Source organism: Piliocolobus tephrosceles, chromosome 4 (assembly GCF_002776525.5).
Source record: "Piliocolobus tephrosceles isolate RC106 chromosome 4, ASM277652v3, whole genome shotgun sequence".
NCBI classification, from domain to species: Eukaryota; Metazoa; Chordata; class Mammalia; order Primates; family Cercopithecidae; genus Piliocolobus; species Piliocolobus tephrosceles.
In genome coordinates this window covers 157318646-157453144 of record NC_045437.1, presented here as the reverse complement: position 1 = coordinate 157453144, position 134499 = coordinate 157318646, and the positions used below count along the sequence as shown (strand labels likewise).

General features: G+C 40.2%; 3 protein-coding genes across 5 annotated transcripts; 2 read left to right on the top strand and 1 right to left on the bottom strand.

Moving 5' to 3' along the window:
• Nucleotides 1-13675: 13675 nt before the first annotated feature.
• On the bottom strand, nt 13676-15751 carry IL5 (interleukin 5). Its single transcript, XM_023196424.2, has 4 exons — nt 15571-15751; nt 15330-15362; nt 14247-14375; nt 13676-14141 (listed from the first exon to the last, which is right to left on the bottom strand). Exons 1-4 carry the CDS (start codon nt 15706-15708, stop codon nt 14043-14045), a joined length of 399 nt encoding a protein of 132 aa, XP_023052192.1. The 5' UTR covers nt 15709-15751; the 3' UTR covers nt 13676-14042.
• A 12748-nt stretch (nt 15752-28499) lies between these two features.
• RAD50 (RAD50 double strand break repair protein) lies at nt 28500-113831 on the top strand. 3 transcript variants are annotated; one of them, XM_023196343.1, is made up of 25 exons: nt 28500-29031; nt 30843-30926; nt 49203-49354; nt 52521-52706; nt 53063-53267; nt 59561-59689; nt 59919-60084; nt 60688-60881; nt 61639-61845; nt 63233-63415; nt 63870-64027; nt 66847-67022; nt 67589-67826; nt 75665-75854; nt 76261-76387; nt 77146-77339; nt 80933-81043; nt 81437-81529; nt 81604-81717; nt 88828-88955; nt 90904-91128; nt 108443-108528; nt 109388-109530; nt 112001-112134; nt 113471-113831. In XM_023196343.1, the coding sequence occupies exons 1-25, from the start codon at nt 28903-28905 to the stop codon at nt 113655-113657; spliced, it is 3939 nt and encodes a 1312-aa protein (XP_023052111.1). In that variant the 5' UTR covers nt 28500-28902; the 3' UTR covers nt 113658-113831. The 3 variants fall into 3 exon arrangements, 2 of the variants coding, with proteins under 2 accessions (XP_023052111.1, XP_023052119.1); XR_002727441.1 differs by lacking the exons at nt 112001-112134; nt 113471-113831 and adding an exon at nt 106716-106853 and having other exon boundaries at nt 109388-109429; XM_023196351.2 differs by lacking the exons at nt 28500-29031; nt 30843-30926; nt 49203-49354 and having other exon boundaries at nt 52587-52706; nt 53094-53267; nt 113471-113768.
• A 16990-nt stretch (nt 113832-130821) lies between these two features.
• IL13 (interleukin 13) lies at nt 130822-133787 on the top strand. Its single transcript, XM_023196404.3, has 4 exons — nt 130822-131034; nt 132096-132149; nt 132398-132502; nt 132849-133787. The coding sequence occupies exons 1-4, from the start codon at nt 130903-130905 to the stop codon at nt 132954-132956; spliced, it is 399 nt and encodes a 132-aa protein (XP_023052172.2). The 5' UTR covers nt 130822-130902; the 3' UTR covers nt 132957-133787.
• The last annotated feature ends 712 nt before the right edge of the window (nt 133788-134499 follow it).

Below are 134499 nucleotides of genomic sequence, written 5' to 3'. Positions count from 1 at the left end.
TAGGTAGACTGATAAACAAATATGAAGAGAATTATGTTTTTTTTTTTGTTTGTTTGTTTGTTTTGAGACGGAGTCTCGCTCTGTCGCCCAGGCTGGAGTGTAGTGGCCCGATCTCAGCTCACTGCAAGCTTCACCTCCCGGGTTCACGCCATTCTCCTGCCTCAGCCTCCCGAGTAAGCTGGGACTACAGGCACCTGCCACCTCATCCGGCTAGTTTTTTTTGCATTTTTTAGTAGAGAAGGGGTTTCACCGTGTTAGCCAGGATGGTCTCGATCTCCTGACCTCGTGATCCGCCCGTCTCGGCCTCCCAAAGTGCTGGGATTACAGGCTTGAGCCACCGCGCCCGGCCCTAGAGATCTTTTAAGAATGTAAGTTGCCGGGTGCAGTGGCACACACCTGTAATCCCAGCACTTTGGGAGGCCAAGGTAGGCATATAGCTTGAGCCAGAAGTTTGAGGCCAGCCTAGGAAACGTGGAGAAATCCAATCTCAACAAAAAAATACAAAAATTAGCCTGGCATGGTGGCACGTGCCTATAGTGCCAGCTACCCAGGAGACTGAGATGGAAGGATCGCCTGAGCCCAGGAGGTTGATGCCCCAGTGAGCTGTGATGGTGCCACTGCACTCCAGCCTGGATGACAGAGTGAGATTCTGTCTCAAAAAAAAAAAAAATACATAAGTCAGATAATAACCCTCCTCTGCTTTAAACCTTCAGGGACTTCCCATTACTAGAATAAAATGCAAAGTCCTTTCTCTGGCCTGCATGAGTCTGCATGCGCCGTCTCTTCCCTCCGTGGCCTCATCTCCTGCCTCCCTGCTAATGTGCTCCTGCCATCTGTCGTCCTGCTGTTCTTCAACCACACCAACTTCATTCCTGCTACTATGCTTTCACACTTGCTGTCCCTCTGTTTAGCTGTCCCCAGCCCCCAGGCTTTCACATCGTTGGCTACTTTTCATCATTTAGCTCTCAAATGTCACCTTGTCAGGCATATAAAGTGGCCCTCTCTCCCTAGCACTTCCTGAATCTCCCTGGATCATGTTAGTCCCTAGCCCTTATCACATCGGAAATGGCCTTTGCTTGTCCAGTGACTCTTCCTCCACGATCATGTATGTTCCTGGAGGGCAGGACCTTGTCTGTCAACTTCACTATTAATCCTTAGTGCCTGGCACATAGTGGTGCTCCATAAATTTTTTTGGAAAGAATAAATCTTCAATCAATTCTATTCAGTAGGTTTGATGATCACTTTCAATCTATAGAAAGGAAAACTGACTCCTAGAAAGGTTAATTAACTTGCCCAATGGCAGGTAGCAGTAGAGGCAGACCTTAAGCCCAGGTAGCCTGACTTTAGCATCTTAACACTGGGTTATTTTACCTCTACTTTCACTGAAAGCACTTACCACAATTTATAGTTATTTTATTTGTTTGTTGTCTGACCCTCCTACTGGGTCCGATGCTGCTAGAGCAGGGCTATGTTCTGCTCCCTGCTGCGTCGTCAATACTTAGAACAGTGCCTGGCACATTGCTGCTGTGTGAGTATTTGCTGAGTGAATGAATAAACAACCAAATGAACAGACAAGTGAGGGATGACTGTGGAGGAATTGGGGGTGCCAGTATGGCAGTTTCCCAGGCCCCAGCTGGAGCCCAGTGCCCAGTCCAGCTGTACCTGCATAAAGGGATCTGCCAAGAGGTGGCCTTTCGCTGTTGCAGAAGGCATCTCTTGGGGCTTATGATGGTGGGCCTCTCACTCTTAACAGCAAGAGTCACCCTGCTCCATGAATCTTCAAACTTGGAGTCATTTCCCACCTAGAGGCAGAGATTTGACCTATGTTCCCAACCACAGCTGAGAGTCCAGCCTGCCCCTCGAGTGACACCCATGGCTCTGGGCGGATCCGTGTATACGGCCTCGATTCTACTCATTACATTATGTCAGCACCTTTTTCAGCTTCTGAGAAACAGGAAGCATCATGATGTGTGGTGGGGGTTGAAGAAGATGATAAGAGACATAATCACATTTCTTTGGTTGGGGCATAGAGGGCTGGGGTTCCTGTTTGCTCTGACTCTAAAGTGTCACCTTTTCCCTTAAGCCAGAATGTTGGAGGATGAGGACTAATTAGGCAATATGCTTTCAAGGGGAAGGAAAAGAGCAGGGATCAGAGCCTTTAAAATTAATATTATGAAACATCATACATACAAAAAAATTATAATCTCACATATAATCTTGTACGTGTAATACATACAAAAAATTATTATAATGTATAGTTTAAGACATAACAAAAACCCATGTGCCCACCACCCAACTGAAGAGAACATTCCCTCCCCCCATGAAGGTGCCCTCCCAGAGCATCCATGTCCCTCCCCACCGCAGGGAACCATTATCCTTATTTTTTTGTTGTTGTTAATCATTTATTTGCTATTCTTGTTTTATTATGTATGTAAATATCCTCTAATTATATATGATTTCATTTTTCCTATTTTTATCCTTTTTATAAATGGAATCATGCTGGATGTATTTATTTAAGATTTGCTTTTACTGCTCAACAAAATGTTTTCAGACTCATCCATGTTGATATACATAACTGTAGTTTATTTATTTACTGTATTTACTGTACTGTAATTCTTTAAATGAATAAGCCATAATTTATCTATTTTATTACTGATGGACATTTGGGGGATTTTTTTTTTTTAATGAGACAGAGTTTCGTTCTTGTTGCCCAGGCTGGAGTGCAGTGGCGCCATCTCGGCTCACTGCAACCTCTGCCTCCTGTATTCAAATGATTCTCCTGCCTCAGCCTCCCGAGTAACTGGGATTACAGGCATGTGCCACCATGCCTGGCTAATTTTTTTTTTTTTTTTTTAGTAGAGATGGGGTTTCACCATGTTGTCCAGGTTGGCCGAACTCCTGACCTCAGGTGATCTGCCCACCTCGGCCTCCTAGAGTTCTGGAATTACAGGCGTGAGCCAACGCTCCTGACCCATTTTGTGGATTTTAAAAGTTTTAGTTGTTAAGAACATGCTGCAAAAAGACAGTTAGTAAAACTAAAGAAATCTGAATAAGATATGGACTTTAGTTAATAATAATGTATCCATATTGATTCATTAATGTGACATGTATAGCAAACTAATGTAAGATGTTAAGGGCCGGGTGCTGTGGCTCACGCCTGTAATCCTAGCACTTTGGGAGGCCGAGGCGGGTGGATCACGAGGTCAGGAGTTCGAGACCAGCCTGGCCAAGATGGTGAAACCCCATCTCTACTAAACAATGAAAATACAAAAATTAGCAGGGCGCAGTGGCGGGTGCCTGTAATCCCAGCTAGGCTGAGGCAAGAGAATCGCCTGAACCCAGGAGGCAGAGGTTGCAGTGAGCTGAGATCGTGCCACTGCACTCTAGCCTGGGTGACAGAGGGAGACTCCATCGAAAAAAAAAAAAAGTTAAGAATAGGGAAAATTGGATATGGAGTACTTGGGAACTTTCTGTACTATCTTCACCATTTTTCTGTAAACCTAAAAATCTTTCTAAAATAAGTTTATTTAAGAAAACAGTTCTGCTATGATTGTGGTTGTTTATCTCTCCTGATATTCATGGGCAAGAATTTCTCTAGAATATGCACTAGGTTGAAATTCGGGGTCATAGGGTACGTACACGTTCAATTTTTTACTAGGAACTGCATTTCAAAAGTACCATTTTACTCTTGTGGACAATGTGTAAGAATTCCTTTTACTTTACATCCTGGGCAAGAATTGTAATGTCTGACTTTTTAATTTCTGCCAGTCTGGTGGGTGTGAAATGTTATCTCATTGTGGTTTAATTTTGCATTTTCCTGACTACTAACGAGGTTGAACATCTCTTTATATGTTTATTGGCCATTTGTGTTTCCTGTTCTAAGAAATGCTTATTCATGTCATTTACCTTTTTTTTTCTTTTCTACTGGTTTATCTTTTTCTTACTGATTGAGAGGATTTTGTTAGATATTCTTGAAACTAATCCTTAGTCATTTATATGTGAAACAAATATTTGTCCCCACTTGTGGTTCATCTTTTCACTCTCCTTATGGTAAATTTGATGAATATTGAATGTATCAATCTTTTCCTTGGTGATCTGCTCTTTAGGGGTTTTGTTTATGAAATCCTTCCATTCCGACTGGAAAGCTCCCATTTGCCTCTCCAGATCTGCTCTCCACCCCTCTTTAGCCTCTGTGTCCTGGGAGGCTAACCAGTATGAACTACATTAATAGCTTATTTGCCCACAGGTTCCCATTGGGTTTGACCATGGGAGCATTGACGGTGATCAAAAGGTAGAAGATGAGTGAAGCAAAGTATGTATGCCCTTAGCTCTCTTCTTGCAAGGTTGCTGCAAGCTGGTTGTATCCTTTGACTTAAGGGCCCAGCTCTTGCCAACTGGCCATCTGCATGTAGTGCCCTGTATCTCTGAGTTTCAGTAAATAGTCCCTCTCCTGTTGCGGTTCCTGTTACCAGCCCCCAAGGGCTTTGTTTTCCCTACACTCTGTTCTCACTTTTATAATGGTCCCTTTATTAAATAAACTGTCCTTAAAGTTACTCAATATGAGTGTCCCATCTGTTTCCTGCTGGATAAGCCCACTCCCAGGTCATATTTTCTGTTTTTAAATTAGTTATTTACTGGTCTATCGCTCTACCCCTAGGATTTCTCAACCTTGCCACTACTGACATTTTGGATGGGAGAATTCTGTTGTGGAGGGCTGTCGTGTGTACTGTAGGATGTTTAGCAGCATCCCTGACCTCTACCCAGTAGATGCCAGTAGCATCCCTTCCTTCCCCTCCAGTTCTGACAACCCCAAATTGCCAAATGTTCCCTTGGGGTGGGGGAATCACCCTCTCTTGAGAACTACTGTTATAACCCCTTGTCAAAACCACACTTAATTATTAAAGCTTAATATCCGGCAAGGCAAGTTCTCCCATTTGGGTTTTTTGGTTTTTGGTTTTTTGTTTGTTTGTTTTTGAGACAGGGTCTCACTCTATTGCCCAGGCTGGAGTGCAGTGGTGCAACCTCAGCTCACTGCAACCTCTGCCTCCCAGGCTCAAGCAATTCTGGTGCCTCAGCCTCCCAAGTAGCTGGGACTAAAGGTGTATGCCACTATGCCCAGCTAATTTTTTTGGATTTTTACTAGAGATGGGGTTTTGCAGTGTTGCCCATTGTGGTCTCGAACTCCTGAGCTCAGACAATCACCTACCTTGGCCTCCCAAAGTGCTAGGATTACAGGTGTGAGCCACCACACCCAGCCAGGTTCTCCCATTTTAAGCTCCTTCTTTAGAATTGTATTGGCTATTCTTGGACTCTCATTTTTCCATGTACATTTTAGAATCAGCATAGTGTGTATCATGAAAAAAATTGTTGGGATTTTGATAGGAGTCACATTAAATGTATAAATCAGTTTCCAAATTATAATGTCAAGTCTTGATCCACGGACATAAAGGTATCTGCATTTGCTGTTGTTACTATCTTTCAGTAAAGTTTTTAAATGTTTTCCATATTTTGTTAGATTTATTCTTTGGCACTTTATATTCCTTTTTTTTGTTTTGTTTTGTTTTCATTTAGAAAGAGAGAGAGATGGGGTCGTACTCTGTTGCCTAGACTGGAGTGCAGCTTCAAACTTCTGGCCTCAAATGATCCTCCTGCCTTAGCCTTTCCCAAGTAGTGGTGACTACAAGCACATGCCCCCATACCCTGCTCTTTGGCACTTTATAGTCTTATAAGTATTATAATAATGCTTATACTTACTTGTAATGATGTCTTCCTTAAAATTACATTATCTATTTTTTGTCACATATAACTTGTAATTGATTCTGCATATTTATCCAGCAACTTGCTGAGCTCTCTTATTCCTTATAATCATTTGACTGACTCTATGTGTTTTTGAGTTTCATTTTCATCATCATGTATCACCTGAAAAAAATATATATGATTTTTGTTTCTTCCTTTACAATCCTCATATTTATTAGTTCTATTAATATTAATGATCTTTTTGCAAAGGCTGGGACCTTTGGTCAGTTTTTAATTGAAACAAAGTTAGTCTCCAGGGCCACTACTACATCATATAAAGCCTCTGTGCAAATTGGAAAAAGATACTTCTATCTGGTATGAAATTGTCATACATATTTCAAATATATAATGTCTCTGATGTAAATGGTGCTTCCTGGGATTGTGTAGTGCACACAGAGTGGTCCTGCAGGTATTCTTGCATTATTCTTTTTTTAAAGAGATGATTTGAACATATTACCATTGAGCACAGTATTTTCTGTAAGTTTATCAGGTTAAAAATTTCCTTTCTATTTTGACTTTGTTAAAAAGTAATTATCATAAATGAATGTAAAATTTCAGTAGTGCTTTTTGTGCATTGATATCATCATGTGATTCTTCTCTCTCTCTCTTTTGTTTTGTTTTTTGAGACTGAGTTTTGCTCTTGTCACCCAGGTTGGAGTGCAATGGTGTGATCTCGGCTCACTGCAACCTACGCCTTCCAGGTTCAAGCGATTCTCCTGCCTCAGCCTCCTGAGTAGCTGGGATTATAGGTGCACGCCACCATGCCCAGCTAATTATGGAATTTTAGTAGAGACAGGGTTTCACCGTGTTGGCCAGGCTGGTCTCAAACTCCTGACCTCAGGTGATCCACCTACCTCGGCCTCCTAAAGTGCTGGGATTACAGGTGTGAGCCACTGTGCCCAGCATGATTCTTCTCTTTAAAAATGGTTAATGTGGTAAATTACATTAATAGATTTTCTGACATTTAATTTTATATTCCTGAAAGGAATATTTCATATTCCTGACATTTAATTCTATATTCCTGAAAGACATTACATTAGTTGTTATGCAATGTCTTTTTATACATGCTAGATTTGTATTTATAAAACTTTGATAACAATGTTTATGACCACGTTCATGAGTGAGTATGGGATCATAATTTTTCTTTCACATATTTTCCTCCGCTGACTTTGGTATGCTGTATATTAGCTTCCCAAAATGAGCTGGGAAATGTCTCATTTTGTTTATGTTCTGTAAGAGTTTATATATGTTTGGAATTATATGTGACCTGAAAGTTTAGAAGGACTCACCTAGAAAACTATCTGGACTTGGTTTATTCCTTCAGGAAAGATTTTAAATGACTGGTTTAATTTCTTTAGTGGTTCTAGATCTGTTTAGATTTTTCTATGTCTTCTTGCATCAGTTGTGGAAATTTATATTTGTATTGGATACATATTTGTGTGCCTTCTCAGATTGCCCTCACTGCCTCCTATCTGTCTCTTTGTCTGCACCAACAGCAACACACCACCCTTAACTTACAGGCACAGAAGGCAAGCAGGGCCTGACCTCAGGTCTGCTTTCTGAAGAGACCTGGCTATGACAATTAGTATCAGATGTAGTTTTAGGTAACAAACACTTGGAAATGGAACACTGACATTGGATTTTTCACTCTTTTAAAATAATATGAACCTATTGTTGAAAATAAGTAGGTTGATAATAACTTCTGGCAGGCAGTGGCTTTGCAATTTCTTAAGCTTTTAGCTCTGGTTAATTTAGATGAGGGGCAGGTGGACAGCAAGACAATGAAAGATAAAGTGGCAGGGTTATATGAGAACAATGTTAATTATAAAGATTGCAGAGTACAATGACTCTTCTGACAGCACTGAAGACCTTACTAAAAGAAAATGATAGGTTCGTGGCAATCTAATTCTAACTTAACAAATTCTCCGAATGCTTGACAACTCCCATGGCAACTTTAAAGGTGTCTCTTATTTCCAGCAACTGTGGGGCAGACCGATCTGAAAATTAGGCTCAGGATCTGATTATTTACAGGACTTTGAGAGCTTCATAGGAGAAGAGTGGATTTTGGACATCCTGCCTCAAAGTCAGGGCTCTTATGAGAAAAGAGTGGAACCGTGAGACCTGGGATAGAAACATTTGGGTGGATAAACCTAAAACTTGTGAACCTCCAAATACTCTGAGCCCTCCTTAATTGGTAGAAGCAGACCTTTCCCCCTTGCCAGAGTAGACTAACTTTTCCCTGCCTGGAAACAGAGTAACTATTTCACTTGAAACATACACTTCACAAGATGACATTTGTTCTGTCCACAACCCTCCCTCAACACCCCTTATTGCCTCAAGGCCAATAATTAAAGTCAGATGTAAGAACATCTTGTGTTAACTAGGCACCAACCAGGAGACAAAAACTATACTAGTTATTTTAATAAACAGAATTGAATATAAAGAACTGTTAGCCAGGTACTGGAAAACGAGGCAGGCAAAAAGGGAAAACAAGGCAAGTAAAAAGGGAATCAAGGAGGTGGCAATTGTGGGAGGCAGCTAGCACTTCTATGTCAGGGAAGCAAAGGGAACAGGTGAAAATTATTAAAACTTGTAAATTTGGAGGAGGGGCTTTGTGAACCTGAAACTCAGATGTCTGTGGAGGGGATGCTGCTCTGCATGCAGTGCAGTTCCTGAGCTCAGAAAAGGGGTCCTATGGGAATGGGATCCAGACCTCCGAGTGAACACTGGTTGGCTGGTGCTGGGGTCTCAGCAGGGAATGAAGTGTGCTAAGGTTCATTCTATGAATGGTGGAAAAACTACAAACTATAATCAAATGTTGCTACTACAGTCAACTACTGCTGCCAGGGTTAATGTTAGGATTAGGTTTAGGAATAGGAATATAAGAGGACAGGAACAGGAAACAAAAACAAAGCATAGGAAGCAATATAAAGAAACAAGTCCCCTTTTCTTTCTCCAGCCTCCTAGTCTACACCATCCATTGACAGATACTGGCAGGGTTTCAGCTGGCAAAGGAGAAATTGGTTTGCAGAATCCCAACTGCAGCAGAGTGTAGTATAGTGGGCTTGAAGCTGAGAGGCAATAGCTTCACAGCTGACATACAGTCTTGGCAGGGAAGTGTAAGGTGTGCAGGAGTTCACTAATATGTACCATCAGAATCCAGAATCTAGTGCATCCTGCAACTGTTTGTACAGAAGAATATAGAGTTGAATGGGATTTGATTCATTGGCATGGGTATACTTATGACTCAAAATTTAAGTTTTCACAAAAACAACTGGAGCTAGTCCTAATAGTTTGCTGGAGTGGCTCCTTGAAGCCTGATCCTGATGATGGTGTACAGAATATGAAGTGGAGACACTGTAACTTCCTCCCACAGTATTGAAGAAAAGGTAGCTCAGAGAAGCAAGAATACTAAAATGGATTTATCGTATCTGGCCTGAGAACCCACTATCTGAGTATGTTATGGGAGGACACAGAATATACTCCTTTTACTAACACAGCAACAGATGCACTAGTGAAGAGAAGCAGGCATCATTGCACACATTGGTGGTGGACATCCTCTGTAAGCTGGGTTGAAGATGAAAGATGCTGCCAATGACATGGGCTCCCTAATATGGATAGGCAACATGAGATCCCTAGAATGGCAGAACTCAGGTTGGAAGCACTTAAACATTAGAGGCAAGGGGGACATAATTACCACCACAAACAGCAAGGCCATGGTGCCAACCAGGGTGTCTTGACTCTTAACCTTCAGAGATCTATTGTGGTGGCTAAGAAATTAAAGTGTTCCTAGGGACTAGAGACATTAATAATCAATTAGCATGTATATGTAATCAGGTGGTAAAGGCTGACATCAGCAACCACAATGGAAAAGCAGGCTCTTCATCCAGTTCCCAGATCTAAAGCATTCATAAACCCAGTGTCCATTGATTGAACAGGAGGACTCTACAATACCACTACATAAACACGCAGTAAACTTTCTTTAATCCTTTACCAGAGAGACCTAGAGCCATTCATCAGATAAGTACACACTAGTATAGGACATATCCAAACTTTTCAAACATTGTTAGATATGAGGTCTGAGCTAATACACCAGGAAAACCTAAATCTGCCATGATTCTTTGATTAGAATGGGACTTCCATCGGACAAATGATAAATGGAGACTCTTAGGCTTGAGTCTTTTATACTCTGGGACTGTTTTTCTAATTCTTTATTGTATAAATGGAATAAACATTCTAAGCACCTGGCAGAACCTTCCTGTGGCTTTGAAACTTTTGTAACAGCTCATTACATTTATAGGCCTGTGCATTTTACTCTCTCTGTCATGATCGTGATGGTAAATGTATACAGTGATGTGAGACCATGAAAGCAGTAAGTCAGCTGGCCACAGGCAGGTACATTGAGATTAAAAAAAACTGCTGGGCATGGTGGCTTATAGTTCCAGTTAGGAGGCTGAGATGGGAGGATCACTTGAACCCAAGAGTTTGAGTCCAGCTTGGGCAACATAGCAAGACTATATCACTCAAAAAAATAAAAATAGGCCAGGCATGGTTGCTCACGCCGGTAATCCCAGCACTTTGGGAGGCTGAGATGGGTGGATCACGAGGTCAGGAGATCGAGATCATCCTGGCTAACATGGTGAAACCCCGTCTCTACTAAAAATACAAAAAAATTAGCTGGGTGTGGTGGTGGGCGCCTGTAGTCCCAGTTACTCGGGAGGCTGAGGCAGGAGAATCGCTGGAACCCAGGAGGTGCAGGTTACAGTGAGCTGAGATCACGCCACTGCACTCCAGGCTGGGTGACAAAGTGAGACTCCATCTCAAGTAAATAAATAAATAAATAAATAAAAATAAAAGGAGGCCAGTATGGTGGCTCATACTTGTAATCCCAGCACTTTGAGAGGCCAAAGGGAGAGGAACACTTGAGGCCAGAAGTTTGAGACCAACCCAGGTCACACAGTGAAACCCCATCCCTACAAAATAATTTTAAAAGATATTAACTAGGCATGGTGGTAAGTGCCTGTAGTCCCAGCTACTGGGGAGGCTGAGACAGGAGCATCACTTGAGCCCAGGAGTTCAGGGCTGCAGTGAGCAATGATCACACCACTGCACTCCAGCCTGGGTGACAGAGCAAGACCCTGTCTCTAAAAAAAAAAAAAAAAAAAAAAGAAGGAGATGGTGAATGAAAACATCTAAAGGGGCAATTACACATTTGTTGGGTGGGAAAGAACAAAGATACTGAGACAGAGGGTATAGTGTGGACCAAGGCACAGAGGTATGAAAACTCATGGGTATTCTGTGAAGAATAAGAGCTAGCATTCTTTACAGTTCATCTCTCTTTTTTTTTTTTTTTTTTTTTTTTATTGAAACAGCCTCACACTGTTGCCCAGAGTGGCACAATCAGGGTTCATTGCAGCCTCACCTCCTGGGTTCAGGTGATCCTCCCACCTCAGCCACTTGAGTAGTTGGGACTACAGATGTGCACCACCACGCCTGGCTACTTTTCTTTCTTTTTGTAGAGACATGGTCTCGCTATGTTGCCCAGGTTAGTCTTGAACTCCTGGACTCAAGTGATCCTCCTGCCTCAGCTTCCTAAGATGCTGGGATTACAGGCATAAGCCACCACGCCTGGCCTGAACATCTCCACAAGTAATGTTTTCCACGTAGAGCACTTCGTCATAGACTATGTCTCTCAATACAATGCTTTCCCACCAATATTTATTTTGGAAAAATATTTATGTCCCCTAAACATAACAAATTCTTTAACAAAGTGATGAGGAGAGTCAATGGACAAAGTCTTTAGGTTTATTCCACATACAATTGGTAGCAAATCAGAGTTCACAGAAGACAGTTGGAAAGCCTCTGAATGCTAACTAAGGGGACGTGCAGCATGTTATACAGACAAAACAACATTATATTAACTGCTGAATGATCAGGAAGTTCTGTTTTAAATATCTTATATCCTTATTTTATTACAATTAAATAAATAAATACAAAATATTTTGTTTAAATTTTTACACTCTAACGTGATTTTTTTCTTATATATAGGCATTTTACTATGTTTTATGTTTCAAGAAGTTGGTTGAAAATTTTGGGTTGAGACATAATGCATTAACATTTTTCCCACTTAAAATAATGGGAATGAGGCACCTGGTTAATGTTTTCTTGCCAAGGATGTTACATGGACAATGCCTGTATTTCTGTATGTCAGGGGTTAGAGGGGGCAGAGGTCGAGCTCGAATGACCTGTGAAGGAGCCTGGACTTCAGATGGTAGTGAGTCAGAGGTTTTTATGCACAGCAGTGACACGTGGACATGTGTGTGTGTTGTCAACAGGCTTGACACGACAAGTTCGAATCAAGTTTTATTTGTTAGTTGTAAACAGCCCTGATTGCTTTTAACTTCTCTGGGACCTGGCAGATTGGTGAGGGCTCATATTGGGGCTTTAGATGTGATATTCCAGTCTTAAGTCCTTATTAACTATATTGGACCCTGATAAGGGTCCTTACAGTAGTTAAGCCTTACAACTCATTCCTGATAAGGAAGAAGGGAAAGGAGCTTTTTTGAGAGAATATAAGTGTACAAGGGAAAGGATTTAGTCTGTTTTATTCACTATTGAATCCTAGCCCCTAGAATAGTCCTGGAGCATTCTGGAACTCAGTATCCGCCTAATTGAATCAAGTTGAGATTCAGTCTTTTTGCAAGTTGAGTTTCCTGTTTCCTGTCTCTTGTCTTTTTCTAGAGCTGTCAGCACCGTGCTGTGCTCATCCATCTTCCTCCCTCACTGGCTCTACTCCTGATCCTGGGGCTTGGTGCACACTCAGGTTGGGGACCTCGTCCACGGTCTTGACCGCCATGCCTGGGCGTGTGCTGGAAGGAAAACCGCCTTCTTCCCCGGAAGGAGTTCCATTCTCCTGTGTGGGAATCTGTGTCTGACTGCTCTGGCCCTTCTCTCATGCCCAGAAAGAGCAGGAGCAATTGCTTCACACAGCAGTGGAGCCCAACACTGCTGCATTCCATACAGATAAAGCCCAGGCTAGGAGTACTGGCCTCTAAGGACCGCCAGCACAGGCCCACAGCTGCATCCCACACCCAGCAGAGAGCCCATGATCAACACAGATTTGTTGAATGAAAGAAAGAGAGAATGGATGATACAGCTGAATATTGTTACTGGGTCTCTCCTTTGGGTCTATATCAGTTTTAAAATATTTTAAAGAGCATAATTTCTGGATCCTTGAGAAGTTTTCTCGAACAGAAGAATCTCTAGTGATGCTGATAGTTGTAAGCAGGCAGATTGGAGTGTTGTGAGGCCTGGTGCTGACCTGCCCCCGGGAATAAGGAACTCAGTCTTTCTAATGGGACTGCCCTACCAGCGTCTCTCTGTTCCTTTTGTTATGGTGCAGGGTCAGGTGGGGTAAGAACCCCTGCAGGTCTTGGCAGAGAGGGTTTCTGGCTTCCTCTTTATACTGGCAATGAGGTTGATCTGCCAAATTCTTCTCACAGGCTGGGCAGGAACCTAGTTACAGGTTCCCACGCTGCCCTTCTTCCAGGGGAAGCCTTACAACTCATTTTAATGCTACAATCAGTCTTGGAAAGCACATTCATTCATTTATTCCCCACCATTTACCCTGCATCATCCCAGGTTCTGGGTATACTGTAGAGAGAAAACCAGGTTCATCTCCTGCCTGTGTCCCTGCTCTCCACATCTCCACTAAGTCCTGCTAGATCACTTCCACCTCTGGTGTGCCTTGCAACCCTGAGACTTCTCCAGGGAAATGGGGATGCCCAGCCACACGTGCTCAGACCCTCCCTCCAAACTGGGCATGTACTCAACGAACTGGGCTAACTTCCACTGCTAAGACAGAGGCCAGCAGCAAATGGAACAGTTGTCTATTTTTGTTTTATTGGAACACAACATAACATGAAATAAATATTAATTTACCAAATTCATAACCATTTCATAAATACTATTAAGTTAACAGACATTTTACAGAATGTTAAGTTAAATAAGAAAAAAGTATATCAATTTTGCCTGGAGGAAAATACTTCAATGATTCTGATATCTGAAATATATTTTAAATATTTTATGCTTTCTGGCAAAGTGTCAGTATGCCTGAAATATTTGCTTTCCCTCTGAAGTTTAATTACATTGAAAATTAAGGCCTGACCCTTTGTTGGCCCTCATTCTCATTGCAGTAAAATGTCCTTCTCCTCCAAAATCTTTAGCTGCAACAAACCAGTTTAGTCTCAACTTTCTATTATCCATTCGGTGTTCATTACACCAAGAAACTCTTGCAGGTAGTCTAGGAATTGGTTTACTCTCCGTCTTTCTTCTCCACACTTTTTCTGCGAAAAAAGAAAAATGACAATAGATATTATAGGAAACTGCCAATTCCATAGAAATAGGCACAGCCAGACAAACACCGTTTCCATTGAATGTGTGTAACTTACTTTTTGGCCATCGATGTATTTCTTTATTAAAGACAAGTTTTTGAATAGTCTTTCCACAGTACCCCCTTGCACAGTTTGACTCTCCAGTGTGCCTATTCCCTGAAAGATTTCTTCAGTGCACAGTTGGTGCTAAATCAGGAAAATTTTAAAAATACAAATAATTAAAATAATGTATAAAAATTTGGTCCATTGTCCATTCTGCAATGTATACATATTTCAAAACATCATATTGTACACAATAAATACATATACATTTTAATTCATCAATTAAAAATAATTATTAAAACAATTTTGGTCCACAAAGTTAGGCTTTGTTTTGTGATATTTACATGAGTTCCCTTCTCCAAAGAGTTTTTTGTTTGTTTTCTAGGCAACAAACCACCACATATTGAGATAAAATTTTCAAAAAGTAGATGAGGCTTATAAGATTACTGAGGAGTTTTATAAAGGATATAACTTAATTATGTAACTTGAAAAAAATGTTTTGGAAGTGTAATACATTATACATTAAACTCACATCAATGTGTTTCTACAGTTCTAGTTGGTAGTTTCATTCTATTTAGACTAATAAAATTATATATTTTACATTTTAATATGACCGGGACATTTTCAAATACATACAATACCATCATATAGTCATAATTATTTAAGTATGCAGAAATTATTAACATAGGGCATTTGTTATATATTTTAATGTCTACTGATCATGGTTCTAAAAATATAATTCTGAGTTGCTAATACTTTCAGAAAGACATTAGAGTGAGAAAGACCCTAGTCAGAACCGCATGGAGACTAGCAGGCACCTCTCACTCAGTGCGGAATCCTTCTGGAAAGAATCCCTGACATGATGCTCTTTGGGAGGCAAACTAATAACATCACCAAAGAGCCTAATCCACTTGTTTAAAGGATTCTACTTGATAGAAAGTCATTCCTCATATTTATAAGTACAGACATTCACAACCACCCATATGAAAACACAGTATAGAAAATTAACTAGTTCCAATGATAACTAATGATTTACAGCTTAAAATAGGAAATTTCCTTATTCATGCCATCATTTTATTGAATCATAATTTAACTTACATGTTTATGTACAGGAACAGGAATCCTCAGAGTCTGGAAAGGAAAGGAAATACAATCATTTTTACAGCACACCAGCATTCACAACTTTTAATGGAATGTTTGCTGGTGATGTAGTTATCACTCATGTACTAACATGCTCAGAATCTTATTATTTATAACAGATCTCTATATATAGTAAAGCAACCATCACAAATGATTACCTATGCACTTTAAAGACTGTAGGAATCATAAAGAAAATTACCTCATTGCCTATCAGCAGAGTTCGATGAGTAGAAAGCAGTGCCAAGGTCTCTTTCACCAATGCACTTGTGGGAATTTCTGTGGGGATGGCATACATGTAAGCAGCTCCAAGAGCTATCAAACTCAAATGTAGAAGCATCCTCACAGTTCTGAAATGTTCTCCTTTTGCCTTTGGCAAAGAAAGTACACAGTACAAGACTGCATCCTCAATCAATTTATTCTCTGTCTTTGAGGAAATGAATAATTTCTAACAATCAGATAGAGAATGCCTAATAATGGCATATTGTGAAACCAAGTGTTTCCAATGCCTTATATCTTAAAAAGTAAATTTAGTTTTATCTTTTAATAATAAAAATCCCTATTTCCCCCCTTTAAAAACATTTTCTATTACAAAGAAAATCTTTGGGTTGATACGTCATTGCCCCACATTTGCATTTCTTAAAAATCAGAAGATTTAGTTCCTCTTAAAAGATATGTGCAAAAAGGAGAAGTATAAGATAGGCCACTAAACATAATTTTATGCCAAAATACATAAATATTGGGAATGTTTTTCAGATCGGCTATGTTCTACCATGACTGTGGCGAGATTAATCTGTCTTAATTGAAATTGAAAATACTGGTGGGAGGACAGTGATTAAAACGGAGACTGCCAAGCGTTGGCAGGGTTAAGTTCTGTTCACTGGGGTCTTGATTAGTATCCTTTCTGTTGCCAGTGACTAAAAACCTAACCCAAAGTGGTTGAAGATAAAGAGGGAAGGTATTGGCTCATAGAACCAAAAAGTCCAGGAATGGAGGCTCTTTTACATTTTGATGGTTTCAGTGACTCTTCCTTGACTCCATCCCTGGGCAGCTTTCCTGTTGAGGTCTCAAGATGATGTCCAGACTCCTGGATCTATATGTATTCTGTTCATGAGCAGCAGGAAAAAGCAAGCGGTGCTTTTCTGATTGTTTAATCAGAAGCTTTCAAATTCAGTCTCTTTCTGACAAGGGTCCCATGTTCATCCTTGAACTGTGACCAGGGTGTGAAATAGACTGATTGGCTCTCCCTGGAGCTACCAGTAACCCTAACCTCACCTCAATTGCATAGCTGAGAAATATGGGGTCTCAGTAGTAAGAGGGACACAGATTCTGGGACAGCAACCAATAAATATCTGTCCCAGACACATAATACATGGATGTGTCCTCTCCTTTATGTCCCATAAGGTGGAGGTGTCCTTTCACACCTTGGGTGAGCCATGAGATTAGGGGAATCAGCCTTTGTTCCTTAGGCTCAGATCTGTAATCCCAGAAAGGCGCAAATGAGGCCCCCTTCTAGACCACACACTTCCTTTTTCCCTGGCCTGAGCACATATGATGGAGGTGTATGTGGCCCATTGTTTTTAATAGAGTGCTTCAGTGAGCATCCCAGAGTGGCTCTATGTTGGCAGCCCAGAAGCCTGACTTCAGGCCTGTCTTGAGCATCAAGAACAGATGGTACCAAACACAAACTGTTGCCCAGAACACTTTTCTAAAGCTAGGTGTAGTTGTGTATGAGAAGTTGAGGCAGCTGGGAGGTAGACACACCTTTCATACATATGCAATCCCAGCTCTGCACTGGAAAGATAAAGATAGTCTTGGATTTCAGTGGCAGCCTTCTTGTACCATGTTTGGTTTTGTTTGTGCTGAAGTTTTGGACTCTTGGTTAGACGTGTCTGATTTGCACACTTGAGAAATGTTTTCCTTGAGAAATGTTTCCTTGAGACTGCAGAAGTTTGGCTTACTTCAGAAAATCTATCCAGAGTGAGGTAGGAATCACAATAGGCTTGGTCAAAGTGCTCTTAAAATGGTGTTCTCAGAAAAGAAGCTGAGTTCTGGCAGGAACTTTCTCTTCCCAGAGAATACGAGAGAGTTCTCTCTGATTCCCCCTGACACTTTTGTGTTACACTGAGGAAGTTAGGGCTTAGGTGAAAGTTTCAGAGGAATTGCCAAATAACTTGTTATTTTAGTACCTTAAACACACAAAGTTCTGAGTACTTAAATTCTATCATAGGAGGCTGGGCAAGGTGGCTCATGTCTGTAATCCCCGCACTTTGGGAGGCTGAAGCAGAAGGATTGCTTGAGCCCAGGAGTTTGAGACCATCCCGGGCAACATAGTGAGACTCCATCTCTACAAAAAATAAAAAATTAGGCTGAGCACAGTGGCTCATGCCTGTAATCCCAGCACTTTGGTAAGCCCAGGCCGTGGATCTCTTGAGCCCAGGAGTTCAAGACCAGTGAGTGAAATGGGCAGGCTGTAACACATCAAAGCTGGTGGGGGTCACATCAAACTATAGCGCGCATGATCTGTCTAAAGGTGGCAGGTGCTGCTCAGCTCCAGCTGATGGTTGCCAGGTGACACACTTGGGCTCACATTACCAGATCATTCTGTTTTTCAAAGAAGCCTTTACAAAAATTAGCCAGGCATAGTGGTGTGTGCCTGTAATCCCAGCTACTCGGGAGGCTGAGGCAGGAGAATTGCTTGAACTCAGGAGGCAGAGGTTGCAGTGAGCTGAGATTGCACCACTGCACTCCAGCGTGCACAGCAGAGTGAGACTCTGTCTCAAACAAAACAAAAACAAAAACAACAAAAATCAAAAACAAAAAACAAAAAAACACAACAACAATGACAAAAAGAAGCCTGAAATCCTGCTTATTATATATAATCTCTGGATTTTTCAAATGTTGGCAACTACATAATGCACCATTTTGCATCCTCTGTTTTACAGCAAAACTGAGGGTTCTTATTGGAAGGCTAGTTATAAAAAATATTTCTATTCAAAATTGTATTTCTTTTAGAAATGTTTAAGTGTGGCAAAATACACATAAATTTACTATCTTAACCATTTTTTAAGTGTACAGCTCAGTAACCTTAAGTACATTCATAATGTTGTGTGACAAATCTCCAGGACTCTTTTCATCTTGCAAAACTGAAACTCTGTGCCCATTAAACAACAGCTCCCAACCCCTGTCCCCCTTCTCCCAGCACCTTGCAACCACTCTTCTACTTTCTGTCTTTATGAATTTGATGACTTTAGGTACCTCATATACAGTACTTGGCTTTTTGTGACTGGTTTATATCATTTAGTATAATGTCTGTTCTCAAGATTCATCCATGTTGTAGCATGTGTCAATTTCCTTCCTTTTTAAGGCTGAATAATATTTCATTGGATGTCTATACCATGTTTTATTTATCCATGGTCTGTCGATGGACACTAATGTTGCTTCCATCCTTTGGCTATTGTGAATAATGCTGCTATGAACATGGGTGTACAAAATTAAATTTCTTATAAAGTTTTGATGTCATTAACTTTTCCTCTGTAAGTCTGATCTCCCCTACCTGACTGTAAACTGTCTCGGAGTCGGACCTGTAAAATAATGTATTTGAAAGAGCTTTATTAATGCAAAACTCCAAATAAGAGTTAATGATTTTAATTTCCTGTGCCCAAGAATTCAAAATAATGTATGTAGCTACTCCACCCTCAAGGAGATGGAACACAACCCCCCTTCCTTAAGAGTGGGATACATAGAGTGACTTTTTTAAAAACAGAACTATATGGAAAGGGGAGGAGTAACTTCACAGTGGAGAAACCTGATCAACACTACCTCAGCTAGGTGATGCCAGTCAACGGTGCCAGTGAAACATCACATTAACAGCATGTATCTTTGATTTGATGTGATAAGAATGGAACTTTATCTCTGTCATCTTCCTCCCCAAAACTAGTAACCTCTGCATAACCATGAGACAAACACTACACATACCCAAATGGAGACAAAATGCCTGACCAGTACTCCTTAAAACTGTTAAGGTCATCAAAAACAAGCACGGTCTGAGAAACTGACACAGCCAGAGGCCTCTAAGAGACATGATGACTACATACAATGTGGTATCATGGATGACACTCAGGAACAGAAAAAGGACAATGGGCACAACTAAGGGAATTGGAAAAAGCCTGGAGTTTAGTAATGTACCAGTATTAGTTCCTTAGTTGTGACAATTGTACCACAGTAATGTTAACAACAGGGGAAGCTGGGTGCGGGGCACACTGGAACTCTAACAGTCTTGAAACTTCTCTACAAATCGAAAACTACTTAAAATAAAAAGTGTATTAAAAAGAATACTGCGGCCGGGCACGATGGCTCAGGTCTGTAACCCTGGCACTTTGGGAGGTTGAGGAGGGTGGATTGGTTGAGCTCAGGGGTTCAAGACCAGCCTGGCCAACATGGTGAAACCCTGTTTCTACTAAAATACAAAAATTAGCTGGGCTTGGTGGCGGGCACCTGTAATCCCAGCTACTCGGGAGGCTGAGGCAGGAGAATTGCTTGAACCCAGGAGGCAGAAGTTGCAGTGAGCCAAGATCGTGCCACTGCACTCTAGTCTGGGTGACAGACCGAGATTCCACTTCAAAAAATAATAATAATAAATGATACTACTGCACATCAAAAAACTTAATGATTGTTTTTACCATTATTATTTAAAAGGCTTTGCTCAGGAGGCTAAGGCCCGAGGATCGATCAGGTCCAAGAGTTAAAGACTAGCCTGGGAAACATAGCGAGACCCTGTCTCAAAAAAAAAAAAAAAAAAAAAAAGACTTTGAATTCCATGAGTGTAATGCAGTTGGCACCTTTTTATTTCACCAGTAGACTATGAGCTCCTTGAAAATAAGGTTTTTATTGATCTCTTTATCCTTGAGGACTAGCCTATTGTAGACAGTGAAATAAAAATATGTTGAATAAATAACCAAATGAACAAGCAGGCACTTACAACAACTTTATCTTTGGTTGTACTCGTTGAATTAATGTGAATACAGCAGGTCCTTGAATAACTTTTCTTAGTTCCACGTTATTTCATTATATTGTTGATAAGAAAAACAATCACCTCCCAGCCAAAGCCATTGTCTATGTGGAGTTTGCACAACCTCCCACATCCCAAAGATGCGCGCACGAAGTGAATTGGCATGTCTACACAGTCCCAGTCTGTGAGTGTGTGTTTATGTGTGTGCGTCTGTATGCTCTGCAATGGAATGACATCCTCTCCAGGACTGGTGCTCACCTTGTACCTTGAGCTACCGGGGTAGACTCCGGCCACCTTCAATCTTCAACTGGAATAGTTGGGTAAATAATTATCTTACTTGTTTTTATGAATCTTTCCTAAATGTATGTATAGCTCATAAATGTTTCAATGTTTAATATTAGAAGTGTTTGGTCTTCATTTAGAAGTTTGATGACGTTTTTGTGACCAGAAATATGCCATAGGAACGTAACTTTTGTTCATATCAAATCACCCATGGTAAAATTGGTTTCGTTATACATCCTTTCCCTTAAAGTCTGTTTCCAAGAACCTATTGATGACATTAAGTGAAGATTACTATACTGTGGAAACTCAAGAAGTCTTTCTTTTTTTCTTTTTTTTTTTTGAGATGGAATCTTGCTCTGTCACCCAGGCTACTAGAGTACAGTGGTGCGATCTCGGCTCACTGCAAACTCCGCCTCCCAGGTTCAAGCGATTCTCCTGCCTCAGCTTCCTGAGTAGCTGGGATTACAGGCACCTGCCACCGCGCCTGGCTAACTTTTGTATTTTTAGTAGAGATGGGGTTTCACCATCTTGGCCAGCCAGTCTCAAACTCCTGACCTCATGATCTACCCACCTCGGCCTCCCAAAGTGCTGGGATTACAAGCATGAGCCACCGTGCCCGGCCTCAAGGAGTCTTTTACCTGCAGCTGGGAGTCTGAAGTAACAAAAACATCTTTGGCAGAACTCCTGGGCAAAAGAGAGCAAAGCTTTAAAGTTCAGCTACAGAGACTGAGGCAATGTGAACTACCATTTAGATTTTTAAAAATCCACATTATTTTAGGGAAATAGAAAGAAATAAGGAATTAGTACTTTGATTTTTAAATAATTACTGGTTGGTAATTTTATAATTTAGAAAAAGGACTTTGAATAATATTGAAAAGTTACACTGGTGGGTAACATCCATCCTTTTGCCCTAAAACTTTTATCTCTATTAGTGGGTAACACACTGGCAACATGTCTTTAAAACTGATAACTGTGGTTTTTACTATGTAGTCCTTAGGTCAAATGACTTTTCCATGAACTGATTCTAATCAATCGAGAATGATACCCCAAAATTTTCGTGGTGACTAAATGTAAATTGATAACATCTTTTTCTTCTTGACTCTATTCGAACTTCTATCCTTTCAATCTCCCTTTGATTTTTTAATTGAATAAATAACATTATAAGAAAATAAATACAGAATTTTTTGGTATAGCATTTATCAGTTTTTTAAAAACATCTTCTAATCCTTACTAACACATAGACAGTTTTACAGAGTTTTAATCAGTGAATATATGCAGTTTGTATTTATCTTTTTTATTAGTATTTCTTTTTCACATATCTACACAGTTTTCCTACTTATTATTTTAGTGATTACCTGCTATTAGATGAAACTGATGTACTAGTTTCCATCACCATTTCCCAACTTGTAGGCACTAGGGTTGTTTCTAGCCTTCCACAATTTTAAACAATGCTACTATAAACACCTGTGTAAAATTTTAAACATTTTCCTTATGCTAAGGAACCTGTATGATCATTTTTATAGCTTTTGTTACATTTTACCAGATCACTCTCTGAAAATATTCAATGCAGAAAAAAGAAATCTTTTTTTTTTCTTTTTTGAGACCAAGTCTCGCTCTGTCGCCAGGCTGTAGTGCAGTGGCGCGATCTTGGCTCAGATCTCAGGCAAGCTCTGCCTCTCAGGTTCAAGCAATTCTCCGGCCTCAGCCTCCTGAGTAGCTGGGACTGCAGGCATGCGCCACCATGCTGAGCTAATTTTTGTTGGCCAGGATGGTCTCGATCTATTGACCTTGTGATCCGCCCGCATCAGCCTCCCAGAGCGCTGGGATTACAGGCGTGAGCCACTGCACCTGGCCAGAAAAAAGAAATCTCTTATATTTTCAGAGGGTTTTACAATGTATAAGCAATTTCATAAAAATAGTTCGTTTAATCTTGATATCAGCACTGGGAGACAGATATCTTTCCCTGAAGGTCCGTTAGCACCAGGCTTTAAAGGTTTTGCTAATGGAGAGCGAATGAACCCAGAAGGAAGAAGTGATGCAGAAGCAGTGGGAATCAAAGAGTTTGATAAATATGCTGGTAAACCTAAATGAATAATGCTCGTTTAAAAATAACTGATTTCACTTACTTTGTTTCTTATTTGAAGACAATGAGGAACAAAAATACTAAACAGTGATAATGTGGAAGGTGGGGGGTGATCAGCTGACACGTTTTACAGTCTTTGTATTGTTCAGAAGGATCCTAATGATATTAACTCTGGACTTCAAAATAGGAATGTGAAAAATTTAAGAGTGCCCACTAAAAGAATAGAAATAGAATGTGTATCTTCCAAATCAGTAGAGTAAAACAAGGAATAAAGAAAGCTCAGATATTCTACAAAGCAGGAAAGGAGACGAAGAAGCAAAGAAAAAACACAGCAATAAGACATAAGCCTACATTTACCATCAATCACAGTAACTGAAAACAGATGAAAGTCATTTATTAAAAGGCAAATACTATAAAATTGCACTAGAAATCATCTATCAGCTATTTTCAAGAGATACACAATGCAAAATGACATAGGAAGGTTGAATGCAAAGATATATAGCAAGTCCTAGAATAAATCTGTTATAACATTCATGAGAAAATAATATTTGATTCTTGGCCAGGCCACTGTCTGTGTGGAGTGTGTACATAATGTCGGTGTGGGGTTTCTCTGAGTACTCCAGTTTCCTCCGACATCCTGAAGATGTGCATGTGAGGTGAACTGGCATGTCCATGTGGTCCCAGGCTGCGTGCGTGTGTGTGCATGTGTGTGTGTTCTGTGATGGAATGGCATCCTGTTCAGGGTTGGTGCCCACCTTGCACCCTGAGCTGATGGGATAAGCTCTAGCCACCTGCAAACTTGAACTGGAATAGTTGGGTAAATACTTATTTTACTTGCTTTTATGAATCTTTCTTAAATGTATCTATTGCTCACATTTGTTTCAATGTTTAATACTGAATAGAAGTGTTTTCATCTTTATTTAGAAGTTTGATGATGTTTTTATGACCAAAAATATGTCCTACGAACTTGTCTCGTGTTTATATCAACTAGCCTATGATAAAATTGGTTTCACTTCCCTTAAGTTGCAATTTCTAAGAACAAATCTATACTATTAAGCAAGGACTTACTACTGTACTAGACAAATACTGGTCTAAAGAAAGTTCATGTACCAGTATTAATATCAGAAAAAAGGCAGAAATACGTTAGAAAGTATTGTAAGAATAAAAAGGTTCTCAGGCCGGGTGCAGTGGCTCAAGCCTGTAATCTCAGCACTTTGGGAGGCTGAGGCGGGTGGATCACGAGGTCAAGAGATTGAAATTATCCTGGCCAACATAGTGAAACCCCGTCTCTACTAAAAATACAAAAATTAGCTGGGCGTGGTGCTGCATGCCTGTAGTCCCAGCTACTCGGGAGGCACTGCTTGAACACGGGAGGCAGAGGTTGCAGTGAGCCAAGATCACGCCACTGTGCTCCAGCCTGGCAACACAGCGAGACTCCATCTCAAAAACAAAACAAAACTAACAAACAAACAAAAAACAAAGAATAAAGAGGTTTGCTATTAGGTATAAAACAGTATCTCATGGTAGTTTTATTTTTCATTTCATTAATTTTAGTACCAGTGAAACCAAATATTTTTTGGTAGTAGTTTACTAAGAAGTAGAGACTTGACTGATTTGTCTTTTAATTTTAAGGATTAATCATTTTTATTACAAATCTTTTCCACCCCAATCCTAGAGCTTTTATCTTAGTTTTATAGTTTCCATTGTTACAAATTCGAAATTTTTTTGTAATGGAACCTGGTTACCTTGTCATATCCATTTTTTTCCTTCAACTCACTATTTTTTTCTAAAGTATTTTAAATTACAGACAGCATGACACACTATCACTAATATTTCCATATGCATCTCAAAAAAGACCATTTTCTTACATAGCAAAATATTATCATACCTAATACAATAAAATTAACAAGAACTATTATGATTATTATTTTTGAGACAGAGTCCTGCTGTGTCACCCAGGCTGGAGTGCAGTGGCATGATCTTGGCTCACTGCAACCTCCACCTCTCAGGTTCAAGCAATTTTCCTGCCTCAGCCTCCTGAGTAGCTGGGACAACAGGCACCCGCCACCAGGCCCGGCTAATTTTTTGTATTTCTAGTAGAGATGGGGTTTCACTGTGTTAGCCAGGATGGTGTCAATCTCCTGGCCTCGTGATCCGCCTGCCCCGGAGAATTTTTTTATTATCTGATTTCCAGTCTACATTGAAATTTCCCCACATATCTCCCAATTTCCTTCACACATCTATGGCCAAACCAGTTTCCAAACTAGGACCATGCATTCCATTGGGGTGGTATGTATCTCAAATCTTTTAATTTGCAACAATATGTTTTTTAATAAGTCTTTTAAAATCTACAACAGTCTTTGTTTTAATGATAATGATTTCCTGAGAGCCTGTGCCAGTGTCTTGTAACAGTTTCCACCTTCTGGATTTGCCTTTTCCAACCCTGTGTTGCTGTTAGCTTAATCCTTGTAATTCCTGTGAACTGAAAGTTACATCTAAAGGTATGATTAGATTCAAGTTCAACTTTTTTCCCTTTTTAAGAAAGCAAAACTGCGTAAGAGATGATGTTGGGTACTTCATGCTGAGACTAGAGACAAGCAATATCTTATCTCAGTGATTGCTAATTTCTTATGCTACTTGGGGTCATAAAATACCACTTTAAAAGTACAGGTAATTACATTTATAACTTCTTCTTTTATTGCTTCCAGAAATATCTTTCTGAAATTTTATCCACCAGAACTTACAGTGGTAAGTAAAATAAAGTGTAGATTTCCTTTTTTCTTCCTACTGATATCCAAGTATACACAGTATTCATTTAAATGGTCTTGGTGGTTTACACAAATGTTTATATTTGTCAAAACTCATGGAAATATACCCTGGAAAAGAGTGAATTTTACTGTATGTCAATTATGCTTAATAAATCTGACTTTTAAAAAATGGTCTCAGCCGGGTGCAGTGGCTCATGCCTGTAATCCCAGCACTCTGGGAGGCCAAGGTGGGTGGATCATGAGGTCAGGAGTTCAAGACCAGCTTGACCAACAGGGTGAAACCCCATCTCTACTAAAAATACAAAAAATTAGCCAGGCATGGTGGTGCACACCTGTAATTCCAGCTACTCAGGAGGCTGAGGAAGGAGAATCACTTGAACCCAGGAGGTAGAGGTTACAGTGAGCTGAGATCGCACCATTGTACTCCAGTCTGGGTGACAGAGCCAGACTCCATCTCAAAAAAAAAAAAAGTCTCCACTTGAATAGTCAATTATTCAAAGAAGATACACAAATGGCCAATAAATACATGGAAAGATGCTACTAATCATTATTGAAATGCAAATCAAAACTACAATGAGGTGTCACTTCACACTCATCAGGATGGCTACTATCAAAAAACATAAAATAACAAGTGTTGGCAAGCATATGTAGAAATTGAAACCCTTTTGCACTATTGGTGGGAATGTCAAATGGTACAACCACTGTGGAAAATAGTATGGCAGTTCCTCAAAAAATTAGAAGTTGAATTACTGTATGATCTAATAATTGAACTTCTGGGTATATACCCAAAAGAACTGAAAGTAGGGTCCAGAAGTGACATTTGTACACCATTTATATATGGCCACATTATTCACAATATCTAAAATGTGAAAGCAACCCAAATGTCCATCAATAGATGGATAAGCAAAATGTGATGTGTACTGTAATGAATCTTATTCAACCTTAAAAACTACCAGAATTCTGATATATGCTACAGTGGTCCCCAACCTTTTTGGCACCAGGGACCAGTTTCATGGAAGACAGTTTTTTCACAGACAGGAGTAGGGTGATGGTTTTGGGATGGAACTGTCTGACCTCAGATCATCAGGCATTAGATTCTCATAAGGAATGGGCAACCTAGATCCCTTGCATGGGGCAACCTAGATCCTTCTCATGGGCAGTTCAAAATAGGGTTTATGCTCCTATGAGAATTTAATGCCCCTACTGATCTGAGGCCCAGCTCGGGTGGTAATGTTCACTCATCTGTTGCTCAATTCCTACTGTGCCACCAGGTTCTTAACAGGCCAGGTATGCATACTGGTCAGTGGTCTGGGGGTTGGGGACCCCTGGGCTGCAACATGGATGAACCTTGAGGACATTATAAGTGAAATGAGCCAAGTCACAAATAGATAAAAGCTGTATGATTCCACTTATATGAGGTACTTAGTAAAAAATTACAGAGACAGAAAGTAGAATGTTGGTTGTCAGGGGTTAGAGGATGTTGGGAGGAGAGGGTTATTGTTTAATGGGTAGTTGGTTTTGCAAAATGAGAAGATTTGTACAGGTTGAAAGGTGGTGACGGTTGTACGTGAGTATACTTAACACCCCTGAAACGTATACTTAAAAATGGTTAAGATAGTAAAAAAAATTTTTTTCTTGAGATAGAGTCTTTCTCTGTTGGCCAGGCTGGAATGCAGTGGCGTGATCTTGACTCACTGCAAGCTCTGCCTCCTGGGTTCACGCTATTCTCCTGCCTCAGCCTCCCAAGTAGCTGGGACTACAGGTGCCTGCCAGCAGACCCAGCTAATATTTTGTATTTTTAGTAGAGACAGGTTTCACTGTGTTAGCCAGGATGGTCTCGATCTCCTGACCTCGTGATTCACCCATCTCGGCCTCCCAAAGTGCTGGGATTACAGGTGTGAGCCACCGTGTCCGGCTAAGACTGTAAATTTTATGTGTATTTTACAATTTTTAAAATGGAAAAAAGGGCTTTAGTCTTTTCCCATTGTTTTATTACATTTGCTTTGCCAAGTAAGACATTCCTATATAATTTTAATGTTTTCTTCCATTAGTTATTTTAAGTATGCTGTAGTAACTGACACTTTCAGGGTTTTTAAACCTGGTACAGCAAGAGACTATTTCTCACTCGTCTTCCCCACTTGCATCCTTTGGCACATAAATTTATGTACTGGGTTCTGTAAATTATTTGCTTGGGATTGTGTGACTGGAGAAACATTTCCTACATTTTTCCAAGGCAGGCAGAGGCCAATTATACCACTACAGTAATTCCAAATTTTTGTTTCATTTAAATGTCCTCCACTATTGTTTCAGTAATTTTTATATATATTCCTCTAGGCCCTTGCATGTGATATCCCTCCATTAAGTTTGTTTCCAAGAAAGCAATATTCTCAGTTACTTCTGAGACAGGTAACTTCTCTTTCCCTTATTTGTAAAGATATCTATTGCTGGGAGCACTGATCGGAATAGATTACCTCTACATTCTTCGTATTTGCAGACTGCTTTTAGTTTTAGTTGCCAGACTTTTGGTCTCAAACACGCCTTTACACTAAAAAATTACTGGGGACCTCAAAGAGCGTGTACGTGAGTTATAATTATCAACATTTACTCAATTATAAATTAAAATTGATATTTCTCAGCGCAAGGAACACACATGCGCACGTTCCATTAAACACCACTGCAATGGCGTCATCACTGGAAATTACTATACGAACATTAGAGAATGAGAATGAAAAGGAAAATAGTTTGGACATGAACGGACCACCTTACTGGGTCTCCAATCCACACCATCCCTTCCCCCATTCCAGAAGTCGCAGTGTCAAGCTTTGAGAAGCGCCATCCGTCACAGGTTTTGGTCTTCCCTTCCAAAAGTCAGTACCTCTCCAGGTTGCCCATCCCCAGCAAAGATTTGGACGTCCACTGCCCCTAGCAACAGCACCTTGCACCCGGCACCCGGAAGTCGGAGCTGCGCACGCACGGCGGGCTTCCGATTTCCCGGCGTGCCCTAGGAGTGCGGCGTGGACGCGCACGGGCCTAGAGACCCACGTGACCCACAGGGCGGCCGAGGCGGGACGCTGTGAGTGCGCGCGGTTGCGGGGTCGCGTTGCGGCTACTGCTTTGCGTCCCCGGCGGGCAGCCCGGGGCTGGTTCCCGCCTCAGCTCTCGCCGCCGGCGGGAAAAGCATCTAGTGTGGGAGGAAAGGCGCCATCTCCCGCCCCATCTTTCCCGCTCTTGGCGGGCCGGATCTTTTGGCTGTCCCGTGGCCTCGCTCCCCGCCCGGATCCTCCTGACCCTGAGATTCGTGGGTCTCACGTCCGGTGCACGCCCTGCTTCGGCCTCAGTTAAGCCTTTGTGGACTCCAGGTCCCCGGTGAGATTAGAAACGTTTGCAAACATGTCCCGGATCGAAAAGATGAGCATTCTGGGCGTGCGGAGTTTTGGAATAGAGGACAAAGATAAGCAAATTATCACTTTCTTCAGCCCCCTTACAATTTTGGTTGGACCCAATGGGGCGGGAAAGACGGTAAGTCTTCAGTAGCCGCCTTCAGTTTACAGGTCGCTACATTTTCCGGAGAATAAAATGGGGAGTTTAGAACTCTCCTTAGGAAGAGAAGCGGCCCTAGGGCTCCACAGGTGTAGGCCCTTAAAGTGCCTCGGGGCGTGGCCTGTCGGCTGCAGCGACCTTAGGAGTTAGCCTGAGGCAGTCCCTGAAGGATGTTGGTGCCTGTCCTGGGGACAAGGTTTACTTAAGGAGCCCACGAGACAGGGAGCTGTCGCAGCTCACTCAGAGTTCAGTTCCCACTGGATGCCCTTTGGTCTGTATTGATGTTTTTTAACGCTGTCTCCTTGCTTTCAAAGCATAGCATTCACTACCCAGTAGTTGTCCCATACAAGAATTCTTTTAAAAGTTATAAAGTGATATATATATGACTAAAGAGTTTCCAGGTATGCCAACTGTCCAAGCATGATACATGGAAAATAAATGACAACTTAAAAATGTAATTGATATAGTGGCGCTTAACTTGGAAAACTTTTGTTCTTAAAACCCAGTCAACAATTTAAAGTTGGTGCACGACTGACTTATTTCTTTTAAAGCCCTGGGAATATTTAGAAATTTGAATGCAAAGAATAACCAAGAGGCATTTTGGTCAGGAATAGTGGCTTAAGAAAAAGCAAGACAATGTTAGTATAGCAGGGAGAAGAGTCTAAAGGAAGGATTTGCGAAGAGTGTAGAAAGAGAGAAGTTGAGAATTGAATGTCAAACTTGTTTACTTCTGTTTTTGTGAAAATGTTATTTGTTGAATGCTTGTTATGTACTTAGCATTGTACTAAATACTAGCAGAAGGGAGATTAGTACTGTGTAGTGTATATGAGGACTGGCTGCCTCAATACAGATTTTTTGCTTCGTTTGTTAGTTGACTGTTGGCGAGTGACCTCACTGTTCTGTGCCTTAGTTTTCTCATTCATAAAATGGAGATTAAAAATAGTTTCTACAGCTGGGCGCGGTAGCTCACGCCTGTAATCCCAGTACTTTGGGAGGCCAAGGCGGGTGGATCACCTGAGGTCAAGAGTTTGAGACCAGCCTGGCCAACATGATGAAACCCCATCCCTAATAAAAATATAAAAATTAGCCAGGCATGGTGGCGCACGCCTGTAATCCCAGCTACTGGGGAGGCTGAGGCGGGAGAATCGCTTGAACCCGGGAGGCGGAGGTTGCAGTGAGCCGAGATCATGCCATTGCACTCCACCAGCCTGGGTGACAGAGCAAGACTCTGTCTCAAAAAAAAAAAACCAGAGTTTCTACAGGCTGGGCTCGGTGACTGATGACTGAAATCCCAGCCCTTTGGGAGGCTGAGGCTGGAGGATCGGTTGAGCACAGGAGGTCAAGTCTGCAGTAAGCCATGATCATGCAGCTGCACTCCCTCCTGGGCAGCAGAGTGAGACCCTGTCTCAAACAAATGAGAAGTTTTTACAGCCTAGAGTTAATGTGAGAATGAAATAAATATATGTAAGAGCACTTAGTACAATTCAGTACTTAACTGTTAGCCATTCTTATTATTAAATTAGTTTAAAGGGTTTCAGTTGAATTATTTTTTTCCCAAGTAACAATTCTTCGTATTAGGATAACTTCTTAGTTATATAGCATTTCTGTGAACTTACTGCAATGATTCTTTAAACACTTAATCAAATCTTTATTACAGGTTTTATAATGTCAGATTTTATCCATCTTTTATAGTTTCCATGAAAAATAATATTTTCATAATGAATTCATATTTTATGATAAACTTCTGTGATTCTCTTATAACAAAGTGATGTAATTTTCTATTTCTTCAGACCATCATTGAATGTCTAAAATATATTTGTACTGGAGATTTCCCTCCTGGAACCAAAGGAAATACATTTGTACATGATCCCAAGGTAATGGTGCTAGTACAATGTTGTATTTTTATAATTATAAAAATGATAGTAGCTTATTGTAGAAAACTTGGCATTGAAGAAGTATAGAGATGCATTTAGCACCCAGTAATAATCATTGTTGACATTTTCATGTATTTTCCTCCTCCTTTAAATACTGTTTTACATAGCTGATGTCGTACTCTTAACTTTGTATGCTGGGTTTTTTTCCCCCAACTTAACCTTATCATGAAGTCCCATGTCATTAAAAAACTATCATCTGGGTGTTTGGTATGTGAGTGCTTCTTTTAATCTTTATACTGTTTTGTATGTCTGAGATATTTTCTACTTAAAGTTCATGAACACTTTAATAGTTGTATAATTTTCTTACATTAAAGTGCTTTCAGTTTTTCATTAAAATGTACCATTATAAGCCAGGCATGTGGGTGTGTGCGGGTACTCCCAGCTAGCTCTAGAGACTGAGATGGGAGGATTGCTTCAGCCCAGGAGTTCAAGGCTAGTCTGGGCAATATAGTGAGACCCACTGTCTAGAAAAAAAAGTATCATGATAAAAATCTTTGTGTATGAATCATTGTTTGAATTATGGTGTTTATACTATTAGTGTATGTAAGGACATAGAATTTGGTCTATAGGTTTTTGCACATATAGAAATGAAACAACAGTACATATATGTGTATGTATATATATAGTTTATTTGTTTTTAGTGGGATCATGTGCCTCTCTCGCTGCTTCCTGACCCCAGTTCCACTATGTTTTTGTTATGTGTTCTTCCAAGCTTTTTTCTGCTTATGAAACCATGCCTACGTGAGCATATAAATGCATTCACACATACATACTTTAGCACATTAATATAATTTTATACCTCTATTTTATTGTTTTTAGTTACTAAATTGTATTCCATTGAGTTTATATCTTATAGTTGATTAACTGACTCCCTGTTATTATTTGTTTCCACTTTTGTGTGATTAAACTCTGTAATTATGAAAGTATTTATGAATTTTCCTCTTAGAAATGTAATAGTATTTAGTACATTTACTGAGTCCTCTCTATAATGACTATTTCCCACCTTCTTTCTCCTTAAATTTACAATCTACTTTCCTTAATTGATGATCTTGCTTTGTACTTATTGAGAAATAGGAAGAATCAAATGAAAATTCTCTTATTTTCCAATCATCAAATACAAAACTAATTTACATACTGTTTTTTCTTGTCTGTTAAGGATAAATTATTTGTTGTTTTATCTAAATGTCTTGGAGGCTCCTTGGAGGGTAGATCTCATTGATCCATCTTATCCACCCAAGGATTTTCCCCTTCAGTTTTTCCTTCTCTCTCCTGGATCAGCAGTTTCTCTTGTTGGATCTTTCACATCAGCATGTAAACATGCTCTGGTAGCTCTAGTCTTCAAACAAAAAACTCTCCCTTTACTCCAATTCACCCTCTAGCCATTACCTTTTCTCTGTTCCAATATATAGCAAAATTCATAAGATTTGTATGTACTCATCGCCTTTACTTCATTGACTCCCATTTTTCCCTCAGTCTACTCCATTCAGGTTTTCTTTTTTTCCTCCACTAAAAGTGCTCTTGTAAGGTTACCGATAATTTCTATGAGCCAGATAGAGTGGTCAGTTTATAATTCTCATTAACATCTCATCAGATTTGACACAGTTGGCTATTTCTTTTTTAAAAAATATTTCCTTCTTGGCTGGGCGCGGTGGCTCAGGCCAGTAATCCCAGCACTTTGGGAGGCCGAGACGGGCGGATCACGAGGTCAGGAGATCGAGACCATCCTGGCTAACCCAGTGAAACCCCATCTCTGCTAAAAAATACAAAAAACTAGCCGGGCGAGGTGGCGGGCACCTGTAGTCCCAGTTACTCGGGAGGCTGAGGCAGGAGAATGGCGTAAACCCGGGAGGCGGAGCTTGCAGTGAGCTGAAATCCAGCCACTGCACTCCAGCCTGAGCGACAGAGCGAGACTCCATCTCAAAAAAGAAAAAAAATTTCCTTCTTGGCTTTTGTGACACTATAATCTCATAGTTTTCTTCTTTCTCACTGGCTATACTTTAGTCTTTATTGGGTCTACCTTTGCTTGATTTCTTTTTTTTTTTTTTTTTTGAGATGGAGTCTTGTTCTGTCGCCCTGGCTGGAGTGCAGTGTGGCATGATCTTGGATCACCGCAACCTCTGTTGCCCAGGTTCAACCTATTCTTGTGCCTTAGCCTCTCGAGTAGCTGGGATTACAGGTGGTGCCACCACACCCGGCTAATTTTTGTATTTTTAGCAGAGACGGGGTTTCATCATGTTGGCCAGACTGGTCCTGATCTCCTCACCTCAGGTGATCCGCCTGCCTTAGTCTCCCAAAGTGCTGGGATTATAGGCTTGAGCCACCACGCCCAACCTGCTTGATTTTCTAAAAGCCAGTGTGACACAAGAGTTGGCCATCTTTGCATTAACCCTCTTCCCTATCTCTCTTGGATGAGCTTATTCAGTCTAATGGCTTTAAGTACTGGTTATGTGCTGGTAACTCCCACATTTATATATTTGACCCTGACTTCTTTCCTTAGATCTAGACATATATGTCTAGCTGTTTGTTTGGGTATTTAATGGGCATCTCAAATTTAACATGTTCAAAACAGAACTCTTGATTCCTTGTACGCACTTCCTGCCTACATTCTCAGCTCTGTTACTACCTCAGTACCCGACCCCCACCAGTTTTGTAAATGATGTCATCATCCATACATAAGCAATTCTTACTTACCTTTCCAAAATATGTCAGAATTTGTCTACTTCATTCCATCGGCCAATGTGTTCCTGTTCCAAGCCACCATCATATTCCCTTTCAACTATTAGAATCGTCTCCTAACTTGTTTTCCTGCCCTCATTCTTGAAGCTCTCTCTTTTTCACAGAGTAATCAGAGTTGTCTTTTTAAATATTCATTCAAGAAGGAATGAGTTGTTCAAAATCTGGGAGGAAGACATTCTATTCAGTCTAGGTGCAGAGTCACTGAGCATGGTTGATGTGTTCAAGGAATCACAAGGAATAACAAGGGAAAATGGTAGAAAGTGAAGTTAGAAAGATAGAAGGGACTAGATCCTGTAGATCCTTGGATTCTAGTCTTATTTAAATAGGAATCTGTCTATTAGGAGATTTTGAGCAGGGAAAGGACATGATCTGATTTATGTTTTAAAGTGCTCAGTCTGGTTGCTGAGAGAAGACTATCTGTAGGTAGCAAAGGTAGGAGGGCAGAGACAAATCTTTAAGAGGATTTTGTGATAATTCAGGTGAGAAATATAGGTGGCTTGATTAAGGTAGTGGTAGAATGGTGAGAATTGTTTGGATTTAGTATGTATTTTGAAAGTAGAACCAACAAATTAGCTAATGGTTTGGATAATGGTGTCTGAAAGAAGTAAAAGCATCAAGCATTAACTCCAAAGTTTTTGACTTGAACAACTGGATAAAATAGTTTTGTCATTTACTGTAATAGGGGCACTGTGGAAAAAAGATTTGAGTGGATCTGGTTTAAACATGTAAATTAGGGATATGTGTTAAATATCCGAAGGAGATGTCCAGTTGGCAAACAGAAGTCGTTCAGGAAAGAGATTAAGACTGGAGAAAGAAAATTAGGAATCATTAATGTATACAGGTAGTTCTACATAGTTAACTTTTAAAGCCTGATGAGATCAAATAGAGAGTGAATATGGAAAAGATATTCAAGACCTAAACCTAGAGCACTAGAGCCGACAAAGCCTTTAGAAATTGGGAAGAGGAGGAGAAGCTAGCAAAAGATAGTAAAAGAGCAATTAGTTAAGTAAGCAAAACTGAGAGGGTGGTGTCTTGGAAGACAAGACAATAAAGTGTTATAAGGAGGAAATCATCAACTGTGTAAAATATGTTGATAGCTCAAGAAAGAATAGGAGTGTTTGGATATGTGCAGTACTTTGTTGCTCTTGACAAAACCAGTTCCAGTAATCAGAGAAAAGATAAGGAAGTGAAACAATTATTTTACAAATTTTGTTGTAAGTAGACACAGAGATAGGACAGTAGCTGAAGAGGTTTACAGGATAAAGGACAGTTTTGTTGTTGTTTTGTTATGTTTTTAAAAGCGGTATATACTAGAGTATTTTTAGACTGTTGGGAGTGACTCTGGACGGAAACATTGATGCAGGACAGGGGATAATTACAGAGTACAATTCTTCAGTAGGCAAAAAGAGATAAGATCCATTGCCCAACCGGAGAGGATACCAGGAACATCACTGTTATGCATTGTAACAGGGATGTTAGGCAGAGTGTATGATTGGAAACTTTAGTGGTGAAAGAATGAATAAGTTCTCTTTTGATTGCTTCTATATTCTCAATGAAAAAAGAAATTAAGTTACTGGTTGAGATTGGCAGAAGGGGTTGATTGAGCCTAGAAAACATAGAGTAGTTTTTAACCTCAATGAGTAAATCGATTAAGGGAGGTGTTCTGGGGTTACATGACAGTGTCGGGTTTTGTGAAAATTTAAAGAGAGACTAGCCAGTCATGATTATGTATGTTTTTTCAGTCTTGTTCAGCCCAAGCACTGAATAAGTTGGAAAGTTGCGTTTATCCACGGTTGGGGTTTTGGTAAATACAATGAAGGTAATGAGAAGCAAGGAATTGAGTACTGATATGGTTTGGATTTATGTCCTTCCAAATCTCATGTTGAATTGTAACCCCCATTGTTGGAGGAGGGGCCTGGTGGGAGGTGATTGAATCACGGGGGTGGATTTCCCTCTTGCAGTTCTTGTGATAGTGAGTGAGTTCTTATGAGCTCTGGTTGTTTAAAAGTGTGTAGCACCTTCACCTGCACTCTCTTCCTCCTGCTCTGGCCATGTAAGATGTGCCATCTTCACCTTCGCCTTCTGCCATGATTGTAAGTTTCCTGAAGCCTAGAAAAGCCAGTTGTGCTCACTGTACAGCCTGCAGAACCATGAGCCAATTAAACCTCTTTTCTTTATAAATTCCCCAGCTTCAGGTATTTCTTTGTAGCAGTGAGAAAACAGACTAATACAGAAAGTTGGTACCGAGAGTAGGGTATTGCTATAAAGATAGCTGAAAATGTGGAAGTGACTTTGGAACTGGGTAATGGGCAGAGGTTGGAACAGTTTGGAGGGCTCCAAAGAAGACAGGAAGATGAGGAAAAGTCTGGAACTTCCTAGAGACTTGTTAAATTATTTTAACCAAAATGCAAATAGTGATATGAATAATGAAGTCTAGGCTGAGGAGGTCTCAGATGGAGATAAGGAGCGTACTGAGAACTGGAGTAAAGGTCACTCTTGCAATGCTTTAGCAAAGAGACTGGCAGCATTGTGCCCCTGCTCTAGGAATCTGTGGAACTTTGCACTTGAAAGAGATGATTTAGAGTATTTGGTGGAAGAAACTTCCAGGCAGCAAAACATTCAAGACGTGGCTTGGCTGCTTCTAACAGTATAGCTCATATGTGTGAGCAAAGAGATCTGAAACTGGAACTTATATTTAAAAGGGAAGCAGAGCATAAAAGTTTGGAAAATGTTCTGCCTGACCATATAGTAGAAATATAAAACCCATTTTCTGGGGAGGAATTGAAGCCGGCTGCAGAAATTTGCGTAAGTAAAAAGGAGCAGAATGTTTAATAGCCAAGACAATGGGGAAAATGGCTAGAAGGCATTTCAGAGACCTTCACAGCAGCCTCTCCCATTAAAGTACACTGCTCCCTGTATTTCAGCCACTCTAGTTCCAGCCATGGCTAAAAGGGCCCCAGATACATCTCAGGCTGCTGCTCCAGAGGCTGCAAGCTATAAGCCTTGGCAGCTTCCACATGATTTTAAGCCCGTGGTTGCACAGAGGACAAGAGATGAGGCTGGGGAGCCTCCACCTAGATTTCAGAGGATGTATGGAAATGCCTGGATGTCCAGGCAGAAGTCTGCTGCAGGGACAGAGCCCTCATGGAGAAGCTCTACTAGGGCAGTGCAGAGGGGAAATGTGGGGTTGATCCCCCACACGGTGTTCCCAATGGGGCACTGCCCAGTGGAGCTGTGAGAAGAGGGCCACTATCCTCCAGACCCCAGAGTGGTAGAACCACCAACAGCTTGCACTGTGTGCCTGGAAAAGCTACACACACTCAACACCAGCCATTGAGAGCAGCTATGGGAGCTGAGCCCTGCAGAGCCACAGGGGCGGAGCTGCCCAAGGCCTTGAGATCCCACCTCTTGTGTCACTGTGGCCTGGATATGAGACATAGAGTCAGAGGATATTATTTTGGAGCTTTAAGATTTCGGATCAAGAGGTCAGGAGATCAAGACCATCCTGGCCAACATGGTGAAGCCCCGCCTCTACTAAAATACAAAAAATTAGCTGGGCGTGCTAGCACACACCTGTAGTCCCAGCTACTCGGGAGGCTGAGACAGGGGAATCACTTGAACCCAGAGGTTACAGTGAGCTGAGACTGTGCCACTGCACTCCAGCCTGGTGACAGAGTGAGACTTCATCTCAAGAAAAAAAAAAAAAAAAAGATTTGGCTGGGCGCAGTGGTTCATGCCAGTAATTCCAGTACTTTGGGAGGCTGAGGCAGGCAGATCACGATGTCAGGAGATCGAGACTATCCTGGCTAGCACAGTGAAACCCCATCTCTACTAAAAATACAAAAAAATTAGCTCGGCGTGGTGGCAGGTGCCTGTAGTCCCAGCTACTTGCGAGGCTGAGGCAGGAGAATAGCATGAACCCGGGAGGCGGAGCTTGCAGTGAGCCAAGATCACGCTACTGCACTCCAGCCTGGGCGACAGAGTGAGACTCTGTCTCAAAAAAATAATAATAATAATAAAAATTTAATGACTGCCCAGCTGGGTTTTGGACTTGCATGGGTCCTGTAGCCCTTTGCTTTGGCTGATTTCTCCCTTTTAGAACATGTATATTTACCCAATGCCCCCATTGTATCTTGGATGTAATAACTTGTTTTGATTTTACAGATTCATAGACCAAAGGGACTTGCCTTGTCTCAGATGAGACTTTGGGCTGTGGACTTTTGAGTTAATGCTGAAATGAGTTAAGACTTGGGGGGACTGTTGAGAAGGGATGATTGTGTTTTGCAGTGTGAGAAGGACATGAGATTTGGGAGGAGCCAGGGGTGGAATGATATGGTTTGGATTTCTGTCCTTCCAAATCTCATCTCAAATTGTAATCCCCAATGTTGGAGGAGGGACGTGGTTGGGATGATTGGATCATGGGGGTGGATTTCCCCCTTGCTGTTCTCATGGTAGTAAGTTCTCATGAGATCTGGTTGTTTAAAAATCTGTCACAATTCCCCCTTTACTCTTTTTTTCCTGCTCCAGCCATTTAAGATGTGCCAGCTTCCCCTTTGCCTTCTGCCATGATTGTAAGTTTCCTGAGGCCTCCCGAGTCTTGCTTCCTGTACAGCATGTGGAACCGTGAGCCAATTAAACCTCTTTTCTTTTTTTTTTTCCCTAAAATGAAGTCTTGCTCTGTCGCCCAGGCTGGAGTGCAGTGGCGCGCTCTCGGCTCACTGCAAGCTCCACCTCCTGGGTTTACGCCATTCTCCTGCCTCAGCTCCCAAGTAGCTGGGATTACAGGCACCCGCCACCATGCCCAGCTAATTTTTTATATTTTTAGTAGAGACTGGGTTTCACCGTGTTAGCCAGGATGGTCTTGATCTCCTGACCTCATGATCCGCCCGCCTTGGCCTCCCAAAGTGCTGGGATTACAGGCGTGAGCCACCGCACCCAGCTACCTCTTTTCTTTATAAGTTACCCAGTTTCAGGTTTTTTCTATAGCAGTGCAAGAATGTACTAATACAACTATAATCTTAATATATTGACTTAATCCTCCTGTATGTAATCAATATCTCATCATTGCGTCAGGGCTCTAGCACCCAATATGGGCTGACTCCATCCCTGTATGCCAGTCTTCCTTACCCTGTATAGGCTCTGACTCTTCATTCTGACTCCCTCACAGGATGCTTTCCTGTTCTGTATAGACTTTGACTTCTGGTGCTGGATCACATCCTCATTCCCCAGCCTTCTCTGATACCAGGTGACCTCTTACAAGGATGTGAACTGTACTCTGTGACCTGAATCTCCCCAGATCTGTGTCACTGAGAGGGTCACTCTTCCCAGTCTGATACTTTATACCAGGCGGCTTCTTGCAAGAATGCCCTTTCTACTCTATGATCTGACTTCCCCCTAGCCGACTTGCCCCTCATGTGGGCCCCCTTCTCATCATTATCAGACTCTGAATCCACATGCTATTCCCTGGCGTGGACACTGCTTCTGAGCTGCATCCTCCCTATTCGTGGATTCCTCTTTCATCCTGCTGGAACTCTGATACCATTGGACTCTTGAAACTCTGTGCTAAGCTCCTTCCCCATGAGGGTACCCTTCTCAGCCTACTCAAGCTCATCTATTCCACTCTAGGCTGAGTTTTAGGTGCCTTAACCTTCAGCTGGCATGAGCACACACCTTCTTCTGCTCCACCTAATGGTTTTACAGCTAGATTGTTTGGAGAAAGAAGGGTTTTTCTTATTTTTTATTTTATTTTATTTTTGATAGAAATTGTTCTGAAGTATAATACACATTTCTTTGTTTTAATAATTCAATCTAAATTACACTTTTTGAAGTGACTCTTCTTCAATAAGAGTATCAACAACAATATGGTGATAGAAATGCTACAAAATAGCCCTTGCTTGAATTCTGTTTACTAATTTGATGTTTGCCAGGTAGCTAGGTCCTCGAAAGGTAGATACCATGGAGAACAAATATATGTGTATTTGGCTTTCTAGTCAGGAACAGTGTAAACAGATTAATTTTTTGCTGTATAAATACATAGTTCCTTGGTTTAACTGCTGTGGATTAAACCTTAGCAGAACACTCTCCTTATGATGAAATGACAGAGTCCAGTCTCTGGGCTTTCAAAACTTTATACTGACCTTTGGCCACGTCCTCATTGAAATGTCTGTATCCTAAGAGGCTGTTTCTGAGTAGCCACTTTACCTCCATCATCAATGCTAAAACCCTTGTCCAGGCTGCCTTCCTATCTCTCCTCGATTACTCGCTGCTTCATGTCTTGACTCAGTTCACTCTGTTCACCCTAAAGACAAAATAATTCTTCTAAAATGCATATCTACTTCATGCAGTTCCCCTGGTTCAAAGCATTTAGTGCCATCATCTTAAGTCCAGAAGCCTTACCATGTTTAGAAGGCTGTTAATTTCTGAAACGTTTTGTGATGGTACTCCTCTTTTCCCTACTTTCTGTGCCAAACATTCTGAAATTTCTGTAGTCACGTAGTGACTCAGATCTTTTCATCTGGTTAACTCCTACTCATCTGTCAGGTTTCATTTAAACATTCACTTCCTTTAGAATACCTTCTCTCAGCTCTCCTAGATAGGTTAGATGCCCCTGCTTTGTACCCCCAGATTATCCTGTACTTCACTTATGATGGTGTTTAGCATACCTTCTCTACATTTAACCTATCTTCCATGCTCCAGAGGAAAAAAGTCTATCATTTTGAACCAAAACAACACATGAAACCTGCAAAGTGCCTATAAATATTTGTTGAGTGATTAATTGAATTAATATCAAAGTTAAATTCATGCCAAGTAGTCATTAAAAAGTCAACAAAGAATATTTCCTGATTTTTTTTTTTTTTTTTTTTCAAAGCAGAATCCAGTACTTCTGATTTGGGTTGCAACAAAATAATGAGTGTCACACTTATACTCTCAAGATGAATAGCTATAACACTGGAAAAGTATGTGAAACAACTATTTGCAGGCATTGGACAACAGATAATGCAGGGCTATATTATTTGAGAAAGGAAAAACATAAAAGATGATTCTTCATTCATTCCATCTTTCTACCTAGGAACATTTTGTAAACTTTGGCACATGGAATTGGAATCCAGTAGAGAGCTGGGCAGAATTGGGCATCACTAGGCAGATGAAACAAAGATAGGATTTTGGATTTTCTAAAGTGACTGGAAATTGTAGAGCAGAGTACTGAAGTAGGGTTGCTGTGCAGAGATGGTGTACCAGAAGTCTGCATAAGGATCTTTTGAGTCTTTGGCCAAATACTAAGCTGTCCATATATAGGATGAGATGTAATGAGGGCTAGCAGAGAACAACTATCAAGGTGGGAAGTGGGGCTGTGAGTGGTGTATTCTAAAGGTCACACAGTGCTGCAGGACATTTGAGTCCTGATATGCCAGAATGGAGTGACCTCGTGGAACTCTCCAGTGTTCACTTGAGACCTCAGAAAGGCCCACCTAACAAATACTGAAACGAAGATTTGATAGAGTCAAGCTGAGTTGCCAGTAAATCAACGGGCTGCTAGAACAAAACTCAAGACTTTTTAAAGGAAGTCTGCTGAATCCAAGCTCTCAATGTGGCATCTATAATGTGCAGAATATAATTTTAAAAATTAGTGGGAATATGCAAAAGAAAATGTGGTCTACACCTGAGAAGGGAAAAGTGAGTAGAAACAGATCCAGAGATGACAGATTTTGGAATTAGCAGACAAGGATTTTTTTTTTTTTTTTTTAAGATGGAGTCTCACTCTGTTTCTCAGGCTGGAGTGCAGTGGCACGATCTCAGCTCACTGCAGCCTCTGTCTCCCGGGTTCAAGCAATTCTTCTTCCTGAGCCTCCCGCGTAGCTGGGACTACAGGCGCCCACCACCATGTGTGGCTAATTTTTTTTTTTTTTTGTATTTTTAGTAGAGATGGGGTTTCACCGTGTTAGCTAGCCTGGTCTTGTAATCCACCTGCCTTGGCCTCACAAAGTGCTGGGATTACAGGCGTGAGCCACCACACTCGACTAGGTTTTTTTAAAGCTATGATTGATAAGCTCAAGGACTTAAAGGAAAAGGTGGACATAATGTGTGGGAAGACATCTAAACAGAGTAATAAAAACTGTTTAAAAAAAGACCCAAGAAGCTGAATGCATCACAAGCAGCATAAACATACCTATGTTGTACATTACATTCAAATTGCTCAAAACTAAAGATAAAATCTTAAAAACAGGTGGAGGAAAAAGTATTACATTATGCAGAGGGAAAGAATAATGAGTATGATTACTTCTTAGGAAAAGCAATCTAAACCTGAAAACAGTGGAACAGCACCTTTAAGGTGTTGGGGAATAAAAGTTAAACTATATCCAGCAAAAATATTCTTTGAAAATTGAAGGTAAAATGGAGAAAATTTTCAGATTTTAAAAAAATGGTGGAGGTAATTTGTTACAGACAGGCTTGCACTATAGTAATTGTTAAAGGAAGTTTTTGAGACTGAAGAAAAGTGATTGTAAATTAGTCCTAGAGTAAAAGCTGCTCTAGGCCCCCCTTTACAGACCTTAAAAACAAAAGTTCAAAAGAATCCAACTGTTTGTTGCTCAAAAAACTTAGCTGCATGCCAGAACAAAGTTCAGTGCTCATTAAAGGAATAAAACAAAATCTTTCACCCAATAATGCAAAATTCACAATCAGAAGTTAACAAGCAGAGAAGCGGGGAAATAGGACCCATAACCATAGAGAAATAAATCATATGAACAGGTCCAAAATGAAAGAAATAATAGAATTAGTAGATAAGAACCCTAAAACCGTATTATAAATCTTATAAATATGCTCATAGATATAAAGGAAAAACATAAACCTAATGAGAAAAATAGAAAATAATTTTAAAAACCCAAATAATGTAAATGGAATAACTGCTTTTGTGTATAATGGTACAAATAGGTTAAAAGCAAAAGGATGGAAAAAATATACTGTGCCAACTAATGAAAAGAGAGCTGAAGTGACCATATTAATACCAGACAGAATACATCAGAACTAGGGAAAATGAGACATTTTATGATGATAAGAGGTCAATTTACTGCAAGGACACAAAAGTTCTAAGTGTTAAACTTCCAGATATATGAGGCAGAAACCTATGAAACATAATGAAGAAATACACAAATCTGCAAGTTTAGCTGGAGATCTCAATACCCCTCTCAATAGAGAAACAGAAGAAGCAGATGAAATGTCAGTAAGTATATGGAAAATTTTAACAACACTGTTAACCAAATCAACCTGATTGACATTTATAGGACATTCCATTGAACAACAGCAGAATACACATTATTTTCAAGTGCATGTGGAACATTCTCCAAGATAGTCCAACATTCTGGACCATAAAACAAGTGTCAGTAAATTGGACTGAAGTATTCAGGAATTAATATTCCTCCATTAGTTATGCTGAGTTTTTTATCATGAATGAGTATTAAATTGAAATGCTTTTTCTGTATCTGTTGGTAAAGTCATAGATAATGTATTCTGTGACTACACCAGAATTAAACTAGAAATCAGTAGCAGGAAAACCAGAAAATCCCCAAATATTAGAAAATTAAGCAGCACACTTTTAAATATTACATGGATCAAAAACGAATCACAAGGGAAATTAGAAAAAATACTTTAAATGAATCAAAAGTATAGCATGTAAAAATGTGTGAGATGCAGCTAGATCATGCTAGAGAGAGTGCAGAAAAAGACAATCAGTATAATTTGCCACATTAACAGAATAAAAAAGAAATATATGAGCACCAATAGATACAGAAAAAACATTTCAATTTAATACTCATTCATGATAAAAACTCTCAGCATAACTAATGGAGGAATATTAATTCCTGAATAATTCAGTCCAAAATCCATTAGGTGTGGCTGAGTGAGGAAGGCATCCACAAAAACAAGCTGTGACAGCCTGGTAGGGAATTGGAGCCCAAGTAAGGGATCTATGAGTTCATACTGATATAAGAAAATGGGGGGAAAATAGTGGAGAAAGAGCAAAGCCCCTTATACTAGAACTTTAACTAATATAAAAGGAATAATGGAACTAGAAAATTACTATAGGCATACCTTAGATATTTTAGGTTAAGTTTTAATGGATGGCTGTTTTGTCTACATTGAAAATCTGTTGTTTAGTGTAGCTACCTTCATCAATTATCTTAGCTAGGTCTTCTGGATAACTTGCTGCAGCTTCTGCATCAGCACTTGCTGCTTCACCTTGCACTTTTATGTTATGGAGACAGCTTCTTTTGAACCAACCATTACTAGCTTCCAACTTTTCTTTACAGCTTCTTTACTTCTCTCAGCCTTCATAGAATTGCAGAGAGTTAGGGTCTTGCTCTGGATTAGGCTTTGGCCTGAGAGAATGTTGTGGCTGGTTTAATCTATCCCAACCATTAAAACTTTCTCCATATCAGCAGTAAGGCTGTTTCACTTTCTTATCATTTGGGTGTTCACTAAAGTAGCACTTTTAATTTTATTCAAGAACTTTTCCTTTGCCCTCACAACTCAGCTAACTGATAAAAGAGGCCTAATTTTCAACCTGTTTTGGATGTTGATATGCTTTTCTCAACTAAGCTTAATCATTTCTAGCTTTTGGTTTAAAACAAGAGACTTTTGACTCTTCTTTCACTTAAACACTTAGGGGCTATTGTAGGGTTACTAATTGGCCTAATTTCTGTATTATTGTGTCTCAGCCAATCAGGTTCCAAGGAGAGGGAGAGAGACAGGGGGATGGCAGGTCAGTAAAGCAGTCAGAATACACACATTTATGGATTAATTCACCTCTTATATGTGGATGGTTTGTGGCACACTAAAACAATTACAGTAGTAACATCAAAGATCACTGATCACAAATCACTGTAACAGATACAATAATAATGAAAAAGTTTGAAATGTTGTGAGAATTACCAAAATGTGACACAGAGACACAAAGTGAGCACATGCTGTTGGAAAAATGGCACCAATAGACTTGTTAGATGCAGAGTTGCCACACACCTCTGAAGAGCACAAGAAGATGGGGTATGCCTGTATTTGATAGCTATCGTAATAATTTATTCAGGTAAGAAACAGTTACTGCTAAAACTAATGGAAGAAAGTTTGGTGAAGTATGGGATAGTTATATGGTCTCTGCATCTCTCCCTCAAATTATTAAGTAATTGTAAAGTAAGAAAAATTTTTTGGTGGAGAAGCTAAGAGATACACCTTTATCAAGAGATTGAAGTTAGTCTAGGCAATATGGTGAAACCACATCTCTATAAAAACTACAAAAATTGACGAGATGTGGTGGCATGCACCTATAGTCCCAGCTACTTGGGGGACTGAGGCAGAAGGATCGCTTAGGACTCGGAGTTCGTGGATGCAGTGAGGTGACTGCAGTCCAGCCTGAGTGACAAAGTGAGACCCTGTCTCAAAAAAAAAAAAAAAAAAAAAAAAATGGATTGAAGTTAATACCCTCAGCAATGAGATAAATGGAAATGATGTCCTATCTGATGAGATGCAGAAAAAGGAACTCATCATCACTTGTATAATATTCCTGCCAAAGATACATAACCTGATTCTAGTCATGAGGAAATATTACACAAATTTTGGGAGGTGTTCTACAAAATAATGGTCTGTACTTTTCAAAATTATCAGTCATGAAAGTCAAGGAAAATGTGAGCAACTGTTTCAGGCTGAAATAAAGTAAAGAGACATAACCACCAAATACAAAGTGTAATTCTGAACTGGATCCTTTTGCTGTAAAGCACATACTGGGACAAATGAATTAGGCAGTAGAAAAAGAAAAAGCCAATCAGTGTAATTTGCCACATTAACATAATAAAGAAGAAAAATTATATGAGCATCAATAGATACAGAAAAAGCATTTCAATGTAATACTCATTCATGACAAAAACTCTCAGCATAACTAACGGAGGAATAGTTATTCATTCCTGATTAATTCAGTCCAAAAGCCATTAGGTAGGACTGTGTGAGGAAGGCATCCACAAAACTACCCTAGAGATGAAGGGATGATAGAATTAGTAGATAAGAACCTTAAACTCTTATTATAAATCTTACAACTATCTTCATAGATATAAATAAAAACATAAAAATAAAAACATAACGTGAGAAAGATGGAGGGCAATAACCAAAAAACCCTAAATAGAGTAAAAGGAATAACAGTGTTTTTATATATAATAGTACAGATGAGTTAAAGACAAAAGGATGGAAAAAATATACTGTGCCAACTAATGAAAGGAATGCTGAAGTGACCATATTAATATAAGACAGAAAACATCAGAAAAAATCGATGTCTGTTCATTGTTGGTCTTTTGGGTCTTATAAGATGATGATCATTTTCTACTACTTTCAGTTTAAGGGAGCATATTAAATTTTTTTCAACAGACTTTAAACTTTGTTTTGTAGATCAGCTTTGGGTTTATAGCAAAATTGAGCAGAAAGTACAGTTTCTGTATATTCGCTGCACATACACACACAGCCTCCTCTACTGTCAGCATCTAATTTTTTGTGGATACTTTGCCTCATTCAAATAATCCAGGATAATCTTTCTATTTTAAAGTCAAGTGATTGACACCCCAGTTCCATCTGTAATGTCAGTCTCTTTTGCTGTATAATGTAACCTTCACAAATTCAAGGGATTAGAATGTGGATGTCTTTGGAGAACCATTATTTTATATGCCACAGCTGAGTTAAAGGTAACTTATCACATATTGGAATAACTGACAAAACTTGAATGGGATTTGTGGACCATGTGGTAGTAATATATCAGTATCAGTTTCCTGATTTTTGTGGTTGAAAATGTCCTTGTTTTGTAGGAAATACTAGTGTTGGGACGTCAGATCAGCAACTTACTCTCATGTGGTTTGGGGGGCAGGAAAGCCATGTATACTGTAGTTCTATGTATTAGTCCATTTTCACACTGCTGGTAAAGACATACCCAAGACTGGGCAATTTACAAAAGAAAGAGGTTTAATGGACTTACAGTTCCATGTGGCTGGGGAGGCCTCACAATCATGGTGGAAGGTGAAAGACATGTCTTACATGGTGGCAAACGAGAAGAGAGCTTGTGCAGGAAAATTCCCCCTTATAATAACCGTCAGATCTCATGAGACTTACTATCACGAGAACAGCATAGGGAAGGATCTGCCCCCGTGATTCAATTATCTCCCACCTGGTTTCTCCCACAACACATGGGAATTCAAGATGAAATTTGAGTGGGGACACAGCCAAACCATATCATTCCATCCCTGGCTCCTCCCAAACTCATGTCCTCGCATTTCAAAACCAATCATGCCTTCCCAACAGTCACCCAAAGTCTTATTTCAGCGTTAACTCAGAAGTCCACAGTCCAGAGTCTTATCCAAGATAAAGCACATCCCTTCTGCCTATGAGTCTGTAAACTCAAAAGCAAGTTAGTTACTTCTTAGATACAATGGGGGGTACAGGCATTGGGTAAATACAGCCATTCCAAATGGGAGAAATTGGCCAAAACAAAGGGGCTACAGGCCCCATGCAAGTCTGAAATTCAGTAAGGCAGGCATATCTTAAAGCTCCAAAATGATCCCCTTTGACTCCATGTCTCACATCCAGGTCACTCTGATGCAAGAGGTGGGCTCCCACGGCCTTGGGCAGCTCCGCTCCTGTGGCTTTGCAGAGTATAGCCTCCTTCCTGGCTGTTTTCACGGGCTGGTGTTGAGTGTCTGCGGCTTTTCCAGGTGTACAGTGCAAGCTGTCAGTGGATCTATTATTCTGGGGGATCTACCAGTCTGGAGGACAGTGGCTGTCTTCTCATAGCTCCAGTAGGCAATCCCCTCCATAGGAACTCTGTGGGGGCTCCAACCCCACATTTCCCTTCCATGCTGCCCTAGCAGAGGTTTTCCATGAAGGCCCCACCCCTGCTGCAAATTTCTGCCTGGGCATCCAGGTGTTTCCATACATCCTCTGAAATCTAGGTGGAGGTTCCCAAACCTCAATTCTTGACTTCTGTACACCTGCAGGCTCAACACCACATGGAAGCTGCCAAGGCTTGGGGCTTCCACCCTTTGAAGCAACAGCCCAAGCTGTACTTTGGCTTCTTTTGGTCACGGCTGGGACACAGGGTACCAAGTCCCTAGACTGCACACAGCAGAGGGACACTGGGCCTGACCTACAAAACTATTTTTTCCTCCTAAACTTCTGGGCCTGTGAAGGGGGGCGCTGTCGCAAAGGTCTCTGACATGCCCCTGGAGACATTTTCCTTATTGTGTTGGTAATAACATTTGTTTCCTCATTACTTATGCAAATTTCTGCCGGTGGCTTGAATTTCTGCTCAGAAAATGGGATTTTTTTTTTAATCGCATTGTCAGGCTGCAACTTTCCAAACTTTTATGCTGTTTCCCTTTTGATACTGAATCCCTTTAACAGCACCCAAGTCACCTCTTGAATGCTTTACTGCTTAGAGATTTCTTTCACCAGATACCCTAAATCATCTCTCAAGAAAAGTTCCACACATTTCTAGGGCAGGGGCAAAATGCTGTCAGTTTCTTTGCTAAAGCATAACAAAAGTCACCTTTGCTCCAGTTCCCAACAAGTTGCTCATCTCCATCTGAGACCACCTCAGCCTGGATTTCAATGGCCATATCCTCATCAGCATTTTGGTCAAAGCCATTCAACAAGTCTCTAGGGAGTTCCAAACTTTCCCACATTTTCCTGTCTTCTGAGCCCTCCAAACTGTTCCATCCTCTGCCTGTTACCCAGTTCCAAGGTTGCTTCCACATTTTTGGGTAACTTTTCAGCAGCGCTCCACTCCTGGTACCAATTTACTGTATGAGTCCGTTTTCACATTGCTAATAAAGATATGCCTGAGACTGGACAATTTACAAAATAAAGAGGTTTAATGGACTTACAGTTTCATGTGGCTTGGGAAGCCACACAATCATGGTGGAAGGCAAGAAGGTGGAAGTCACATCTTACATGGACAGCAGCAGGCAAAGAGAGCTTGTGCAGGGAAACTCCTTCTTACAAAACCATCAGGTCTTGTGAGACTCACTGTCACAAGAACAGCATGGGAAAGACCTGTCCCCGTGATTCAGTTACCTTCCACGAGATCCTTCCTGCAACATATGGAAATTCAAGATGAGATTTGGGTGGAGACAAAGCCAAACCAAATCATTCTACCTTTATTTGTGATTTTTAGTGATAAAAAACATTTTTGGTGCTTACAGAGATAAAATGCATTTATTTGAAAGATCTGCATACCTTATCTCCTAATGATGCTGAATAAGGGAGGTAGATAATATATCATTTTTATAAATTAATTAAACAGTATTCTATATTTTGGATAGCATGTAAAAATGTCACTCCTTTTGGATGTTTTTCTTTTTGTTCCCTCATTCTGGGTAAGATTGCTTATGCCTGTTCTCTCAGAACCAACACTGATGCTTATTAAAGTAACATAAGTTTTTTCTCTGTTTTCCTTCAAAGGTTGCTCAAGAAACAGATGTGAGAGCCCAGATTCGTCTGCAATTTCGTGATGTCAATGGAGAACTTACAGCTGTACAAAGATCTATGGTGTGTACTCAGAAAAGCAAAAAGACAGAATTTAAAACTTTGGAAGGAGTCATTACTAGAACAAAGTAGGTATTTATGTGATATTTGAATTTCTGTTTATTTTCAGGTTTGTAAGTTGATGGTTGTTTACTACTACTTGAAGTTTAGGGGAGCATATTAAATTTTTTTCAATAGACTTTAGACTTTGTTTTTTTAGAGCAGTTTTGGGCTTATAGCAAAATTGGGCAGAAAGTAATGAGCTTCCATTTTCTCCCTACCCCTACACACAAACACACCTTCCTCCACTATCAACATTTGATTTTTTGTGTATACTGTTTGTCAATTAAATAGAATGGTCCCATTAAAGACTTAGGGTTATGTTCCATTCTCTTGAGTAATTTCTGAACAGTTGCTGAATTGAAAACGCATTATCACTCAAATACAGGTTGAATGAGTAAAAAATTCTAGTGTCGTGCTTAGGAATGGTTGAGATGAGAAGCAAACAAGTAAGAAAGAATGATAAATTGTTCCTTTCAACCATTATCATTCTGTTAGAGGTAGGTATCATTTTCTAATGGGCATGGATTTGGGGATTAAACTGCCTTAGATTCGAGTCTCTGACTTTGTTAAGCAAATTACTTGACTGTTCAGCTACTTCTCCTCCCTTTTAACTAATTAAGTAATTCCTTTATCTAACCAATAATGCACATCTACTATGTGCTAGAGGCACTATACTGGCTTCTCAAGCAGGTTTTCATCATTGCCATTTTAACACACTCAAGTATCTCTTATACCCTGGGATTTCATTCCATTCCAATTACTACCTGTCTCCTTCTTCCCCTTTATAGCCAGTCTTCTCAAAAGAGTTGTTGATACTGTCTCCATTTCTTCACTTCCTCTTCACTCTAATTGTAGTCACATTCGTCCTTTGAAACACCTCTGACTAAAGTTACTAATAACTCTCTTTTTAATTAGGGTAATGCTACTGCTATACAAAGTAGACCTAAGAGTGAGCCTCTGTTTATTTCATTTGTAAAATAGGCATTGATTATCACTGTACGTATCTTAGAAAGATGTTGTCAAGGTTGAGCTAATGCATATAAGATGCTTCATATGTAGTAAGAGTTCATGTATTAATCTTCTATGACTGCTATAACAAACCACAAACTTAGTGGCATAAACAATACAAATTTATTATCTTACACTTATGTAGTTTAGTAGTCTGAATTAGGTCTCACTGGACTAAAATCAAAATTTTAGCAGGTTACGTTCCTTTCTGGAGGCTCTGAGGGAGAATATGTTTCCTTGTTCTTTCCATCTTTTAGAGGCCACCCATATTTTCTAGCTCATGCTCTCTTACTCTGTCTTCAAAGCAAGCAATAGTGGGCATAGTTCTTCTCGTATCAAATCACTGTGACCTCTTCTCTCTTCTTCTGCCTTCCTCTCTCACATTAAAGAACCCATATGATTACATTTGCCCCATCCAAATAATCCAGGATAATCTATTTTAAGGTCAAATGATTAACACCCTAATTCCATCTGTAATCTTAATTCTCTTTTGCTGTGTAATGTAACATTCACAAATTGAAGGAATTAAAATGTGGACATCTTGGAGAACCATTGTTCCATGTACCATAGCTGAGTAAACACTAGTTTATCACTTCTTATTTGAAAATTTCTTTTTCTAGACCTCCATGATACAATACTCTTCTCTCTATCACAGCCATATACTACTTCATTCACCCCATCAATAAAGGTTGGAAGTCTCATTAGACTCAGTCCTATATCTTCTCCTTTTTTTTTGCTCTGTATTTTCTTCCTAAGTAATCACATTCTTATCCATTGTTCGAACTACTCTGTGTTCATAGATGACTCACAGATTTATATCTCCAAACCAGACCTCTGTTTCCAGACCCATTTACCCAGACCTTGGGTTTACCATCTCTGAATTTTTTTTTTTTTTTTTGAGATGGAGTCTCGCTCTGTCACCCAGGCTGAAGTGCAGTGGTGAAATCTCAGCTCACTGCAATCTCCGCCTCCCGGGTTCAAGCAATTCTCGTGCCTCAGCCTCCCAAGTAGCTGGGACTACAGGTGTGTGCCACCACGCCCAGCTAATTTTTGTACTTTTATTAGAGGCAGGGTTTCACCATGTTAGCCACAGTGGTCTTGATCTCTTGACCACGTGATCCACCAGCCTCGGACTCCCAAAGTGCTGGGATTACAGGCGTGAGCCACCACACCCGGCCCCATGTCTGACTTTTTACCAGTTGTTTCAGAGACAACTTAGACTCAACGTTTCCAAAACCAAACTCACAGTCCTTTCTCTTTGACCTCCCCTCTTTAAAAACCTCTGACAACTTGGTCTTATGGTATACCTCAGCTTGGTGAATGACACCACTATCCATCCAGTGACAAAAACCAAGAACCTAAGTCTTGATACTGTCCTTGCCTTCCATATCCAGTCTATGACTAAGACCTAAGTTGAATCTAAATGTCTTTTGAATCTGTTTCCACCTCAACAACAACCATTCTAGTCCTAGTCCAAGCTACCATTGTCTTTCCATGACCTAATGTGATAACCTGTTGATCTATCTGTGTGCATTCTAGCCCTCTACAAAGCATTCTTAATATATTCGGTGTAATTTTTTTTTTTTGAGACAGAGTTTCACTCTTGTTTCCCAGGCTGGAGTGCAATGGTGCAATGTCAGCTCACTGCAACCTCCACCTCCCCCAGGTTCAAGTGATTCTCTTACCTCAGCCTCCTGAGGAGCTGGTGCCCACCACCACACCTGGCTAATTTTTTTGTATTTTTAATAGAGACAAGGTTTCACTGTATTAGTCCGGCTGGTCTTGAACTCCTGACCTCAGGTAGTCCGCCCACCTCGGCCTCCCCAATTGCTGGGGTTATAGACATGAGCCACTGTGCCTGGCCCAGTGTAATATTTTCAAAATACAAAATGAAATGTATGAAAAACAGTAAAGACAGATACTGCCTCTGCTCACCAAAGCAGTCTGTTATATGTAAAAAATAAATTCTGGCTTCCTTTCCTGAACTACTTTGTTTTACATATCTTTTCATCTGTGAAGTGCTAAATAGTTTCAGAGTTACACTTTTTGGCATGATGAAGCCATTTCTAACGGGATAGGTGAAGGGCCTTTTTTTTTTTAGAATTACAGTATGAACTGATTAAGCAATAGAGTAGATACACTGAAGGTTATTTTACATATGTTCTTGATTTTCATTTTCTGTAGGCATGGTGAAAAGGTCAGTCTAAGCTCTAAGTGTGCGGAAATTGACCGAGAAATGATCAGTTCTCTTGGGGTTTCCAAGGCTGTGCTAAATAACGTCATTTTCTGTCATCAAGAAGATTCTAATTGGCCTTTAAGTGAAGGAAAGGCTTTGAAGCAAAAGTTTGATGAGATTTTTTCAGCAACAAGGTTTGTAACCCTTAAATAGACTTTGTATTCCATTAAGTTATTGAACCGTGTTTGCAATTTGGATGCTTCTTTTTAACAGAAAGAATTTAAAAAGCAGAAAGGTCATCAGTTACTACCTCTCACCCAGCAGCAACCACTGGGCATATTTTCTTTCACTTGTCTTTCTGTGCATATATTTATATGCCTGATTGACAGTATAAATGTAATTTTTTTCACTTACCATGTCATAGGCATTTTCCAAGTTATTAGAAACTCATTGTAACTGTAACCTTAGTGACAGCATAATATCCCACTGTATAAATATATACCATAATTTACTTTGCCAGAAATTTGATTTTTGTTTCGTGTCTTCAAAGATACATTAAAGCCTTGGAAACACTTCGGCAGGTACGTCAGACACAAGGTCAGAAAGTAAAAGAATATCAAATGGAACTAAAATATCTGAAGCAATATAAGGAAAAAGCTTGTGAGATTCGTGATCAGATTACAAGTAAGGAAGCCCAGTTAACATCTTCAAAGGAAATTGTCAAATCCTATGAGAATGAACTTGATCCATTGAAGGTAACTTGATTTTATTTTTAATTGACAAAAATTGTATATCTTTGTGGCATACAGCATGATGTTTTGATATAAGTATACATTGTGGAATGGCTAAATCAAGCTATTAACGTGCATTAAATTCAATTTTTTTAAATGATGAGAACACTTAAAATCTACTCTCTTAGCAATTATATATTGTTATTAACTAAAGTCATAGTGATATACAGTAGTTAATTTCTTGTATACTAAAGAGGTAGTCCTTTTTTTTTTTTTTTTTTTTTTTTACTATGGTAACATTCTCCCCTTATTTGTATATGAAACTGAATGGCTTGTGTATTTCTCAAATTATCAGTGAGCTAATGTTTTAGGTCTATATTAGTCTTTAAATTGCTCAAAGAGCTTGGATTTGAAAGAAAACAAATTTGTAGCATCACACTAAATTAGTAGTGTAGATCACTAGGTGTTAAACAGCAATATCATTACCCAGCCCTACAGTTCTGTATTAAGATTTTTTTAAATTGGCAGATCTTTCTAGAGAATTTTTAAAATTTGCAGAATGTTTTTGAAGCATTCAAAAATTGTACAGAATTTAGAATTGATCCATAACATGTTGATATATTTGCAAATGAGTATACCTGTCTAAACCCCGTGATTTATAAGAAAGGCCTACAGGAAATTCCATTCATTCATTTAATAAGCATTTATTGGGTGTCTTCTTTGTGTCAAGGTATACTGTGCTTGGGTACAAAGAGGACTATAACAGCACCCCCCTGTCCTTAAGGTATTCCTAGTCTAAGTAAGAGCATTCTTAAAAATGGCTATTTTCTACATTTTAGATAGTAGATTTTTTTAAGTCATTTAAGAAGGTATTGATTTGATTTTTAAAAACTCACTTGTAAGTACCAGTATAGATCTTTGAATCGTGAAGTAGAAAATATATACATTTTTAATGATGGCCATGCGTAGAAATATATTGCAAGGGGTTCTGGGAGGAGGTAAGGCTGAGGTGGGTCTTGAAGAATGGGAAGAAATCAAGTCAGCAAACTAGAAGACATTTTATGTATGTATGTTTGTATTTATTTATTTATCTTTTTTTTTTTTTTTTTGAGATGGAGTTTTGCTCTTGTTGCCCAGGCTGGAGTGCAGTGGTGCAATCTCGGCTCACCTCAACCTCCACCTCCTGGGTTCAAGCAATTCTCCTGCCTCAGCCTCCGGGGTAGCTGGGATTACAGGCATGCGCCACCACGCCCAGCTAAATTTTGTATTTTTAGTAGAGACGAGGTTTCTCCATTTTTGGTCAGGCTGGTCTCGAACTCCCGACCTCAAGTGATCTGCCTGCCTCGGCCTCCCAAAGTGTTGGGGTTACAGGCATGAGCCACTGTGCCTGGAAATGTTCGTATTTATTTTGACTTTTCTTTTAAAAGTAATATGTGCCCCCAGTGAAAAAGTTATAAAAGGATATTAGGTGAAAAGTAAAAGATAGTCTTCCATTCCTCATCTCTGACCTTCCAGAGTATATTCTACCTGTAGCTTTTTTTAACTGCATGTATACTATACATATGTGTATATAAACATTCACTTGTATGTATGTGTATATTTACCTATACAAGCTTAATCAGAACAGAATCGTGAGAGGAAAAGTCTGGGTTAAGTAAATCAATATAAAAGGAGTAAATGATCAATATGAATCAGGGTCAGATTATAGAAAGCTAATGGATTTCAGACTTAGTTCAATAGACAGAAGAGTGGAAGAGGATGTTATATTTTAGGATGAGTTGTCCTGATAACTCTATGTGAGCACCGTGGTAATTACCAAGATATTGGAAAAGATTTCCTTTTTATTTTTCTTTCCCCCTTGCCCCACACATTTTATTTTCTTGAGGAGCATCTTGGTTGGAGAGATGATAAGCACGTGTAACGGTAAAGCAGAAAAAAAACAAGACCTGTAGGAGCTCTGAGGATAAAGAAAGAGAATTTCTGTCTGAGGTAGCCAGAGAGGATTTCATAGGACTAAATTTGGCCATGACCTTTTTGATCATAAATGAGTAGGTCATTGGAGACATAGAGACAGTAAAATCCAAACCGTCTTTGAACACTGTCAAGGAAATCCATATTGTTGAAATGAAGCATTTATATTGGAAATGATGTCAAGGTAGGGCTAAATGATAATACCTAGGATTTAGTGAGTGGTGCCAAGATTCTAACCAAGGCCGTAGCAGAGGTTGAAGTATTTATGTGCTCATTTGTGTTTAATTGTGAGTAATTCTCCAAGGGTTTAATATTCTTCTCTGTTTCCTCAGAGCCTAGCCTAGTGCCTGGCACGTAGCAGGTGGTTCAGTAAATGTTTATTAAGTAGATGACTTCCAGAGTCCTTTTTTAGCTCTGACATGTGAAGATTCTTCCCTTCATAGAACCCAATTAAAGTTTGGGTCAAATCACCTTCCCAGAAAAGACTACTTCCTTTCAACCATGCACTAGAATGCATCCTTTCCCATTTTTACTGATTCCCTTCATCTTCAGGAACTCTCACTCTCTTATAAACTACTTTATTACCATCCCACCATATCCTGCCCTCTTTTTTTGCCCTACTTAGATCTGTTTTACTTTCTTGCCTTAAATGGGAATTGCTAGAGGAATACGTTTCTAATTTTTATTTTTTCCATACACAAGTTCATGGTCCTTCTATACTTGATAGCCCAGCTGCTCTATTTTTTAAAACTCATTTCACACTGGCACCTAAGCTTTAAACACTTGGCTGTTTTCGTTGTTGTTGTCTGCCTGCTTGTCCTAGCTCCTTTTACTAGGTGTGTACTCTGGGTATAGAACCTATGTTTTGTGCTCTGAGATTAGAACCAAAACACAGATGTCAAAGAAGGAATTCAGGGGATCTGGTGACTGGCTGGATTTAAGGAATGAAGCAGGTAGAGATGTCATGAAAGATCCAAGCCCAGATGATTGTCATAATGTTTGTGCTACCAAGAGGCGGTGAAAACACTGATGGAAAGAAACTGAGCACTTTGTAGATTATCATAACGGAGCTGTTAATATTCATTACTCTTAAGTATCCATCCAGTTATCTTTGTCAGACTCTACTCAAAAGGTATTTTCTGAGTACAGAAGTTTTTTCACAAGTAGTGCAAATGGTCTCATTCATTGTCTACTGCCTAACACTAATCCAGGTGCTTTACAACGTATGATGTAAACCCCATAGTAACTCTGTGAGGTTGTATTGGCAAGAAAACTGAGGCACAGGTGTTCACAGTGGAAATAAGGGTTAAAGGTAGGATTTGAGTCCTTTGATTCCTAAGTTTATACTTGCTTTTTCTTTTTAAGTCAAGTTTATTAAGGTATAATATATATATGGTAAAACCCATACTTTTTAGAGTATAAATTCTATGAGTTAAGACATATGCATACAGTAGCATAACCAGCACTACAATGAAGATGTAGAATATTTTAGTCTCCCCAAAAAGTTCTCTCAAAGTCCTTGCAGTCAGTCCTCTCCCCCTGCTCCCATCCATAATAGCCACTCATTTGTTTACTGTCATTATAGTTTTGCCTTTTCCAAAGAGTGGCACATATATAGAATCATAGAGTATGCAGACTTTTGTGTCTGGGATTTATCTGTGTTGCTGCATGTGTGAGTAATTCATTCTTTTTTTGAGATGGAGTTTCACTCTTGTTGCCCAGGCTGGAGTGCAATGGTGTGATCTTGGCTCACCACAACCTCCGCCTCCCAGGTTCAGGCAATTCACCTACCTCAGCCTCCCGAGTAGCTGGGATTACAGGCATGCGCCACCACACCCAGCTAATTTTTTTTTTGTATTTTTAGTAGAGACAGGGTTTCTCTATGTTGGTCAGGCTGGTCTCGAACTCCCAACCTCAGGTGATCCGCCCACCTCAGCCTCCCAAAGTTCTAGGATTACAGGCGTGAGCCACTGCGCCCCGGCAATTCATTCCTTTTTATTGCTGATTCCTTCCATTGTATGCATATATTATAATTTTTTTCCTCATCTATTCCATGGCTGATGGATATTAAGTTGTTTTCGGCTTTGGGCTGTTACAGATAAAACTATAAACTTTTGTATACAGGTCTTTGGATAACTTTAGGAATGGGGTTGCTAGGTTGTATGGTAAGTATATGTTTAACGTATACTTTAGCTGTACCATCTGGTACCACTTTGTAGTCCTACCAACAATTTACCAATAATTTATGAGAATGTAATTGCTCTGCATTCTCATCTACACTTAGTACTGTCAATCTTTTTCATGTTAGCCATAATAGTAGGTGTGTGGTAGTATCTCATTGTGAGGTTGTATTTCTTTATATTTTTTAATTTGTGTTTTCCTAGTTGATCAGTTAGTCAATTGATTATTGATTTTGAGCATCTTTTCATGTATTTATTTGCCATCTGAATATCTTTGTTAGTAAAATGCAAAAATCTTTTGCCTATTTTTCAATTTTATTTATTTATTGGTCATTTTATTATTGAGCTGTGAGAGTTCTTTTTTTTTTTTTTTTTTGAGACAAGGTCTCTCTCTCTCACCCAGGCCAGAGTGCAGTGTTGTGATCTTGGCTCATTGCAACCTCTGACTCCCAGGCTCAAGTGATCCTTCCACCTCAGCCTCCTGAGTAGCTGGGACTACAGGCATACACCACCACATCCAGCTAATGTTTTTTAATTTTTTGTAGAGGCAAGATCTCACCAGGTTACCCAGACTGGTCTCAAACTTCTGGGCTCAAGCGATCAGCCTGCCTCAGTCTCCCAAAGTGCTGAGATTACAGGTGTGAGCTACAGTGCTGGGCAGAGAGTTCTAAATATGTTCTGGATACCAGCCCTTTATCAGATACTGGTTTTGCAGATATTTCTTAACTGCTTTTCAGAGGACAGGAGTTTTAAATTTTGATGAGGTACAGTTTATCAACTGTTTTCACTTATGGTTTATGCTTTTTGTTTCATATTTAGGGGAAGTCTTTGTCTGACCCAGTGCCACAAAAATATTCTTCAATGTTTTATAGTTTATAATACATTTTTGTACAAGTCAGTTAAGTCCTTTTAGTCTCCTGCTTAGTATATGCTTTTGTGAGGCTTAGAGAGAATTTATAGCAGCACCTAGTACAATGCCTGGAACATAGCAGACATTTAATCAGTGATACCTGTGACTGTTGTTCTTGGTAAAATTACTTTTTTCAAATCTCTCTTTCATTTAGCTAATATTGAACACCTATTGCATGTTCTGGGGATACATTAGGGAACAAAGTAAACAAAGTTTCTGTTTTTAGGCCGTTTTGCATTCATATGCAAATCACAAGGTATGCTATTAGTATAATTTTAATAAATTATGTTAAAGTTAAGGATGCATTTTGGTACAATTATGAAAGTTTGCAATTGCTACCTAAGCATTCCAGTAACTTAATGTTAGTTTAAAATTAGGTCCTGCTGGGCATGGTGGTGCATACTTATAGTCCCAGTTACTTGGAGGCTGAGGTGGGAGGAACACTTGAGCCCAGGAGTTCAAATTGTATTGCACTGTTATTGCACCTGTGAATAGCCGCCCCAGCCAGGGCCACATAGCAAGACCTTGTCTCTGCATTTAAAATAATAATAATAAAAGTAGGTTCTAAAAATGTCTTAGAAGAAGAGTTGGTCAGTTTTGGAATCATAGAGGCAAACACTAGAAGAATATCCCCAGCATCATCCAATAAGAGAATGCCCCGAACCAGATCCCAGTATTCATTCCTAGGAGCTGAGGCAGCCAGCTAGCTGTCTCTGGAAGTGAGCCTCAGAGCAGGCCACTGAGCTCATCTGTTGTACTTTACTTGCTCAGAGTCCTCTGTGGTTGAGCAAGCTTTGGATTAAAGTATACTCTTCATGTAAATTTGCCTACAGGCTCAGAATGCATTGGTAACTCACCATGAATTTCTAGCCCTCTCAGTAGTCCTGACTTAAAAAGAAAAATACATTAAATAATTAGCCTTTTAAGGATTAAGTTCTTAAAATGTGCTGCTTTATGTATTGTAACTCTAACTGCCCAGTGAATGAATGACTTTTGTGGGAGGTTGAGGACAGGGCATGGTGTTCGGAGTTAGAAGTGGAATTGAATTCCTACTTCTCTCTACTAGCTATAAGGACTTGGGCCAAGTTACTTAATGTCTCTGAACTTCAGTTTCTCTAGGCCCGCTCTACAGTGTTATTGTTAGCATTAAATTAGATCACTTTTACTAAATGCCTGGACCTGGATTATCTTGTCTTCATCTATCAGCCATGTAAGCTATAGTGAGTTTTATTTATGTGGTGTTTCTTTATTTTCAGAATCGTCTAAAAGAAATTGAACATAATCTCACTAAAATAATGAAACTTGACAATGAAATTAAAGCCTTGGATAGCCGAAAGAAGCAAATGGAGAAAGATAATAGTGAACTCGAAGAGAAAATGGAAAAGGTTTGTGGTGGTAGAATTTTGTTCTGCTTCAAAATTTTAGGATTATTGTAATGAACTTTATTTGAATCCATTTTGCCATTCACATTGGAAAAAAATACAGATCTTGTTACTTCTATGTGTATGTTAAAATGAAGGATATTGAATAAAGTTTGGTTTCTATTTGGCACCTCAAAGTGATCATATTTTCTTATGTTTGTACATTAAAGCTTTTTATTTTGGTGTTACACAGGTTTTTCAAGGGACTGATGAGCAACTAAATGACTTATATCACAATCACCAGAGAACAGTAAGGGAGAAAGAAAGGAAATTGGTAGACTGTCATCGTGAACTGGAAAAATTAAATAAAGAATCTAGGCTTCTCAATCAAGAAAAATCAGAACTGCTTGTTGAACAGGGTAGGACAAAATGTTTATTTGGTTGTTTTTCCTACTATGATATTATACATTTTCTGTATGAATGAAGAATCTCCAAGGACTTATGCTGAGTGAAAAGCCAATCTTAAAAGGCTATACACAGTATGTTTCCATTTATATAACATTTTTGTAATGTCAAAATTTTAGAAATGGTGGAGAAATTAGTAGTTGCCAGGGATACTAGGTAAGAGAAGGGGCAGGAGGGAGATAGGTATGGTTATGATTAGAACAAAAAGAGGGTTCTGGTAGTGTTGGAACTGTTCAGTATCTTGACTGCCATAGTGGACATATGAACCTACTCAGGTGATAAAATTATATGGAACTTAATAAACACACGTACACACGCACAGGGGTACAAATAAAATTGGGGACTTTTGAATAAGATTGATGAATTATATCAATGTCAGTATTCTGGTTGTCATATTATACTGCAGTTCTGCAAAGTGTTATCATTGGGGGAAACTGGGCAAAATGTACAAGAGAACACACTGCATTATTTTTTATAACTCGTGAATCTACAGCTATCTCAACTTTTTAAGCACCAGTTTAAAAATTAAAATTATGAGGTTTTTTTTTTTTTTAAAGGTCGTCTACAGCTACAAGCAGATCGCCATCAAGAACATATCCGGGCTAGAGATTCATTAATTCAGTCTTTGGCAACACAGCTAGAATTGGATGGCTTTGAGCGTGGACCATTCAGTGAAAGACAGATTAAAAATTTTCACAAACTTGTGAAAGAGAGACAAGAAGGGGAAGCAAAAACTGCCAACCAACTGATGGCAAGTATTTTGAAATATAGTGTTTGTTGTTTTGTTTACGTCATATTCTCTACTTGAATTGTTTTAATTTTTGGTTGGACTCTATTTTGGCATATTTTTCTATTAGTGTTAGCATAACATCTGCTACAAGGAAGAGAAACTTTTATTGAAGCAAATGTTCTAAAGTGTATAAGGATAAAAATATGAAGAAAATGTAAACCTACATTTTGTATTTGGTTTTAAGTAAAAAATTTTTAAAAGCTAATTGCAAAGAAAACATTTGCTCATGGTTAATGATTATCTCGGGGTAATGGTTTTGATAGATTTTAAAATAAAGTCTTGAACCACATGTTTTGGTCAGTGATGGACCACATATTTGACAGTAGTCCCATAAAATCATATTACTGTATTTTACTGTATGTTTTCTGTGTTTAGATACGTTTAGATACATAAATACTTATCATCATGTTACAATTGCCGAAGTATTCAGTACAGATATATGCCGTATAAGTTTGTAGCCTAGAAACAATAGGCTATACCATATAGTCAATGTGTGTAGTAAGCTATACCATATAGGCTTATATAAATACAGTCTGATGTTCACACAATGATAAAATTGCCTAATGATTCATTTCTCGGAATATATCCCTGCTGAACAACACATGACTGTACTTTTTTGTATTTTCTTCAGTGTACATATATTCCTTTTGCAGTTAAAAAACTGTTTCTTAAATTGTTTGGTAAATTATTAATGCTCATTCTTTACATACACATTTAGAATGACTTTGCAGAAAAAGAGACTCTGAAACAAAAACAGATAGATGAGATAAGAGATAAGAAAACTGGACTGGGAAGAATAATTGAGTTAAAATCAGAAATCCTAAATAAAAAGCAGAATGAGCTGAAAAACGTGAAGTATGAATTACAGCAGTTGGAAGGATCTTCAGACAGGATTCTTGAACTGGACCAGGAGCTCATAAAAGCTGTAAGATATTGTTTGAATAATCTAATAATTTTAAGATAGAAGACTTTCAGAAATATTTTGTCTATTTTTAATCCTAAGATTATGGCATTTTAATAAAAACATCAACTTTGTCTTATTCTCATGTAAAATGAATTCATCTGAATATCTTGATCTTCTGAGTCTTTGCTTCTACAATCTGGTAGACTGAAAATTAGAATCACATAGGGAGCTTTTTAAAGATCCTGTACTCAGACCTTAAAGCTTCAGACCTTCCAAATCAAAATCTCTGAGAATGGGGCATAGAAATGTACATTCAAAAACACAACAAAACTGGGTGATTCTTATGAGCACCTTGGTTAAGAACACTTACCAGGCTGAGTGCAGTGGCTCACACCTGTAATCCCAGCACTTTGGGAGGCCAAGGCAGGCAGATCATCTGAGGTCAGGAGTTCAAGACCAGGCTGGTCAACGTGGCAAAACCCCATCTCTACTAAAAATACAAACATCAGCTGGGCATGGTGGCACGCACCTGTAGTCCCAGCTATTTGGGAGGCTGGGACAAGAGAATTGCTTGAACCTGGGAAGCGGAGGTTGCAGTGAGCCAAGATCATGCCACTACACTCCAGCCTGGGTGACAGAGTGAGTCTCCATCTCAAAAAAAAAAAAAAAGAACACTTACCAAAGTTTTTAAAAAACAAGTATTTTTCCTGTAGGTCACACACATTGTAATTCTAGATGATTTTTGCTGTATTACTACTTTTTCCGTGGTAACAACTTTCTTAGCCAGTCTTTTCAGGTATTTCCAAAGTTTCTTTCTTGCTTCTAGTCTGTCCTCTTTCTTCACATCTCCATCACCAAAGTAAGCATTCTAAAGCATGGCAAACTTCTTAAAGCCCATCTTGATAATTTATGTAAACATTTATTTTTGCTTCGTAACTTACCATTGTAGCACACATTTTTGTCAATTTAGCACTTTTTCACAGTGTTGTCTTGTTGGGGTGGGGAGATACTGGTCAGGGACCACGTCACACTATTTTTATAGTTTCTACATACCAGGCAATATAGTGAATTACATGGGGACTTAATAAATACTTAATTGTTGACTGAGGACTCACTCATCTGTATACTTAGACACATGTCTCCTAATTTTACACTAATTCTCACTTTTCTTTCCTGTTTGACCCTTCTAGGTTTATTTACGAATTCTCTACCATTATAACATAGTACGGTCACTTTAATAAGATTTACCTTAAAACATATATAGTGCCTTGTTTTTTTCTCTTGTTGGATACAAACAATATTATTTGGAACATTGTGAGGAGTAGTTAATTTCTAATACACCTTATCATTATTTTAATTCTGGCACAAAATATCTAACACTTTTGCATTTGTATGAATTATTGACTAGGAACGTGAGTTAAGCAAGGCCGAGAAAAACAGCAATGTAGAAACTTTAAAAATGGAAGTAATAAGTCTTCAAAATGAAAAAGCAGACTTAGACAGGACCCTGCGTAAACTTGACCAGGAGATGGAGCAGTTAAACCATCATACAACAACACGTACCCAGATGGAGATGCTGACCAAAGACAAAGTATGATTTCTCTTTTTGTTCTAATTTTACTGTCTGGTACTTAAAATAGCCTACCTTGCGTTCATGAGTCATAGACTATAAGGTATTAAGTTGGTATTGACTTTATATTTTAGAGGCTAAGTGAGCTTAGTACTCTATATAATAGACTTTCAAGCTTAAAAGTTATTGTTTAATTACAAAAAGTTAATACAGAAATATATATATACACACACGAACATTACTGTTAGCTTTTAACATACAGAAGTTTTAAAATTCTATATTGTTTGACTTGGTACTCCACTCTTAGGGCTTAGAAAGACCATTCCCACTTGAAGACTTTAAGAAATTTTATATTTTATTTTCATATTTTTATAGTTTTAAGCTTAGAACTTTAGTCAATCTAGAATTTATTTTCATTCTTGATATAATGTGGAGATGTAGACTTTATTTTTAAAAGTTTTTTTTTCACCTATAGGCTGACAAAGATGAACAAATCAGAAAAATAAAATCTAGGCACAGTGATGAATTAACGTCACTGTTGGGATATTTTCCCAACAAAAAACAGCTTGAAGACTGGCTACATAGTAAATCAAAAGAAATTAATCAGACCAGGGACAGACTTGCCAAATTGAAGTAAGTTGGAACATTTGGAGATGTAATAGAAATCTCTTATTTCATGCTTACCTGTTTAATTGTTTTAAAATAATTTATTGTCTTGAAATGGTATGTTGTATTGATCAACTTTAGTTCTTGCATGCAAGAAGACTTCAGAAAGTTCATGGAAAAATGGAATTAGAAGATAAAAATTTAAAATAAACTGTATTTCTCAACATAAGCTCCATCAAGTTGAAGACTCTTCTGAGCAATGATACCAGCAATTTAGTTCAGTCCTAAAAAACTGAGGGTCCTGGGAATTTAACCATATTAATGTAGTCTTTTTTACATTATTAGCGTAAAAATGGGTGCCCTTTAAAGATTTTTTAAGATTAAGAAACTAGAAGATAGGAGGAGCCAAATCAGGACTGTAAGGTGGATGCCTAATGATTTCCCATAGAAACTCTTGCAAATGGCCCTTGTTTGATGAGAGGGATGAGCAGGAACATTTGTTGTGTTGGAAAAGGACTCTGGTGAAGGTTTCCTGGGCATTTTTCTGCTAATGCTTTGGCCAGCTCTCTCAAAACACTCTCATAATAAGCAGTTACCATTCTTTAGCCCTCCAGAAAGTCAGCAAGCAAAATGCCTTGAGCATCCCAAACAACTATTGCCATGACCTTTGCTCTTATCTGGGCTGCTTTTGCTTTGACTGGACCACTTCCACTACTTGGTAGCCATTGCTTTCACTGTGCTTTGTCGTCAGGATTTTACTGGTAAAGCCACATTCCATCACCTCCTGTTACAATTCTTTGAAGAATGCTTTAGGAACTTGATCCTACTTGTTGAGACTCTCCATTGAAAGCTCTGTTGTTGTCTTTAGCTTATCTGGAAGCAGTGGTTTTGGGCATCCATCAAGTAGAACGTTTACTCAACTTTAATTTTTCAGTCAGAATTGTATAACCTGAATCAATTGAGGTGTCTGTGGTGTTGGCTGTTGTTTCTGCTGTTAATCATTGATCTTCAATTAGGGCATGAAGAAGATGAATTTTTTCCTCACAAATTGATGTGAACAGTCTGCCACTGTGGGCTTCATCTTTAATAGGCTCATCCCTTCTTAAACTGAGTTATCCATTTGTAAACTGCTGATTTATTTGGGGCATTGACCTCATAAACTTATTGTAAAGTATCAGTGATTCACCATTCTTCCACCCACACTTCACCATAAATTTGATGTTTGTTCTTGCTTCAGTTTTAGCTCTAATTGGGGCTCTTTTCAAACTGATGTCATAACCGTGTTAGTGCCTTAAACTAGATCCTATTCAGACATGTTATAACAAGTTAGTGTGAGTTTATTTCAGTGCAAAACATTTTGAACTTCATGCATAGTTTTTTATAATACACATTTTCCATGAACATTTTGAAGACCCCTCATATTTTACAAATTAAGTAAAATGGTAATGGGTAGTAATTTAGACGTCTTGTCCCTTGAAAATTTGTAGACCTATGAAGATTAAAATTTAAAAATTCTATTTTCATTTCTGTGAGAAATCCATTATAAAAAGTGATCATATTTCTCAGATGTTACCTTGGATGGTGGTTGGATAAGCGGGTCAAAAATTCCACACAGATTTTTGAGGAAAGTAGAGGACTTGGTTTTGGTGATGTTTAATCTGTGTGTCTTGTGGAAGTGTCTGTGAGGGAATACAGTATTGGAGTTTGAAATTCAGGAGATTGGTAGTTGTTGCTATGCAAGGGATACTCGAAGTCATTAGTATGTCACCTTGAGAGAGTTACTGAAAGAAAAGGGGTTACAATTAGATTCCCGGGAAGCACAAACATTTAAAATGTTAGCAGGCCAAGGAAAAGGATCAAGTGAAGGAAACTGGGATGTGCCCAGGGAACCAGAGTGAGAGCCAGATAGCCGTGGTGTCTGGGTGCCTTGAGAAAATAGTCTTCAAGGAGAAAGTCAACAGTGTTTGGTGCTACCTAGAGGTAGAGTAAGATGAAGACTATACTTGGCACTTAGGTCACTGGTGATCTTGATGAGAAGTGCTCAATGGAGTCTAGGATAATGAAAATACCATCTGTATTAGTTACTTTTTTCCAAAATTTTACTGTGACTCACGATGGGTAGTCATGATGAAGAAGCATGTGTGCAGTAACACACATTTAACTGAAACCAATTTCTCAAAGTAGTATGTATACATATAGCCTATTCCAATATATTACCATCTATTCTATTTCATTTTTTAAAAATATGCTGAATACAATACATTAAATTGATTACATGGTAGCTAGTGCATCAAAACCTGCAAATTGAAAAACCATGTTATCTGTAAGTATTGAGGTTGGCTAGGATGATATTTAAGAGCAAGGAGATAAATTGTACTAGTAAGCAAAATGTTTGATTAATGAGAGGGAATGACTGTTTGGAGGCAAGTGGGTGACAGCAACAAGGAGGGAGAGGATACAAAGAAACCGTATTTACAGGAGAGTAAGGAAGTAGTATTTGTGAAAGGACTAAAGAGAATTACGGGGGTGTTCTGTCTTCTTTCTGTCCAATAGTCCCAGCAAGCATCTTGCTGAGGCTTAACCTGGGATCAAAGGCCATGAACTCCCAGAAACCAGGCAGAATTCTGTGTACATTTTTCTGGGAGCAGGCCCATGAGCAGGACTGGCAGGTGAGTCAGTGTCACAGGGGGAGAGTTAAGACAGAAGTGTACTTGTCCCTCAACTTCTTGAAAAAAAGTATTTGGTCATGATTTGTTGGCAGAAATTTATCTTGTTTTTGCCTACTCAAACTTTGAAACTCATTTCTCCTATTTTAAAATGAAAATCCATATTTGTTCTTATTTTAGCAAGGAACTAGCTTCAGCTGAGCAGAACAAAAATCATATAAATAATGAACTAAAAAGAAAGGAAGAGCAGTTGTCCAGTTACGAAGACAAGCTGTTTGATGTTTGTGGTAGCCAGGATTTTGAAAGTGATTTAGACAGGCTTAAAGAGGAAATTGAAAAATCATCAAAACAGCGAGGTAAGTTACCTACTTTATGTTATCAGGATACTCTGACACCTTTGAATTTTCATTCACAGGTAACTATTAAGGATGGGGAATTTAAAAACCTGGTTATGGAGCCTAATGGCTTGGATTTCAGTCCTGGCTCTACAACTTACTCACTGTGTGACTTTAGGCAAGTTACTGAAACCTTCCTGTGTTTGATCGTCTGTAAAATGAGGACACAACTACCACCTGGGGTACTGAGGAGTGAATGAGATTATAGTTGTAAAACCCTTAGAACAGTGCCTGGCACAGATAAAGGTCTCAGTAGACATTTTCCTTAGAACAGTACCTGGCACAGATAAAGCTCTCAGTAGACATTTTGTTATACTTATAATGTGTTACCAAAAAATATTTATACAAATCTGAATGTATCATGCTCTTTGGAAGAGAATATTGGAATTTTAAGTATCAGAATTTTTCTTTTATAATATATTTATAAAGCAAGAATAATGTATTTATAGAGAAAGACAAAACCATATTGACAATACTGTATTTTATGTTTTTTCTCATTGGTGATATAACTTATTTTCTTAAAATAGCCATGCTGGCTGGAGCCACAGCAGTTTATTCCCAGTTCATTACTCAGCTAACAGATGAAAACCAGTCATGTTGCCCCGTTTGTCAGAGAGTTTTTCAGACAGAGGCTGAATTACAAGAAGTCATCAGTGATTTGCAGTCTAAACTGCGACTTGCTCCAGATAAACTCAAGTCAACAGAATCAGAGCTAAAAAAAAAGGAAAAGCGGCGTGATGAAATGCTGGGACTTGTGCCCATGAGGTAAGAATAGGGATTTACCTTAACTGTACATGTAGCAGCACATTGTAAAAGGTACCCGTCTCATGCCTGGGCAGATGGTAGTTACTCAGTAAGAACTCTGAGCTAGTATGCCCTATCTTATGTCACTTCTGTGATAAGAAGAGTCAATTGTTTTGTTTAAAGGTAAGCTTATTTCCTTTCTTTCTTTCTTTTTTTTCTTTTCTTTTTTTTCTGAGACAGAGTCTCTCTCTGTCACCTAAGCTGGAAGGCACGATCTTGGCTCATTGCAACCTCCACCTCCCAGAAGCAATTCCCATGCCTCAGCCTCCTCAGTAGCTGGGATTACAGGCATGCACCACCATGCCCAGCTAATTTTTGTAATTTTTAGTAAAGATGGAGTTTCACCATGTTGGCCAGGCTGATCTCGAACTCCTGACCTCAAGGGATTGGCCCACCTCAGCCTCCCTGGGATCACAGGTGTGAGCACCATGCATGGCCAGTAAGCTTATTTCTTAAACTGTGAGGTAGACATAGTCTACGTTCTTTTGTATGTGTGTTTAATTCCCAAGACTTAGCTTGTGGGCATAGATTTTCACAGATTTAGGACTGTCGACTTGCCACATTCTGAACCCAGCAAAAGAATTTAAGTACTGAAAAGTTCTCCCAGAAGACAGATTTTAAACTATGTTTTTAATGTCTTTTCCACTTTCAAAAAGATTTTCAGTTGTTTATATTTTCCCTCACTTGTACAAGAAATTCATGTTATGTTCTGTTTACAAATAAAAATCAAGTTAGGAAATATGTGATGATTGCCTTAGTGTCTCCCAGAACATAGAGAACAAGGCTGGTCCCAGAGACCTAAGACATGACCCTCCAGGAGCTAATGGTCTGATTAAGAAGACAGGCTCTCAGAATTCAACATTTAGAAAACTAGGCTTAATCAAGTGCTTAACAAAATGATTCAAACAAATATGTTAGTTAAGAAGGGAGGAGTCAATGGATACAAAATGAGAAAAATATTTTGAGAATGAGGCAGGGAGAGGGATATAAGGCCTGGAGAAGTTCATTCAGCTCAACCGAGAGGAGATGGAAGTCAGAACACGGTGCAAAGGGAAGAGGAGTATGACCTATGCTGCAGTAGAAATGTTATCTGGAGTTTGGGGAATTATTTATAGGGATTGAATCCTGTACATTGGGGAGACAGGGCTACATTATATTCAGGCCTAGTTATAACTCTTTCTGATAGGTGATGAGGAGCCAATCTGAGGGATTTAATGAAAGATGTATTTTAGGAAATTTAATCTAATATCAGTATATTGACTGAAACAGGCTGAGAAAAGCTCAGGAAGCAGAAAAACCAGGAGAGTGAAAGTGATTGCCCTGGAAAACCAAGGAGCAGTTTCAGGAAAAGGAGAAAGAAAGGCCTAAGAAGCTGTGGTTTGTGGCAGCCAACTTCTAAGATGGTCCCTAGTAATCTCGGCCTCTTGGTATTCATACCCTTGTATAGTCCCCTCTCATGCTGTTGCAGGATTGGTCTGTGTAACTGATAAAACAGGCAGAAGTGATAGCACGGCCTTTCCAACATTAGGTTATTTAAGGTACTATGGCTTCTTCTGTGCTCACATGTGCAGGTACCTTCACTCGTGTGAACTTGCTCACTCTCCCCCTCTTCTTCCCCTCTCTCGCCCGCTCCGTTCCCTTCTGTCTCTTGTCTGAGGGAAGCTAGCTGCCATGTTGCAAGCAGCCCTCTGGAGAGGCCCTATGGTAAGGACCTGAGGCCTTTGAGCAAGTGAGTTTGGAAATAGACTTTGGAGCAGTCAAGCCTTAAGATGACTGCAGTCCTGGCTTGCAGCTTGATTGCGACTTCATGCGAGACCCTGAGTGAGAAGCGTATCTCCTGATCCTGGTATCTCTGAGAAAGAATAAGTGCTGTTATTTTAAGCTGCTAAGTTTTGGGATACTTTGTTATGCAACAAGAGATAACAAATACAGGCATCAAGGGTAAAAACCAGATTATTGGGGCCACAGAGATGAGGAGACAGAAGCAGTAGTTTGAGAATAAAAAGGAAGGAGAGGAATAAGATAGTATATTGAAAAGAGAAAGATCAAATGGATAAAATTTGAAATTGGTAGAAAGTACATGTAGGAGAAATGTGAGCTTAGTTCTGTGTTAGACAGTTATACAATAAATGGCAGAAATTAACCTCGTATTATAGCTGTCATCACCCAGGCTGGAATGCAGTGATGCAATCTTGGCTCACTGCAACCTCCACCTCCCTGGTTCAAGCAATTCCCCTGCCTCAGCCTCCCAAGTAGCTGGGATTACAGGCGCACGTCACCACACTCGGCTAATTTTTTTGTATTTTTAGTAGAGACAGGGTTTCACCATGTTGGCCAGACTGGTCTCAAACTCCTGACCTTAGGCAATCACCTGTCTCAGCCTCCCAAAGTGCTGGGATTACAGGAGTGAGCCACCGTGCCGGGCCACAGTTTCCCCTCTTAAGAGTAAGGTGCATGATGTCTTACTTATTGTTGTATCTCCACAGTTTTGTGTATATTGCAGCTTTGATAACTGTTTGCTGAATGAATGAGAACTGTAATGTCTGTTCCAATTATTTATTGCTGTGTAACAAACCTCAAATCTGTCTCACAATAATTAATTTCTCATGGTTCTGTGATATGACTGGGCTCAGCTAGGTGCCTCTCACTTGGGGTCTTATGGTTGTAGTCAGATGTTGGCTGCAGTCATCTCAAAGTGTAACCGAGCTGGATGTTCTTGATGGCTCACGTGACTGACAGTGATGCTGACTGTTGTCTGGCAGCTCAGCTGGGGCTCTCAAAACAGGACGTCTTCACATGGCCTCTGCATGTGTCTTGGGCTTTTGGAAGCATAGTGACTGGGTTCCTAAACAGATTATCCCAAGAGTAAGTATTCCATGAACAGGAAGTGGAAGCTGCAAGTCCTTTAAGGCCTAGGCTGAGAAACTGGCACAGTGACACTTCATTTTCTATTGGTCAGAGTGGTCACAGAGACTCCCAAGATTCAGTGAGGGAGGATACTGTGTCTCTTGATGGGAAGAGTATCAAAGTACTTGTGACTGACTTGAATCTGCATAACCCTATATCTGCAGTAGCATCTATGTGCCATTCTGGTTACCTAGAGACTAGGCAACCACACATTTGTATATTCTGTATTGTAACTTTGATAACTATTTGTTGAATGAATGAGAACTGTAGTGTCTATTCCCGTTATTTATTGCTGCGTAACAACCCCCCTCAAAACTGTCTCACAAGGCCGGGTGTGGTGGCTCAAGCCTGTAATCCCAGCACTTTGGGAGGCCGAGATGGGCGGATCACGAGGTCAGGAGATCGAGACCATCCTGGCTAACACGGTGAAACCCCATCTCTACTGAAAAATACAAAAAACTAGCCGGGCAAGGTGGCAGGCGCCTGTAGTCCCAGCTACTTGGGAGGCTGAGGCAGGAGAATGGCATAAACCCGGGAGGCGGAGCTTGCAGTGAGCTGAGATCCGGCAACTGCACTCCAGCCTGGGTGACAGAGCGAGACTCCATCTCAAAAAAAAAAAAAAAAACTGTCTCACAGTGATTAGTTTTTCATGGTTTCATGGGATGACTAGACTCAGCTAGGTTATCTACCTGGCTAGTTTAGCCAGGTAAATGTCTGGTTACCACACATTTTAAGAGAACCTGAAGCTAGAAAAGGCCTAGAGGAAGCACTAAAAATGGACCAAGATGCTGGCAGGGTTGCTAAGTGAGGACACGTGTATGGGGAAACCATTTTCATAAAGGAACCAAAACTTGAAAACCTGAAGAGCAGGGAAATGATGAACCCCCATTTGTTTAGCAAGCTCTAAGAGAATGTCAGTGGGCCATTCTGGAAGATGAGTTTGGGACAAATGAGAGAGGAAATCTTCCCAATAGTAGGAAATAACATTATAAAACACATTTTTTTAAAGTTTAAATAAATCTACAAATGGAAGGTCAATAATGAATTAAGAGGACTTGATTGATTGATAGGGTCTTGTTCCTGTCGCCCAGGCTGGAGTGTAGTGGTGTGACTGATTATAGCTCACTGAAGCCTCGAACTCCTAGGCTCAAGCAATCCTCCTACCTCAGCCTCCCAAAGTGCTAGGATTACAGGCATGAGCCACCATACTCAAGAGGACTTTTTGTGTTTTTGTGTTTTTTTTGTTTTTTTTGAAATATAGGAAAGCAATTGCCTAAGAGTACAGTCAGGTTGATTTCAAATTCCAACTCTGCTGGGTGACCTTCAGGATGTTACTTAACTCATTTGGGCCTTAGTATCCCCCACATAAAGTGAGGGGATTGACTTACATGATCATTAAGCTTCCTGCCACCTCTGGTTAAGATACTACTTTCAGATATCCCCTGGGGTCACTTTCAGAGACATTGTGGAGGTCTATTTATGATAGTCACTTAGGTGGAAGGTTATTGGTGAAGAGGAGTAAAGTAACAAGATTAAATTTATCTGTGTGCCATTTGCCTTTTCACTTTTAGAATACACCCTTGATACCAACACTATCATGAGAACTGTCTATTTGTGCAGCCAAGATAGGCAGATACAACAGTAAACAAAATGGACAAAGTCCCTGCCCTCATGGAGTTTATATTCCAAGGGGAGGAAATGGATGACAAATAAGTGAATATATAATACACCGGGGGATGATCAGGGGCATCGAGAAAAATACAGCAAGATAAGGGAACAGGGAGTAGCTGAAGGGTGGTCGGGGGGACTTGATGAAGGTAGCATTGGAGTAGAAACTTGAGAGAAGTGAGGGAGCCAGCCATGCAGTAGTCCAGAAGAATATTCCAGGCAGTACAAAATCTCTGAGACATATTTGACTGGAAGGTCAAAGGGAAGAGTTGTGGAAGATGAGCTCAGAGAGGTAGTAGTAGGGAGCCATATCTTGCTTCTTTGCGGGAAATACTATCATTTAAAGCCTCAGATTCACCAGTACCTAATGTAAAACTAACATCATGACTGAGAACTCAGCTGAAAATATACCTGTTTATCATTTTGTATAGTACTGACTCAGATTCATTTATTATAGCACCTCATTTGAATACAAACTCAATTGGTATTTCCCCCCGATTTCTCCCACAGGTTTTTTTCAGTATCATATCTGTGTGGGCCTTTTTACACACAATCCCCTTAGAAAAGGAATTCTGTCCAAAAATAGGTGAATTGAGTTTCTGAGAAAACAAAAATCCAAAGAGTAAATTTCAAATGTCTGTCTATAAAAAATGATAGGCAAGGTAATGGATATGCTAAATTACCTTTATTTAATCATTGTACATTGTGTACATAGAACATCACATTATACCCCATAAATGTTTACAATTATGATTTATCTATTGAAAATATTTTTAAAACCCTTGTGAACTAGGAGAAAAATTAACTCTTGAATATAAAAAATAAAATGTCCTAAAAATGAAAAACAAACCCAGAGAACCCTAATAGATCTCTCTAGTGCATTCTTCAGGGAAGCTTCTCTGCTTTTTCTTAGAACACTTCTTTTGAGACAGTTTCACTCTTATTGCCCAGGCTGGAGTGCAGTGGCACAATCTCGGCTCACTGCAACCTCTGCTTCCTGGGTTTAAGCAGTTCTTTAGCCTCAGCTTCCCGAGTAGCTGGGATTATAGGCGCCCTTCACCACACCCAGCTAATTTTTTGTATTTTTAGTAGAGATGGGGTTTCACCATGTTGGCCAGGCTGGTCTTGAACTCCTGACCTCAGGTGATCCACCAGCCTCAGCCTCCCAAAGTGCTGGTATTACAGGCGTGAGCCACTACACCCAGTCAGAACACTTCTTTTAACATCTTAGGTAATCATCAAAAAAGAATGCACCAAAACCTGGACCATACTGATGAAAGATTTTGTGTGTGTGTATGAAAATGTAAAACTAGGGTTAAAACTGTATGTATACCTATAGTTCTTCACAGAGATGTCCCCAGTTTAATAAATGCTTGGCAATCTTTATTAGGCTGTCATAGCTGTGTCACTTTTTAGATACTGGGCACATAATTTAAGGCCAACTACTGATCTGTGACAACAGTGTTTAAGAGGTAACATTGGCATGGAATTATTCATAATCTCCATGCCTTCATATTTGTTATACTCATATGGAATAAGAATACCTCCTATTTCTGTGGTATAAAAAACTATAGGTCTGACATGCACACGTGCGTTTATTGCGGCACTACTCACAATAGCAAAGACTTGGAACCAACGCAAGTGCCCATCAGTGATAGACTGGATAAAGAAAATGTGGCACATATACACCATGGAGTAACTATGCAGCCATAGAAAAGGATGAGTTCATGTCCTTTGCAGGGACATGGATGAAGCTGGAAACCATCATTCTCAGCAAACTATCACAGGAGAGCAGAAAAACAAACATCACATATTCTCACTCATAAGTGGGAGCTGAACAGTGAGAGCACATGGACTCAGGGAGGGGAACATCACACACTGGGGCCTGTCAGCTGGTGGGGGACTAGGGGAGGGATAGCATTAGGAGAAATACCTAATGTAGATGATGGGTTGATGGGTGCAGCAAACCACCGTGCATGTGTATACCTGTGTAACAAACCTGCATGTTCTATACATGTACCCCAGAACTTAAAGCATAAAAAGTAAATAAATTAATTAAAAATTAAAAAATTTTTAAAAACTATAAGTCTGTTGCCACAGGTCAGGTTGGCATTTCTTGATCATAGTTTGCATTTTTAAAAAATCATTAAGTAGTAGCCACTTGAGTTTCTGGTTATTCTTTTAGTTTATAATAAGACTCCCATTAGAGACCAGTTTAATTTATCATACTGCTTTGTCATACTAATTCCATATAATTTTAAATAAGAATTTGGAGTATTTCTGAAGTACATTTTTTTAAAAGATTAAATATATGTTATTGTTTCAGAGGCATCAGCAAAAATAGTTGTCAGTACCTGCCATGGAGGCAGTAGTTCATTAGCTAGAGTAATGAGTACCAGTAAAATCGGTTGACATTTTGTACCTTAAACCCATGTAGCATTTGACTTAATGGCTGGCTTCCTTCCTTTTATTCCTGTAATTTAAAAAATTGTTATTTTGAAATAATTTTAGGTTTACAGAAAAATTATAAAAATAATACAAATTATTCACATATATCCCTCACCCAGCTTCTCCTGATAGTAACTATTTATGTACTCTGTTATAATACAGTTATCAAAACCAGGATTAACATTGGTATCATGCTACTAACTAAATTACAGACTACATCGAATTTAGCAGTTTTTCCATCAATGCCTTTTGTGTTTCAGGGTTCCATGCAGGATCCCACATAGCATCTAGTTGTTATTTCTCCTTAGACTCCTGCAGTGTGTAACAGTCTGTTTTTATCTTTCATGACCTTAACGCTTTTGGTGAATATGACCAGTTCATTAGTAGACTATTTCTCAGTTTGACAAACACCACAGTAATAATTATTGCAAGGAAGATCTGTCAGTGGATACTAAAATCAGTAGGCAGAAAGTTGAGGAGAAGCAAGATATTTACATAGTCTCAACACTTCTCTCCTAAGGTACTTATTAATTACAAAGACCAAAACAGTAACTTTACAGTGGAGAAACCTGGCCGACACCACCTAAGCCAAGTGAATAAAGATTAACATCATCAGTAATAAGACATATTGATATCATGATTCTCTACCCACTGATAGGATACCCTGAAAAGAATACAATGTCACTTCTGTGGTATTCTTCCTAAAAATACACATAACCTTAGTCTAACTGTGAGAAACATCAGATACTTTATTTTTAATTGTGTTTTCTATTTAGGCAAAGCATAATTGATTTGAAGGAGAAGGAAATACCAGAATTAAGAAACAAATTGCAGAATGTCAATAGAGACATACAGCGCCTAAAGAACGACATAGAAGAACAAGAAACACTCTTGGGTACAATAATGCCTGAAGAAGAAAGTGCTAAAGTGTGCCTGACAGATGTTACAATTATGGAGAGGTTCCAGGTAAGTTTATTGTAGTTTAAGGCAGAATAAAACTTGCTCCATGGTAGCTTGAATTTGAAGTGTGAGAGTTAAAAATAGTAGCTAGTATTCAGGTACAGGTTGTGTTTAGAATTTCCCATCCTGAATTTCAGATGCCCTCAGGGAGCAACTGCTTAGTTTACATCCCTGGGTTTAAATTTTTTAATTCATAAATTTAAAAATTAAGACAGTTCTGTTTGTTTTTCATTTTTAGTCAGCTTCCTTTTGTTTACATCATTTCACTTTTATACTATTACACTTTGCTAAAATTGTATCTGGAAATGGTTTATAAGTTTAGATTTAAAAAATGATAATAGCAATTAATTTTTAAAGATTTTGAATAATGCAGTAAGTTTATTAAAGGAAATAATTTTGTTATATTCTTAAGATGGAACTTAAAGATGTTGAAAGAAAAATTGCACAACAAGCAGCTAAGCTACAAGGAATAGACTTAGATCGAACTGTCCAACAAGTCAACCAGGAGAAACAAGAGAAACAGCACAAGTTAGACACAGGTAATACAGTCTGTGTCCTTCTGTACCCATAGAGACTTCAACATTGCCAGCACATGCCTTTTATACTCAATTTTATACCTGTTACATGGACAAGGAAGTTCCTTCCAGTCCACAGTATATTCACTCTTTTTTTCTGAAAAGCATCACTTCTCTTTGTTCTTTTACTTTGCACAACAGATTTTGAATAGTAGGAGAGTATCAAATAAGCCGTATTCTTTTTCTTTTTTTTTTTTAAGATGGAATTTTGCTCTTGTTGCCCAGGCTGGAGTGCAGTGGTGCAATCTCAGCTCACTGCAACCTCCGCCTCCCAGGTTCAAGTGATTCTCCTGCCTCACCCTCCTGAGTAGCTAGGATTACAGGCACACGCCACCACGCCCAGCTAATTTTTGTATTTTTTAGTAGAGGCGGGGTTTCACTGTGTTTGTCAAGCTGGTCTCAAACTCCTGACCTCAGGATTCACCCGCCTCGGCCTCCCAAAAGTGCTGGGATTACAAGCATGAGCCAGTGCGCCTGGCCATGAGCTGTATTCTTTCTCAGTCATACCTGCCCTGTGAGCTTTCCCTGTGAGTGGTCAGCAGGGGACATCAAGCAGATTTGGGAGCTAGCAGGGTTCTCGTTACATGTTTGTTGCAGTGGGGTGGGGCCCACAGAAACTCAGCATTTGTGGATTCCATAGATTAATAAAAATGGGAAGAATGATACAAATAGTATTTTCTATACCCTTACATTAATTACTGTGTTAATATGTTCTTGTGTAGTTTCTAGTAAGATTGAATTGAATCGTAAGCTTATACAGGACCAGCAGGAACAGATTCAACATCTAAAAAGTATAACAAATGAGCTAAAATCTGAGAAACTTCAGATATCCACTAATTTGCAACGTCGTCAGCAACTGGAGGAGCAGACTGTGGAATTATCCACTGAAGTTCAGTCTTTGTACAGAGAGATAAAGGTAAGAATATCCATACATGTTTTTTGTAAAATTATTTTAATTTTATTTTTATTTTTTGAGACAGTCTCACCCTGTTGCCCAGGCTGGAGTGCAGTAGTGCAATCTTGGTTCACTGCAACCTCCATCTCCTGGGTTCAAACGATTCTCCTGCCTCAACCTCCCAAGTAGCTGGGATTACAGGCATGCACCACCACGCCCAGCTGATTTTTGTATTTAGTAGAGATGGGGTTGCGCCATTGGACAGGCTGGTCTCAAACTCCTGAACTCAGTTGATCTGCCTACCTTGGCCTCCCAAAGTGCTGGGATTACAGGTGTGAGCCACCATGCCCCACCCTATTCTTCTTTTTTAGAGACAAAGAGTCTTCCTCTGTCTCCCAAGCTGGAATGCAGTGGTGCAGTCACGGCTCACTCACTGCAGCCTTGACCTCCTGAGCTCAGGCAATCGTCTTGCCTCAGCGTCTCAAGTAGATGGGACCACAGGCACAACCCACCACGCCTGGCTAATTTTTAAAATTTTTGTACAGACAAGGTCTCAGTATGTCGTTCAGGCTGGTCTCAAACTCTGCCTCAAGCAATGCAGCTTTGGCCTCCCAAAATTACAGGCATACATCACCTCACTCAGTCCATGTTTCTTTAATATGAAATGCTCCTTATTAGTGTAATGGCCAGAACTCTCAGCACCTCATTGCACTTATTCTAAAATTGACCACATAATTGGAAGTAAAACACTCTCAGCAAATGCAAAAGAACAGAAGTCATAACAGTCTGTCAGACCACAGTGCAATCAGATTAGAACTCAGGATTAAGAAACTCACTCAAAACCGCACAACTACATGGAAACTGAACAACCTGCTCCCGAATGACTGCCAGTTAAAATAACGAAGTGAAGGCAGAAATAAAGATGTTCTGTGAAACCAATGAGAACAAAGATACAACATACCAGAATCTCTGAGACACATTGAAAGCAGTGTGTAGAGGGAAATTCATAGCACTAAATGCCCACAAGAGAAAGCAGGAAAGATCTAAATTCGACACCCTAACGTCACAATTAAAAGAACTAGAGAAACAAGAACAAACAAATTCAAAAGCTAGCAGAAGACAAGAAATAACTAAGATCAGAGCAGAACCGAAGGAGATAGAGACACAAAAAAACCTTCAAAAAAATCAATCCAGGAACTGGGTTTTTAAAAAGATCAAAATAGACCACTAGCCAGACTAATAAAGAAGAAAAGAGAAGAATCAAATAGATGCAATAAAAAATGATAAAGGGGATATCACCACCAATCCCACAGAAATACAGACTGCCATCAGAGAATACTATAAACACCTCTACGCAAATAAACTAGAAAATCTAGAATAAATGGATAAATTCCTGGATACATCCACCCTCCCAAGTCTAAGCCAGGAACAAGTCAAATCCCTGAATGGACCAATAACAAGTTCTGAAATTGAGGCAGTAATAGCCTGCAACCAAAAAAGGCCAGGACCAGAGAGATTCATAGCCGAATTCTACCAGAGGTACAAAGAGGAGCTGGTACCATTCTTTCTGAAACTATTCCAAACAAGAGAAAAAGAGGAAATCCTCCCTAACTCATTTTATAAGGCCAGCATCATCCTGATACTAAACTCTGGCAGACACACAACAAAAGAAGAAAATTTCAGGCCAGTATCCCTGATGTGCATCGATGCAAAAATCCTCAATAAAATATTGGCAAACTGAATCCAGCAGCATGTCAAAAAGCTTATCCACCACAATCAAGTCGGCTTCATTCCTGGGATGCAAGACTGGTTCAACATACGCAAATCCGTAAATGTAATCCATCACATGAACAGAACCAAAGACAAAAACCACATGATTATCTCAATAGATGGAGAAAAGACCTTCGATAAAATTCAACACCCCTTCATGCTAAAAGCTCTCAATAAACTATGTATCGATGGAACATATTTCAAAATAATAAGAGCTATTTATGACAAACCCACAGCCAATATCATACTGAATGGGCAAAAACTGGAAGCATTCCCTTTGAAAACCAGCTGTTATGAGGATCAAATGAAAATGGTATAATCATTCTCTGGTTCCTAAGTGATAGAACTTGTACTAGTAAGTAAAGATTTCTGGAAGAAGGAGTTTGCCATAATAAGGAAGAACTGGCTGCCTGGTTAAGCAGCAAATGTTATTGGAGGTGGTCAGGTGGTGGTTGGTTAACTCTGTATAAGGATTCCTGCTTGTACAGGAGGTTTGTCTTATCTGCAGATCCTTTATCTATAGCGGACACTCAGTCATAGCACTCTTTCCATTTGATTCCAGATGTGGTTTCAGAATCCTTACCAATACAGTGAGCAGGCACTCAGTTGCCACTGGAATCCTTTTGACATCCCTTATATAGATTAATCACATCTAAGACTCAACCAGTTATAAACAGTTTTAGAAACAGTCTTACCTAGGTTTATATAATTATGGGTACTTATTCAATAAGCACTAAGTATATTACTGAATAATTACTATAAATTTTTATTTCTTAAATAATTTTGGATTACAAAATATCAGAGGTTCAGAATATGATATTAAAATAGTACTACTTGCATTTGTATAATTTTTTACTGTTTATAAAGCACTTTGACATTGAACCATTCAGTGCCTCAGCAACCCTATTTAGATGATGAAATCTCTTTATAGAAAAAGAAATTGAGATTTACAAATGTCTCATGAGTGCCTAAGTTTATGCAGCTGATAGGAATCAGAGTTGATTTTCTGATAGATCTTCCGACACTGAAGGCATTTGACTTCCTAACACATCATACCACTTCACAGTATGACAAAACAGACATATATTGAAGTAATTGCTATTGTATCTACCTCTATAGATTCAATACTTCAGAATCTTAAAGTGCTTGAGGACCATTGTTTTGAACTGTGGTTATCATATAACTATGTTGTAGATTTACTGTTACAAGGCTAAATAATGGGGACTTCTATTTAGTAAAATAGTTTATTACTTGAAAGCCCCGTTCCTTCCAGAATAGATGTGGACACACCAACATTAGTTTAACAGTATGCTTTTATTACCATAAAATATCTGCATAGCCTTAGCAGGCTAAGCTTAAGAACAGAAGTGTTTTTACCACCATATTTTCATATGTAAAAAAGTCTGGACTGAATGAGCTTTCCTATTCTTTGATCATGCAGCAGTGACAGGGGTACTATAAAATCATGAAAACTCATGCTTGAAGCCACACGCTAATATAATTGGGAGCACATGGCCTAGATTAAGAATCAAATTAGTGGTTGATGCAGTATAGTATGCATAGTGGTTAAGAGAGTGATCTCTGGTGCTGGACTGGGTTAAAATCTTGGCTGATTCATTTATTGGCTGTTGTGACCCTGGACAAGTCATTCTCTGTGTCTGTTTGCTCATGTGAAATACAGGACTGAAAATGATGGTACTGTCCTCATAGGGTCATTGAAAGGAGCAAATGCGTTGACTTTAGAGCCTGGCACATAGAAAGTGCTTTTATTAAGGCTGTGAAGTCTGACACCTAAAGTAAGATAATGGAATATTATATAATACTTTATCTTTTTTTATTTTTAGGATGCTAAAGAGCAGGTAAGCCCTTTGGAAACAACATTGGAAAAGTTCCAGCAAGAAAAAGAAGAAATAATCAACAAAAAAAATACAAGCAACAAAATAGCACAGGATAAAGTAAGATTTCATTTGTATATTTACTTATCAAATACCTGTATTAAACTTACGTCCATAGCACCATGTTGGACACTATTATTCCACATGAAATTAAATAGCATAAGATAAATAGTATTTTCAGATTCATGGTATAATTTTGACATTAGAAATTCTTGTTAGAACAAGGATTAGAGGTAAATTATTTTGCTGCTTGATCTAAAATAGAAGTTAAGGATTAAGATTAATTAATCCATTCCTATAGGTGATAAAGGGACTTGTCTGAGATCATAAAATTCAGTAGTGGTGGAAACTGAAACCCAAGGTTCATAACTTCTCAGCCAGTGTGTTACTGTGCTCTCCTGTTATGTGCCCTTAAGTACAACCAGTGTAAATTTAATGAATATTTTTCTACAGCTGAATGATATTAAAGAGAAGGTTAAAAATATTCATGGTTATATGAAAGACATTGAGAATTATATTCAAGATGGGAAAGACGACTATAAGAAGGTAATTTAAAACTTAAAATTATTTATTTGATTGTGTTTTTATTTCATGTGCTTAAAGAATTTTCTTTTTTGTAGCAAAAAGAAACTGAACTTAATAAAGTAATAGCTCAACTAAGTGAATGCGAGAAACACAAAGAAAAGATAAATGAAGATATGAGAATCATGAGACAAGATATTGATACACAGAAGGTAGGTCTGTTTTGCTTATGGTATCACTTACACCTATGACATTCTTTGCTATCCGTTTTATTTTCAATAGAAGATCCATTGAATAGAAATGCAAAAAGTAAAAAGGCCAAGCTTAAGCTTGGTGGCTCACACCTATAATCCCAGCACTTTGGGAGGCCAAGGCAGGTGGATCACTTGAGGCTGGGAGTTCAAGACCAGCCTGGCCAACACAGTGAAACTCTGTCTCTACTAAAAATACAAAAATTAGCCAGCCGTGGTGGTGCACACCTGTAGTCCCAGCTACTCAGGAAGCTGAGGTATGAGAATCACCTGAACCTGGGGGGCAGAGGTTGCAGTGAGCTATGATCACGCCACTGCACTCTAGCCTGAGCGACAGAGTGAGACTCTGTCTCAAAAAAGAAATGCAAAAAGTAAAGAAAAATAATTCCAATAACATTCTTATTTCATTTATTTGTTATTTTTATTTTCAGTAAAAGACTCGTGGTAAAAGTTTGAACATAAAGGCTTAAAACAAAGTGTTCCTCCCCTTCTTCTGATTCTCAGTCTCACTTCTACATGTCATTAACTGTTACACTTACTTGTTTTTAAAGAAGTTTTATTCATATACCAGCAGATAGATAGGTAGATAAATTTAGTGGGGTGTGTGTGTGTGTGTGTGTGTGTGTGTGTGTGTGTGTGTGTGTATATATATATTTAAATTTACTTTTATGGATGGGGTTGTATCATATTATTCTGTACCTTTTTTCACTTAATTTGATTTTACGTATCAACTCACAGATATATCACATTCTTTTTAATGATCATTTAATGATTTTAATGATCAGTTTCTTTTTGCTACAAAAAAGAAAATTCTTTAAGCACATGAAATAAAAACACAATCAAATGTGTTTTATGTGTTTAATGATTTAATGATTATAGTCCATTTTGTGCATATACCAGAACTTACTCAGATTGATTTCATTTCCTTATCATAAACTGTGTGACCATGAATATCTTTAACATATATCTGTATCTTTTCTTATTCTAACATATCTTTATGTAGCATAAATTCACAAAAGTGGGATTAAGGTTTAATAATTTTGAAAGTTATCTGTAAGGAAAATATTTATATATTAGGTCATTTTCCAGTTAATCCCTTTATCATTTATTTTCTCTATTAATAAAATTAATTTCTACAGTATAATGAAAATCATTTCAAAAAGTCATCATCACATCTTTATGCAAGCATGGTAGTTAATGCCTTTAAAAACTATACCATTTCTCTGTTCTTACTGTTTTAAACAAAATTTACTATTTGAATGCCTTAACCACTCGGTTATAAGTCGTTGCTAAAAATCATTTGGAAGATTACTTACGTTAGTTTTCTGCTGGGTCTCTTTCTGTAACACCAAGAATTTCAAATATATGAAATATCAGTCAAAGGGAAATCAAATCTCTGCCTGGCCTAATACATACTGAATAATGTGTACATTTATGATGCATATATAACAAAATATCACTAGCTTTTATGTAGTTGCCTATATAAAAATCACAGTCTATAAATTCGCAGCAGCTCTCTGTATACGTATACGAAATTGTTAAGATTAATAATCTATGAACCTTTTAAGGTGATAGTCTAAATTTAGTGGATCTGATGGTATTAGTTTACTTTGTAACCTTACTTGTTCCAGAAATTGTTTACTTAGTTATATACAATAGAGCAAAGATAAATGTATTTCAAATTAATGGGAAAACAAGGCAGTGTAGAAATTAGGGCAAGAAAGTAATGAAACCAGGAGAGAAGTGTATAAAACGTTTGCATGAAGTCTGATGTGCTTGCTAAAGATTTTAGTAGTCAAATGAAGAGAGGAGGCCGGGCGCAGTGACTCACGCCTGTAATCCCAACACTTTGGGAGGCAAGGGTGGATGGATCACCTGAGGTCAGGAATTCAAGACCAGCCTGGCCAACATGGTAAAACCCCATCTCTACTGAAAATACAAAAATTAACCAGGTGTGGCGACACGCACCTGTAATCCCAGCTACTTAGGAGGCTGAGGCAGGAGAATCACTTGAACCTCTAAGGCAGAGACTGCAAGTGAGCCAAGATCACGCCATTGCACTTCAGCCTGGATGACAAGAGTGAAACTCCGTCTCAAAAGAAAAAAAAAAAAAAAAGGTCAGGCACGCGGTGGCTCACGCCTGTAATCCCAGCACTTTGGGAGGCCGAGACGGGCGGATCACGAGGTCAGGAGATCGAGACCATCCTGGCTAACACGGTGAAACCCCGTCTCTACTAAAAAATACAAAAAATTAGCCAGGCATGGTGGTGGGCGCCTGTAGTCCCAGCTACTCAGGAGGCTGAGGCAGGAGAATGGCGTGAACCCGGGAGGCAGAGCTTGCAGTGAGCCAAGATTGTGCAACTGCACTCCAGCCTGGGTAACAGAGTCAGACTCCGTATTTAAATAAAAAAAAGAAGAGAGGAAGTCACAATTAGTGAAGATTCACATTGTGTCAATGCTAAAAGGAGACCAGTTTCCTGTACTGACTACTGACTATTCATAGAAAGGAAGACATGTATAGTCTTTAACAGACTTCATAGGGCTTATAAAAAAGAAAAAAATACAGTGTATTTCAGCATCATTATTCCTTGATATGAGGTTCTGTAGAAGGTGGTATGATTGAAGCCTGAAATAAATGTTAGTGTTTAGAAAGCAAAAGTACTTAGCTAGGGGCACCTGTAAATTGTCTGAGTTTTTCCACTTCTAGGTATAGAACTAAGAAAATTGAAGACGTATGTTCCCACAACAACTTGTACAAGAATGCTCGTAGCAGCATTATTTGTAATAGTCAAAATATGGACACACCCAAATGACCATCAACTGATGAGCAGATAAACAAAATGTGGTATGCCCATACAATGGAATATTACTCAGCCATAAAAAGGATACATGCTACAACATGCATGAACCCTTAAGACATGCTAAGCAAAAGAAGCTAGTCACAAAAGGCTGCATAATGTATGATTCCACTTATAATAAATGTACAGATTAGGTAAATCCAGTGACAGAGAGCAGATTAATGTTTTCAGGGGCTAGAGGTGAGGAAGGAATAGAGTGACTGCTATTGAATATGAGATTTCCTTTTGGGGTGATCAAATGCTCTGGAATTGGATAGTAGTGATGGTTGTATAACCTTGTAAATAAACTAAAACTGCTAAATTGTACACGTTTAAATAGTGAATTTTGTGTAATATTAATTACATCTCAGTTTTTTTTAAATCACTTAGGTTATTAAAATACATGTGTTGGCCAGGTGCAGTGGCTCATGCCTGTAATCCCAGCACTTTGGGAGGCCGAGGCAGGCAGATTGCTTGAGCCTAGGAGTTCCATACTATCCTGGCAATATGGCAAAACCCCATCTCTACAAAAAATTAGCCAGGTGTGATGGTGTGCACCTGTAGTCCCAACTACTCCGGAGGCTGAAGTGGGGGGATTGCTTGAGCTGGGGAGTTCAAGGCTGCAGTGAACCCTTATTGTGCCACTGTACTCCAGCCTGGGCAACAGAGCAAGACCCTGTCTAAAAACAAAAAAAAGTCTATGTCTCCAATCCACAACAGTAAATCAGAATCTTGGGGTTTGGGCAGAGATATGTGTGTTTTGTTGAAATTCCTTAGAGCTTCTGATGTATACCTTTAGCTGTCAGTTACTGAGCCAGCACTGGATGGACTGCATAGCTTTCAGGCAGTCTTCTAGAAGTGGTGTTATTCCCAGCCAGACTTTTGGTGGACATTGGACTGTATGTAATCTGGTCAGCATGCCGCTCTCTCACAGGTGTCTAGAATGCAGCTAATTTTTATGTTTCCATAGGTGACCAGCTGCATGCATTAACTGTCATCTGAGTTGGATGACTGGGGTTGATATTTAAGAGCTGAGGAGCCTAACAGTCACTTGTTGACCTACTGATCTAAGCCCTGCTAAATTTAGTCCACAGAATAAAATAATTTGGAAACTTAATAAATTGCCTTTCTCAGTTTTCAGATGAAGGAATATATGAAGAGAACTGGAGGTGACCTGACTTGCCCAAGGTCACAAAAAGTAGTAACAGGTAGAACTGGTCCTACACTATCAAATTTCTAGTAGAATGGAAAAAACAGTTGTGGCACGCTATAACTGCATCTGATTTTTTTTTCCCCTTCCTCTCTCTAATATTTTATATTTTGTAGACTATAATTGGAATTCTCACTGCTTAAAGTACAAAGGACAAATTTGGCCCAAAAGGCATTTTATTAGCAATTACTGAGTCAGGCACTATATTGATTACATACACTCATACCTTTAATCTTCACAATACTTCTTTTTTTTTTTTTTTTTTTTGAGATGGAGTCTTGCTCTCTCACCCAGACTGGAGTGCAGTGGCACAGTCTCAGCTCACTGCAACCTTCACCTCCCGGGTTCAAGTGATTCTCCTGCCTCAACCTGCCGAGTACTTGGGGCTACAGGCAAGTGCCACCAGGCCTGGCTAATTTTTGTAATTTTAGTAGAGGTGGGGTTTCACTATGTTGACCAGGCTGATCTCAAACTCCTGACCTCAAGTAATCCACCCGCCTTGACCTCCCAAAGTGCTGGGATTACAGGTATGAGCCACCGCACCCGGCCACACAATAGTTCTTTATGATAGGTAGTATTATTATTGACCATGTTATAAGCAAACTGAGGTTCAAAGAATTTAAACTAATTTGCCCAAAGTTATCCAGTTTAAAAGTAATAACACTGATTTGAGCCTAGATGTATCTGACTTCAAAGCATTGTACTCTTGTGGTGGTATATACTGTCTTTGAAAACTAGAAGAATAATGGAAGCTGACTTAAAAGAAAGAAATGCCTAGCTTTCTGGTAACAATGCAGGTAGACAGACCAGCAACAATATTTTGTGCCAAAAATCAATCTCATCTAGAAATGTGATAGCACTTTAAAGAGTCCTTTTGGGCCGGGCGCAGTGGCTCAAGCCTGTAATCCCAGCACTTTGGGAGGCCCAGACGGGTGGATCACGAAGTCAGGAGATGGAGATCATCCTGGCTAACACGGTGAAACCCCGTCTCTACTTAAAAAAAAAAAACAAAAAACAAAAAAACTAGCCGGGCGATGTGGCGGGCTCTTGTAGTCCCAGTTACTCGGGAGGCTGAGGCAGGAGAATGGCGTACCCAGGAGGCGGAGCTTGCAGTGAGCTGAGATCCGGCCACTGCACTCCAGCCTGGGTGACAGAGCAAGACTCCGTCTCAAAAAATAATAATAATAAAAAAATTAAAAAAATAAAGAGTCCTTTCATGCAATTGTGAAAGCAAATTCAAATGTTCTATGGTATTAGATGAAAGTAAGTAGTAGCACATTCCCTTGTTCCTAATAAGGAACAACAAGTATAGTCCCCCATACTTGGTAAGTCACAGCAGCTACAGTGGCACATTAGATTGCCTTAGCAACAAAGGACATTTATAACCATGCCATTTTAGTCACCTTTAACTGCCTATAATAATGCCTTTAGTAGATATGTATTCAGTTGTTTCAGTATCTCTGGGGGGGGGATTGGTTCCAGGACCCCCCAATACAACAGATACCGAAATCTAGGATGCTCAAGTCCTTTATATAAAATGGCATATATAGTGTTTGCATATAGCCTATCCATATCCTCTGATATACTTTAATTTCTAGATTGCTTTTGATATTAATATGTAAATGATATGTAGTTTTTATATTGTATTATTTTAAATTTGTGGTTTTTTATTGTACTGTTACTTTTTATTGTATTTTTTTCCCCAGTATTTTTGATCCATGGTTAGTTGAATCCATAGATGTGGACCCTGTGGATAAACTGTATGTTTATATTATTTCCAGGAAAAATGAAGGTAGCCTTACTTTCTGTTAAAAAAGGAAAAAAAAAAAAAAAACTCTAAAAATAATCACACACAGATGGGCAGAATTGGATATGAACATTAAGCATGTGAGAGAAATCCTTGATTTCCCTCTCCCATCCAACAGTCCCTGGCCTTTACTCTTGGTACAAGATATTGCCACAGGTCTGTCTATCTCTCTCACTTCCCACATCACTGAGTTTAGCTTAGCTGCGAGGGCTATTGCAGGAGGGTCCCAGCTCCCTCTTTGAGAAATCCTTACTCCAAACTCGGGATAAGTTTTCTACACACAGGATTTGTGGGCCAATTTCTTTCTGCAGGAATTTTGTTTTCCTCAATTCCAAAGAATCAACTTACAAACTGTTTTCTAATGATTGTCTCTTGACAACATAGTTCGTTTTGATCACCAGGAAAACCACTGAAATAATTTTGTTGTTGTTGTTGCTGCTGCTAAGTGTGATTGAGTCTTTTCTGAAGGACAAAACTACTCAAGAACAGCCAATTTTTTGAAATTTCATTTCAGTGGCTAAGAAAGTATCAAGTTCATAGATATATAGTACTATTGTGGCACTTCTTCTTGCCTTGAGTGATGATTATTTGTCAGCCTAAAGGTAGAAGCTGTAGGTAACATATACCTCACAGGTTCTAATAGTCTTGGTACATGTTGGGAGACAGAACTAGGAAGAAAAAGTTGGGGAAGACTTCAATAGTAGTATTGATCTCTTATGATCTTTTAGGTCAGTAGGTTTTATCATGGGGTTCCTATGCAGAATGATCCACTGGGGATGTAGGTATTAAAATATCTAGTTATATTTTTAATTTTACCATTTAAAATTTCTGTTTTGTATGTTTTTAAGTGAACACCATTTCATAGCATTTTTTTCTAAATATTTTAATACTGTATAAGTAAATAAGTACATGGATATATGCTCACATCATTGTGAGACTCCCCATCAAACAGTAGACCTGGTTTTTAGATCATGGTCGTGAAAGAGCAGTAAAAGCTGCGCTACAGGAGGTATTACACTTGTGACTGTGGACGGGGATGGGCCATCCAGATTGCCCCAGACCTGGAGATTCCTTCACATTGGCTTATTCTCCCTCTGTTGAACTTCACATGATTCTAAGACAGACAGACATGGCACTTCCTATCAGCAGTTGCCTGTTACGGATTTCACGTTAGTAACTTGGTTATTTTTGTTAACTAATTTAATGTTTACCTTTAGATACAAGAAAGGTGGCTACAGGATAACCTTACCTTAAGAAAAAGAAATGAGGAACTAAAAGAAGTTGAAGAAGAAAGAAAACAACATTTGAAGGAAATGGGTCAAATGCAGGTTTTGCAAATGAAAAAGTATGCTTTTAAAATAATCTTCGGTTTAAATAAAAGTCTTTATTATTGGAATGTGAAGAATGTTAAATACCTGTTTTAAAAGAATTTTAGCCTCAGCCTAGTATCCTTTGAGAGTTACTAGAAGGTGAACAGTGTTTTGACACAATTGTATTACATGGCCTTAAGAACTTTATTACTGAAGAAGTGATATAGAATTGGTAATCACATTGTAGTGATGAGCCTTAGTTATTCAGTATTGAACATACTTAGTCCCCATACATCTGCTAGCCTGCTGCACAGAATAGTGGTACTACGCATAAAGAATATGGAGCTGTGGACCTTGCCTGGGTCAGAGCTTGTACAGTCTATAATATTGTCACTGGAGTTGTTGCCAGTGATTTATCCACAGAGATTCAGTCTAGATTTTCTCATTTGTAATTATGTGTCCACCAGAGCATTTCTTTTGAAAGATGAGTCTCATTCTTCCTTTATCTGGTCTTATGGTTACTTATTGTAGTTGCTGCCTTCCTGGTAGACCAGAAAAGATTTTATTCCTGCCTTGACTGCCTTAGAGTTCCCTTAGGAATTCTGTAAGAACCTTGTTGATGCTAAGGCACTGGACTGGTATAAAAGGTTGTACTAGGCAAATACGTAGATTGTGAACCATCTCACCTGGTTAAATCCAGGCTTCTCATTTATTAAACCCTTCCTTGTAGAGTTTTCATGTCTTCTTGAATTTATTTGGAAATCTGAGTGAAAAAATGCTCAGGTTTTTCTAAGGGATATAGTAAAGTGAATTTTAACTTTATTTATAAAGCCTAACAAATGGTTAATCCTGTGTTATGTTTAAGTACTCTTAGTTTAGCTATTTAAAATCTCTTTCCTATATCAGGGAAATCAGATTTTATAACTAGAAGAGCTCATCATCTTCAGAATCTTCTTTTTTTTATGCATTATGCACACTTAGACCCAGAAAAATCACAGAGGAAATTATGATGAAAGCCAAGAATGTGACCTTAATATCCTAGTTCCCAAGCCTCAGTTCTTTTACACTATGCTCTCCATGGCAAGTTGGAAAAGTAATGCTTCTAGAAGAAATTTTGAAAGGAAATAATATATTCGTGGCTACTAAAGACCAAAACCAGATATTTAAAAAATTTCTTCTGTGATTGGTACATAACAGTACTTTTTACATTCATTCACATTACTAAGTACAACTATTTTTCAAACCTTTCTTCAACCAGGACATAACAGAAATGCCAACAAGACATGTAATCCAGTCAACTCTGTAAGGATGCCCATAAACTTGAGAGCAGTGCCTGACACATAAGAGGATGCTTAATAAGTGATTGTTAAACAAATGAAGATTTTTAAAGCAAACGTTGAAATTTGTACAATCTGCCAAATTATCAGAAAAGTTTGAATATTTTACTTCTTTTGGTCATTACTATGGTTTTTATACTTGGGCAAGAGAAATTTTGTTTTCATGCAGGAATCTAGATTTTTAATAACTATTACTGCAGATAATTAATATATGATTTAATTCGTGTTATGCCTTTGACATGAGCAAAATGATGAAGCCTGTTATCCATAACTTCTTAGTGTTGATAACTGTGCATTCTCAGCTCACAATCAGAAGTTTGTGAATTTGTAATATTAATCACCAGAGTGCTTAGCGTCTAAAGGCCAGGAACTTTATCAGTGATAACATGCTATGAGGGTCCTCTGTTTAACACACAAAAATTAGCTGTTTAGCAACCTATATGGGGCAGAGATATGGAAGGAAGAGAGGGTTTTTTTTTTTTTTTTTTTTAGTACCAAAGCCCTAAATAATAAGCAAGGAGCGACTCTGTTATACCATTCCTAAGGAGAATGATACTTAACCTGTCTAAAGAAATCTATGACTTTTCCACTTCAGGTTGTTAAAAGCTAAAAAATGGTCCTCATTTGTCATTTTTGTTTTTTACAGTGAACATCAGAAGTTGGAAGAGAACATAGACAATATAAAAAGAAATCACAGTTTGGCATTAGGGCGACAGAAAGGTTATGAGGAAGAAATTATTCATTTTAAGAAAGAACTTCGAGAACCACAATTTCGGGATGCTGAGGAAAAGTATAGAGAAATGATGATTGTTATGAGGACAACAGAACTTGTGAACAAGGATCTGGATATTTATTATAAGACTCTTGACCAGTAAGTATTAGACTGGGGATTTTCTTATTCCAATGAATATTAACATATTTTAGTAATCTTTTCTCTCATTTTTTTCTTTTTCTTTTTTTTTTTTTTTGAGACGGAGTTTCACTCTTGTTTCCCAGGCTAGAGTGCAATGGCACGATCTCAGCTCACTGTAACCTCTGCCTCCCGGGTTCAAGTGATTCTCTTGCCTCAGCCTCCCAAGTAGCTGGGATTACAGGTGCATTCCACCACGCCGGGCTAATCTTGTATTTTTAGTAGAGACGGGGTTTCTCCATGTCAGGCTGGCCTCGAACTCCTGACCTGAGGTGATCCGCCCACCTCAGCCTCCCAAAGTGCTGGGATTATAGGTGTGAGCCACCACGCCCGGCCTCTCATTTTTTCTTTTTAAATATGATATTCTATGTATACCATGCAATGGAAAAATATATGTACATATGTAAACACACACTAGCTTAAGTTATGAAGTTAAGATATAAAGCATATTAATATCTAGGAGTATTCATGATACTACCTCCCTTTAACCAATCTACCATTATCACTAATTGGCATCCACTTAGATGCTCCCTTCTTATCTCAACTTTCTGTCATCCCCATTCCCTGTAACCAGTGACAAAGATTTTTACTTTCTCTGCTTTTTTAAAAAACAGCTTTATCATATATATGTCGTATTTTAAACTTTTTTAAAATGATATGATATTCTAGGATTTGCTTTATTTGGATTTGCTTTTGTTTATCCATGTTGTTTGTGGCCATAGTTCATTCATTTTCACTGACGTACAGAATCTACTATGGGAATAGACCACAGTGTATCCATTCTCCTATAGATGGACATTTGGGGTTTTTTTTCAGGTCTTGTCATGTCTTCTGGAGGAAAGGTGTAAGGTTATATTTATGGGAGTGCATTGCGGAGTATGCTCAATTTTACAAAATAATGTTGTTTTCCAGAAATGACTTTACTGATTTATACCACTAGCAGGTATTATAAGGGTTCCTTTGATGGGTCCTGTGACATTGGTTTTATAAATTTCTTAATGTTTGCCAACCTCATGGGTTTAAAATGATGAATCATTGTTTATTCATTATTAGTCTTGTCTTTTTGTGTGTTTTGGGACAGAGTCTCTTTGTCACCTAGGCCAGAGTGCAATGGCGCAATCATAGTTCAGTGTAACCTCGAACTCCTGGCTCAAGCAATCCTCCTGCTTCAGCCTCCCAAAGTGCTGGGATCACAGGTGTGAGGCATTGTTCCTGGCCCTATTGGTCTTATTGATTTAAATGTCTTCTTTATCTCTTCTGCATTTCAGTTCCTTTTCAGTTATATGTATTACAAAAGTCTTTTCAAACATTATGCTTATCTTTTTTACTTAGCATCTTTTGATGACACTGGATTTGATTTTGAGTTAGTTGAATTTAGAAACCTTTTCTGGTTAGCTCCTTGTGTATCTTGTTAAGAAATCCTTCCCTACTCCTATATTTTTGTCTAAAAGTTTTAAATTTTGCTTTTCACATACAAGTTCATTTAAGTATTCTAAGTTGAACTTTTTCCTTTATGAATAACCGGTTGTGTTGGCTTTATTTATTGATAGACTGTCCTTCTCTCAGTGACCTGCAGTGTCATTTCTGTCATATATCAGAATTCCCTATGTGCCTGGTTCGGCCTGGGTTCTCTATTCTACTTAATTGGTCATTTTGTCTATCTCTGTGCCATTTCACACACCATCTTAATTACGTATAGCAGAATTTCTTTATCCAGCGTATGTCTGTCTTTTAACCAGTGAATTTAGTCCTTTCATATTCATTGTGATTACTCAATTGAGTTGGATTTATTTCTGCCATCTTTTTTTCCTTTCCTGCCTTTTTGAGATGGATTTATTTTTCTTGACTCCTCCTTTTTCCCTTCTTTGGGTTATACAGTTGACAATATAACATGGGGATTAGGGACACTAGGCCCCCACGCAGTCAGAAATCCACATGTAACTTTTGATTCTCCCAGAACTTAACTACTAATAGCCTACTGTTGACTGGAAGTCTTACTGATAACAGAAACAGTTGATTAACACGTATTTTGTATGTTATATGTATTGTATGCTGTATTCTTTTACAGTAAACCAGAGAAAAGAAAAGAAATTATAAGGAAAAAATATATTTTCTGTTAAGTGGAAATGAATCATCATAAAGGTCTTCATCCTTGTCTTCTTCACATTGAAGAGGAGGAGGAAGAAGAGGAGGGGTCAGTCTTGCTGTCTTGGATGGCAGAGGTGGAAGAAAATCTGCATAAACGTAGACCCACACAGTTCAAACCTGTGTTCAAGGATCAGTTGTATTCTACTTTAGTTATTTGAGGGTTTACCTTTTAATTTTTAACGTACTTATTTGACTTAAAATCATATGCATTAGTTTTCAAAGTGGTCCTGGAGCACCATTATCATTATCACCTTGGAACGTATTAGGAATGCCTCTCAGTCTCTACCTGAGACCTAGATCAAAAATTTGAGGGGTAGGGCCCAGCAGTCTATTTTTGACAAGCATTTTGGGTGATTCTGATGCACATCAGAGTTTAAAAACCATAGCTTTAATGTGAATTCTTTTACCTTTTTCCTGAATACTAATTATTTTCTCCCATCTGCGTTATTTCTTTTGTCTAATATTTTAGTTTTACCTTGTTTTTAAATCATCACAAATGAGTAATAATTATTATGGTGGCTTCATAAGCCCACATGTTTACCAATTTTTTTGTTCATTTTTGCTCGTTAAATCCCACTCCTCCCTTCTTTAGGTTCAGTTTTCTTTTTTTTGGAGTATATTCTTCAATAGCTTTTTTCAATGAATGACTATTAGTGGTAAACTGTCAGTTATTAAGAAGTTTTTCCCCTTAATTTGATAGTTTAGCTGAGCATAGGGATCTAGATTGACAGTTTTGTTCTCTTGGCACTTTGAAAATATTCAATTTTTTGTTGGCCTCTATGGTTACAGTTGAGAAATCATTTTAATTGTTCCTTTAAAAGTAATGTGCGTTTTTCCTCTGGTTCTTTTAGGGTTTTCCCCTTTGTCTTCAGTGTTCTGTATTTTTATAATAGTGTATCTAGACTCAGCTTTAGTTTTTCTGCTCATGAATTGTGCTTTTTGATCTGAGGGTTGATATCTTTCATCAATTTTGGGGATTTTTCATACATTATCTCTTCAAATATTATTCTTTCTCCATTTCTCACTATTTTCCCCTTCTTCACTTTTTATTAGACATAACCTCCTCTTTCCTCTACATTGCTTAACCCCTCTTGCATATAGTGGACTCTGGGTACATATCTTGTAGTTCATAAATTATTTAGCTGCTACTTAATACTACCTATTGAGTTGTTGTCATTGTTTTTTTTTCCCCCCTTCATTTTTTTCTGTAAGTTCTATTTTGTTCTTTTTCAGAAACTCACATGTTTTTTTTAAACAGAGTCTGGCTCTGTCGCCCAGGCTGGAGTGCAGGGGCATGATCTTGGCTCACTACAGCCTCCACCTCCTGAGTTCAAGCAGTTCTCATTCCTCAGCCTCCCGAATAGCTAGAATTACAGATGCATGCCACCACTCAGCTAGTTTTGGTATTTGTAGTACAGATGGGGTTTTGTCATGTTGCCCAGGCTGGTCTTGAACTCCTGGCCTCAAGCAATCCTCCCACCTAGGCCTCCCAAAATGCTAGGATTACAGATGCGAGCCGCTGCACCAGGCTTTTGATGTATTTTCTTCCTTAGTATTTTGATTCCTTCTTGAATGTGTCTTTATTCATTTTAACTATACACATTTTATATTCTCTTTCAGATTATTATTTTTTAATTTCGCATTTTGAGAAGGCTGCTTCTGCTGTTTTGTATTCTGATTCTATCCCCTAGTGAAGTTTCTGTGTTTTATTAACATTTAATTGTGCACTTATCTTTACTAGCATTGCTTTTTCTGTGAGACTCCCTTGTGACCTTACCTTGTAGATGTTCATCCACACAGAAATTTTGGTTTTATATCAACTAGGAACTCCAGAGAAAACACTGGCCTGCATGTAGGGGTTTTTGTTCATTTCTCAGTTGGTAGGTTCCTAGACTATCTTCTGTCCTGGATGATAAGAACCAATCCCTAGGTTATAAAAATAATAACCCCAAGTTCATGGCTGGGCACAGTGGCTCACACCTGTAAGCCCAGCACTTTGGGAGACCGAGGTGGGTGGATCACTTGAGATCAGGAGTTCGAGACCAGCCTGGCCAACATGGTGAAACCCCATCTCTACTAAAAGAATACAAAAATTAGCTGGGTGTAGTGGTGCACACCTGTAATCTCAGCTACTCAGGAGGCTGAGGCAGGAGAATCGTTTGAACTGGGAAGCAGAGATTGCAGTGAGCCAAGATTGCACCACTACACTCCAACCTGGGCAACAGAATGAGACTCTGTCTCAAAAATAATAATAACATAATAATAATAACCCCAAGTTTAGTTTGTCTGTCAGGTTACATACTGACTGGTCTGGTTTTCACTTCTATCTTCATTTCTGTTATATAGGGATTTCCCTTTCTTTCTTGTGAGCTCAACTATGAGTTTAAAATAAGTTTTGTTATAAATCTGTCTAGCAGTTCTGTTCATTTGTGGCAGGAGAAATATTACTAACCTTAGATTTTGGTGGTGGTTGTTTTTTCCGGAATGGCAAATATCTTCCTTAGCACTAAGAGAGTTACATAGAGAGCTTCTCTTCTAAGACTTCTGGTCAGATACAGCATAGTCAACAGACCAACCTGAGCAGTGGCATTCAGACCACAGGTCTCAGGAAGACAGGAGAACTCTGGTTTCAGTATGAGGACTTTTTTAGTTAGTGATGATAACAAAGGTGGTCCCAGAATTGCCTAGGCGTATTTTTGGCATATACAAGTTTTAGGAAGTACATAATCATGTAAGACAGATTAGATCTATTTACTGTGAAATATTGGGAGTGAGCCAATTATCTTAACATGTTATTTTTAAAAAATAAATTATACTAAGATTTTTGTTAGATTAAGTTTAACTTTTAAAACAATTTTTTGAGAGTATTCCATAGATACATCTTTTGTCCCATTTCATTGTGAGTGGGTAGGTTAACGTTACAATGCTCCCTGGGTCCAAAAAGGCTCATAGAATTGTATGCCTACACCAAATGAGAACTTTTGTTTTTTAACCTCTTTGAATGTTGCCATCTCTCCTAGATATTAGATCCAACAGTTTAAAGTGGTTAGTCTTGGAATTTAAGGTGTTGAAACAAGAACATAAGCAAAACTTAAGGAATTCTTGCCCAGTAGACTACACATACATATATTTGTTTTCTATTTTTTTGCCTTTAATAATTATTTTTAGTCTTCTCAGGTTCCTCATTTATGCCTTTAGGGGACTTCTTAGTTTTTTTTCGTTGTTTAGCAACAGATACTGTGTATCCAATAGACTTATCAAACATTCATTGAGCATTAAGGAATAGGAGATCCAGTAACTTCTAGCAAGGATATTATAGGTTTATTTGAAGAGACACAAATCAAAACAGATTTTTGTCAGTAAAAACCTATTTGGCCAGACACAGTGGCTCAAGCCTGTAATCTTAGCACTTTGGGAGTCCAAAGCGGGTGGATTGCTTCAGTCCAGGAGTTTGAGACTAACCTGGGCAACATGGCAAAACCCCATCTCTACAAAAAAATACAAAAATTATCTGGACGTGGTAGCACACACCTATAATCCGAGCTACTCAGAAGGCCGTGGTGGGTTGCAATGAGCCAAGGTTGTGCCACTGCACTCCAGCCTGGGTGACAGAAAGAGACCCTGTCTCAAAAAAAAAAAAAAAAAAAAAAAATGCAAAAAACAAAACACCAAAACTTCTATTTGGAACAAGATAAGTTGGTTGTGATCAAAAAATAAAAATGGGTATTATAAAGGAAGACATTGGACTTTGTGTAAAAGTCCAACATAAGTTTTACGTTTTTTAAAAACCTCAGAAGTCCATAACACATGGTTAAAAGTGCGTCTCTGAACACGACAGATGTCCAGATTTTGAATTCTTTTTTAAAAAAAGTTTTACTCTTTTTTTTTATGACTATATAGTAGGTATATTTATGTGATACATGAGATATTTTGATGCAGGCATACAATGCATAATAATCACATCAGGATAAATGGGGTTTCCATCACCTCAAGCATTTATCCCTCCTTTTGTTACAGACATTCCAATTATACTATTTTAGTTATTTTTAAATGTACAATAAATTGTTGTTGACTGTAGTCACTCTGTTGTGCTATCAAATACTACATCTTATTCTTACTATATTTTTGTACTCATTAACCATCTCCACTGCCCTTTCCAGCCTCTGCTAACTATCATCTCCACTATCTCCATGAGTTCAATTGTTTTAATTTTTTCACTCCCACAAATGAATGAGAACATGCAAAGTTTGTCTTTCTGTGCCTGGCTTATTTCATTTAACATTGTGTCCTTCAGTTCCATCCATGTTATTCCAGATGACAGTGAATAGCACTCCATTGTATATATGAATGACTTTTTTTTTTTGTTTGAGACGGAGTCTCTGTCTCCCAGACTGAAGTGCAGTGGTGTGATTTCAGCTCACTGCAACCTCTGCCTCCGGGGTTCATGCAGTTCTCCTCCCTCAGCCTCTGAGTAGCTGGAATTACAGGTTCCTGCCACCACATCTGGCTGATTTTTGTATTTTTAGTAGAAACAGAGTTTTGCCATGTAGGCCATGTTAATCTTGAACTCTTGACCTCAAATGATCCACCCGCCTCAGCCTCCCAAAGTGCTGGGATTGGACATGAGCCACCGCGCCCGGCAAGAACCACATTTTCTTCATCCATTTATCTGTTGATGGACACTCAGGTTGCTTCCAAATCTTGGGTGTTATGAATACTGCTGTAATAAATATAGGAGTGCAGATATCTCTTCAACCTAATGATTTCATTTCCTTTGCGTAAATATCCAGTAAGTGGGATTGCAGAATCCTATGGTAGTTCTGTCTTTAGTTTTTTTAGGAACCTCCATACTATTCTCCATAGTGATGATTTTGAGTCCTGACTGAAGATATTTAGCAAATTCTTTAGATACTCTGAGTTTCCGTTTCCTCATCTATAAAATAGAATTTTAAAAAATCTATACTGTTATTCAGTATAGAGTCAGAAAAGCTCAGAGGCGATTTAGTCCAGCTTTCTTTGTCATGTTCCATTCTTTAATGTAAGTTCTTAAATTCTGTATTCTTAAATAGCACTAAAGAACTAAATTCATTAAGAAAATGTAGGTTTCTGTTCCTATTTAAACATTCTTTGAGGTTGAGGGCTATGCATAGAAGACACTAATAGCAATTGAATACTACATGATAGCCATAATCAATTTAATTATTATATCTAACTCTGTATTAAAGGGCAAGTATTTATCAGAGAGATTAAGCAGCCTACCCAAGATTACCCAGGTAAAGGGTAGAGGTAGAGATAAAATTAGATCTCAGAACCACTGTGACATGCTGCTACCATAGTGGCCCCCCTGCTTTTTTTTTTTTTTTTTTTTTTTGGAGACAAGAGTCTCACTGGTTCTCTCAGCGCTCTCAGGCTGGAGTGCAATGGTGTGATGATCTCTGCTCACTGTAACCTCTGCCTCCTGGGTTCAAGCAATTCTCGTGCCTCAGTCTTCTAAACAGCTGGGATTACAGGCATGTGCTACCACACCAGGCCAATTTTTTGTATTTTTAGTAGAGAAGAGGTTTCGTCATGATGACCAGGCTGGTTTTGAACTCCTGGCCTCAAGTGATCCACCCTCCTCAGCCTCCCAAAGTGCTGGAATTAGGGACATGACCTTTTTTTGTAACCGTTAAAAAAGCTAGTATTTATATAAAAACATTTTAACTGTTACTTATACTTCCTGGTTTAGAACCATAACTTATTTCTGTATTGTAACTCTTCAGTGAGATGCGTGTGTACATAATATATAGTTGTATATTAGGATTTTGTTCAGTAAAAATGTGAGTATATATATGCTTGATACTGTTCTAGATACTAAGTATATAAGGATGAAGAAACAAAGTTAAGAAATAAATTCATAACAAAATGGCTAGTAATGGTAGGTATTACAGTGAAAATGAACAATGTGAGCATAACTGATGGGCCTTTAAGCTGGGACCTGATTGATGAGAAGGGAGCAAGGTGTGCAAAAAACTGGGGTGCAGGTGTTCCAGGTAGAGAGAATAGTTAATGCAGCAGCCAAGACCAGGACGAACAGAAAGTGTTTTTTTAAGGACCAGGAAGAAGGCAAGCATGGCTGGAATATAATCAGAGATAGGCCATTCCCAGATATGTCATGCCTTGTAGCTGTGGTAAACAGTTTTATTTCATTCTAACTGCATTGGGCAGTCACTAGAGGGTTTAAAGGAAGGAAATAATATAATCTGATTTCTAGTTGGAAGAAATTGCACTGACTGCTGTGTGTGGAGAATGGATTGTAAAGGGCAAGAGTAAAAGCAAAGAGACCGATGAGGAGACTTGTAGTAACCAAGAGATGGTGGTGGGCTAGATCAGGTGGTAGCAGTGAAAATGGAGGGAAGTGATAGAAGATAGACTTGGAATTTGTTCTGGAGAGAGAGTTGACAGGCCTTGCTTCTGAATTGAGCGTAAGGGAGGGAAAGTAAAATAACCAAAGGTTGCTCCTACATATTTTTACTTGAACAACAGGATATTGGGGGAACAGGTTGCCATTCCTTAAAATGGGCGGGACTGGGGAGAGAAAATCAGTAGTTCTGTTTTGTACAGTTTAAGTTTGAAGTGCTTGTAGACATCTAAGCAGAGATGTCAAGCAGGCAGTTGGATATATAACCTCGAGCCTAGAGTTCAAAGGAAAGGTGTACACTGGGGAGTCATCAGCATATCCATGGCATTTAACTCATGAGATGAGATCACATGTGGAATGAGCATAGAGAGAGAAGGGAAAGGTCCCACCACTAGTTATGTTTGCAAATCCAGTAAATAAGCAGCTGGTGAGGTGGGAAAAAATTTTAAAAGATGTGGTATCTTGAAAACCAAGGGAAGAAAATATATCTAGAATCTAATGCTATTTGGGGTCAAATAAGGACTAAGAAGTGACCCTTAAATTTGACAAAATGGAAGTTGTTAATGACTGAGGAGCAGTCAGTGGCACAGTTGGAACTGAAGCCTGGTCAAGTTGGGTGGGGAGAGAATGGGTAGTAAGAAATGGAGGCGGCAGCCAGGCATGGTGGCTCACACCTGTAATCCTAGCACTTTGGGAGGCCAGGGCGGGATCACCTGAGGTCAGGAGTTCGAGACCAGCCTGACCAACATGGTGAAACCCCCTCTCTACTAAAAATGCAAAGATTAGCTGGGCGTGGTGGGGCACACCTGTAATCCCAGCTACTCGGGAGGCTGAGGTAGGAGAATTGCCTGAACCTGGGAGGTGGAGGTTGCAGTGAGCCAAGATCGTGTCAATTCTTGTAACAACTTCTTCTGTGACGGGGAGCAAGAAAAATGGGGCAATGATTAGAGTGGACCAGGGACCAAGTTAAATAGGCAGGTTGGTTTTGTTTTCAATTTTATTTGTAAGTATTTTGCTACAAAGTCAGCTCTTCTCTTACTTACAGCCCATTGACCTGCAGACCTGGGGTTTCATATGTATTCACTGAATAGAAAACCATACATAGGAGCCCTCCAGCTATCCCTGCATACCCTGGGAATCAGTGACAGCAGGAATAAGAATTCCCTTCACTTCTAAGATTAGGCTATAGGAGAAAAAATAAAAAAGAATTCAACAACCCCTGCTCTGCCACTTTCTTGTCAGGCTCTGGGAAAACAGGAATATCATACCCTGTCCCTCCTCCAAACTGCTGACAGTCTTTCTGATGGAGACCTTGGTAGGTGCTCCGTAGTCTGTTTTTGACCTGGGCCTGGGATAAGGAGGAAGGGCTTTTCGGCAGAGAAAAGTGCCTCAGTCACAGAGGCATCATGCTGAGGAGAGTGAGGACCTATGAGGGAGCTTGGTCGAGCCAGGCAGGGGTGGAGAGGTACTGGAGTGCTTTCCAGCAGTTTGGGCTTGCTTAAGGAACAAAGCCAGGCTGTTTACTGAGTTCTGTTACCTGGTACTCAGATGGATTCTTCTAAATAAAAAGAAAAGAGGTGATACAAATTTCCCCAAAATTGAGTCTTTGTGGGCTTATGCTTGCAAACAGTGGCCTTCTCAAGGTTTATACAGTGAGCCCTAAATTTGCCTTCTAACCCAGAAGAAAGTAAGGTACAAAATTTCCCTCATTCTTTCACATCTTAGAATAAAGCATGCAGTCAGTGTAATTGTTGCGTTCAGCTGTCTATTTAAGGTAACACAGGAAATCAGCAGTGCATTTTCAAGAAAAGCTGATTACCATCTGTTATTAGTAATCATCTAAAAACATCAGTAAGTATAAGCATTGGCAATGGTCAGAGAGACACATAGATGAAAAGGGGGAAATTATCCATTATTTGGAATGTATTACCCCATACTAATACAATATACCAATTTAAATGATTTTAGAATATATCACTCAAGATACGGTGTTCTACCCTATGCCCAAAATGTTCTACTCTCATTTTTCCCCAGATGTGGAAGGCTGCATATTAGGTCATACTTCTTTTAAGACTCGTTGTAAACACGTAACCTTTACCGTTTTGCATCCAAGGTGGCCAGCTTTCTGTGAGGCTCTTCAGAGCCTGGGTCCCTGCATTCAAAGGGAGCTTCAGATGAGGACTTTATTCAGGGCTCACCTTATAGTCACCATCTCCATCATGACCATGGATGCAGTAAGGTTTCACAGTAGCTCCTACAACCTCAAGAGGGTAGATTACAAAACCCAAAGATAGCCACTGGTTTTTCACACCTAAACAAATGTTTATCTTGCCATAGTGGTTGAACCATAGGCTGAATTGTAAAAGCTGATGTTTGGGAGTCTAGCTAAAGAAAATTAAGTTAATGAGTTTAAAGAAGCAAGAACTGGAAGGGTCCTCTCCTGGAAGGTGAGATATTGGTCTATGGGGTGTCCAAGGGAGAGAATCCAGTCATGGGTTCTTAGCTTCTGTTTCTGGTTGGGCCAGTAAAGCCTCTTCCTCATCCCTCTTTTCTGCTTATCACTAGAGACAAAACTAAAAACCATGGCTTCAGCCTGCTAAAAGCCTAGAACAAAACAGAACAACAACAAAATAAGGCAGGCTGGGCAAGCTTGTTAAGACTTTCATGGATTACCAGAAATAGAAATGCCATTAAAGCCATTATTTTTCCTCATAAAATGCAATCGATTATTACTGAAATTTTTAATGAAACCTTTCAGACTCTTAACGAGTATTTAAATATCAGACTAAAGTAATTTATAAATCATTATTTTCTGAGATCTTAGAGCTTCTCAAAAAAAATTTTTTTTTTCTCCTTTGAGACAGTCTCACTCTATCACCCAGGCTGGAGTGCAGTCATGCAATCTTGGCTCACTGTAACCTCCACCTCCCAAGTTCAAGCAATCCTCCTGCCTCAGCCTCCCAAATAGCTGGGATTACAGGTGCCCACCACCACACCTGGCTAATTTTTGTATTTTTAGTAGAGATGGAGTTTTACCATGTTGGCCAGCGTGGTCTCTTAACTTCTGACCTCAAGTGATTTACCCACCCTGGCCTCCCAAAGTACTGGGATTACAGGTGTGAGCCACCTCACCTGGCCTCTCACTTTCTTTTGAGAACCAGTTTTCACAAAGAAATCATACTACTTCTCATGAGTTAGTATATACATTTAACTGAGAGATGTGCATACTCCAGGCAGGTGGTGGAGCTGATACACTAGCCAGATGACTACTTGACCATAAAAGTTTGCAGCCCATGAAATTCAAATCTTTGCCTCAGCACACGGTCATGGACTTTCAAGGTCATTCTGTAAGTTGTTTGATGTTAAATGCCTGTAAAGTCCAAGTGACAAAAGTGTGTTAAGTTAATTGGGCCACTATATGTCATTCAGTAGCTCCTATAGGGTTCTTGTACAGGATCTCACTCTGTCACCCAGGCTGGAGTGCAGTGCTGTGATCACAGCTCACTGCAGCCTCGACTTCCTGGGCTCAAGCAGTCCTCCCACCTTAGCCTTCCAAATGCTGGGATTGCAGGTGTGAGTAACCCAGCCCAGAGCTGCTTTCTTTCCATGGCTTCAGCCTAAGTAACTCTCACCTATTACCGTGGTAGCTTTCCCACCTCTTACCTCTTACCATCCTTCCCACCCCCACCTCCACCCATTATACTTCTGACAGCTTAATTTTCCTAAAGCTGGTGGTCCCTATTCCCTTCTAATTTTAGCAAAGACTTCCATACCTGGGCTTTCCCATTTCAATTCTTACTACCAAGCGTGTTCTAACCAAACAATTTTGTTCCCTTAATATGTCCCATGTTTTCCTGTGCTATTTCCCATCCTTGGAATGTTACGTTGATGAAGTTCTTCCCAAATATATGTGATTTTTTCCTACCTTTGTACTTCATAATATTTTGTACCACTTATGCAACTAAAGCCATTCAGCCTTTTATTACAGATATTTGGGCTTCCCCATACTCCATAACTGCAAACCACAGAACACACTTCAAGGTAGACTTAGGTTCATTTCCATGACAATGTCTAACTTTGATTCAGCCCTTAAGAATTATTATGTTGGTGACATATTTTCATTTCCTTCACAATGGCTTTGCACGTAGTACACCCAAATAAATCTTTTCTGTTCTTTGTGAGCATTATCACAAGGTAGGTATTTTTCTGAGTTTTTTTTTTTTTTTTCCATTTAACATAGTGGTAATCTTTTACATTCATACATTCAAGTACTTTGTATTTTTAATGACTGCATATTCTGTAAAATGCATGATATCTACTCCATTATTGAACATATTAGAAAGCTTTTGAATATGTGCTACTACAGATAATGCTGCAGAGTGTGTCTTTGCACACTACAGCAGATATATCAAAAAGACAGCTTCCTAGAAATGGAGTTACTGGCTCAGAGGTTATGTATATTTTTTAGTTAGTGCCAAATTGCCTTCTGAAAACACTTATAAAATTTCCACCAGTAATATATGAAAGTACCCGTTTCCATGTCTGGATTTTGTTACTGACATTTTTATTGGCTGCACAAAAAAATACTTGCACTTTAATTTACATTTCCCTCTTTTTACTAGTGAAGTTAAATGTCTTTTCATATGTTGTCTATTTGTATTTCTTTTACAGAAATTACCTATTTGTATCTCTTTGCCCGTTTTTCTACTAGGTTGTCATTTTCTTGATTTGTCATATTTTAATAGATTCTAGATGTTAATTTATTTTCACATACATTGCAGGTACCTATTCCCAGTTTATCATTTGTCCATCAACTTTTTTTTTTTTTTTGAGACAGAGTCTAGCTCTGTCACCCAGGCTGGAGTGCAGTGGCACAATCTCAGCTTACTTCAACCTCCGTCTCCTGCCTCGGCCTCGCAAGTAGCTGGGACTACAAGCATGCACCACCACACTTGGCTAATTTTTGTATTTTTAGTAGAGACAGGGTTTCACCATGTTGGTCAGGCTGGTCTCAAACTCCTGACCTTAAGTGATCTGCCTGCCTCAGCCTCCTAAAGTGTTGGGATTATAGGCATGAGCCACTGTGCCCAACTACCTCAGCTTTCTTTATGATATCTTTTGTAACTTTTAATTTTTAGGTAGTCAGATCTTTAGTCTTTTGATTTATGTTGTTCCTTATTTAGAAAGGCTTCCCAGTCCTAAAATTATCAAAATGTTTTCTTCTGATGGTTTTATTTTACCTTAGCTTTTGTTTTGTTTTTTTCAGACGGGGTCTTACTCTGTCACCAAAGCTGGACTGCAGTGGCACGATCACAGCTTACTATAGCTTCAACTTCCCAGGCTCAGGTGATCCTCTCACCTCAGCCTCCCAAGTAGCTGGGACTACAGGCACTCACCACCACACCCAGCTAATTTTTAAATTTTTTTGTAGGGATGGGGTCTCACTATGTTGCCTGGGCTGGTCTCAAACTCCAGGCTCAAGCAATCCTCCCACCTCAGCTGCCCAAATACTTTGGCTTTTAATCCTTTCATTCATTTGGATTTTATTTTGAGGTTGGATAACAGGTAGTAATGTTATTTTTTTATCCTTTGTAACACTATTGAAACCTTTCCAGTTGATTTGAACTGTTGCAGTTATAAACTAATGTTCTATATGCATTTGGGTTTGTTTCTGGATTTTCCTTTGTCCACCAACTGTTAAAATTATTTTTTCTTTTGTATTATCTCTTCTATGTGAACTTTAGAGTCAGCTTATGGATTCTATTAAGCATTTTTTAATCATGTTGGGATTTCTGTTTGGATTGCATTTAATTTATGGATTATTTGAGGAGAACGGACATCTTTGTAATATCAAATCTACCATTCTTGACTCCTTAGTATGCATCTCCTACTCAATCATGTTCTTTTCTCCTATGGTAAAGTTTTACAGCTTTTTCCTCTAGCTCCTATACCCTTTTGTTAGACTTATTCCTAGGCATTTTATGGTTTTTATCACCACTGTGAATAGGATCCTTTTTTTTTTCTATTGCCTTTCCTATTGGTGTTTGCTCTAGATAATAAAACTTCATTTTTATATATTTATCTCTGGCTACCTCATTAGTCTGAATCAGTTTTCAGTTGATTTCCTTGGATTTTCTAAGCATACAGTTCTGTCACCTGCAAAAACAATAACAGGCTTTTCTCTGTTTTTTTCATTTTTCATTTCTTTTTAGTTAGGAATTTGAATTGTGAAATCCCTAAAGTGTTAGGGATTTCCAGGACATTATTTTAGAGCAGCCATAATAGGAGGCATCGTTCTCTTCTTCTTAGTTTTAGGAGGAACACTTCTATATATTTTAAATTGAATTTGATGCTTTCTGTGGATATCTGAGGGAGTCATTTTGTCCAGTTAAGAAAACGTTCTTCGATTTTTCACTTAGGATATTTTATCAAAATTCAGTGTTATAGTGTATCAAATGTTATTTTTGACATCTGTTACTACAATAATTGAATTATTTTCCCCAATTTTACTGTTTCTTTCTTGTTGTAAACACTACGTGGTCATGATGTATTCTTTTTATTACCCTTACTACTAAATTTGGTTTTATTTAGAATATTTATATTCATAAGCAAAATAGCCTTGTACTTTTTTCCCCTTATGTTTCTCCTTGCTGTGTCACACTTTATATACTTGGGAACTAGGTGTATCTTGAAGATTTGATAACATTTCCCCATAAAACTGAGTCTGGTGGCTTTAAAAGATGGAATTTTGACTGCCTCTTCAATTTTAACTACCATATTCAAGGACTATTAATATCCTAGCCACTTTTCTCTGATCTTGAACAAGTTACTGATTTCATTGAATCTTAGTTTTGTTAACGGTAAATGGAGATAACAGTATCTAATTCCCAGTATTGTTGTAAGGATTAAATGACATTGATTATTTAGCATAGTTTTGTCTCACATATGGTAAGTGGTCATCAATAATAATCATTATTATCATTGTTATTCCCTTATGTAGATTACTGTAGCACCCTTCATCATCCACACCTCTTACACAGGACAGCTGTAAACTCCACAGTAGACAGAGAGGATATGAAGATGAGTTAATGATCCATCCCACAGTGGTAGTCATCAGCTCCATCCGACACACTCTTTGGTGGGTTGAGACCTCTCCCTGAACTAGAGCTTTTTCCCCATAGTGCTGTGTCTCAGCAGACCTGGCCATGGGACAGAATGCACCACCTGTGTTGTATAAGGGAGCCAATGCAGACTGCATGTGTGCGCCTTGGCCACCCCTGCCCTGTCGGGAGCTTGTTCTCCACATTAGAATGCTTATGTTAGTTTTTGAAGATTTTTAACTTGAATGTAAAGATAACTTTTGTTAAATGTCATTTGAAAAATCAGGATCATAATATATAAGCTATGGAAAGGCAGTCTTTACATGATTGGTCTAACATTCCATCAGTTTTGTTTTGGTTTGTTTTTAGGAAATACTTAGATGTTTTGTCTCCTTTTGAAAGGAGCATAAAATGTTAGGCTGAGATAAATGTATAAGGTAGAAAATGGAGACTTGTTGCATTCTCATCAACAAGCAGAATATGGTTTTTTCCAGTCTTCTACTACTTCACAGTCCTTCATCTGATATTTAAAATGTATTTATGTTGAGTCATTTCTTTCTCTCTTGCTGGTGAACCAGAAGATCATGAAATGATTCTACAGAGGCAGTAGCATTATGTTCAGTTTCTTTTTTTGTATGCATCAGATAAGAGGCCTGCAAATGGAAGTAAGTCGCCTCACATCCTTTGTATGGTGATCGCAGTAATGTTTGCCTTTTTACCACTGGTGCAACATTTATTAGTTCATAAACCTGCTTCCAGAGAACCTAAGGGCTTTTTGATGAAAGGTGACTGTGGTGGGAACAATGTTAGGTTTTGACAGGCTGCTTTTGTTTTTACAAACATTTCTGTTCTTTCTTTTTAGTGTTTAGAAACTACTACCTTAAAAGAGAGTTGGGGCCCAGGACATGTCTGGACTAAGTGGAAGTTAGTGCTTAGAGTTAGGATTTGGAATATAAAGATGGAAGTTAATATTTAGAATTAGGATTTCTGAATCTATGAATAGGAAGGTAACATAAAATTTTGATGTCAGTTCAGCTTAAGCTTCTAAATCATTCTCGCTGAACCAGAGCTTCCCGTTGGTAAAAAATCTAAGATCTGAGGAATAAAAGCAACGTAAGAAGCTGACTTTTGGTAAGCCTTAATAGTGATAGAAGAGGGACAAGGCGGCAGTTCCAGCGATTCTCGTATTTTCCCCATAGACTGCCGGCCCCTTGGCCAGCCATAAACCTCCTCCCCTTTAACTCCCTCTCATCTGTTCAGCAGGCCTTCCTGTGACCGCGGGTATCAGTGGGAGCGGCCCCTCCAATAACCCTCTCATCTGTTCAGCAGGCCTTCCTGTGACCGCGGGTATCAGTGGGAGCGGCCCCTCCAATAAGTTACCATGGCCTAAGAAAAAAGTCTACAAAATTATGTTTCCTGAAGTTTTCACAGTATTAGCCAAGCAGCAAAGTTTTGCTGCTGTTTATTTTTTCTAGCGCTTACTATATTCCACTTTTACCATTGAAAATATTGAGGAAGTTATTTATATTTTATATACATTATATATTTTATGTATTTTAGTATTACTATTATACGTAATTATATATCTTTTATATATATATAAAGTACCAATGGCTTCTTTTTCCAGAGCAATAATGAAATTTCACAGTATGAAAATGGAAGAAATCAATAAAATTATTCGTGACCTGTGGCGAAGTACCTATCGTGGACAAGGTGAGTACTATGGTGTATCACAAATGCTCTTTCCAAAGCCCTCTCCACAGCTCTTCCCCTTATGACCTCTCATCATGCCAGCATTACCTCCCTGGACCCCTTTCTAAGCATGTCTTTGAGATTTTCTAAGAATTCTTATCTTGGCAATATCTTGTAGCAAGAAAATGTAAAGTTTTCTGTTCTAGAGCCTAACAGGACTTACATATTTGACTGCAGTAGGCATTACATTTAGCTGATGACATAATAGGTTCTGTCATAGTGTAGATAGGGATAAACCAAAATGCGATAAGAAAAAACCATCTGGAGGAAACTTTTTTTTTTCAGATGGAGTCTCGCTCTTTGTCACCCAGGCTGGAGTGCAGTGGCGCAATCTTGGCTCACTGCAACCTCCACCTCCCAACTTCAGGTGATTCTCCCACCTCAGCCTCCCGAGTAGTAGCTGGAATTACAGGTGTGCACTGCCATGCCTGGCTAATTTTTGTGTTTTTAGTAGAGATGGGGTTTCACCATGTTGGCCAGGCTGGTCTCAAACTCCTGCCCTCAGGTGATCCACCCGCCTTGGCATCCCAAAGTGTTGGGTTTACAGGCATGAGCCGCCATGCCTAGCCCGGAGGACGCTCTTAACGGAAACTAAGAAAGACAGAGTTGAGGCTGAGGAACTGAAGCATCTGGGTTGCTTCTGGCCAAACCACCAGGCTCCTGAATCCTCCCAGCCAGAGAAAGAGGTTCCACACCAGCCATATTTTTTCCCTGGTAATGTCAGCCTCGTGTGTTGTTCCTAGGCTGACTTGATATGTTTGTAAATGACAAAAGGCTACAGAGCATAGGTTCCTCTAAAATATTCTTTTTTCTTTGTCAGATATTGAATACATAGAAATACGGTCTGATGCCGATGAAAATGTATCAGCTTCTGATAAAAGGCGGAATTATAACTACCGAGTGGTGATGCTGAAGGGAGACACAGCCTTGGATATGCGAGGACGATGCAGTGCTGGACAAAAGGCAGGTATCTCAAAAGTCTGGGGAGCCAACTCACCCTAGTAACTGAAAGAGAGAAACAAACATCAGTGCAGTGAAAGCACCAAGGCTACACCTGAATGGTGGGAAGCTCTTTGCTGCCACATAATATGAATCAGGCTCAGCTACTATTACTACACTCTCCTGAAGCTAACCATCATTTCCTGCAACATTATGTAAAGTAGACTTTTAAAAGAAGGGCCTGAAGCATTCTTGCAGCATAGGCTAAATGTAGAACAAGAAGCTGAAGACCTGTTAGAGTTTTCATGGCACTCCTTATCAGAATAAGGTCACTGTCTCCTCAGTTATAAGATGTACCACTGTATTATTTGCCAGCAGGAATGAAAAAATGCAATTATAACCATAAGATGTTTCAGAATCAGTGACATCATAGTATTGCAAACCAGATTCTAGCTTAAGCCAGAATGAACATAGGAGGGAGTCTCATTAAGGAAGTAGCTCCTCATAGGACTGAGTCCCCACCACTACATACTCAAAGACTTAGCTGCTGGGTCAGGCCAGCTGGCATCAGGTGAGGCTCTGTGAGGACAGCCTGCATTGGAAATCAGGAAGAGGAATGAAGTTTAAAGAGTCAGGAATATGGCATCCTTGGGGGGAACAAGGCTGGGTCCTTCAGTGTGCACAGGTTTGTAACAAAGATGTCACAGATTCTTGAGCTTTCTGCTTTCAGATTAAGGCAGAAGATTACACTTGAGAACACCTCTAGGCCCTTGATTTTTTTTTTAATAAAATTCTGAAATCATAGAAATGGATGCTCACATTATCTAACCCATTTTCATAGTTTGCAATTGTTGCTTAAAGAACATGCCATGCAGCTGGGCATGGTGGCTCACGCCTGTAATCCCAGCACTTTGGAAGGCCGAGGAGGGCAGATCATCTGAGGTCAGGAGTTCGAGACCAGCCTGACTAACATGGTGAAACTCCATCTCTATTGAAAATACAAAAATTAGTTGGGCGTGGTAGCATGTGCCTGTAATCCCAGCTACTCGGGAGGCTGAGGCAGGAGAATCACTTGAACCCGGGAGGTAGAGGTTGCAGTGAGCAAAGATCGTGTCATTGCACGCCAGCCTGGGCAACAAGAGCAAAACTCCATCTCAAAAAAAAAAAAGAAAGAAAGAACATGCCATGTATATATGTATTATGTTGTCAGCCTAGACAGCTGATACCAATTTAAAGCATCTGCAGATTACTATCTAAATCAGTCTACAAAAATGACCAACTTGTGATCTGTAATCAGTATCCCTGCCTACTTTGGTGATTTTTAGTGGTAATTATAAATGAGAAAATACAGAGTGTGAAACATGGTCTCTTTGGATTAAAAATACTTTCAAAAATATCTTGAGGAAAAATATTTTCTGTAGCTATTCTGAGTTATGAAAATTAATTAACAATAATTGCCCCTTTGGTGTGAGCGGAGAGAACAAATACTGGAGGTGGGCCTCCATCCTACCTAACACTGGCTTTTGCTGCGGCTCTCAAAGCCAGCCGGGGACTCTGCATGTGAGTGGGTGGTGGTAGAGTTGACAGCAGTTTGGATTCAAAGACAGGAAATGCCTGTCCCTCACAGGGCCAAGCTGTGGCTCTGTCTTCTGGCTTGCCTAGGCATCAAAGAAAAGACGTAAACTATTCTAAAATTACCAACTCACTGATTCGTGCATACCCACCCACAAATTGAGGGGGAAAGGGGACTTACAGCTCACAACAGAGTAGTTTATACTTCCCAGAATAGCCCTACTCTGTCAATTCTGTGTGTCTTGTATCTTCAGATGGCTTCAGTTGGGTCTGAGGGTTTTAGTATTAGGTTTCTAGTAACCGTGAAAATGCCTAACAGTTCCAGTTACTTGGATTTTCTACAGGTGAGCTTAACTGAAACCACACTTCTATACTCCTGATACTTTGACCTAGGATTTTCTTTTTTATTCTCTCACTCTGAGAATTATACACAAGAATATGGAAATTTAATACACAAGAATATGGAAATTTAAAGGTAGCTGAGAAAAAGCGAGAGGCTCTAGAAAATGTGTCAAAGTTTTCTAACAGATCCCATTATCAGGAAAATAGCCAGGTCAAGAATTTTTAAGGTTGCTAATCTTACAGGTTTATTAAAATTACAGATAAATGGCATTGTCTCTGTTTCTAGCCTTTGGTCTCAAGTTGGTTGTAGCTGATGTAATTTTTTATGTGAGGGCATCAGCATTGCTCTGAGCATTTTGTTTTGTGGTGAATGATGGGCTGAGATCATGCAGGTTCTCCTTCTGGAGGACATAAGAATCTGGTCCCAGTGCTGGGCTCTCCCAGAGGGCAGTGCTTTACCTAACAGTGAACTTGTGACGTTTCCCACTTTTCCCTGCTGAGAAGATCATGTCAGGACTGCTTGCCTGCCATGAGATGAGAAGGTCTGTGCTGGGCTTCTCACATGGGGGCTTTTTTCCAGGTATTAGCCTCACTTATCATTCGCCTGGCCCTGGCTGAAACGTTCTGCCTCAACTGTGGCATCATTGCCTTGGATGAGCCAACAACAAATCTTGACCGAGAAAACATTGAATCTCTTGCACATGCTCTGGTTGAGTAAGTATCTCACATTTGGGGACAGGTTGTGATAGTTTTTCAAGATCAAGAGAGTTCTGTGGTGAAAACGTTCTCTAGCTGTGTTCCCCACTTCTTGGGGAAGCCAGTTGGTGCCAGGCCCTGGGCTTTACCTTTTGATAGTAATTCTTCAGATCCCTCCTAAAGGAACTAGATGGTGAATAGCAGCCCCAGACACATCCTGCCGCTCCCCAACTGTGTTCACAGGGAGAGGGTCACTGTGAGGGGTTCCTGGTCTGGTTTTCCTGTAAACCTACCAGAGGAACCCACATGTCATGCACAGCAGTTAGCATGCCCTGCTAAGACATCTGTAGGTAGTGGTAGTGGGTTTAGGACTGTCTCCCCAGCTTTCCACATGTGTCAGACAACTGTGAAGAATGACAGAGCTCTTACTCAAAAAGCTTATTCGAGATTAGGTAAAATCCAGTGAGGGTAAAATTGCACATACCTTTTACCACATTCACCTGTGGTGGGTACAGATGCCAAGGTTGTCAAGCAGCTCTTGCATAAGGACTATGCTGGCAGAGAAAAAGGCACTTTCCCTGAGGTCAAAGGAGGTGTTTCGGGCACTCCTGGCCCCAGACAGACCCTTACTGGCAGAGAGGGCCTGAAGGAGAGCTGAGCAGCACAGGGCCATCTTTCTGCAGCCATCGCAAGTAAGGGCGGGTGCTTTTGAAACCTCAAGTACATCCAGCTCCAGGAAGGGGATAAGTGGCTAGCTAAAAGAAAAAGTCTTTCAGGTTTCAGTCACATTGCTGGTTACCTCAGCAAAATGTTCCCAGAACACCCACTCACATCCCTGTGTGTCATAGTAATGATGCATCTAGTGACTGGTGGTGGCAGAATTCTAAGTAGACCCAGCTCTTAAGAAAGCAGTGTTATTCCCCTTACCTGCAGTTTGTCTTTATTACTTTAAAATTTTTCTTCCAGAGAAAAGTAGTAACAGGTCAGGAAAATCCCAGGCAAAGGAATAAGCCTTCTATAGTTGAACAGTTTGGATATTAAGGAAAACTCAGTAAAATAATTATACCTGCTTTAGTGAGAACTTCTGGAAGAAACTAGTTCTTGTATTCCTATGAGTCCCTAAAGCAGACCTAAGTGAGGAGTCAGGCCACGTGTCCCTACTGTCTGGGGTGGAGAGGAGGCTCCTGCCTGGCTAGCCTGAAGGTCCGGGGCCGCCCTCCACTTCCTGCAGGGTGGCTGGGGCCTGACACACACAGCACGAGCTCATGTGTCTGGCAAGGTTTGCAGTGACTTTTCAAATCGAAGAAGGGGTTATGCTCTTTACTAATAGTATGTTCTAAATATATTGTTTCAGGATAATAAAAAGTCGCTCGCAGCAGCGTAACTTCCAGCTTCTGGTAATCACTCATGATGAAGATTTTGTGGAGCTTTTAGGACGTTCTGAATATGTGGAGAAATTCTACAGGATTAAAAAGAACATCGATCAGTGCTCAGAGATTGTGAAATGCAGTGTTAGTTCCCTGGGATTTAATGTTCATTAAAAATACCCAAGATTTAAATGCCATCGAAATGTAGGTCCTCAGAAAGTGTATAAGAAGAAACTGCTTATTTCTGATACCAACTTAGTAAGAAAATATATTCTTTCAAAGGAACATTGTGTCTAGGATTTTGGATGTCGGGAGGTTCTAAAATTATGAAACTTGTTTCACTGAAAATTGGACAGATTGCCTGTTTCTGATTCCCTGCTCTTCATCCCATTCCAGGCAGCCTCTGACAGGCTTTCAGGGTTCAGCAGCACAGCCGAGACTCGACTCTGTGCCTTCCTCCCCAATGCAAATGCATGCTCCTTTCTCAAAGCATGCATTTGTTGAGATAATTACTGCCTTGAAAATTTATGGTTTTGGTATTTTTTTTTAATCATAGTTAAATGTTACCTCTGAATTTATTTCCTTGCATGTTGTTTGAAAAACTGAGTATTTATTAATATCTGAGGATGACCAGAAGTGGTGAGATGTACGTTTGACTCTGCTTTTAACTTTATAAATCCAAGTGACCTCTCTCTCTGGGACTTGGTTTCCCCAACTAAAATCTGAAGTAGTTGAGTGGGGTCTCAAAGTTTGACAGTGAACCTTAAGTAATCATCTAAGTCAGTACCCACCACCTTCTTCCCCTACATATCCCTGCCAGATGGTCATCCAGACTCAGGGCTCTCTCTACAGAGAGGAAATTCTCCACTGTGCACACTCACCTTTGGAAAGCTCTGACCACTTGAGGCCTGATCTGCCCATCGTGAAGGAGCCTGTAACACTCCTCTGCATCTATCCTGTATAGTATCCTGGCTTCACCATCAATCCTGATTCCTCGCCAAGGGGGCATTGCCGTGTGGAAGGCAAACCAGGCTCACCCCCAAAGTCAAGGCCTGCTCCCTGTAGGATCCAACCAGACCTAGAAGAGCAGGCCTCGCCATATGCTCTTCAGATGCCATTTCTAAGAAAAGTCTAATCACAGTTTTTCCTGGAATTGCCAGCTGACATCTTGAATCCTTCCATTTCGCACAGAATGCAAGCACGTCACACGCTTTTGAATTACGCTTTGTGGAGTTCTGTTATTCAGAGTCAGCCAGGTCTTCATTCAGTCACGTGGCATGGTTTTATGCCATCTGTAGATATAACGAGCATGTTGCCTAGACAGCTTTTCTCAGCTGGGTCCAGAAGAGAATTAAGCCCTAAAGTCCTAAAGCGTCTGTGGCAGGTTAAATAGTGGCCCCTAAAGATAGCCAGGTCCTGATTTCTAGAACCCGTGACTGTTACTTTATATGGCAAAGGAAACTTTGCAGATGTGATTAAAGCTAAGGACCTTAAAACAGAGTGTCGCGGGGGCGGAGGGGGGTGGTTCCTAAATGTAATCACGAGTAAGATTAAGAGCACATCAATTCTAGTCATATAGTAAACATCCACAATAACCAAGATATTTTTATCCCAAGAATGCAAGATTTCAGAAAATGAAAAATCTGTCGATAAATCATCACTATAATAAAAATCTGTTGATAAATCATCACTATAATAAAAATCTGTTGATAAATCATCACTATAATAAAACCGAAGGGGAAGAAATTCTGAAAAATTCTAGCAGCTATATTTGATAAAATTCAACATCTAGCTTTAGCAAACTCAGTTTTGCAAAGAATATTTTCTTAATGTTATCTGTTGCTAAATCAAAATTAAACATTCATCTTAATTGCAAAATAAAACATTTCTCAGTAAATATTAAAGCCAGTTACCCTCTATCAACATGTTTCTGAAAGTGCTAGTTATTACAGCAAGGAATAACAAAGGCAATACAAGACCAATATAGGCAGTGAAACAAAATTATCATCTGCAAGTTAAAACAGATTTCCCAGTTTTAAATCTGGTTTCCCCCTGAGTATGTGGCATCCTCGGCAGCGCTTTTGAGAGTGGCTGCCTTCGTTCAGATGGGTGCCTTTCTGGCTTCTCACTGCTGCTTCTAGATCATTCTCCATATATCCCCCCTTCCCCACATTGGAATGAATAGCCATCACAGTATGGATGGAGGTTAGAACGAGCCAGACTGCCTGGGCTCCAATCCTAGCACACCACTCACTAGCTGGGGACCTTGAGCAAGTGATTTGTCCTGTTTTGTTTCTGTTTCCTTATATGTAAAAGTGGGTAAGATGGTACATGTTTTGTAGGGTTGTTATGAAGATTGAATGACATTTACAAACTGCTTAGAACTGCTTGCCACCTACTAAATACGGTGTGAGTGTTCAAGAAAAACCTGTCTTCATTTCACTCTTGTTGCAGTTATCTTTTATTCCCAGCCTGGTTACTCCCTCTTATTTGTTGAAGAGTTTAGTTCTGGGTTCAGTGTTACCCCATTACTAATAATCATTGCTGATTTCAATATCCAAGTGATGGTCTAATACAACTCCCTGGCCTCTCAACCTTTTTTATTTTTATTTTTTGAGATGGAGTCTTTCTCTGTCACCCAGGCTGGAGTATAATGGCACCATCTCAGCTCACTGCAACTTCTGCCTCCCTGATACAAGCAATCTTCCTGCCTCAGCCTCCCGAGTAGCTAGGATTACAAGCATGTACCACCATACCAGGCTAATTTTTGTATTTTTAGTAGAGATGGGGTTTCGTCATGTTGGCCAAGCTGGTCTTGAACGTCTGGCCTCAAGTGATCTGCCCACCTCAGCCTCCCTCAGCCCCTTTTTCTTTCCTCCAGCGAGAAGACACTCAGTTCTATAGTCTTACTCTAGAGCCCAGTCCTTTTAATAACAATAACTGCACCCCTCCAAAATCTCAGTTTTAAGTATCTCACTCTCCAGTAACCTCATGGTGTATACAATTCTCCTGTGGTCCTCAACCCCCACAATTCTTTGACCCCACTGAGATTTCAATCCGTTGATTCTATGGCTTTTTCACAGGTCATTTCCCTCATGCCTGTACTTCTCTCCTTATTCAACATAAATTCCACGGCCCATCATTATGTCACCCTCCACTGCACTGTCCTCAAACTGTTCTGACAATCCCCAGCCCTACTGGAATCCAGCTCTGCCTTCCTCTCTGCAACCTCTTTGCAACACCTGCACATCCCGTTTCCTTCGCTGTTTCCTCTTCATTTCCCTGGCCCCTCAGTGTCACAGGGTTTCATACTCACACGGAGTCTGCACCTCTTTTCTTCTCTATGCTCACTTATTTGGCGATCCCGTCCAATGTCATAGCTTTAAACCATCTTAGTTTGGGTTCTCCTGGAAGCAAAACGTAAAACAATGCTTAATCGATAGGAAATTGGGGAAACTGTGTATGAAAGAGAAAGCAGCCAATGAAAAGTTTACTGTTAAGCCAGCTACGGTAGTGGGCAATTAGAGTTTGGTGCCACAGGGAGACTTTGGGGAGTTTGGCAAAATATATACCTCAGAATTATCCCACCTAAGGGGCAAGAGACCTGGAGTATTTATGTAACAACTTCCCAGGGTTACTGAGTGAGGGCTATTCTAGCACGTGTTAGTTACTGGCTTACCATGTGTACTAGCAGAACTGCTTTCCACAGTTTAAAAAGAAAAAAAAAAAAAAAAAAAGTCTGAGGAACATGGTGACACCCCATCTTTACACAGACTTTTTTAAAAATTAGCAAGGCATGGTGGTACACACCTATAGTCTCAGCTATAGCCTCAGCTTCTCGGCTGAGATAGGAGGCTCCCTGGAGCCTGAGGGTTCAAGACTGCAGTGAGCTGTGATTTGTGCCACTGCACTCCAGCCTGGGTGGCAGAGTGAGACCCTGTCTAAAAAGACAAGAAAAACCAGATAGCAGCAGCTGAAAGTTGGCAGGAACACATTGGCAGTTCCTAGGATCATAGGATATATGCAGGGCACTGACCACTCCTACAACCACCATCTATACACTGATAACTCACAAATGTGTGTCTCCAGTCCACATCTCTCCTAAATGCTTGACTGATACATTCAGCTGCCTGTGGATAACTGGGCATCTATCTGCACTTGAATAACAAATGTCTAAAACTTAACATGAGCAAAACCAATCTTTCTCCCAGAACTTGAATCTCTTCCACAGGCTTGCAGTTAATGGCAACTCCATTATTCCAATTGCTCAGGCAAAAATTGGCATTATCCTTGATTCTTTATCTTACATCTCCTAATTCATCAGTTTAATATTATGGGTTCAATTTTCAAAACACATCCGGAGTCTGACCATGCCTCACCATTTAAACCAACAGTCCCCAACCATTTTGGCACCAGGGACTGATTTCGTTGAAGACAATTTTTCCATGGATGGGTGGGGTGAGGGGGATGGTTTTAGGATGAAACTGTTCCATCTCAGATCATCAGGCATTAGATTCTCATAAGCAGCACACAACCTACATCCCTCACGTTCAAATTCACAATAGAGTTTGCACATCATTGCTCTGGTCCAAGCCACTGCCATCTCTAACCTGAATAATCTGAGTAACCACCTAACTGCTCCCACTGATTTAGGGCCTGTTCCCCATGGTTCTCAACACAGCAGCCAGCGATCTTTTTAAAAAGTAACTCAAGAAAATGTTCTTCTCACAGGGGTGTGGGTTAGCAATTCTGAAATTTTTATGTATATACTAAAGTCAAACAAATACATACCTGTGTTGTAGATAATACAAATTTAGTTTCTCACTGTTGGAAAAAGGTGTTCGCGTATCAGGAAGGGAGGCCATAAAAAGAACCCTGTGGTGTTGATTGAATCCAAAGGATCTGTATAAATTTATAATTTTAATATCTAAAGGATTTCTACTTCAATAAGGATGGAGTAAAAGCCACCCAAAATCTGCTCCTTCATGAAAGCAACAAGACTGGCAAAAATGTCAAAATCAACTTTTTCAGAACTTTGGAAAGTAACTTAATGGTTAGCAACAAACTGAGGCGTGTTTATTAAAGGAAAACAGCTGAATCTCAGAGCAGAAAGTGGCATTTTAAGTTGCCCTAATCCCATGCCCCTCTTCCTTATTCCATGGTAGCCTTGAAAACCAACAGCCCTCTTACTGTCTGTGAAAACCAGCAACCTAGTAACCACTGGAGGAGTCAGAATGAATTTGGAGGTCCCCCAGATCTCCACTACTAGAGAACTGCCTCTATTTGACTTGTCTGGCAACTCACTGAAAAGCTCCATTTTCAGGACCTGTCTTTAACTCAGAGCTCACTCTGAAAACAGCCCTTCCTGCAGAATAATCAGTGGCAACTGGGTAACCTTGTGGCTGCCTGAGGCAGTGTTTTCAGGTGGGGCTAACAAAAGGCTGACCAAGAAACTTAAAAGGAAAAATCTGGGAAGATGTCCATGGGAGCTTTGACAAGCTCAAGCATATTCCTGGGAATCTAGAAGTCCATGTGCATGTGCAGGGATGTATGCATGTCCTGAGACGGTCCTAAGCTCTCATCTCTGGCCGACCTTGAAACTCAATTCATGCCAGAAATGAAGGTAAAGGTAGTTGTAAACTGCCTGCTGATACATCAGTGACATGACAAATATACATGCACGCACTCGACAAAAGCTAGAAAATTTATTGGTTCAAGGCATTAAAAAGAAAAGATGTCCAATCATTAGCTTACCCACTAGGCTGAGGAGAGACTTCAGGAACCAAACATAACAAAGAATACAGAATTTACAGAATTAGTCCAGGAAAGACACAGAACCAACCAAAAGCAGCAACAATAAGGAATAGTAACAGGTGCAAACCCTGGAGAGGAGGTAATCTGACTTCAATAATTGATGTAGTATTTAAAACAAGACACACAAAGAACAGGAACATACGACCCATGCCATACACAGCAATTTAAAAAGCAGTCAATAGAAACAATTATGAGGAAGCCCAGATGTTAGACTTACTAGGCAAAGACTAGGTATCAGCTATTGTAAATATGTTCAAGGAACTAACAGAAACAAAGTCTAAAGAATTAAAGGAAATTATGAGAATAATGTTTCACCAAATTATCAGGACTATCAGTAAGGAGACAAAAAAATAGAAATTCTGGAATTGAGAAATACAATAATGGAAATAAAAATTCACTAGATGGCGGTCAACAGCAAATTTGAACTGGCAGAAGAAAGAATCAAGTGAGTTCAAAGACAGGTCAATTGAGATTATACAGTCTGAGGAATAGAAAGAAAGAATGAAGAAAAATGAAGAGAGCTTCTTTGAGACACTATCAAGTGTACCAAAATACCAAGTATGCCAATCATAACGAGAATCCCAGAAGAGAAAGAGAAAGGAGCAGAAAGACTACTTGAAGAAATAGTAGCCCAAAACATCCCAAATTTTATGAAAACATTAATCTTTGTATCCAAGAAATTGAACAAACTCTAAGTAGGGTAAACTAAAAGGGATTCACATTTAGATGCATCATGATCAAATTATTGAAAAAGAGATCTCAAAAGAAAGAAGCAAGTAAAGCTAAGAACTGACTTCTCATAAGAAACAGTGCAGGCCTGAAAGCAGTGAAATGGCATATTTAAAGTGCTGAATGAAAAAGACTATCAACCAAGAATTATTTTTGCAGTGGTGCAATCATAGCTCACTGTAGCTTCGAACTCCTGGGCTCAAGCAATTCTCCTCAGCCTCTCAAACAAGACTACCAGCATGTGCCACCAAACAACAAAAATAAAAAAAATTTTTTTTAAGAGACGGGGATCTTCCTATCTTGCCCAGGCTGGTCTTAAACTTCTAGTCTTAAGCAATCCTCCCATCTTGGCCTCCAAAAGTGCTGGGATTAAGGTGTGGGTTACTGTGCCCAGCCTCAACCAAGAATTCTATATCCAGAAAAACTGTCCTTCAAAAACAAGAAATGAAGACACTCCCAGATAAACATTGTGATAACCTGTCTTCACCACACTTGCCCTACAAGAAATATGAAAGGAGAATGAATCCTTTAGGATGAAATGAAACTAGACTCAAATGCACATGAATACTCAAAGAGTACTGGTAAAGGTAAATATATAGGTAATATAAAAGCATAAATGTATTTTGGGGGCTGGGAGCAGTGGCTCATGCCTGTAATCCCAACCCTTTGAGAGGCCAAGGTGGGTGGATCACCTGAGGTCAGGAGTTCGAGACCAGCCTGCCCAACGTGGTGAAACCCTGTCTCTACTAAAAATACAAAAACTTAACCAGGTGTTATGGTGGGCGCCTGTAATTCCAGCTACTCAGGAGGCTGAGGCAGGAGAATCTCTTGAACCCGGGAGGCAGAGGTTGCAGTGAGCTGAGATCACACCACTGCACTCCAGCCTGGGTGACAAGAGCAAAACTCCATCTCAAAAAAAAAAGTATTTTCGGTTGCAACTCTTTTCCTATATGATTTAAAGGCAACTGCATTAAGAATTTTAACACTGTTGATGGGCTTATAATGTATAAAAATATAATTTGTATGACAATAATGCTACAAAAGAGAGAGGCAACAGAACTATATAGGAACTTTTGAAATGGAAATTAAGTTGACATTCATCTAAATTAAGGTGTTCATTTGTAATCCCCAGGGTAACCACTAAGAAAATAACGAAAAGCTTATAGTGAAAGTAACAAAGTTATTTAAAGAGGGCCCAGTGTGATGACACCCCAGTAATAATGAGGACACCTAGTTCCAAGATCTTGATTTTAAAACACCCTCTTCAATAAAAAGAACTCTGGCCCTTGGAGAAGTGGTTGATTTCAGGGCTGAAGCAAGGAAAATACAAAATGACCCTAGAATTTTTTGTGGTGCCAGAAATTAAGAAAATATTTATAAAAAAAAAAAAAAAAAGTGGAGTTTGTTCAAAGAACACAGAACCCAACCTGAAGTAACTCCCAATGATCAGAGGTAGAACAATTTGAGAAACAAAATAAAGACAGTATTGGAGTATAACCAGAGTAAAACAAATATTCATGAACTTACATGGCTATACACAAGTACTTACTTTAAAAAAAAATTAATGAGGGACAAGGACGGCACTTCTTTATAGCAGAATTACAAGTAATAAATGTAGAAGGAAAGAGGGAAAAAGAAAAATCATCACTAGGCAAATACCACAATAAAAATCATTTCAGAGACGAGTCACTGATGAAGCTATTATTAGTAGGCACAAATCTGAGAAAAAATGTATATAATCTCAAACTATCTTTCCCAATACATTAAGTAAAAAGGGAAAGATAGTAACTTTATCATGGAAGAACCTGACAGAAACCATCTTAACCAAGTGGTCAGGGTCAACATCACCAATAAGAAGGCATGGACCTCATGAACCCTGTGACCTGATGTGGTTAGAAGGCCCCAACTTCATCTCTGTGAAAATGTAGAACCTCAGTGCAATTAGGAGAAAACACCAGGGGGACCAAACTGAGGAGCTTTTGACAGCATAACTCATCAGTATTCCTGGAAAATGTAAGGGTTATGAAAGACAAGACTGAGGAACCATTCAGACTGCAGGAGACCAAAGAGAATTAACTCAATGCACTGTGAGATCCTGGGTTGATCTTGAAACTGAAAAAGGATGTGAATGGAAACACTGGTGAGACTAGAATAGGATCCATAGTTTACTTAATAAATCCATGCTCATTTTTCTGTTTTTGATCATCGCACTATGATTATGTAATGTGTTACCATTGGGAGAAGCTGGGTAAGGGGGGGGGGCGGATATGGCAACTCTCTGTACTATTTTTGTATCTTTTCTGTAAATATAACATTAATTCTGCTGGAGCTTTGATCTTGGATTTCCCAGCCTCCAGAACTGTAAGCAATAAATTTTTATTATTTATAAATTACTCAGTCTTGGGTATTCTGTTACAGCAGCACAAATAAAATAAGAAAAGGGCCTTTGCACTTGCTTGTATCTTCAGCTTGGAAATTTCTTCCCCCAAATATCTGCACGGCCACTTCCTCTCATCCTTCAGGCCTCTGCTCAAATAACACCTTCTCAGTGATGCCTTACGTCACCATCCCATATATAATAGTGCACTCACTCCATTCTACCTGCCCTCTTCTTTTCCCTCTCCACTGCACTTTTCACTGTCTAACATACTATATATCATGTATTTGTTCATTATCTCCACGCACTAGAATGTATCTCTTAGAGGACAGGGACTGTGCTGTTTTGTTTAGCACCTACATAGTGAGCACTCAATAAACATTTCCTTAATGAATGTATGAACTTATCATTGTTATGGGAATTATTTGTAATTATTTGTCTCCCAGGTGCTTGGCACAGAAATGTATTAGATTAAGTAATAGGCCAGTGCAGTGGCTGATGCCTGTAATTCCAGCACACTGGGAGGCCAAGATAAGAGGATCACTTGAGCACAGGAGTTCAAGACCAACCTGGGCAACAGGATAAGATTGGCGCTGCTATGGTTTGAATGGTTATGAAGTGGGAGTTCATGTTCATTCCATTGTTTTTACTTGGAATTTATATTTTTAAAGTAGAGAATTTATCAAAGAGACAAGCAATAAAAGGCAAACATTTATCTTGCACCCCTATGACCCGGTATTAGTAAAACCTTGGTATCTAAAGGTTTAACCCTATCTCTACAAAAAAAAATTAAAAATCAGCGTGGGGGTGTGATGGTGCCCTGTAGTCCTAGCTATGCAGGAAGCTGAGGTGGGAGGATCACTTGAACCCACGGGGTCGAGACTGCAGTGAGCCGTGTTTGCACCATTGCTCTTCAGCCTGGGTATCAGAGTGAGACCCCGTCTCAAAAAAATACTAATAAATAAGTAAAATATGTCAGCCAGGCACAGTGGCTCACATCTGTAATCTCAGCACTTCAGGAGGCCAAGGCAGGCAGATTGCTTGAGCCCAAGAGTTTGAGACCAGCCTGGGCAACATGGTGAAACCTGGTCTCTACAACAAATACAAAAATTAGCCAGGTGTAGTGGCTCACCTGTAGTCTCAGCTACTCAGGAGGCTGAGGTGGGAGGATTGCTTCTGCCTGAGAGGCAGAGGTTGCAGTGAGCCAAGATGGTGCCACTGCACTCTAACATAGGTGACAGAGCAAGACTCTGTCTTAAAAAAAAAAAAAAAGTTATTTTCCTTTTATTTTAGGAATAAGGTACTTGCCCTGTACATACCCACATACTAGCATGACAGATACCAAAATATTACAATGATTGTTTTCTCTGGATGCTGGGACTATGGGGCTTTTTATTTCTTTGCATATCTGTACTTTACACAATAACATTTTTGTGTAATCTTTTTTTTAAATGCAGAATACTGACATTGGAGAATGCTCTTCATCTAATTTAAGTGAAAAAAGAGTAAAAACCATATAGTATATTATCTCATTTTTCTAACAAAATATAAATGTGCATAGCAAAGATACAGAGGTGTTAATAGCACCAGGGAGAAGGGGTGCAAGATTAGTGGTTGCCTCTTATTGCTTGTCTTGTTTATAAATTCTTCACATTAAAAATATAAATTCCAAGTAAAAACAATGGAATAAACACAAACTCCCACTTTATAACCAACTGAAATGACAGTAACTGAATTTTCTAAAGTTTTTAAAGCCCCAAAATGGGAGAAAGGAATGGCAGCACCAGCGTTGGAAAGGTGGAAAGTGGATGGACGGCGGGCAGACTATTTGGCTGACCCAAGGAAACTGCATCGCAGGCCAGCTGAGACCCATGCTGATTTACAGAGTCCCGAGAATGCTCAGGAACTGAGAAAAGACCAAGGACATCAGAAGGGCAAGGGGTGAAAACAAGGAAAGTTGTTGAAACTCAGTTTAAGAAACAGATATCCATTTTTGTTCCTCAAAGTTGGGTGACCTCCTGCAGCAGGGTTTTCTCCGGACAGGATATCTGGACTGAGAAACAGCAGACACAGTGGAGGGCAGTCGAAATATGCTGAAATCAGGAACAACTGTGCCAACAGTCCAAGGCCCCCACCCCAGCCCTCTCTCCACCCTTGCTGCCAGAATGGTGGAGACAGGGAGAATCTTTTCTGCGCGAGCTGACCTGCCTGCCGAAAAACGACAAAGAAACTGGCACAGGAGGTTCCCCAAGTGAAAACAGCCACCCGCCCTACAGGAAACAGCCCCCTCCCACACATTTACCCTCAGAGCTCCCTATCTGTTTTAACATGTACAGGCAATCCAGGATCCCCTAACATGCAAGGAAAGCCAATAACATGGAAAAAAAATTTTTTTTGAGACAGAGTCTGGCTGTCACACAGGCTGGAGTGAAGTGGTATGATCACAACTCACTGCAGCTTCGACTCCTGAGCTCAAGTGATGCTCCCACCACAACCTCCCAAGTAGCTGGGACCACAGGTATGCACCACATGCCTGGCTAAGTTTTTTTGTGTTTTGCAGAAATGAAGCCTCCCTATGTTGCCCAGGCTGGTGTCAAACTCCTGGGCTCAAGCGATCGGCCTCCCAAAGTGCTAGAATTACAGGCGTGAGCCACCGTGCCCAGTTCAAAACAATTTTTTAAAGAAAACTTGCAGAAAATAAAGATTATGTATGAAAAAGGAAACTTAGAAGCTATCTCATCAAAGAAACAAGAACACAGTGCCGTTAGCGTGCATGTGCACGTGCGCACACACACTTTCAAAGAATCAAATACCCTCAGGAAGAAAGATAAAGCTATGAGAATATCTCAGAGGAGAGAGATTTTTAGAATAAAAAGAAAATTCAAGGAGAAGTCCAAGAGGTATAATCAAAAAATGGCAGTTCCACTAAGAGAGAAGAAAGAGAACGGAGAAGACAAGTCATAAAATATCCCAATTTAAGTGTGAATACAAAAATATATTATTTTTATAAGTGAGAAAAAACAGGGTGCAAAAGGTGTATATGATGCCACTTCACATGTAGGGACAAGGGAAAATAAGACTATATATCCACAGTTGCTTGTATTTACATAAACAAATAGGATAACCCCCCCCCCAAAAAAAAACACCTAAGAAAAAATTGTTATTTGTGAGGGAAGGTGGAGATTCCACTAAATTTTTTACATACACAGTTGACCCTTGAATAGCAGGTTCTGAACGGCACAGACCCACTTATCCATGGATTGTCTCCTGCCTCTGCCACCCCTGAGATGACAAGACCGACCCCCCCTCTTCTTCCTCCTCCTTGGCCTGCTCAACGTGAAGACAGTGACACTGAGGACCTTTGTGATGTTCCACCTCTACTTAATGATGAATAGGAAATACATTTTTTCCTCCTTCCTTGTGATTTTCTTAACAACCTTTTTTTTTTTTTTTTTTTTTTTTTGAGATGGAGTCTCATTCTGTCACCCAGGCTGGAGTGCAGTGGCATGATCTTGGCTCACTGCAACCTCTGCCTCCCGGGTTCAAGTGATTCTACAGCCTCAGCCTCCTGAGTAGCTGGGATTACAGGAATGTGCCACGAGTGCATCTGGCTAATTTGTGTATTTTTAGTAGAGACAAGGTTTTGCCATGTAGGCCAGGTTGGTCTCAAACTCCTGACTTCAAATGATCTGCCTGCCTTGGCCTTCCAAAGTGCTGGGATTACAGGCATGAGCCACTGCGCCTAGCCAACATTTTCTTTTCTTTAGCTTACTTCATGGTAAGAATACAGTACATAACACATATAACATACAAAATATGTGTTAATGCATTTTATGTCATCAATAAGGCTCCCACTCAACAATAGGCTATTAGGAGTTAAGTTCTGGGGAAGTCAAAAGTTATATGTGGATTTTCAACTGCATGGCTGGGGGTTGAAAAAACAGGGTGAAGATGGGTGTCTCTAACCTCTGTGTTGAACAACCAAACAAGAAACGATACCATGTACAACCCAAAGAAGGGAGAAAGGAGGAATAAAGAATGTATATAGGTTTTATTTTTGTGCCATGTGAATGGAATATTTATTCAAAGATAAGAAGTAAAAATAGGGCTGGGCGTGATGGCTCACACCTGTAATCTCAGCACGTTGGGAGGCCAAGGCAGGCAGATCACCTGAGATCAGGAGTTGGAGACCAGCCTGTCCAACACGGCAAAACCCCATCTACTAAAAATACAAAAAATTAGCCGGGCGTGATGGTGGGTGCGTATACTCCCAGCCACTCGGACCTGAGGCAGGAGAATCCCTTGAACCTGAGAGGCGGAGGTTGCAGTGAGCTGAGATCACGCCATTGCACTCCGGTCTGGACAACAGAGCAAGACCCTGTCTCAACAACAACAATAAAAGAAGTAAAAACAACAGAGAGGTTTTTTAAAAAAATAAAATTTACCAGAACTTCATGGCATGTCTTCAGTTTGAAAGGGCCCACTACGTATCTGGTACAGTTGTTGAGAACAGAACTATACCAAGGCACATTGTTGTAAAATGTGGAGTATAGGGACCAAGACAATTTCTACAAAAGGAGTGAGGAAAGATCTGGATTCAAAGTGGTTCTAGACTTCTGCTCTTCTGGAAGATAGGAGGCAACAGCACAGGCCTTTATAATTCTGAAAGAAAAGTATTTCCTGCCTAAAATTCTATACCTAACTAAACTGTCAAATTCAACTTGAGGATAAAACATCTATTTAGACATGCAAGTTCTCAAAAAGTTTACCTTCTCCACACCCTTTATTAGAAAGCTATCAGGGGATACGTTTACCCAAGAAAAAAGAAAGATCAAAAACTCAAGAGAAGCACACATAGTGGCGAAGGGAGTTCCCAGGGTTGTGGCGACAGGCCCCAGGACGACGGCTGTGTGGCAGGGTCCAGGCAGTGCTAGATCAGAGCAGGCCAGATGGCCTGACCTCCTGGCTTTCTTAGGAAGATGAATTATGAGAAAAACTCATCAAATTTCTTGAGAGTAGTTTCATGTATTTGGTCGAGAGTTTAGGGTTCAGTCACTGAGAGGAACACAGAAAACTAAGAATATGGAAAAACAAGATAATTATGAACTCCAGAGGTAAAAAGTTTTGAAAGAAAATAAAAGTAATCATAGCCAACCATGTTTCACCTGTGAATATATTAGTATCATTAGGCAAACAGCACACAAGGCTTTTGACTGACCCAAATTATGATCTATCTGTATTGATGAGAAAAAAGGAAGGATGCAGGTGGAGGAAGGACAGCAAGGAGGAAAGAACGAAATATTCATTGTAGACAACAGCTCCTATGTCTAAAAAAATCAAGAAATAGCAACCTAGGCTTAATTTAGAAACATGAAGGGAGATAAAAGAGGTTTCCCTGGATAAGAGGCTGGGGTGGGAGAAGGCTGCTGTCAAAAATAGAGAGATCGGAGTTTTCACCCTACTTACAAGATAACAAGTCAGTATGCCACACTTCATAGTTTCGTGGATGCTGGTAGAAGACACAGGATTCTTGCATCAACGGCAAACATGTTTATTATGTACAAAAGTAGTAGTAGAGCATGAACATTTCCGTTCCCTGAATTCCAGTTCTCCCAGGGAGACGCAAAGAGGGCCAGCTGGCACCTGTACAAATGGGTTGCTTTACAGGAGAGGAAGCATGAGCTTAGGGAGCCTGAAGTTTTATAATGGGAAGTGCGCCTGCCTTTAGCTCCGGAGGAAGGTACTATCTCTTCCAAGGCTGTCTGCAATATAAATAACCTTTAAAAGACAGTAAGGGAAACAGCAGGGCAGAGAGTGCCTCACTCACAAGAGCAGCAGCAATGCCAGAGGCCCATAGAGCATGGATTCCCAGCGCTGCCGCTTTACATAATGAACCTTCTTGATTTTTAAAATTATCAGCATTCGTAACTTTCCTAAAAATAAAAATCTAAAAAATTAAATCGTTTCACTTACTAAAACAACTCTCTCAGGCCTTACTCCTCCCGACTGGGCATGTCTTTGCCAACGGAGAGCCAGAGTCCGAGGAAACCCGTAAAAGCAACCCCAGCTTTCCCAGCTTTTCCAGGGTGAGCTGGTCCGGAGGAAGGGCGGTCCCAATCCCAGCGCTTCGGGGCCAGAGCAAAGCGGGAGGCTCCCCATGGCCGTCAGCGGGCGGCTCACGCGGCGCATTGCAGGCAGGTGCGAGCCGCATGCGCCAAGTGCCCGGAGCGGCCCTTTGGTAGTTAGTGTTAATTAAAATTGCCCGCACGGGAGTGGAGCCCCGCTGACAATCTAGAAACAAGCAACAGACCCCCTGATGTAGCCATCTGGGCCGCGCCTCTCCGCACGGCCCGGCACGCCTCGGTCTCCGGAGACCACCCTCGAGGGCAGGTGCTGCCGCTCGGCCGGGCCCGCAGGATCCCTCGGCCTGATACGGCCGGTGCTGTAGGGGCACGTGCGCGCCTCGGCTCCTCCGCCGCTCCCACCCCTCGCCGGTGCGCACTGGCGCTCGGGGCGCCGCGGGCCCAGGTGTCCAGCTGGCCCCTGCCCTGCCTGGCGCTGGGACCACCACTTCCACCTTTGCCGCCCCCTTGCCAGCCTCCGCAGCTTCCAGACAGGCCGGTCTCTGCGCCCACCCCTGCTTCCCGCACCGGCCACCGCCAGAGGCCGTGGAGGAGGGCCCGGCCGCGCAGATCCTGCTTATCGGGCCTATCTCCTGTTACATAAGGCCACTCGCCTATCTCCGCGGGCCATCGCCGCCGCAACCGCCGCGCCAGCGCCTTCACCCACGCGCGGGGGCGCGCCTGCCCACCGCTCCCGGCAGGGTTTTTGGTAGCCATGGGGGTTACGGGGGCGTTGACTCATCCGGGCAGGGCACCGGGAGTTGCACAGCCCAGGGTAGTTCCCCGCTCCTTTCCCCATCACGGAGACCCTATGGGAGATGCCGTGGACTCTCTACTACAGATTAGGAAACAGGCCGGTAGAGGGATCACACAGCCAAGTAGCGGCACTCCAGGCACTGGGGGCCCTCGAGGGGAAGGGGCAGACTTTTGGGAGTCAGGGCCGGCAGCTGGGCTGGGAAGCTCCGAGTGTGGACGGAGAGGGTGGGAATGGTGTTCCCTGTGGGAAGAGAGAGTGAACAAGCTTGGGATGCCTCTGAGCGGGAATCCAACATCCCTTGTGGCACAGGTCACAAGCACAGCCTTGTGAGGAGGTTGAGCCCCGTCGAGGACAGGACGGAGGGAGCCTGAGCAGGCAGAGAGGGGGGCTGGGGAGGCGCTGGCTTGGGGAGGAAGTGGGTAAAGGAGAAATCTTGACATCAACACCCAACAGGCAAATGCCGTGGCCTCTGTTGTGAGGGTTTCTGGAAGACTTCTAGGAAAATGAAGGAAGAGCAGGAAAAGGCGACATGGCCGCAGCGGCCAGGCCCAGGAGCCGCCCCTCCACAGCACTCATTCTGCAGAAGGGAAACTTGAGGCCCCCAGACGGCAGGGGTTGATCCTGCAGAGACTGGTGAGCAAACGGGATCACCCCAAGCCCCAGTGGCACTAGGAACACTTATAATCCCTGACCTGAACTAAGGCTGCCAGCCTGGCCCGGTTAAGAGTTTCCCAGCAGGATGGCCCGCGCACTTTAAATTAAAGGGGCCAGATATAGGTGTACACTACTCCCAGCCACTCTGGAAACTGAGGTGGGGGGATCGCTGAAGTCCGGGAGTTGGAGGCCAACCTAGGCAGGCAACATAGTGAGATCCCATCTCCAAAAAAACAAAAAACACCAAAAAAAAAAAAAAAAAAAAAAAAAAAAAAAGTCCCAGGAAGACCTCTGAATCCGTCTGGATCGCTCAGTGGAGACCTGGAAATCTGAACTTTGACAATCCCTCCCACAGTGGGGCCAAGGAGGAATTAGGCAAGCCAAAAGAAGTGAACTTTACTCTTCTATTGCCTGTTTGAATTTTGTATCCAAGCAAGTATTACTTAAGTAATTCAAGAGACTGGTTTATTAAAAAAATAAAACTCCCCGAATTCCCATAGCTGGTAGACTGTGGCCACAGCCACAGTGCACTATCTGCCCAGCACTTCCAGTGACCCAAAAGGGTCTGAAGACAGGAGCTCAGAGTTGGGTCAGCTGTCCAGGTACTCAGGGTTGTCACAGGCAAAACTGCTGGAACTCAGGGCAGCATTGCAGATGCCATGCTGCTCTCAGGGCCCCTTGCCTGCCGCTGGAATTAAACCCACCCAGATCTTGGAAACTCTGCCCCGGACCCTTCTCAATAAGTCCACGAGAAATCAAACTCTTTCCTTTATGCGACACTGGATTTTCCACAAAGTAAAATCAAGATGAGTAAAGATGTGGTTTCTAGATAGTGCCTGAAAAAGCAGAGACCATGGTGTCAGGCGTCACCACTTGGGCCTATAAAAGCTGCCACAAGACGCCAAGGCCACAAGCCACCCAGCTTATGCGTCCGCTCCTCAATCCTCTCCTGTTGGCACTGGCCTCATGGCGCTCTTGTTGACCATGGTCATTGCTCTCACTTACCTCGGCGGCTTTGCCTCCCCAAGCCCTGTGCCTCCCTCTACAGCCCTCAAGGAGCTCATTGAGGAGCTGGTCAACATCACCCAGAACCAGAAGGTGAGTGTCGGCTAGCCAGGGTCCTAGCTATGAGGGCTCCAGGGTGGGTGATCCCCAGGATGAGGTAATGAGCAAGCTGGGCTTGGATCCTAAGAAGCCTATGGGTCAGGAAGAATCCCCATGGACCAAGGCCTGGCCCGGCCATGAGAGAAAGAGGAGCTGGGCTGGGGGCTCAGCGGTGTGGACGGACCTATGAAGGGGTCTGGCGGAGTCCCCAGGGACTACCTGCTCTCCTGGCCTGGCCTTGTCTGCCACTGCCAGCTCCTACTCAGCCATTCCTGAACAGAGGACAGCAGAGAAGGGCCAGCACCCTCCCAGAACCATGTGGCATTTGCCAACTGGATTTTGACCATAATAATGCAGCCGTTCTCCCCAGCACCCTAATAGGCCTGCCCTTACAGGAGGATTTGTTAGTAGAGTCCGCTCCTTGCCTCACTAGTAACAGCTCACATGTCTTGAGCGCTGCTTACACCAGGCCTGGTACACGTGCTTTATGTGTCATTTCATCACTGCCAGCCACCTCAAGAGGCAGGTACAATGGACCCATTCTGCTAAGGTTCAGTGAGGTTAAGTGACAGAGGCTGGATTCAAGCCAGGTCTGGCCAACACCAGAGTGCCCATGCTCCTAACTGCAATGTTCCCTCACAATCAGAAGGCAGGGCATTTAATACACCAGACCCCCACTGCCTCCCATCTGATTTGTCTTGGTCAACAGTGGCCCAGGCCACCACTACTTCACTCATCCCCGCCCTGGCCCTTTCCGCAGGCCCCTGTCCTCTTGCCCTGACTATGGCAAGCCTCACATGCAGCTTGTCCCTTACTAGTGGTGTCACTCAATTTTTTTCTCTCAGTTCCAAGACCCTATACATGGGTCCTCACCCCCACGCCCGCTGTTCAAAGCAGAAAACGAAGCTCAGGAACGCTGAGGGGCTGCCAGGCCTGCCTCTGCGCCACACGGGGGATGCGTGTGGGGCCTGTGCTGGTGCAGACCTGGCCTGGGCTGGCAGGGCAGGCCCACGACCCCTGCCAGCACTCTGCTCACCGTCACTTTGCTCCCACAGGCCCCGCTCTGCAATGGCAGCATGGTGTGGAGCATCAACCTGACAGCTGGCGTGGTAAGGACCTTCAGCTGAGGGGAGGATGGGCCAGAGGCTCCAGACCTTGGGCTTATCTTCTCTGAGACTCCCTTCCATGGCTGGGGTTCCAAGCAAGCTTCAAGCGCTCTCCTCCCTCCCCCAATAATCTGGGCCCTTCCCACCACCCAGACTCACCTGTACCAGCCATCTCAGCCCCATCATCCTGCAGACTCACAAAAGGCAGCCACCCCAGCAGGGCCTGACCCCTCAGTGTCCCCTCTCCACAGTACTGTGCAGCCCTGGAATCCCTGATCAACGTGTCAGGCTGCAGTGCCATCGAGAAGACCCAGAGGATGCTGAACGGATTCTGCCCGCACAAGGTCTCAGCTGGGGTAAGGCGCCCCCCTACCTCTCATCCCCACCCTGCACCCCCTCCTGCCAACCCTGGGCTCACTGAAGGGAAGCTGGCTGAATATCCAAGGTGTGTGTCCACCCAGGGGTGGGGCCATTGTGGCAGCAGGGACATGGCCTTCGGGATTCACAGGACCTGGGCTCAAGGGCTCCCGACTCCTACCTGGGCCTCCATGTCCACATCTGTACAGTAGAGGTACTAACAGTACTCACCTCATGGGGACTTCCGTGAGGACTGAATGAGACAGTCCCTGGAAAGCCCCTGGTTTGTGCGGGTCGTTCTGCCCTCTGGCGTCCCACTCACGCGCTGGCCTCTTTATCCTGCAGCAGTTTTCCATCTTGCGTGTCCGAGACACCAAAATCGAGGTGGCCCAGTTTGTAAAGGACCTGCTCTTACATTTAAGGAAACTGTTTCTCCAGGGACAGTTCAACTGAAACATCGAAAGCATCATTATTTGCAGAGACAGGACCTGACTATTGAAGTTGCAGATTCATTTTTCTTTCTGTTGTCAAAAATGTCTTGGGGAGGTGGGGAAGAGGGTTAGGGAGGGGGAAAAATTCCTTAGCTTAGACCTCAGCCTGTGCTGCCTGCCTTCAGCCTAGCCGACCCCAGCCTTCCCCTTGCCCAGGGCTCAGCCTAGTGGGCCTCCTCTGTCCAGGGCCCTGAGCTCGGTGGATCTGGGGATGACGTGTCCCTCCACCCCTCCCCTGCCCTGGAGCACACTGTAGCATTACAGTGGGTGCCCCCCTTGCCAGACATGTGGTGGGAGAGGTCCCACTTCACACACAGGCAACTGAGGCAGACAGCAGCTCAGGCACATTTCTTCTTGGCCTTATTTATTATTGTGTGTTATTTAAATGAGTGTGTTTGTCAGCGTTGGGGACTGGGGAAGACGGTGGCTGCTGGCACTTGGAGCCAAGGGTTCAGAGACTCAGGGCCCCAGCACTAAAGCAGTGGACACCAGGAGTCCCTGGTAATAAGTACTGTGTACAGAATTCTGCTACCTCACTGGGGTCCTGGGGCCTCGAAGCCTCATCCAAGGCAGGGTCAGGAGAGGAGCAGAACAGCTGCCCCTCTCCGCCAGCCAGCAGCCAGCTCTCAGCCAACGAGTAATTTATTGTTTTTCCTTGTATTTAAATATTAAATATGTTAGCAAAGAGTTAATAATATATAGAAGGGTACCTTGAACACGGGGGGAGGGGACATTGAACAAGTTGTTTCATTGACTGTCAAACTGAAGCCAGAAATAAAGTTGGTGACAAATAGGCCTGATTGTATTTGTCTTTCATTTTGGCCTTTGGGGACACTGGTGTGTGGTCTGAAGACTCTGAGGAGCTCTTTGGGAGGCTGGCGGGTTGGCGGAGGGGACTGGGATGGATTACAGTGAGGATGGGGTGCAGTGACCTGGGCTGAAAGCAAGCTAGCTCCCGGGGGTGGGGACATGGCCTGAAGGAAGCCCCACCTTCTGCCTGCCGTGCCAGCGAGGACGGAGAGACTTGGGCCAGGCTGTCAGGGTTCAAGGAGGGCATGAGGAGCAGACGGAGACCCAGGAAGTCTCACGATCACATCTCCTGAGGACCGTCCAGCTGTGTCTGGCACCACCCACACATTCATGTCTCCCTCACAACCCAGGAGGCCGATGAGAACTATGAGGCTCAGAGAGCGTGGGTGGTTTGCCTAAGGTCACATAGCTACTTCCTCACTGGGGTCCTGGGGCCTCAGAGCTCATCTGAGGTAAAGAAGCAAAGCTGGGATCGGGGCCCAAAACTCACTTTAACTCCAAAGCCCACACACTTAACCACCCTGCCTATTTCTGTCCAAAGGTCACCTGTCCTGAATGGAGTTTTTCCCTCTGTAAGACTGTCACCAACCTGTTTGGGCCATCTCACTGACAGGGAGTTCCCTACTATTTTTGAGGGGCAGCCCATTGCCTTTCTGGACGGCTCTCACCATTAGGGTGCACACACGCACCGCCTC

Bases quoted from the DNA above. Each gene is read 5' to 3' on its own strand.
- IL5 (XM_023196424.2), bottom strand. From the start codon at position 15,708: ATGCTTCTACATTTGAGTTTGATAGCTCTTGGAGCTGCTTACATGTAT. The intron at 14,376-15,329 runs GTAAGTTAAATT...TTCCTGATTTAG, and splicing joins CTGTTCCTGTACATAAACAT to CACCAACTGTGCACTGAAGA. The intron at 14,142-14,246 runs GTAAGTTACACA...CTTTTTTCGCAG, and splicing joins AATACATCGATGGCCAAAAA to AAAAAGTGTGGAGAAGAAAG.
- RAD50 (XM_023196343.1), top strand. From the start codon at position 28,903: ATGTCCCGGATCGAAAAGATGAGCATTCTGGGCGTGCGGAGTTTTGGA. The intron at 67,827-75,664 runs GTAAGAATAGGG...TTTTCTATTTAG, and splicing joins CTGGGACTTGTGCCCATGAG to GCAAAGCATAATTGATTTGA. The intron at 81,718-88,827 runs GTAGGTCTGTTT...GTTTACCTTTAG, and splicing joins AAGATATTGATACACAGAAG to ATACAAGAAAGGTGGCTACA.
- IL13 (XM_023196404.3), top strand. From the start codon at position 130,903: ATGGCGCTCTTGTTGACCATGGTCATTGCTCTCACTTACCTCGGCGGC. The intron at 131,035-132,095 runs GTGAGTGTCGGC...TTGCTCCCACAG, and splicing joins ACATCACCCAGAACCAGAAG to GCCCCGCTCTGCAATGGCAG. The intron at 132,150-132,397 runs GTAAGGACCTTC...CCCTCTCCACAG, and splicing joins TCAACCTGACAGCTGGCGTG to TACTGTGCAGCCCTGGAATC.